The sequence below is a fragment of the Equus quagga genome, chromosome 18 (genome assembly GCF_021613505.1).
Source record: "Equus quagga isolate Etosha38 chromosome 18, UCLA_HA_Equagga_1.0, whole genome shotgun sequence".
Lineage (NCBI taxonomy): Eukaryota > Metazoa > Chordata > Mammalia > Perissodactyla > Equidae > Equus > Equus quagga.
Genome location: NC_060284.1, coordinates 43,957,180 through 44,101,358, shown reverse-complemented (window position 1 = coordinate 44,101,358; position 144,179 = coordinate 43,957,180). Strand labels below are relative to the sequence as shown.

Sequence of the window (144,179 nt, the reverse complement as noted above, 5' to 3'; positions counted from 1 at the left end):
GAAACAAAACTTCAGGGTGGAGGCATGCTTCTTTGACTTTCTTTTATGTACCCCCAGAGGCAGGATCTGGCAGGGGCAGGTCCCTGGCGCTTGTATTTTGAGTAAAAGACGCTGTCTTCCACAGCTGCTACCTCTCAGCATGCATTCTCAGTGCTGGCTTCTGATTAACCGCAAAGTGAGGGGGAGTCCTTAGTCACTAACCAATCAATGACTCCACAAATATTAACTGGACACCTACTATCTGTAGAGAATTCAAAGAAATACAAAACACAGTCTCTGCCTTCAAGAAGCTCCCAGAGTGTTTAACTCAGCCTGGGGAACTGGACTCTCCATGTGACTTTGGCACTAATTAGCTGTGTGACCTTGAGCAAGTCACTTCAACTCTCAGGCTTTACTCTCTTCATCTATGAAATAAAGGCTTGAACTAGACCATCCCTCAGGTTCCCGGCAGCCTTCATGTTTCTGTGACTTTTGATCCACAGTAATTTTAAGGGTCAGTGTCTGGTCCAGATAGTGTATGCTAATGGAATACCGATGAGGAAAATCCCTCAGGCCGGGGAGAAGTCTCACAGAAAGTGGGATCTGAGCAGTGCCTAATGGGCAGGGCGAGGAGATGGTATTCCAGGTGGAGGAAATGCAAACGTCGGGCCTGGAGAGGGGACACATGGGGACAGTAAGGAGGGAATGTAACTGGGGTGGGGGTAGTGTGTCCAGGAGCAGAGACACCCCCGAGAAAACAGTTTTGACTTGAACTTCTGAGAAGCGGGATCTCCCCAGAGGTGTTAAGCACGGGAAGTGTGTGATGAGACGCTATCTAAGGAAGATTATTTATTTGCAGTCATGGAAGAAAACAGCAGCACAAATAGTCACAAATGGAGGATTATTATAAAACTATGTGGCAGACTCTAGAATACCCTCAACCTGTGGTTTTCAAGGTACGATCTTCCGAACATTAGGGTGCCTGGGAAGGGCCTCGGGGACACTAAGGGGGGCGAGGAGAAGCTGAGGAGAGCCGGGGCTCCGCACTCGCTCCCATTCCCCCCTTAACTGCAACAGCTCTGTTTTTATTAGTTTAATACAAGGGACTTCCAGATCAAATTCATTTTGAAATAAGAATTCAACAACCTCAGTTGAACGACATCAGTTAATTAGAGAAATAAGTAGCCAGATAAATGTGTCAGGGGGGAGTTGTTGAGAATAAATAACTTGCTGGGTGTAAGCCTCGCACAGCTAGTTGAGAAGATGCCATGCATTCATCTGTGAGGTACCAGCGCTGACCGAGGGGAGAGTCTCAGGAAGAGACCAGATTTGGAGGACGGCTGTGCCTTTGCCCCAGGAACTTGCTGAAACGGTCTCACTTAGTGCAACGCGCATGATGGACTTTCGACTGCTAAGCCCCAGGGGCCTGACTCAGGCCAGTGGCCTCCGTCCTGACCGGATTCCCTCAGAGGTCCCAGGGCCTCACCCCTTACCTCCCCTCCTGGTAGCTGCGTCCCTGCAGGAGGGACAGTGTCTCTCCCAGCCCTCTCCACGGCTCTTTGTTATTCATTACCCCAAACAGTTGGAGCTTTTCACTCAGTAAAACTAGACCAGGGTAACAAAAACAACAAACTCGGGGAAGTTACACAGGTTCTAGATTCATGCAGATATATTTTGGTTGAATCCCCTGGCTTTTGTCTCCTTTACAGGATTATGAATTCTGCTCTCCACATTTATTCTTAAATGGTGTCATCAATGGTCTTTTCTTTGAGACCTGACTCTTAGAGGCCCTCAGGGCATAACATCCACCCACCCCTTGTCTCAGGTGTTCCCTGACCCCATGGGCCACATGCAAAGGGCTCCCTTTGAGGACTTCCTCATAGCTGTGTTTCCACCCCCTACTGCATGCATGACCTGGTCATCTAGTACAGCCTAACAAATCACCCAAAACTTAGTGACTTTAAAAAACAGTCATTTATACTCTCTCACAGTTTCTGTCAGTCAGGAATTTGGGAAGGACTCCGCTGGGCAGTCCTGGCCCAGGATCCCTCGTGTGGTTGCAGTCATGTGTCAGCTGGGGCTACAATCATCTGAAGGCTTGGCTGGGGCAGGAGGATCAGCTTCCAAGGTGGCTCACTCACAGGACAGGCACATCGTTGCAGGCCCTTTTTGGGGGTTCAGTTCCTCTCCACACGGGCCTCTCCATGTCGCTGCCTGAGTGTCCTCATGGCATGGCAGCTGGCCTCCTGCAGAGCAAGAAATCCAAGAGACGCAGCCAGATGCTGCAATGACTTTATGGCCTATCCTTGAAAGTCATACACTATCCCTTCGACGTTATTTTACTGGGCACACAGGGCCAGCCCTGAATCAGTGTGAAAGAGGACTGCACGAGGAGGTAAGGGTCATTGGAGGTCATCTTGGAGGCTGGCCCACCAAGCTATGGAAGGGTCAGAAGAAGAGGACCAGGCTCGACCTAGCATACAACTTAGGTAGGGGGAGAAATCTTAAACACCTGTAATACTAAGACGATTAATAATAATACTAATAATAATAACAAAGAAAAGGCAGACAGTACACTCCCTGGGAAGCAAACAAGGTATTGAGTGAGCAAGGTAGATACAGCCTCTGCTCCCTTGCAGCTTATAATGTAGTGGGAATGACAGGTTTCATACAAATAATTGCACTTGGAATAAGATCCTATCTCCTTAACCTTGGCCCTGCCTGTTCTTTCCTTCTACTACTCATCTCCTTCCTCAGTGAGCTTCAGCCACACAGGCCTTTTCTCTGTTCCTTCAACAGACTAAGTTCCTACCTCCCTCTGGGTCTTTGTACTTGCTGTTCACTGGACGGTTCTTCAGTCTTTGCATGGCCAGCTCTTTCTAACCATTCACGTCTCTGCACTTAGTTGCCACCTGATCTTTTCTTGCTTATTTGTCATCTACCTCCCCCAACTAGAATCTAAGCTGCTCGTAAACAGAGACTGTTAAATCTCCTTCACTGTGTGTCTCCAGACCCCCACAGCACCTATTACATAGGAAGTGATGAATACGTATCATAATGAGTGAATGAAGTACTCACTTTCTGACCAGGTTCTAAAATTGTGCAAAATCTTCCTTTTAGAGTATTGTAAACTTTAGGTCCATTCCTGTTGCTTGGCCGTCTTGCAATCCAAACCAAGGTTGGTGAACTGTATACTTGTTCTAAGATCTAACCTTGCTGACTCCTTGACTCTGAGCAAAGAGCATACATCTGCCCCTCCTGATTTTCCACCCATTTCTAGATTCAGTTGATCCAGCCCAGGCTGACTATATTTCTTGAATTTTTCCTTGGGGACAGGTCCTCCATTTCTGATTGCTTTTGCTTGGCTCCCGGCACAACTTCCCTCTCTCCTCCAGGGAAGGGCAATCCCAGCTTTGTTTTGCTGTGCTTGTTGTTTCCAGCTTCCCTGGGCTGAAATATTGAAAACTGTTGCTCATTCACATCCCAGTTTTCCTGCTTTTCAGGAGAAACAACATGACAAACCGAGACCCCATGCATATTTATTTTGAAAATATGTTTTTTAATTTGAAAGCCAAAGGACACTGCCGGTCTGCAGGTCATTTCACCTGCTGTGGCCTGTGATTCGCGAGGCCTTTTCTCTCTGGGTGGTGGTGCAAGCTAATGGACTCACGCTCCCTATGTATGTTTATCTTCAGTTAATTAAAATTTTGCCAAGTCTTCCTCGCAGCCCTTGTGGCTTGTGGCACTGATCCGGGCAGGCAGGCTGGGTGGGGGCGGTCATCCTATTAAATATTAATCTAGGAGGGCAATCAGGCCTGTGGGTTTCCACCCCTGAGTTTCTCCTGCTGAGAAGTTGCAATTGAATGCCAGAGCTCAGTGCCTGTGGCAACTCCCCCTGCCAGGCCTGAGTCAGCATCAGATACAATTTTTCAGAGCTATTATTTGATAATAAATCTGGGTAGAATTCTGGGAGATTGCTCCTAAAAACTGGAATGAATTACACGCACATCTACCTTGGAAGGGGACGTTAACCCCCTTGTAAAACTGTATCTCGTAAATGATGAACGGGACAGTTTGCCAGCATCTATTTGAAGCTGTGTGTCAGCTTAAGGCTAACAAAGTATCCTGGCTTCAGATGTTAGTTCTGAAGGCCTGCCTCCTCCAGGGATGGGGGAGATTAAGGACCGAGCTGGAGCTCAAGGCCTCCCTCGTCCCAGTTTTGGAAACGGGGAAGTGGCTGCACGCGTGTTCACCTTCCCACCACCTCCTCCCTCCAATCTCTCCTCGCTGTGTCCTCGCTATTGAACCATTTCAGTTGGACACCTTTGCTGACAAACTCAGAGAATAGGAAGAGCCCTCTGTTGGGGGTTGAATTGCATCCCCCGAAAAGGGAAGTTGAAGTCCTAACTCCCTGGACGGTGAATGTGACCTCATTTGGAAACAGGGGCTTTGCAGATGTGATTAGTTAAGATGAGGTCCTAATGGATTGGGTGGGCCTGATCCAGTGACTGGTGTCCTTATAGGAAGTGAGGACACAGACACAGAGACACACGGGGAGACCGCCATGTGATGTGGGAGGCAGAGATTGGAGTGATACGTCTACCAGCCAAGAAGTGCCAAGGATTGCTGGCAACACCAGAAGCTGGAAGAGGAAGGAAAGATCCTTCCCTGGGGCCTTCAGAGAGAGGATGGCCCTGCCGACACTTTGATTTTTTACTTCCGGCCTCTAGAACCGAGAGAATGAATTTCTGTCGTTTCCAGACACCGAGCTTCTGGCACTTTGCTACAGCAGCCCTGGGAAACTAGTACACACTCTACTCCCAGCCCTACTGCTGACTCCCTCAGCCGGCTGGCCCCTCTGCCAACCCCGCTGATAGGCTTGGCCACGCTGATTTTCTTCCCTTCCTTTCCCTTCCCTTCCTGGGAGGTCAGACACGATGAAATCCTAACTCACTAGGAGGCTTAGGAAGTGGGAAGTCAGGCTAAGCAGAAAAGCTCATCACATCTCAGGTTCTGCAGATGAATTTTGAAACATCTCAGTCCATGTTCTCGCCTAAGTGGAGGTCCGTGAATATAATAAGAAGGCTCTTTGACACTGGAGGATGTCACTCTGCCTCAGGTGTCATCACTCTAAATTCAGGACTCCCTAGCTGGCTTCACAGATACAGAGAGAATAACAACTTGGCACAAATTTGTACTGACCCGGCACATATTCTGTAAATTGAACTTTTATTTTCAAATTCCTGCCTAATTCTTTGTCTCTTCTAAAAGTTGAATATAACAACAACAAATCAAGGGTTCAAGCTAGGTAAGTTTCTAGTAATCAAGATTCTATAATATTCTGTCGCCTTGAGATGGCTATGGAAAAGGACATTGAACTTGAGGTCAGAAAACTTGGACGTGAATTCCAGCTCTGCTCATCCTCACAACAGCCTTGCACAGTAAGTGTTATTATCCCCCAATTACATGGGGCAGGATGGACTGAGGCTGCCCCCGTCCCACCTCCAAAGAGACACACTCAGGAACCAGAAAGGTGGCTTCGGCTTGGTCTTTGTTTTGCTGAGTGGGGCACACCGGCTGAGGGTAGAGATGAACCGCTCTGGACAACAGAGGAGTTTTAAGAAGTTGTAGAGGTGAAAGAAGGAGAGAGCGAGAAAATGATTGGCAGGAAAGAGGAATTGGGGAGGGGAGGTGCAGAAGAAAGTTGTCCAATGGAGAATTTGATTTAGTTTCTCTTGTGTGGTGTGTCTTCTGTATCTTCTTCCCTAAATTCCAAAGGAGATTTCTAGTTACCTTGTTAGCAGTTGGATCTGGTTTGGGAGGTGGGCATCTGACAAGGAACAAAGATCGCCCATAAGGATCCAGTCATCCCAGGGCTGCGAGGGAGCTGAAGCTCAGAGAGGTTGAGTGCTTTGCTCAGGGTTACACAGCCTTAGGTTCTGAAATCAGATCTGTCTGACCCCACATCTAAGTTCTTTCCTCTGCCATATGGCTTATTCTCATGGTGGACTTACCAAACTTATTTCAGGCCCAGGAGGTAGTACAGGTTGAAAATTAAAATATTTCAAAAATTATTTATATAAATGCCCTGGAGGACAAGCAATAATGACTTATTAATTGTAGTTTTCGTGTGGCTAGAGCTTTGCACTCTGGAAAAATGGCTTCCGTTTACCCAACATTTACCAAGTGCCACGCCCTCCCCTGTGCATTATGTGATCTGACCTTCCGAGTAGGCCTGGAGGCAGGCATTTTTATCCCCATTTTACAAATGAAGAAACATTACAGAGTGATGAGCCCAGGTCACTGTTGGGAGGCTGCAGATCGAAGACCTAAACACCAAAAATCATTTAGTTTACTTACTTTTTGAATGGGTAATACACGCACACAGTACAATGTTTCCCAAGGAAAAGGCGAAGTGTGGAAAGTCTCTGTCTCTTGCCACCCCACAGCCACCTAGTTCCCTTCCCACCACCCTCAGTCACCCACTAGGACCAGTTCTTGAGTGTCCCTCAAAGATGTCCTTGGTGTTTGCACATGTGACCACGGTGCTTTGATACCACAGTCGCCTCCCTCAGAAAAAAAGAATGTTTGAAGCTAACCCGAGGAAGCAATGCTTCCCTCAGCCCTCTCTAAGCTTCGCTTTAAACCTGTGGCGCTCTGAGACCGCATGGAGGATGCTTTTATGCTTTCCTGGAAGCTGGTGAGGTGCACTGAAAAGAGAGCGGGGTCTGCAATCTGAGGGGACGAAGTTCAGGTTCATACGGAGAGCAGGGGACGTCACCTCTGAACCATTTCAGCATCTGACAACTGGAGGCAAACATCCTCGCCTCCAAGGGCTGCTGTGAGGGTGACACGGATGATGAGAACAAAGGGAGAACGTCAGGCACGTCTAGCAACCTGCCTCCTTCCCCTGCTCCACCAGAGCCCCCAGTTCCCCAGCGCTTCTTTAAGAACACGGAGGAAAGGGAAAGGAAACGCCCCCCAACTACACGCTATTTAATGATCAGCTTTGACCTAATTCTACTGCAAAGCATTTCCTTCTCTTTCCTACCTCCCACCGCCTCCCACCCAGCTGCCAAGTATAGAGAATACAGGAAAACTTGGGCCAAATGGGAACCTGGAATGTGAAAGCCTTTGAGAAAACAGCTGTTTGTTTGTTCATTCATTACCATGTTTTTGCCCCTGTCTCGTTGATGGCAACAGCCTGTGGGGACAAAGAATCATCCTTTGAGCTTTAGACCAGTCTGTACAGGCTCTCCATCCTTCCTGTCACTCCACAACTCTGCGAAACTGTGAAACTGCCGTTCAGAGAGGAAATGCTCTGGCTCTGAGGCTCATGGCAGAAATGGGGCTAGAACCCAAGTCTCCTCACTGAGTGCCTTGCCTTTCGCTGTCTCTGGCAGTCTTTTATGTGTAATCGCTGCTGTATCAGTTAGGATGCAGGATGCATTTGGCTGCCAGCACAGACAATCCAAGTCATACTGGCTCATGAACTGGAAATCCAGAGGTTGGACGGCTTCAGAATCAGCTGAAGACAGTGGCTCTGCACTCTCTCTGCTCCCTTGCCTTTATCCTCCTCTTTGTATTAGCTTCATTTTCAGGCTGGCTTCCCTCCTGCCAAAATGATTTACTGCGCTCCAAACTCCACATCAACACATCACAATGTCCAGAGGAAAAGAGAGTCTCTTCTTGTGTCCCTCTTGTGAATAAGGACGCTTCTTTATAAGCAGTCCCAAGAAACAACCTCCTTGTGCCACATTTTCTCAAACTGAAACAAATCTTGTGGTAGACATCTGTCATACTTGTCACTCCAGCTCTTTGGAACACTCTTCCTTTGTTAGGACACGTTTGAAATTATAAGTTCCACCCCACCAAGGTAAAAGCCCAATTTTGCTCTCCCTTTGTTAGAACAAGTTTGAAATTATAAATCCCACCTCCCAGGGTAGAAGCCAGATTTTGCTCTCCCAAGAAAGTCATGGACTTTTACTCCAGAGTTGGTGATGCATGAAGAAAACTACAGAGCATGCTTCTCCTCCTTTCCCTCCTCCCCGTCTCCCTCCCCTCCCCTCCTCTCCCCTCCCCTCCCCCTCATGCACAGTGGAGGCATTCGTGGTTGCAATAAAGTCAAGCTCCTGGCACAGAAGTAGCTGGAGTATGGTCTGTAGCTCCTGCATCCAGAGCTTGGTGGCGGTGGCAGTTTTCCTGTCACCTCTGATCTATGGAGTGGTTCGGGACAACTTGGCCTGGAGCCTGGCTCTCCAGCTCTCCCTATGATCTTGTGAGCCACCCATTGTCCTTTTAATAAACCTTTGAAGTGCTGAATCACCCCAGAGTCAGCTTCTGTTATTGCAGCTAAGAACCTGACTGATGCACACGCCCATTCCTGAGCACATGGCCGGGGCTGGACCCGTGCCCTCTGCTGACCGGCCTACACCTGAGTTCCTGAGCCAATAATGATGGCAAGGGAGTTGGGATTGACCTTAAGCCAAACTTTACGGCAACCGCTACTGCCTCCACTGTGCGTTAGGGGTAGGGGAGAGGAGAGGAGGGAAGGGGAGGGAAAAGGAGGGAGGAGAAGCATACTCTGTAGTTTTCTTCTTGCATCACCAATCAAGACAAGCTCGAAGTTCAGGGTGAGGTGAGCTTTCCAGGAAGCAAAGGGGACATGTGCAAAGCCTAAATAAAATCGTGTTGTTTGAAAAAGGGAGTATGGATGCTTCATGGGCAGCCAACAACATCTACCAAGCCCTGCTGCGTGAGAGACTGCAGCTAAACACGGTCAGCCTCACAACTCCATAAGGTAAGATGTTACCATCCCCTTATGGATGTGGACTCGGACATGGAGACATTAAGTAACAAGATGACAGAGTTAATAAACTGGAATTCAACAAGGTCTACTTGATTCCAAAGTCATTTATACACTTATTTTCTCACTCACAGGTCTTGGGTCAGCTGTGGGCTCTCCTGGGACCCACTGGATTTGGCTGTAGCTGCAGGTTGGGTTTAGGTTGGCTCCATAAACCTCCTCATTTCTTTTGGACCAGTGGCTACTCAGGGCTCCCCAGATTCTCAAGAAGGATGTTCGAGCACATGGGGCCAAGAAAATCGCACCAAGCCTTTGCTCACCTTATGTCCACTAACATTCCACTGGCCAAAGCAAATCACGTGGCCATGCCCAGCATCATTCAAGCAGGGAAACACACTTCACCCACTCTGGTAAGGGGTAGTGCAAAGTCAAATGGCAAAGGATATGGACGTATAGTACTGTAACAGGGAAAGAGCAAAGAATTGGGAACAATAATCTGATCTCTATATGATGTGGGATTTCTTTTTCTGAACTACCTTTTGGCCAGAATCACTCATGATTTCAACAAGTATTTATTGAGCACTATTGTGTGCCAGGCACTGTTCTAGGCACTGAGGTTGCTGTCAGGAGAAAGGCAGATTTGATTCCTTGTTCTCATGGAGCTTACATCCTAGTGAATTCTTCCAGTGTGGCTATATATCACTTTCAGTGTCTTTAAAATCTTGCCAAAAGAAGCCGAGAGAGAAGAAAGAAAGAATGGAGGGAAGGTAGAGATGGAGAGAAATGGAGAGGCAGAAAACCCTTATCCCCTTCCAGACCAGTCTGGGGCCATCCTACAACGGAGCCTCTGTCACCTGCTCTGCCTGCCTTCTCCTATGTCTGCATTTCATCCCACCTGCCCTTCCTGTCCCAGGTTTGCTACGTTCTGCTACTCCCGCAGGCCTGGCCCTCCTCCTCATAATCTAGCCCTGCTGTAGTAGATGTTTGTCTTTTTTTTGGGGGGGGGGGGGGGGGGGGGTGTCCATTATTCCCTCCAACTTCAACTTTATATTGTTGCCTCAATTTCCCTTTGGGGGAAATTGCCCACTGTATAATGCCTCCCTTATGCCACGGAGGCCAAAGTGATCAGATCACTCCTCTCCTTGGCCCAGAGCTGGTGCAGAGAGGGGGAGTGGGTATATAAGCCTTGACTAATTGGAGCCTCTCTCCTGGACTTTGACTCTTGGGTAAGAGCTAGAAGGATAGGCTGCAATGGTACTCAAACCCAAGCTTTTCCATGAGTGGCCCTGCCTATGGCTCCATGGCCTGGCCACTAACCTACCTGTGGCTCTCATCTCGTTTTCCAGGCCCTGCCCTTCAGCCTCTTCCTTGTGAACCCTGGAAGCCTCCACTATGCTGCTGAGAATCTCTTCTTTGTTCAAGAGGGCCAGGGGCAGTTTCTGTTGTTTGCAGTCAAGAACCCCAATCATAACATATGACCCAGCAATTCTGCTTCTAGGTATATGTCCAAGAGAAAGGGTAACATGTGTCCATACAAAAACTTGTACACCAATGTTCACAGCAGCATTCTTCAAAATAGCCAAAAAGCGGAAACAACCCAAATGTCCATGAACTGATAAACGAGTAAGTCAAATGTGGTCTATCCATACAATGAAATATTATTCAGCCATAAAAAGGAGTGAAGTACTGATACATGCTACAACATGGATGGAATTTGAAAACATTGTGCTAAGGGAAAGCAGCCAGATACAAAAGACCACACACACTATAATTCCATTTAAATGAAATGCCCAGAATAGGGAAATCCACAGAGACAGAAAGTGGATTAGTTGTTGCCAGGGGCTTGGGATGGGGGAGGGTAATTGACTACTAATGGATACGGGTTTTTTTTTGGAGGGGGTTATGTAAAGTTCTAAAATTGTGCTGTTCATTGCACAACTCTGTAAATATACTAAATCCCACTCAGTTGTACACTTTAAAAGGGTAAATTTTATGGTATGTGAGTTATAGCTCAATAAAGTTGTTATTTAAAAAGAAAAGAACCCTAATCAAATACCTTCTAGGGGAGGGAGCGCAATGGAAGGAGGCGGCCTGGGCTGCTAACACCACCAGCTGGAGCTCCGGAGGATTTAGTTCTAATCCCAGGTCTGTTTCTTGCCAACCTTAACTTCACCCTTTTGGACCTCCGTTTCTTCCTCACTAATGTGAAGAGGCTTATTAGATGAATGTTTCCCAAACTCCAGTCATTTGTGAACCACCTTCATGATTTTTGCTGTATCATTGTGCCAACCGAACAATTATTTACCTATTTCTTTTCATTAATTCACCTTTTTAAAAAAATCTAGCATCATTCTAACCAAAAATATTCATAAAATCGTGGGTTTGCCATGCTGGTTTCCCAAAATGCATAAAATCAGAAAACATAAAATTAGAATTGCTCATCCACTCCCCAGGTCACCAGTCCCATTTCTGCCATTTGGGAGCCCTGGCCTAGGGGTCTCCAAGGCTCATCTACAAACTAGCCCTTCCTGTGGAGGACGAGGCCCTGCCTTTGCTCCTCCCTCAACTAACATGGACTTTTAATCATTGCTTTTGGGACATGGCCTTGACCTGTGGCCTAACCTCGCTGTGGTGGTGGGGATTTCTGGTGTGATAGAAGAGAAGGGCTGTCCCAAGGCTGACTCATTTAGTAACTCAAGGGGCACTTTCTGGGCCCCTGGGGATGCTTATTGTTATTCTAGTTTTACAGAGGGGGAGACTGTCTCAGGAACATTAACTAACATACCAGAAGAGGAAGGGACAAGATTCAAAACCTGACTCGTCAAAATTCCCTTACTCTTTTAACCATAACATAATAGGCCATGGGACCAGACATTTTAGGGTGGGTGTATCTGCAGTTGCCATCAAATCAGGACAAACACATAACTGCCACCTTTGCCCTTGGGTAGGATCATCACTGAAGAATGGGACACAGATGTGGCTTCTAAGATGAAAATTTTATCCACTGAATTTCTAGCATGTCTGTATATCAATAACAAGCAGCAACAAACTCCCCTGTAGTTCTTTCATTACACACATCCCACTTATATTCACTAATTCAAAAATCTCTGTTCCTTACTAGTCAGGGATCATGTCTTTTTTCCTTTTTGGGAAGACCAGCCCTGAGCTAACATCTGCTGCCAACCCTCCTCTATTTGCTGAGGAAGACTGGCCTTGAGCTAACACCTGTGCCCATCTTCCTCTGCTTTATACGTGGAACATCTACCACAGCATGGCTTGACAAGAGGTGCCATGTCCGCATCCGGGATCCGAATCGGCGAACCCCAGGCTGCCGAAGCAGAATGTGGGAACTTAACTGCTGCACCACTGGCCCGGCCCCATGTCTTTCTTATTCATCACTATGTCTGCAACACTTAACCCAGTATTGAGCACAGAGTAGGCTCCTAATAAGTTTCAGTTTAATTAGCTAACAGCCCCTCACTGCACAAAGCCTCTAGCCCAGGATGTGTGGTTGGGAGGTGGAAGGTGGTGGGCTGAGACAAGCCCGCAGGCAAGGGGCAGGATTCACCACTGTGTCCAGGCGCCTGCACAGCAGGTCAGAAGAGGCTGGTAAGCCCTTCAGCTGTGTACCCTACATGGATCGACGTGTATCCTGCATCTTCTGCCATGGAGCAGGATGCTGTGGCAGCCACCTGGGTCTATCTGTGGAGGTGTTTTCAATCCATCCAGATAGGAGAGCAGAGCAGAGCAGTGATGCATTTAATATCCAACAAATAACCGTGGGCAGCCAGCCCCATGCAAAGCCCGGTGCCAGGCACCTTGGAGGAGACAAATGTAACTCAGGCTGCCACTGAGCCCCATGCAGGGCCCCTGAGTACACAAATCCACCAGCCGAGGCCTGCCAATGCCTTGTGCAGTGTTCTTTCCCCAACAGCACTGCCTTCCAAAAGTGATGCCCCCGCTGCCAAGATTAGGAGCACTCTTCCAGCAGTATGCTGTAGGAGACTGCAACTGAGATTGCCACATGAGGGGCCTGCAGTGCGCTAGGTGCTAGGGTTCAATGCAAACAGGACTCACCCCACCCCAGGGAGCATCCAGCGGCGGCTGGGTCAGTACCTAAATGAGATGGAGGGAATAAGAGGGAGCTGCTCTCATAGACCTGCACCCAGGCAGGATGCGAGGTGAGTGCCTGGGAAGTGGAGAGGGGGAGCCAGGAGCAGAAGGAGGGAGAAGCAGGTGTGCAGGGCGCATGAAGTGCTCTGTCTGGGGCTTCAGTAACCTGGGGCTTTCTGGCTGGTTCTTGCCATGGGGCCGGGGCATTCTTCCCTAATGTAACAAGCCCACAAGCTCTGTCTGCAGCCCCTGCCCCTCTTTGGACCTGCAAGAACTATAGACCTGAAGGCTTCCCGCTTTTGGTTCCTGCCTTCAGCAGTCTTTCCCGATGAAGCCTCTGTTCTTCAGACTACCAGAGCGCCAGGGCGTGTCCTCTGGAATGCCTGTGCTCCCTCCTGTGGAGTGTGCACAGTTACCACCGCATTCTGAGGCATGTTCAGCTGTCCAGGCAGGTCAAGGATGGAGAATCAGGCTAAAGACCTTCAGGAAGACTAAGGAGATGATACAATGGTTGGTCTACACAGGGTTTCTCAACCTTGGCACTGTTGCCATTTGGGCCAGATCATTCTTTGTTGTAGGGGGTTGCCCTGTACAATGCAGCATGTCTAGCAGTGTCCCTAGCCTCTACTCGTTGCATAATAGTGAGCAACTCCACAGTTGTGACAACCAAAAATGTCTTCAGACATTTCCTATGTCCCCTGGGGGTAAACTCATCCATTGTTAAGAACCATTGCTGTACATCTGCTGACTCTGCCATCTGCCAGCTGTGTGAACGCAGCAGGTTATTTAACTAATCTGTGCCTCAGTTTTCTTGCCTGTAAAATGGGGATAAGAATAATACCTACCTTATAAGATGCTATGAAATACGTTAATATGTGTAAAGAACAGCGCCTATCATATAATAAGCACTCAATAAATGCTAGCTACTGTTCTTATCACAGAAACCAAATGCAGATAAAGGGGATGGTTGAAAAGACTGCTTCATAAATATTCATTGTAGTATAGAAACAAGAAATTTATTTGTTCATTTTCTGCCCTGCTTATTTCTGGTAAACTATTTGAGGCAGCTTGAAATAAAAGCACACACATTAATGGCCAATTAAAAAAATTTTTTTATAACACAAGGACAAATAATTTTAATATTTAAAGAACTCATACAGATCAATAAGTAGAGTACTAATGTCACCTAGATTAATGAGGACAGGACACGAGCACAAAAGTTTATAGGAGAAAACAATGTGGAGAAATGCTCAACAAAGACATAAAAAATAATTAAATAGCAACCAAACCTAACTTATTAAAAATGTCAGATTAGCAGATTAAGAGGGCAATGAAACTGACACTCTCATATGTTGCAGTTAGAAACATGGCAAATTAAAACTGATTCAGAGATTAACAACCATTAACACTGGAGGAAAAACTAGAGAGGGGGAAGTTAATTTTATCAAGAATTCAAAATCAAATGAAATGTTCACTTAAGCAACAAATAGAATCTTGAGCTTCCTAGCAGCCACTGCAAAAATAAAAACACGGCCAAGAGAACTCACTGCCAGGACCTCCAGAAGAGATCAACTTTGTTCACTAAGCCCAAGTCCTAACACAAGGGCCTTGAGTAACAGAAGCAGACAAAGTTGCAACGGCAACTCTGAGGTGATGTAACATGTGCCTCAGCTGCAATAAAAGCTTATTTAAAGCACCACACACGACTCTATACCTCTGCTCTAGCCAAGAATGTGTCTCCCCACCCATCACCAAGAAATGAGTTCCCTGAAAATGCCTGCCCCTCTAGCAGTAAGCTGTGGCTGGCAGAAGCAGCAGCCTCTCTCCCCTGCCTGCATGGCTGACCTGCAGGCCCCTCCAGCTGACTGGCAGGGCTGGTCGCCAGCACACGCTGCCAGCTGCCTAAATGGTCCTGCTGGCTCGGGTCTCTGGCTGCAGCCCCTTAGAAGAGGGAGGCCCACAGCAGAGTTTGGCACAGGCCATGCTGGAGCCAAACTCTGCACTGCTCAGTTCTGAATGGCCCCCTTGGGGGATCAGAGAGGGAAAAGGGCCAGCTCTGAGTGTGTGGAACAAAGGAAGTGGAGGCTCAGAGTGCCCCGGGCACAGGTGAACGATCACCTGAACATGACAGGGTGAAAGCAGCTTCTTGCCCTCTCAACCTCAGTTTCCTCTTCTGTAAAATGGGGATAATAGTGACTTCATAGGGTTATAGTGAAGATTAAAAGAGTTCTACATGTAAAGTGCTCAAAGCAATGCCTGGAACACAGTAAACGTTAGCTGCTATTATTGTTACCATTTTTGCCCTCAGCATTCTTCTGTGGATATCCTAGACTCAAGCATCACATCTCCTGAAGGAGATCGCAGTGTATGTGTGTGCGGGCGTGGTGGGCGGCAGTGATGGGAAAAGGCATCTGAACATTTTAGTCACTGTGTAACCCTCAACCTAGAGCCAAGCAATGGGACCAAGTATCAGTTCATACTTAGGAGGAGCCCTAAGTATGGGATGCCAGCCCCAGCCCTGCAACTAACTGGTACGCTTGCCAGTGTGACCTTAGGCAAGCTCTATGCTCCAGTCTAGGCCTCAGCTTACTCACCTATAAAGTGAAGTGATGGGAGTAAATCATTCCTAAATGCTCCTATACATCAGAATCACTTCAGGACATCATAAAATGTAGGCTCCCAGGCTCTGCCAATTGAATCCAAGTTTCTGGAAATGGAGACTGAGAATTTGCATTTCAATGAGCTCCTTGGATCATCCTGAAGTTTCATCAGGTTTGAAAGCCACTGACCAGATGAGCTCTAAGGCCCCCTCTAATATCACATGCTAAGATTAATTACAGACTCATGGAGCAGACGAGGTCTTGGAGTAGCTGTGTGCCTTAGCAGTCTGGGGCAGGTGGCCGCTGCCTGTGAGAGAGCTCCGGAAGAGTAATGCTGGTGCCCTCGGTGCTCTGCCAGGGTTTAATCATCCCAGGAGGAAGGAAGTTATACTTTCCGTCTAATCAAATATTCCATCTCAGCAATCTACCTCCCACTCTGCAGGCTTTGTGCCCATCAGCTCAACCTTCATGAACTTGTAGTGCCTGGTCTCAACAATACTACCAGCAAGATGGCTCTTGACTTCGACTCTTTCTTTCCATTCCCATTGCTACTGCCCTTGTTCAGGCTGTTAACACCTCTTATTTGGACCATGTAACAGCTTCCTAGCTAATCTTCTGCCCTCTAGTCTCTCTTCAATCTTTTCTTCACAGTATCAGCATTTATCTTCCTAACCCCAGCATTACGTCTCCAGCCCTCAATTCTCCACATCTGCCAATCAAAACCTAACTCCTCAACCTGTCATTCAAGGCCTTTCAGAGCTTGAATCAACCTACATTTTTGCTTTCATAGCTTACTACATTTGTCTTCCATAACCCCCTTTGGCCAAGAGCCACCTTAGGCTATAGTTAACTTTCTTGCATATTTTTGACAAATGATTTCCCAAACTTGAATACTGTGGAAATCTCCCTCGCCATCACTGCTTATTTTTCAACACAAAATACCTATAACATCTCATGGATACTCATGGATGCTAAGTGATTCACGGAACTCAGTTTGGGAAACACTATGCTCTTCCATCTGCTTGCCAATGCCTTCACTCTCTATTCTGGGATCTGTCCAGGTCCTGAACTCCAACTCAGAACAACCATCTAACGTTGTCATGCCTACCAGCTCTCCATCTGACTGTTTTTGAATACTGTCAAGGTTCTAGAGAGACACGGAACCAGAACACTATTCTGTCCCCACCCTTATTCCTATTTGCCTTCCTTCCTGGGCTGGTTCTGCATTTTCCCCAAGGTACGTCTTGATTTACTTAAATGAACATAGTTGACCATCTTTGTTCAACCATTCAACCATCTTTGTTTCCAAGCTTCCAAATAAATACCCTCCACTTCTCATTAGCAACTCAAGCAGGTAAACATCTATGTCTCCTGGGGTTACTTCCCATTCCTGCATCTGTGACATTGTTGGTTGATCACAGCACTTGCTCCTAAACCCCAGATGTGACGATGTAGATTCAGAATCCTTCTTAACACAATTCTCCAGGCAGGTATTATCCATCAGTCAGAGTTGGAATGCCAGTTGAGACAGTCCTACTTACCATCAATGAACTAGCTGATTAAATAGCTAATGTGTTTACTAGGAAAGCTCTGTTGAGTTTTAGTTTCAATTCCCCGATGGAACCTTAAACTAGAGTCATCTCTAGTTACGTTCTATCTATGCCAAGTCTTTCAGGCTGGGGGATCTGGGTTGTGGGTGAGGATCTATGAGAAGTCTAATTTGGCATAAGAATTAGAATAAGACTGCCAAGGTCAGAAAAGCTTCTACTAAGAACTGTCCTGGAGCATTGTCCACCTCCCATCTCTTTCTTCTGCCAAAACCCACAGAAGCGTCTGGTGAGCTGGCTGGTCCCTAGCCATAAGGAAGAGATCTGAGAGGCTACAAAATAAATGACAAACTACCCTTAGAAAGATGTATGTCTGGGGCAGAGAGCAATTGGAGATGCCTTCGATGTCCCCAAGCAGCGGCAAGGTTTTCAACTTGGCCTGAGCCAATGGAACCGTGTGCAATGGAAAGACTGATATTTTTGGTCAGATAACAGGCTGCTCCAGTTTCTTCTCTCTCCTCCTTCCCCTCCTTCTCCTCCAAGCTGATCACATTTCCTTGGTGATTTTCATGCTTAGGCAGTAGGTCTTAGGGGACAAGTGTGAATTCCATAGGGACCTTATCTGTATAAATTACTCTGTGCTAATATTATCCTCTGTACAGTATCTTCCTTCCTACTTTCCTGCCATAAGCATTTATTAAACACCAACTATGTATTATACAGTGAGCACTGTTGTAAAGAAGAAAGCCCTTGAACTCTGACTGGAGCCACCAGGGGAGACTGTATATTAAACAAAAATAATGTCACTGCTCTGATCAGCAGAAAAATGCACTTCAAGTCGTTTCCTCTCTTCTTCAGATCTCAAAAGAGCTGTAACTGAGTGGAAGAAAATTGAGAGCCTGGCAGCTAAAATGCCCGAATTCCACGGAATTCTACAAGATCATGAAGAGCTCCCATAGGAGAACACAAACCAGTTCTCAAATCCAGAATACTATAAAGACAAATCAGTGGAACACTTCCTCGCCTCTACTTATTGCCGGGGATGACTCTGTTTTATATATATTAACTCCCCAAATCCCCACAATAATGCTGTGAGTTAAATATACCATCATCATTCAACAGATGAGGAGTAAAGGCACAAAGAGGTTACATGACACTTGCCCAAGGCCAGCAGCTAGGAAGTGATGGAGCTGGGATGTGAACCTATGCAGTGTCATTGCGGAGTCTAAGTTACTCTGAATGAAATATGTGCATTTAAATGAAACACGTACATTTAAACAACAAAGAAAGTGCTAATTCTTGGATTGGAGTGGGATTGGATGGATAATAACTGGATGGAGCTTTTCACCCCAAGGTATTCTACCAGTTAAAGACAGAAGCGTTTTGATAGTGCCATCCCTCCATACTTTTAAAGAAGGCTTCATAAAGGCCAGCCACTCCCCCAGAACCAATCACATCTCCTAGCGACCCCCTGACAGACAGCAGACTGGTGCCCCAGTGCCTGACCCAGAGCACAGTTTTCATGTTCTTGAATGCTGGACACGGAGACAGATCTGCATGGGTCCCTTTATGTATGAGCAAGCTGTATTTTTGACTGGAAAACCACACGATGTAATTAGTACCTCCGGCAGCAGTGTCGCTGGTCCTAGAAGCCTGAAGCCCTAACTTCTAGACTGGACTCTACCAGCTACCGTCCCTTATTTTCTTCATCTGTAAATATTTATTCAGCAAACAATTTTGAGCACCTCTTTAATGCCAAGCACTGTGTGCTAAGCCCTAAAACCACTAAGATGAATTCAATAGTTGCCCCCGAGGAACTCGCTATTTGCTGGCAGAGACAGACCAGCAATGATTATGATGCACTGTGCCCTCCTAGCGTTCCGGAGAACAAGGGAGGGCCCCAAGGGAGGGCCCCACCCTGTTCCTCCTCCCTGGGAGTTTGCAAGCAGCAGATGAGATCACACAGACGACAGCGCTTTGTAAATAGCAGAAGGTGAGAATGAGGTGCGGAGGTGGCGGGATTGCGGGGTTGGGGAATGGGACACACCTTAAACCCAGGAGCTCTCAGCCATGTCTGGAGACCTCAGGCAGCTGGCCAAGCTAAGTGCTGGGTCTGGGGCTGTGAGCCTGGGCAAGGCCTCCCGGACGTGAGGGGACAAAGCCTGAAGCCCTTGCACTCTTGCAGCAGGCCAAGTCCAAACCTTGCTGCCCTGGCCAGGCTGCTCTGGGCTTGGTCCTGGCAGGAACCTAAACTTGTTACGGTGCTTAGGACTAGGGGCTTTTGCAGCCCTGCGCCACCCACTGACCTCTTCAGGGTCCCAGCTCGAACAGCGACAAAGGCCAGGTCTTCCCACCATTGTGCAGCCTGAGAGGCCCAATTTCCATGAATCCCCTTATATAAATGCTATCCTTGAGAAATGGTGGCCCGAGACGACGCCAGCCACCGCCATTCTCTGTGCTGAAGCGCCACCTAGAGGCCAGTTGTAGCTCAAACGAATGTGGAGGCAAGTTTCAGAATTTGCCTCGGCGGGGGAAACGAGGAAAAGACATGTTCAAAGTATCAAAAGCAAGAAAATGGCAGAGGACCCTTAAGAGCACTCCGTCAGCCCCTTCCCCAGCCCCCTGTGGTTTGCTGATGAGATATTCAAGGACTGAAATGTCTCAGCTTCTCACTGGAACAGGACTTCCTCCATGGCTACAGACCAGTGTGAGAATGTCACTTTCTCACACAACCTAAAAATCCGGATGTGAAGAGCAAGCATGCCAAGAAAACTCTCCAGTTGGCCCTGCAGCCCAGACGCTGCCCCATCTGCTTCTCTTCCCTACTCCAAAGTTCAGACTCTGGGTGCTTGGGAAAACAGTTTTTCAGTGGATAAGGCCTCCTTTTGAGGAGTTTGCTGATTCTGCTTACATTTCTGGAATCAGCCGCCTTACACTGAGCATGAACACACATTTATCATGGCCCATTTATTCAGAAGTAGCTGGATGAGTCTACAAAGGCATCAAAGATAAGCCAATAGTTCAAAATCAGCATGGAGTTATTTTTGCCTGAAGAAAATCCAAGCCAGATGGTAGTGGAGTATCAAGAAGAGCAAGCCAAGCTTCCAAACTGAGCAAGAAGTTTTTTAAAAAATACTCTTCCTTTAGGTTTTTCTGTTCATTCCTTTGCCAGGCCAGCAATTTAGCTTCCTACTACTAGGCCTATTGAATTCTTAAATATAACTGGAAAACAAGATACATAAAATATTCAAGCTCTCACTGTGCATCAAAGCACCCAGTCCTCGGCAGCTTGGGGGCAGCAGCTGTCCGCAGTCCCCAGGGAGTGCAGAGACAACACGTCCTTGCCTGCCAGGAGCTGCTGGTCCCTCTTCAGACCAACGACAATTCAAACAAGGGGCTCCCTTTAGAGTCAACCCTGAGGAGCCTTGGGAAAACTGGAATGATTTTTCAATCTATTAACAAGCTACCACTGTTCCTCAGGGATAAAATGCAGGCACTGACTGGGCCCAGAGCAAGTGAAGCTGCCATTTCCTTTACCTATATTCCCAAATAAGTTAGATTTACTAAATCTGAAGTGTTTGCTGCTCCCCAGTAGAAACAATCCCACTCGGCGCTCACAGCAATCTTGACGTGAGATCTTGAGATGAGCAGTAGTATCACCACCGTCTTGCAGAAAAGGAAACAGAGGCTAAAAGAAATTGAGTAATTTTCCTGTAAGTAGCCAAGAGTTCCAGTTTTCCCAATGCCATCATCTCCCTTGGCATGAAGCCGACATATTAAGTACTAAAGAGAATATTCTGAGAAGCAATTTAGTTTGCCACAGATTGTTGCAAGAATTCTTACACAATCATTAGGACTACACTGTAAGGTGGAATTTGTGGACCAAGGATGACCCTCATTCAGGAATAATGCTCACTGGAGGTCAGTTCGTACAATCCACCTTCTGGGAGGCTCAAAGCTTCTCACTTAGACAGAAAGTTTTCTCCTTTGTTTCCCACTTCATTCCTTTCATTTAAGCCAGACAGGCTCTTTGTCCCCTATAAAATCCCATGCAAGTGTTTGTAATTATTCTTTTTCTGATAAAGTGAGTTCCCTCCTGGGAAAGTTAAGAAGAACCACTAAACAATGGGAAGAAACAAAGACACAATGGGGACAGTGGGGAGGATGGCTCTCTGTGCCTGGAAAACCTACAGTATTTCAGAGCTGGAAGGGGCCTCCGAGAGCATCCGATGACAGTCCGAATGATCTCTTGGCAGATGACATCAAGCCCCAGCAATCACGTGACTTTCCAAAATCACACAGTGAGTAAGTGGCAGAGCTGGTCAGAATCCCAGTCCAATTGGCTCCTAGCTGAAGACACTTTTCACTGAATCAGTTTCAGGAGATTGTTTCTTGTTTCTAAATAAAATCCAGCTAGGAACCCAAATCTTCAGGGCTACCCCTGAAATGACTCTTTGGGGGAAACTGCTGACATTCCCCATCTTGAGCTGTTCCAGATACGGAAGGGAAGGGAAAGAGAGCGCTCTATTCTGAGCACCCAGAACAATAGCTAATAGCAGCCAAAATGTATTGAATTCTGTGCTGGACTCTGTGCTTAGTACATACTTTATATGCATTAGCTTGTCTAATCCTCTCAACAACCACAGAAGGTAGACATGATTATTTCCATTTTACAGATAAGGAGAATGAGGCACAAAGCACCTAATGACTGGCTTAAGCTCCCACAATCCATAAGAGGTGGAGATAGGATTGGAGTCCAGCTCTGTTGTACATCAAAGGCAGGGCTCCAAACAACTGACGTTTAAAAATCATAAGGTAAATGCAGGACCCAGGGAAACTCAAATTAAGTTTTGGCTGAGCACAGAGAATCCTCATACACCAGCCAGCTGTCCCTGCAGAAAACTACAGGTCCTGCCTAGTTGAAAAAGGGGACTTCCACCAGGGCTGGCAGATTGGGGGACTTAGGAGTTTAGTTTCTTGCTGCTTCTGCCCAAACTCTTTGAGGGGTCGGGGGAGAGTAGGAAGAACAAGAAGGAAGGAAACATTCAGGACTGGAGGTTTGGCGGGGACAAAGAAAATTGAGAACAGGTTTGTTTTTTATTTTATTTTATTTTTTTGAGGAAGATTAGCCCTGAGCTAACATCCGTGCCCATCCTCCTCTACTTTCTATGTGGGACGCCTGCCACAGCATGGCGTGCCAAGCGATGCCATATCCGCACCCGGGATCCGAACCAGCAAACTCCAAGCCGCCAAGAAGCGGAACGTGCGAACTTAACTGCTGCGCCACCGGGCCGGCCCCCCCAGGTTTGTTTTTTAAACCAAAGGTATTCTAAAAGCCACACCCTGCCTTTAAGAGCTACAGAAGGATTCTCTGCCATTCTTAGTAAATTCTTCCACCATCCTCAATAACCATTTCACTAACAGGTCTTGCATCAGCTTGAACTTAAATTAGACACAGGAAAGGACTTCTGTGCAAAATGAACCAGTCATCTCTGTAAACTGGGACTTCTCTTCACAGAATCCCTCTGCTGGAGTGAGGAAGGCAATGAACACACCTCCAAATTAGGGCTGCCCAAAGGAACAGACACCAAGACTTTCAACAGGGGAGACATGGGGCTAGTTTTCAAACTTAGTACTTCCGTGGGTATTAAAGTCTTCCATGCTCAAGGGACCCTCAGGAAAAGGTACACACTTGGTAGGTGGAACAGGCCACTAAGGTCTAGAAAGGGTGTGAGAGAAAGCTGGTGCTCGTGGAGGGGTGGGGCCCAGGAGGCAAAACTCCTGCCAACGTGGTGCATTGCTTTTCCCCCAAAGCTGCAATTTAGTGTGCTTTTGTGCTTCTCCAAGTCAAAACTTCTCAACATTATACATTTGAATCTTAACCTTTAGTTCCTTTTCAGTGAGAGTGTATCTGTGTGGTCCCTGAGCCACCCCCACGTCACAAGTATAAGAAAACAGGCCCCTGGAAACAGCAGTAATTGAGTTTGATGACAACTCTATTCCTTCTCCTCACTGTTCTGGCATGGAACAGAGCCCCATGCACTCGTCTCCGGAGCTTGCCCAGAAGAATGAATAATTCAAGCTAACCTCTATCACCGCCAACCTTAACCACATGCCTATTGTTTTTGAGACAGAATTCACATTGGCTTTGATGGAGCATTTAAAAAGAACACAAAATTAAACTACTTGATCTGGTATATAACTCGAGAGCACCCAGTCATTCCACATATGGGATTCTACTTGATTTAAAAACCTGGTTCCTCCTTGGGAGAGAATAAAATAAGAGCTTAAAAGCACTTACTCTTGAATGCTCCAACTACCTTGCTTCTGTGTTCCCAGATGCACTCAACTTACAATCATTTATGCCCTAAACACATGTTGGTTTCCTGCCTTCTGGCGAGCATCATTCAGGGCTGCAGCCGTCTTTTGTTTGAACTTCTGTGAGGTCGGGGATGTGCAGTGTGTCAGAATTGCACGCATGCCAGCCAGCATGTTCATCAGCTGCATTTCCAGTTTCTCTACAGTGCTTTACACAACGCATCGACTGGGGTCAGAGGACAGTATGGCTCGGTAACACAGGCTTTGGAGCATGTGACCTTAGGCAAATCACATAGCCTGAGTTACCAACCTGGCTGGGTTATTGGAAGACTGTATTAGTTTGCTCAAGGCTGCCTTAACAAAATACCACAGACTGGGTGGCTTAAACAGCAGAAGTTTATTCTTCCACAGTTCTGGAGGCTAGAAGTCCAAGATTAATGTGTCAGAAGGTCTGGTTTCCTCTGAGGCCTCTCTCTGAGGCCTGGAGATGGACGCCTTCTCGCTGTGTCCTCACATGATCTTTCTTCCGTGCCTCACATCTGGTGTCTGAATTTCCTCTTGTTCTTGTAAGAACATCAGTCAGATCGGATTAGGGCCCACCCTAAAGATCTCATTGTAAGTTAAACAACCTCTTCAAAGACCTTATCTTCAAATGCAGTCACATTCTGAGGCAGTCTAGGTTAGAGCATCAACATATGAACTGGGGGGGACACAATTCAGCCTGTAAGAAAGACCAAATGACAAAGTAGGAGCTTGATAAAGGCTCACACTTTTCCTCTCTTTGGCATAGAGAAAGAACTTGTGCTTTAGAATTGTAAAGCATAATTTCAACTCCTGGTTCTATTGCTTGCTAATTATGCAACAGAGCAAGTTGCTTATCCTCTGTATCATCTGTAAAATGGGAATAAGAATATCTCCCTCAAAGGGATTGTTTTAAGGATAAAATGCTAAGTACGTGAAGTGCTTAACAGTATCTGGAAGAGGTAGGCAGAATGTATTGGCTATTACTGCATTATTTCTTCCTAGCAGTAATTGTGATTAATGCTTCTTATTTGCCTTTTGTCCAAGTGCTTTGGCAACCAGCCTTGGCGATGGTCTGTGAACTAAATAAACAAAGTGACAAATCTCTGTCCTAGTGATTTCCAGAAACATTTCTTGATTGGCTGAACAAAGACAGCAGCAGAGGTGGTAGATGACACATCCCCCAAGAAGCCTTACTTTAGCGAATACCCACAAGGCCACATCAGGCCCCATCTCCCTCCCAGTATGATGACCCATGTACTTCCTCTTCCCTTACCCTAATGACAGAAGTTCCCTTAAAACAAAAGTCAGAGGCAGCCCATTCCAAGAGCACTGGCCAGAAAGATGGGAGGACTGGAAAACAAGCATCATGCTACAAAGGACTCAACCCAGCAAGTAAGGAGCTTTAATGCAGGAAGTGGCTGAGCTGAAAATTGTTGCTTCTAGTCAGGGAGGTCTCTAGACAGAAGCCCAGTTCTCAGTTTCAACCATTCCAAACCAGCAAGGTTAAAAGGGACCTCCAGAAATGAGTAAAACTAATCCCCACCATGACATACGACCAGCATTACACAGTTACAGCGGTGCTACTCCAAAAGTGGTCTGCAGATCTGTGCCAATCTGCAAACTGTTTGCTACTGTTTGGTCCATGACAAACACAGAAATCAAGAGTAGGCATTTAGGAACTTGAACAGCAGTTTGACAGAGTAATTTTATATCTGTTAAATGTACAATAAAAATTTTATGCTTGTATTTCGTGTCTTTTCATTTTTCCAGAAATTCCTTCTTATTGTATTTTACAAAAGGTTTGGTCCCGAGTAACTAGTCCCGCAGCACAGCCAGCTTAAGCACTCCGTTACAAACTTTCAAATAGCTCAGTGTGAACAAATCCTTCTCATAACTCGGGAGGATACTACTCCCTGGGCCCTAGCACATCCCACTCCAAAACAAAAAGAAACAATAAAACCATGGTCTTTTTCTGCATTTTACAAGAGATGAAAATGATAGTCTGTTTTCCTATCAGGAATATAGTAAAAATCAGCTTCCAGTGTATATTCCAGTCCAAACTTTTGCTATATTAGAAGTGACCAACGTCCGGAGGACTTTTTATTGAAATGCTTATGAAGGCTACAGACACAATACTTTACTCAGAACCAGAAGATATAACAGTGGGGGAAAATCCTGAATATGAGTCAGAAAATCTGGATTTCAACCCTGCCTTTATTGCCTGAAGCTTTCTGACTTTGTGTAAGTGATAATCTCACCCAGCCAGTTTCAACTACAAAAAGTGGAGATTAAAATTACCTGCCCGATCTACATCTTAAGAGCGTTGTGAGATTCAAATGAGATGATGTCTGTGGAACATCATCTCACAAAGAATAAAGTGCAACAGAAGTACACAACGGGATCAGTATTGAGCCCAGCCTTCAAAGAGCTGACAGTCTCAAAAGAAACAGCCCCTAACACGGTGCAGTATGGAAGCTGACCGGAATACGGCCATTCTTCAGATATTTTGTTAACCCAAGGTTTACCAATTAGAATATGCTGCCTTCAAATTCTTCCCTGTGCAGAAAGCACTCTTATTTTCGAATGAACTGTTAAGTATATTTGTTTCCATCCTGCCAGGACACCAGGAGGAAGGAAGCAGGAGAGCACACAGTGCCAGCCCTTGAGCAGCTCACAGCTGCAAGGCGTGGCCAGTGGCAGGCTCAAGGCAGAATGTGACTCCAACACGGCAGGAACCAGAGGAGGGCAACTCTTCCCCATTTTAACTTGTACAGCTATTTGGAGACCCTCTCAAAAAGATTACGATCTTAAAAAATGCACTATTTCACTCCTGTACTTTAGGCAAGACCAGAAAATCATAATGTATTTTAGCTTTATTGAAGACATATTACAGCAGACAAACAAATAGGACAAACACATGCTTTATAAAATAAACATTTTCACGTTTGAGAAAATATAAATAAATACTAGGAAAGGGCCACACTGAACAACTTGGCTTAGTACTCTCTTTAGGTGTATCTGTACCAGGGCTGCTAGATGGACATCTTCTGATAGGGGAAGAAAGGGAGAACAGTGGGGAAAACAGGGTAGAAACTGTCTCTAGTAATCAAGGGCCATTTTAAGCAGCCAAGAGATATTCCAAGAGCACTTGACACCTCATGATCAATTTCTCTTTCAAGACTGTTACAGTTGATATAAGGTCACTGTACTCCTGGCATCTGAAAACCAGGCTCACATGGAGCTGCTTCTTCACCTGCACCCCCTAAGAAACACTCAACACAGCCTTGAGGGAGCAGGTCCAAATATTACTCTTACACACACACCCCCTAACATTACACACACACAGCCGAATATTACACACACACAAACACACACCCCCACTACTCACAAAACCTTCAGATGAGTTGTGGACTTCCTGGTGTTTTGTGAAGAGCAACTTGTAATATATTTCTTAATTCAGAACTTTGTTATTTTTGTCAACAAACCAGGCAGTTGTCCAAAGTATAAAGAAAGAAAATTAAGGCTAACTGATGCTGCTTTAGATTATATTACTCCAAACAAAAAAGTTCCAAGTTAGAAGAAGCAGGAGGGCAAAACATCTGCCAAACTGAACTGGGAAAGAGACCATGTAATAGAAAAATAAAACATTACTTGCAGGTTGCCAAAAAATCTTAGCTCAGCCTTCTAAGGTCCAACTATTTCACAATTACCTCAGTCATCGCATCAAGAAGCAAAATAAAAAATGGAGGATGTAGCATAAAATGACAGCAAATTTACCTCTCTGTTGCTCCATTACCCTTCTGGCATTTCTGGGGATATTAAAATGATTTTTTCTAATCATTTTAGGCCATAACACACTTGGATAAAATATTGGATATAAAACTGAACATCACAATTCCAACCTCATTCCAAATGGAGTTCCAGGGGTAAGAAGAAACAGGAATATAAATTAAACAAAGAGTAAAAGGGAGGGTTATAATACATTACAGGCTTTTAAAATTTTTACCATGGTAATGGCAATTGTGTTAGTAACTAGTTATAGATTTCCTCAGAAGAATAAGCCCAGAGCTTCATGTTTTCAGCCATTAACACAGATCAGGCCCCTTTTATCAAACAAACACCAAAACTACTTAATTTTTAAAAGTTCTAAAGTGCTCTACACTTCCTATATATAAAGGATTCTGAAGGACAAAGTTTTAAGACTGTCAGACTGCTTCTTGAGACTTCCAATGATAACTGAAAGAGACCTTAAAGTTATCTTGCCCATATTCCACCTCAATGCAAAAATTTCTTCAGTGCTATTAACACACGATTATTTAGTTTCTGCATTTACTTTTCCCATGGAAGGCTGATCATTCCAATTGTCAGACAGATCTAATTGTTAGAGAGTTAGTTTATATAGATTTATTAGCAAGTATATACTGCATCTCCCTGTAACTTCTACCCCAGTGATATGACCCCTGTCCTCTGGAATAAAAAGAGTGAATCTAATCCTTATTTCACATGCAACCCTTTAAGTAACTAAAGACTTTTATCATACCTCCCTTTTCTTAGGAAAATGGCTAACAGATTCTAAGTTGCTTGACATCTTAATGCTCCTTTTACAACCTCCCAATGGGCAATGTAAAGGCAACTATTTTTAAACATGAAAGTTACCTTACAGAAAAATATACATTTAAAGCATTCTGAGATGGCACATTAGAGGGAACTGCACATTGGGCTAGGTTTCTGATATTTTCTATTCTACAGAGTAACTTGCATACTAGGGAAAGCACTTTAGACGCTGCTGAGTGACAGAAAGCCAACAGCTCAAGGGTAGACCCTGTGCTAGTAAGGCTTGGATTCAAGGAAAAGGTTATTTCTTCTACCAGGCAGACTTGAAGAATCCGTCTAAGAGGAGCACAAACAAATTAACAGAGTTTATGTATCCCTAATGATGTGAAATGGTAACTGGGAGGGGACAGAGAATATTTCTCTCAGCATTTTAGTTTGCCTTTCTTTGCAACATCCCTGATTGAAGGGACAGGAGGCAGACATTACACTGTTGGGAAGAAACACTGATGAGAATCCTGCTTATGGGAGAGGGTTAAATCGCTGCTTGGTCAAAAACATATGCAATAATGAAAAGCATCAGGAATTCCTTCTCCTAAGATTAGAATTTGTTAAATTTATTACTATATTTTTAAGGCCAGGGGTAGGCTATTCACATTTAAACAAATTCCTGATGAGTTTGGGGGGATAGTTTTTTAGTTATTAGGCAAGCTAGCAATATCTGGGAGGGCATCTCAACCATCCAAGTTGACATAATAGAGAAGCTGGCCATGCAGGAGACCAGACTCTGACACCACTGGCAGGAGATCGCCCACAGCTGCAGCACAGAGGCAGCACTCATATACTGTAAGTTTTCTAGAGCGCTGCTTCACAGCCTGTTTTTGTCTCTCACATGTGACAGCTGACATTCACTCACAGCCTACCTCTAACTCCCCCTTTTTCATTCAAGAAAGTTTCTCAGAATTTGAGTGAGAGTACCATAATTATAGGGATAACCTTGAATACATTAGAAACATAAGTGAGTCACAAACTAGTTACAAATTAGCTGTGGCACACCTCTCAGCTGATTCTGACACACTGGTGTGCTGTAACACTAGCATTCAGACCTGCTGTTCTGGAGAGCAATGGGTGATTTTCAATTGAGTCAAGATTCTTTATGTTTACTGATACCATTTAGCAGAATATTTCTTCCCCTCATGAGTATTTCTTATACCATTACTCCTGCTATAGAGGAAATAAATCTGGCTCAAGTCAGAGCAAGCAGCATCATTCCTGTTCTATTCTCACACACATTTGATGAAAGCAGCTTTTTATTAGAATAGCATAATCCTCTTTGGTTCCTGGAGGGATCACAGATTCATAGAATGTTACAGTTGGAAAGGGCTTTAAAGCATCTAGAAAAATGCCCTCGTTTCATAAATGAGAAAATCAGGCTGAGAAGTAAAAGGATTTGCCCTTGATAACACAACCAGTGAGCAGGAAAGCAGGAACTAAATTAATCCGGTCCCGTGATTCTCAGTCAGTCCAGTACAAATCGCACTACGATCTAGTAAGTAAAAGGAGAAATCACAAATTGAAGGGACAGGAAAATAGTGATATTTAAGAAGGTCAAAGTGAAAATGAACAGAGGCTAACAATTTAAAAAGGAAAAAGAGGGGTTGGCCCAGTGGTGTAGTGGTTAAGTTCATGTGTTCCGCCTTAGCAGCCCAGGGTTCATGGGTTCAGATCCTGGGCACAGACTTTACACCGCTCATCAAGCCATGTTGTGGCAGTGTCCCACATACAAAAAAATAGAGGAAGACTAGCACAAATGTTAGCTTAGGGACAATCTTGCTCACCAAAAAAAAAAAAACCAAGAAGAAAAAGAAAAGGCATGGTGGTACAAAACAGACAAAGAAGTGCTGCTGCCTATGGGAGAAAATTTAGGATTGAAAACTAGTATCAAATTCAGCTAATTTTCCTGAAAAAAGCTAAGGAATTAGGTGGGTTTAGAACCCTTGAAATGCACAATGACTTAGATATTTTCATTTAAGTGATGGAAGTTATCTAGTAACTAACTAGCACTTACTAGATTTAGAAGACAGAATGTGAAAGCCTATGTAAGGAAATCCAAAAGCACGAAGAAAGAAGAACTTCAGTCCATTACATTCCATTAGAGTGTTAAGTCCTTTGTTTACTCAAGGCTTTTTGCTATCAGAAATTGGAGAAAAGTTTTTGGCTTAAATAATCACTTGTACAAAACAAGGACTACTCCAAAGCTTCATAGTATAAGAATTTCTGCACATTCTTCCACTCCCCAAAGCACTCTTCCCTTCTTAAGATATACTGTGCATTGGTGGAAGAGATATTACAAAAAACAAACAGAAAAGACACAATCTTTGGCTTACTCGTCAACTAAGTACTTTGCTGAAAGAAGACACTCCCCAAACAAGTTTTCCTCTATCTAGTTGTATATGGCTATGACTAGACTGCTAGGCTTTTAAAAGAGCTATTTTATGCTAGAAAGGTGGTATCAGCTGGCACTTGTAAGCAGATGGCAAACGATTAGATGTACGAACCTTTGGGTATGAAGAAAGTGGTTAATTACACCAAGATTGTGTTTCTGTGTACGCAATCACTAGGTACCCTGCCTCTATACACATACTTCTTAACAAATATGTTTTTAAAAGTTAAAAGTCTTTAGATCTCACTAAACCAAGTTATACAAAATCTGTCTGTGGTCTGAGAAGCTGCTGTCAGTGTTACAACTGGATTATTACATATAATTTTGGCATATCAAAAATGTTTACATTGCAGCCAACACATAAAGTCAACGAATACAAAAATTATTTATAAATGCACATATATTTACAATGAGATGCCTGGTCAACAGGGACCAAAAAAAAAAAAAAAAAAAAGATTCACAAGAATACAAAACCCCTTGGCCTGGTAACAGTTGGTCAACCTTGGGATTCTTGTCAAAGACCTTGAATATCAAAGCCCCGGTCTTAACTATATGCTTAAAACCAGCGAAGAATCCCAGGCACACTTCTTAGAAGGTTCCCAAGTTACTTTTGTTCCTAGGAAGGCAAAATAGAACAGTGATGTCTTCTCAGGATCATTCAGCGGGTTGAGACAATCAGACTCTTCCTAATAGGCAGTGCACACCTGGGCATTTTGCCGTGGAACCCACAGGAAGCACGTCTGTCCTGTATCTTCCTGTGCCCATGCTGCACATTTTTTATTTGATATACTCATTTCTGTCAGCCGTTACCCTTCTTCATCAGATATAAGCCCAAACAAATGCCTGGCCCACCCTGGTGTGGTCAGATGTAATTGTAGACAAAGAGTAAAGCACATGCTGACTTGGGGGTTTCTGCTGAACTCTGAGGTAGTAAATATAAAATTACTTGAGTCTTTGCCCAGATTTCATCCTGGAGTAAGTTTCATGTGCCCTCACTACCGTCTTGAACGTTCTGAGTCCTACTAAAATCAAAAGCGTGGTCGTGTAACCTGTGACAGGGCATGGGGGAAGCAGAACAGTCTGGATCACTCTCTGCCAGGCCCTCATTTCGACGGAGTTGTGGTGACTCAAGGACTGGCTGCTGGGAAAAGGGAGCATGAGGCAGGCTTAATTCTTTGCTTATGTTCCACAGAGGCCGCTGCAGTATTTCTGAGAATGACAGACAGGATTATCAGTGACAAATGGAAGTTCACAATTAATTTTCTAAAACTTAATTTTCTTTTACCCAGATCCTCAAAGAAATAAAGATGCCCAATATTCCTGAATAAGGATGCTGAGCTCAAACGTATACTTCCCAGCTTCTTAGCAACAACCAAAAAAAGAAAACAAAAACTGGATCCATCGTCTTTCAAACCCTTCTACTCAACAAACTTAACCAATTATTTACTGAAACCATGTTACATATCATCTACTTTCACCTATTCTTAGTGATTCTGCTGCAACAAAAATTGACAAATAAACCTCTTTAGACACATGGAAAAAAGTCTAAAAGAGACTTAATAGTATCCATGTTGTAATGAAAGCTGCATGACACAGATAAAAAAGATTAACTCAACGTAGCCAATACATTTCTAAACAATTAAATGTTTATGTTTAAAAAATTGTTTTAAAAATCATTCCTCTCCAGCTTCTAGCATGCCAATAATTCTAACAACAAAATAATAACCAAAAGCAGTAATTTTAAATCAGATTATCTGTACTTTGGTTTCCCAAATCTGCATTCTCATTCTCCTGATTTACTTCAGTGATGAGGTGTTTCCTCAAAGATCCTTCACTGAAAGTTATATTAACTTCATGGGGATGTATTCTAGAAAAAGCTAACCAACCATTCTGGAAACAGACACTCAGAAATAAAAATAAAACCCATGTGAAAACTAAGCTGGAACAGGGCTTCTCAAGCTTTAAAATGCAAACAACCTAGGGATCTTGTTAAAATACAGACTCTGGTTGAGTAAGTCTGGAGTGGGACCCACGATCTACATTTCTATCAAGCTCCTAGGTAATGCTGATGCTGACAGACCACACTTTGAGTAGCAGGGAGCTAGAGAACCTTAGTTAAGGATGACCAATGCACCAAAAAGCCCTCAATTGATGATTTCCTCACTTACAGGCCAGATTAACAATTAAGATAGCCTGAAGGTTAGGAAAAAGATGCACACCACATTTGGGGTTCTACTTAAAGTTCTTTTGTATGTAACCTTTCTAGGACATGGGAAAATGGATTTAGTGTTGGTGCATTTTTTTCATGGACACTGAATGTAAAGACAAGAGATTACTGAATAACAGTATATTTTTCTCTGACCTGGACCCTCTTTAGAAATCTTTAGTCGGTCTCTTAATTAAGAACAACAGAGCACATCTTAAAAGCCCCATGTCAGATCATTTACTCCTGCTAGAACCACCCCTGGAAGACTGCTCTATGAACCCGCGGTTCTCACCCCACTCTATTTCCAGTGCTCTTCCATTTCAGGCTGACAGGAGGGGAATAGCTGATGAAAAGCCTGGATGGACAGGAAGACATACTCAGTAGTGCCCTTCATGGTCTAGAAAGTTTTGTTTTGTTTTACTGACTGAGTTGCTGTCAAATGCCTCATCTGCACAATATAAACGTGTACTTCTTTTCCTGGGCCATGTGGGACCAAGGACACTACCCCAAAACTGCTTTCCCACTTACGGCCCTGACCTTAACACCTCACAGATGAGAGCAAACCCCTGCCAAGCAATACTGACATTCAATATTTCAAACTTCTTAAGTAAAAGGCTTCACCAGATTATGCCCAAAATTATATTCTTAGCATTTTGAATCTCCATTATTTAAATAAATATGGAAGGAAAATTGTTAACACCCACATGAAACTTTTTTAAAGCTTTTTCTATATGGCTTGTGAATTTTTAAAAGTGTGAGCTTATTATTCCCACAAAGGCCATTTTCATTCTACACATACAGACTTCTTTGTAACTCTAATCTCTAAAAATCTCTGGCTCTAGCTTATATCAGTTTACAGTACATAATTACTCCTTTATACCATCTGGTTTGCCTCCCACCAAATGAGAGTGTTACCTATATAGCAGAAGGAAAAATCATGTACATAAAAGTGAAAACAAAACAAAATAAACAAAAAACACTGTGCCCTTTACCACTGCTCATCTGTGAGGATGAAAGTTTCTTGTCATTTATCCTCTCATGGTTGGTGGGAAAGGCAGACATCTCTCCATCTGCTGACGATACCAGGCTTTCCAGGGTCGTAGCATCTTGGGGAGGATATGTCAAATATGTCTCTTTGGGCATCTGGACCATGAGGCTGGACAGCGTCTGATCTAGAACATCCTCCTCGGCAATATAGGTGTACGGACAGTATTCTCGGGTCCTGGAGTAGATGTTGGCATTGTCGTAACAATCTGAGCAGATAACCCGGGTACCAGTGCCACCTAATCACAACATGGGAAAGAAGCCAAACATCCTTCAGTTTAGGAATCAGCTTTGCTAATCCTGTTTTCTGCAACAGCTGTCATCATTGTCATCATAGCTGGCATTTATTCAACACCCACTTTACAAACTAGGCGAAGTTTCAAGGTCTTTCTGTGAATTAACTAATTTAATCCTCACACTATCCCTATGAAGTAGGTAGTATTATCCCCACTTTACAGATAGGGTAACTAACTACAACACAGAGAAGTTAACTTGCCCGAAGATATACCGCCAGAGTAGAGAGCAGAAATTTGATCTCACTCATAGACAATGGCTCCAGGGCCCAGGCTCTTGAATACTACATGAAACCATCCCTGTCAAACCTGGATAACGTCATGCTCAAATCAAGGGAGCCAAGATAAGGCTGGCACTCTGCTACAAGACACATGTTTGGCTTAAGTACACTAAAGCAGAGAACAAGGAGTTATGATGACTTCACTTCACAAAAGCCCATTTTACCTTTGAGAGTCAAGAGGTTAAGCAACATCAATTACTAAAAGTACCCCTAGAGAAAGCCTCTGGCAGTCAAGCGTCCTGTCTGACAAATGTGTGTTTGGCAGAAGTAAAGGTTTAATAATGAGCTCCTTGGACTGCTCTGTACTTTGAAAACTGAATGATGAAAGAGAGGAAAAAGTGTGAGAAGTGGAGTGAGCGACATTCATAATCAAGCAAAAGAATGTTAGAACTGGAAGAGACCTAGAAGTAATTTAGTTTAACCCAGAAAGCAGTGTTATTTCCAACAAATTTCTAAGAGTAGAGTCTTTTGAGTATTCTTTTAAGAGTTAGAAATACCCTCTTTTCCATGGAAAGGCAAAATAAAATCCAATTTATCAATTAAGTAGAGAAGTTCTGTTGATAGCCCCAAAAAAATTTCTGTAGAGAGTCCTTTGTATGGTACTTGATGTACTACACAGATTTTTTTGAAAGGATCTGTGAGAATCTTGAGAGGAGTCCTTCATAAAATATTGTTTATTTTAAAAATGAGGAAATTAAAGCTCAGATCTTAAGTAACTTGTTCATGATCACATAGCTGGAAAGAGGAACTAGGAATCAAATCCAGTTCTTCTGTCCCTTAATTCACCTCCCTGTGGAAAGAATGGAGTGGGGAAGAGAAGCAGTGTTGAGAAGTAGAGTTCATCTAATTAGGGCACATTTTATCTCTCTCTGATGTTCTCCAATATATGCTGAGAATCATGATTGCCCTTTAAGCTTGAGTGAATATCTACCTGTCAGCAAGAGCAACAAACCTCCCCTGGATATGGCCTGAAGGGTGCTCATGACTGAAAAGGATAAAAGACACCTGAAAAGAGTTTCTAAAGCATCTCCTTCCTATGATATTTTCATTTGAGAGCCTCTGCTACATACTCCAATCCCTTGTTTAAGGATGTGTTTCCCCTTTCTGTCACACGATTTTCATCTCTGTGAAGACTATGGCCAATTTTCACCCTATTTTGCTTGGGGCCAAATGTTCTCACCGAGTATCTTACTTTAAAATATTGCTTCAGGTTAACAGGGAAAACTATACACTGAAAAATAAACTCAATAGGGTAGGCTGAAATTGTGAACATATAGAAGAGTCATTACCATCAACGCCTTTGTGTAAATATCCGTTGGCAGGAGGCATAAGTTGCTGATGACTGCCTGCCTCAGAGTTGCTGTAGCCTTCCTGCGGCTCAGACAGTGTTCCTTGGGATGACAAGTAGCTGGGAATGTCTGCAGGCAGATTAAGCTCCTCTGTAAAAGAGACATCTGTAACTCTCGAATAAAGTTAGGTAATTTAAGTCAACACTCAGAAGACTATTTTGCAAATGTGTTCCACTGTGATACTTTTGGCCAGGAAAATGTTATGTACCCAGGTACTCAATGGCTCTCAGAACTTTCCCCTAAAACTATTTCTCACTAGAATTCTTCTCAAAGCTTCATTTAAAAAATATTACCAAAAGAAACAAAACCTAAAGTCTGAAATCTTATCCACAGACACACTTTCACAATCTGTCTGGCTGGACGTCTTCTCTTGCAGGATTTCAGGGTGAGGGGCATGAAAGACTGATCTCACTCACTAGGGCTCCACTCTTGCCTATAAGGAAATTACAACGGAAATTAGCCATAAACATTAATGAAAACAGATGCACCGGTATTGTGCTTATAAGAGCAAAGTTTTGGGGGAAAGGTCTACAAATTCTTTATCAAAGAGATTCCATTTTATCAAGGGAGTACGACATTTTTACAGAAAAACTCTTCTTTCTACCACACATAAGGTAAAATATCAAAGTTCCTTAGTTTTTCCTATTTTACAATAAATCCTATACTACATCCCTGACTCAAGTACAAGCCACAGGTGTTAAATGGGTACCACTCACCTGTGTTTGTGATACTATAGTCTTCATTTTTCCTTCTCATGTGGTAAATAACAATGACCCAGATCAAAGAGGTGCCCACAACACAGCAGACTACAACAATGATGACAATGCCAACTGTGGTCCAGCCATCATCTTCATGCCCAATGCTACTTTGGGAAGAGTCACAATTAGGGGATGAAATGACATTTAGGTAAATGTGACCACGTTCTGTCCCAAGGGTGTTAGACATAATACAAGTATATTTCCCAGCATCTTCTAGCCCAGCATCTACAATGATGAGAAGCTGATTGGCTGCAGCAAAGAAGTGCCGTTCTGTCACCAGCAGTGGTCCATCATCTTTGGTCCAATTGAGGCGAGGGGCAGGACTCCCTCCAGCTATGCACTGTAATACTGCAGTTTCACCTCGGGTTACTGTCTTGTCCTCCAGAGGTCTAATAAATGAGGGTGTCTCTAACAGAAAGATATATAAAAAAAATCACATTTAGCAATTTTATTCCTTAAGTCCTAATGAATTAGACTAATGAGGTTATGATGGAATAAGCACTTTCATATACTCATGGGAAGATTAGAAGTTAATGTTTCAGAAAAGCAAAAGCCTCAAAAAATCTAAATCTTATCTCAGTAATTCCACCTTGGGCAAGCTATCCTAAGCAAGGAATTCAAAGATTTATACACAAAGATGGTTATTATGAAATTAGTTGTAATTTCAAAAAAGAAAAGGAAAAAATCTAGCAGGAAAATGATTAAGTAAATTATAATACAGTCACATGACATTTTATGAAGACTTAACGACAGGATAACCCTTGTGATACAATATTAAGTGGAAAAAAGTAGGTATACATAATTACATAAAAATGAGTATAAAAAAAAGTAGGGAACCAAGGCCAGCCCAGTGGTGCAGTGGTTAAGTTCACACGTTCCGCTTCAGTAGCCTAGGTTTCGCCGGTTCAGATCCCAGGTGCAGACCTATGTACCACTTATCAAACTATGCTGTGGCAGGTAACCTACACATAAAATAGAGGAAGATGGGCACAGATGTTAGCTCAGGGCCAATCTTTCTCAGCAAAAAAGAAGAGGATTGGCAGCAGCTGTTAGCTCAGGGCTAATCTTCCTCAAAAAAAAAAGGGAGGGCAGGGAATACGCCAAGACTCATATGTTTGAGGGACTTCCTCTCCTTTTTTCTAATTTTCTGCGTATCCTAAATTCATAGAATGACCTTATTTTTCTGATTATACAAGTAAATAACACAAATCAACAAATTTTTTTAAAACCATAACCTCTAGGGGAATAGAGAACTAGAAAACAGAATTTGCCTTGGATTTGAGTTCCATGAAGAAAAGTATTCTCATAAGAAAAATACAGGCCTATCAGGGGAAATCTTTAGAGAAAAAACATTTTACCAGAGCAGAGAATTAAGAGGAGCACACCAGAAGAAAAACAGGAAATCTAACCAGAAGACAGGTCATTTTTTTGTACTAAACTTTTTTTTAAATGTACTAGGAGGGAAAACAGTTAAATTGTTTCAAGTTTCTCTGTGAAACTGTATGTGAAGTAGTATAAAACAGCTGCAAACTCACTTCTGAATAGCAGATAAAACAAATATATGAAGCAGAAACCTTACAAAGGGAGAGATATCAGGATAAAGTGATAAAGGAATTTGAATTTTCAATTCATGCAATAAAGAACTCTAATTCTGCCCTCAGCATTTCCCCAGGTTTCAGTTATCTGATCCACTAATATCCTAGGCTGATATAACCCCAAATAAATTGGCAAAATAAGGTGACAAAGATATAAGAATCACAACTGAAATCTCAAACTTAGACTTTTCTTGCCATTCAGATCAAGAGTAAATCCCTAATAAAAAGGCTCCTATGAAAGCAGGGACCCAGAGAGCAGTAAACGTACCTAACACTGTTAGGGAGGCATTTGCTGAGAGGCCTCCTGCTATATTTTGTGCCATGCAGCTATAGATTCCCATGTCTTCTATTTTCACATTTGCAATGAAGAAGACATCATCTTCAGGCATGACATGCATGCGTCTTTCTCGAGCTGCAGGGAAGTCAGTACCACCATCCTTCTGCCAGGAAATCTGAGGTGCAGGGTGCCCCTCTGCAGCACATTCTAATCTGGCCATGGCACCAGTGCGAATAGTTAGATCCATTGGCGTTTTCAGAAAAGATGGCATTTCTGTTCCAAAAAAGATGACCAAGAAGTGGTGGGTGGGGAAAAAAGAAAAAATATATATAAATACACACACACACACACACACACACACACACACACACAGGAGAATCTGCTAGGCAAAATACCAACTGTTTTAATGCTCCATTTCTTTGAGAAGACGTTCTCGGGACTGATAGTAAATACAACTTCAGAGGCCATCTTTTCTCTCAGAACCTCAGAGCATTTGGAGTACAGCGCTGACTAACTCTTCTAGAATGGCATCACACACCTACCCGATCTCCCTGATGGGAAAAGGGAAAGCAGAAACCCACAAACCTTTCTGAATTCCATATTTTAGGAGCTGTTATTTACTATGACTCCCTCACTTAAGAGACTAAACAGTGCTTCCCAAACTAACATCTACAAAACTGTCAAGGCAACTGCATGATAAAAAAAAAAAAAAATGTATGCCTTCAAAAGCCTCATAAAACAACAAGGAAACAAGATATAAGTACATCTTTTGGTTGCACAAAGCCTAAAATGGTATAGTTATTCAATCTGATAGGTGATAGATAAATCAAGCTATTTTGAAGAAGTTTTTTTACAGCCACAGTAAAGAAGAGCATCAATTTCAAAAATGATGCTGTGTGACTACATGTAGATGATGATAATGATCACTGGACCCAGAAATGTCCTAAAAACTTCCAGTTATTAGAAGGTCCTATGACCAGTGTTCAGGAATAAATTTCATAGTTTTCGAAAGCAGCTTATCTCCTGGGGCCACGGAATTCACTTTTACCCCTTGACCAAAGACCAATTAGGGACAGTAAGTGGGCTAATTGGCAATCCAGTCTATACATTATCACAACCCTAAACACAAAAACAGTTAAGATCCTCCCTCAAACATCAAATTTGGCCTAATTTTCTTGGCCAAGTGGTTCAAAAATTGAACGTGATAAATCCTTCTAACTACAAAATCATCAGGGAGCATAACTCCTTACCATTCACAGTCAGTTTGGCTTTATGAGAATAATTAGAACCGAAGTGATTAGTAACAATGCACTGGTATTTTCCTTCATCTGTGAAATTCACACTGAAAAGATGTAAGACACTAGTATACTCCAGAGCTTCTCCAGCTTGCTGCTGATAACGAACAAAATTCTCAATATCGGCATCATACAAGATTTCACTGTCTTTGCGCCACACAGTGGACATGGGTGAATCACTGCTGCTCACTGCAGTGCACGTCAGAGTCACATTCATGCCTCTTAGAGCCACTGTAGTTTCAGGATGTGTTCTTATCTGTGGCTTCAGAAAATCATCTAAGCGGAAAAAATGGGGCAGGAACAGAGTCAGTTATTTATATTTGCTACTACAGATTCAATTTTTTAAAAATCATGTAACATTGTGTTGCCTATTATGACTGAAAGAGACTATAGAGCTAGAATCTAATTCCCTTGTTTAAAGATGAGGAAATGAGGCCCAGAAGGGTCAAATGACTTGCTCAAAGACATCTAAGTCAGCAGGTGAGCCTGGACTGGAACCCAGGTTGTCTGCCTTCAGGGTTTAGCACTCTTTCCACTATCCCTTACTGTCACTTGTGCTTAGAATGCACTTCTGAAGCAGTACCAGTTACTTGGAAGAAAGAAAAACCTCTATCAGAATGAAGACAGGTTCTAATCCTATTACCCCGTGTGTGTGTGTGTGTGTTTATATACGTTACATATATATACGTGTATATAATACCGGTTATCCTTTCCATGCCAACATAGAAAATGGGGATTATGAACTTATATTTTACAGGGAATATCTATTAATAAAACATATTATTTGAAAGTACTTTCTATGTGCATAATTTCACCTAAAATAGTGAAAAATTCCAAACATGTCAAACATCTAACTAAAGATTGGCTTAGGACTGGCTAACAGATTTATAAATAATATATTATTAGACTGATTCACAGAAGCAGGTGTATGAATTCCTTACCTGTATCTTCACTGGATAACATTTCACTGTGCCATAAAAGTGATAAGTGAAAAAAGGATAAAATATACACTATGTTTACATTTAAAACTAAGTAAAGTCAGAAGAGAATTCGTGGCAATATAAGCAAAATTTAAGTGTTGTTAGATTCTTTGTTTTCTTCTTTAAAATGTGTAAAAACAACATAAATATGTTGTGGGCCTGAACTTCCAAGTGTCCCAAGCATCTTTAAGTGAAGGACATTGTGGAAACAGACCTGGCAATATACAGCTATCTAAATGATCAGACATACCAGTGATATGCAACACAGACCCACTGTTCTAAAAGTTCCACCATGTAAAGCTAAGAATGAGTTATTCTACTTTAAAGGAAATTTAAATGTAAAGAAAAAATTTTCAAGTTGAGAGAGAACAATAGATATATGCTTGAAATTATAAGTAAATGCTCGAATCAAGATAACTTGTCTATGACTGTCCCCCTTACCCTCCAAAAGACTCCAAACCCCTACCACTTAAAACAGAAACCATACAAAACTGGTACATTCATACACTGCTGGTGACAACATAAACTAGTGCTATCTTTTTAGAAAATACCTGGTAGCACTTTTCAAGATCTACTAAAAAAATTAAAATTATACTTTTGAATGAATTCATGTAAAAAAAAATCATACTTTTTGATTCAGGAATCTTACTATTGGATATTTATTCTAAGATTAACAATCCTCCTAAAAGGGAAAGGCCTAGATTCATAAAGATGCTACTATACTGACTTTAAAAATGATCACTTAAGAACACAGAGGAAAAAAACCGCTTATGACATTATTAAGTTAAAGAACATGAAATTTAACCTACAACTACAAAAATATAAAAATGTTGGAGAAGAACAGAGAGAAACAGAAATAGATATGCTGGTGGGAAAGCATTCTGCTTTAATTTTTTTTTTAATTCTGTTATTACGATAGTGTTATTATAATGTACAGAATTTCAAAACAAAAATACAAACCACAGACAAAATCTTTCAGATCCACATTCAGGATGCTTTGCCCTGCTAGCCATTCAGGGTGTGCACAGCTTACATTCACAGAATGTTGAAAGTTATTATCAACCAGCCACTGAAGCAACCACTTCAAATGGCAGTCACAGAGCAAAGTGCTTGTGTTCAGAATCCTGCAGAAAGAAAAAAGAAAGACCCCTTCACTTTTCATTCTAAGTTTCTTCAGCATTAAAATCTTACTACATACCTATGCATTTCTCTCGCCAAAAAATGTTTAACTTGAATCTAACCATGAGAAAACAAATTCAGACTATCAGCCTCAATTCCTCAAATATGTCAGTGTCTTTCACACTAAAAAACGAGTGAGGGTGACAAGGGCAAGCGCCCCATTTTAGATTAAAGGAGACTCAAGAGCCATTACAACCAAATACAAGTGCGACTCTTGATGGGAAAAAAATATCTACAAAGGACATTTTTTGACATTGGGGAAATTTGACTATGGACTGGATAATTAGATAATATTATTTGATCAATGTTCATTTCCTTGGGTGTGATGACAGTGCTGTGGTTATGTAGGAATATGTACTTATTCTTAGGAAATACATGTTGAGATATTTAGGAGTGAAGTGTCATGATGTCTGCAACTTTCAAAACGCAAAGCAAAATAATAGTGTGTGTGTATATATGCGTGTGCGTGTGTGTGTGTGTGTGTTTGGAGAGGCAGGGAGGGAGACAAAGAGGAAGGAAAGAAAGCAAGGAAGGAGGGAGGGAGGGAGAAAAATAATTTTTCAAAAAGCTAACAATTGCTGAATTTAGGTAAAGAGTAAACGGATGTTCATTGCTCATTCCTTTAAATTTTTGAGGTTTAAAATTTTTCCCAGAAAAGTTTGGGTAAAAGCTTACTAAATATAATGGAGCATAGACACATCTTTGTTGTGGCGAGGACATAATTATTTTCAAATTATTTCACCAAGAATGAAAACGCTTCAGCCATGTGGTAATGTGAACTGCAATTTAAACTTAGAACCACTGGAAAATTATTTGTGCTCTCCAATAGGCTTATAAAATATATCTGAAAAATCAGTGTTTTCTTTTAACGACCCCTTAAATGAACCGTATGCTTCTGGAAACATCTGGGTCACATCATCACACTTTAAGCACAACAAGCATGGATAATAATCTAATTAGAGGCAGAAAAGACAAGTTACGTACAGTTCTTTCAAGTGAGTCTGAGAAAAAGCATTTTCTTGGATAGATATTATAGCATTGTTGTTCAAATCTCTGAAATGAAGAGAAATGAAACATTAACAGTCACCATTTCTTTAATTAAGTTATATTAACACTTTAAATGGTCATGAAAACCTCTACTAACAGCAAAAATTATTTATATACCGAGCAAAATGTATGCAAAATACTTACAGATGCTCCAGGGATTCAAGACCAATGAATGCTTTCTTTGTAATTGACTTAATCTGATTTCCTTGTAAGATTCTGAAATACAAACAGATCTTTCTAATAAAGCTCTTCACTAAACAAAATTACATTCATTAAATTAAACATTTACCTACAAAAGGTGAAAATAAGCTTAACATGCATTTGTAAGAAATTTGCAAACCTTTATTATTAACCAATGCAAAGCACAGAATGAAGGCTTCTATTAAGATGCTGGAGCTCAGTGAAGTACCTGTAAACAACCATCCTGACCACTGATACACTTGGTAGTTTTCATGTGACAAACTGGATTTTATTTCCAGTTTTTCCCTTCTTAGCAAAAGATCATCAGGTCAAAGAAATTCAGACAAGTGTGAAGGCTTGCAGAAATTCTCTTAGGAGAAGATCTAAGATCTTACTTGAGAGAATACTCTCTTGCTAGATAAATTACCCATGAATCTCATATGATTAAACAGATTACTAGTTCGACTGCGGTTTCTCAGCGCACCTCTTTCACTTGAATAGAAATTCTCGTTCCACAAATAATTTCTCTATAAGTGCCCATAGGAATGTTCTTTCAACAGAAAGTGCCCCCAACAAAAAACAAAAGTAAAACACCGCAAAAAACAAACAAATAATGACAACAAAGCTTCTCCCTTTAGTGGATGAGCCAGAAGGCTCAGACTTGTTAGCCATAGCAAGTGGACATAATCCAATCACACTTATAATTGGTTCCTGAAAATATACATTTGTAGACATACATAAATATTATAAATACATACAATTTAGTGAGACTTGTGAGTCCAGCAAAGACTTCACTAGCATCTTCTATGGCCCATGAAATTTCATTGTTTCTTAAGTTTCTACAAAAATGTCAGGGAAAGACAGCTTATGTTAGTCAACATGACCATTATACCATGGGTATCAACCTGGCACAGCAATGTCAAGATGCACATGCTAATTTTGATTCTTATTTTATCAGTTATTTATGATGAAGACAACTCTCCTTTTCAAAGAATATCTGCAATAAGCATGTAAGAACTGATTCTCACGAGCTAAGATTTAAGCTGGCCTTGGTAACTAAATCAAGCAATCTGTTAAGAGTATTAATCTTCCTATCTAATAGCCCCTAATTGTGTTAGCATATTAAAAATTATAGTCAGTGTCCTGAAAAAGCAAGATGATTTCAAGATGCAGGGGATATGGCTTACAAATATGATTTCAGCCTAATGGGATTTCTAGGTGACCCAAGCCTTCCCCTGGGCTCTTAAATCTAAGATGGCTGACAAAGAGTAATGTCAATACAGAGCTTCACAGCTTGACAGCAATTAAACACGCCCCCTGGGAAGCAAAAATAATATATCTATGTGCTAGAGTGATCATTCTGGTTTCTTTAAAAGGAAAAGTATGGATCTTTTAAAATCCACTGTTCCATTCTCAGAGGAAACGCAACTGCACCATACCACGTTGTGAGGTTAAGAAATACCAGTTGGGGGTGGGGGAGGGTAAAAGGGCACAATTGTACAGTGATAAATGGCAACCAGACTTTTGGTAATGAACACGATGCAGTCTACACAGAAGTCTAAATATAATGATGCACACCTGAAATTTATTATAAACCAATGTTGCCTCAATAAAAAAATTTTAAAAAATTGTTTTAAACATGTTCATTTAAATAAGGTAGTATTATGTCCTAATATTGCTGATGTTAAAATTTTATAGCCAAGTTTCCATCATTTTGTAGATATCTTTTAGGATGTAATTATTTTAAATATAGCCTATTATTAAAAAAGAAAAGAAATTACAGTAAGGAGATAGGAGATCACTCTTCCTATTTAGCTGTATCTTTACTTGAAGTAAAAACCTAATAAAACTCATTTTATTTTGCTAAGGTATTAACACTGAAACAACTGATGGCTCAATTCTTGAGCACTTCCCCCTCTCCTCCACAGCACAACATAAACAGAACTCAGCTCACCAAAGTGAGTAAGAAGTATTATCCACTCTGGCAAGAGCATTGGGCTAAAGCCAAAATTTCTCAGATCTTATCCTAATTCTGCCTTAACTATCTCTGTGGCATTAGATAATCATTTACTACTGCAATTATTTTCCTAAACTTCAATATTAAAAGTAACAATCAGTGGTAAACTGAAAGAACCTGTTTGCCATCCCTTGACTTGCCAAAAGGCTGCAGGTGCATCTGATGTAAGTTAATGAGTTGGCACTGATCTAGTTTCACCTCTGATAATGTAAAGGGGGGGAAGGAACTCTGAATTTATAAGGCAAAATCTAAAGGAAGACTACCTCATTAAGTTAAAAAAAGATCAAATGCACATTTGTGCATGTATATACATCTTCACAAAATTATCATGCTTTCTTCCTCATTGATGGTTAGGTCGCAAAGTTGGGAGCTGGGCTCTTTTCTGAGACCATTTTATCAATTCTGAACTCAATGGCCAGAAAGTCCCTTCTTCAGGAAATTTAACAATCCACAAATTCTACTAATTACTCTTTTTCTCTTATTCTGCTCTATGTTTGAGATTATTTCATTAAAATACCTCATCATACAATTATATTCTATGATCAGGGTAAAATATTAAACTTACAGAACCATGGAATTTTAGGACTGAAATTGCCTTTAGCAATCATCTAATCCTCTTCACTGGACAAAGAGACAAAGAAAATGACACCCAGGAAAAGCTAAGTGGTTTTGTTCATGTCAGTATGGTAAAAAGCACATGAGCTTCAGTATCAAACAAAACAGGGTTCTAATCTTGGCCCAAACATTTACAAGCTATGTGACTTTAAACAAATCATTTCAATTTCTCTGAACCTCATCCTCCTGATACACAAAAAAGCAACAATATCCTAGTATTCTGAAAGCAGCTGGCACATATCAGATCATTAATAAATGTTAATTTTTTCTGTCCAAAGTTATGCAGCAAATTAGTAACAGTGAACAGGTCTCCTGCCAGAGCTGCTCCCTGTACACATCCTGCATCCTTTTGAACGAGAAGTAGTAGTGCTGGTACACCACTGGTAGTTCAAGGTTAGAGGAACAAGAAAATGTGCATTCCTAACACTAGCAACTATATTTTATTGCACTGTAACTGGCACAATAAGAGATGCTTTATTGTTTGGTTATTAACTCAGAATTAAAGTAGAAGCTGAACTGGCTAGAGATAAGTATGATTTATGTATGGGGATAGAGACAAATAAAGCTATCTTGTCCTGAGACACAACATAGAAGAACCACAAAATATTAAAATACATAAATTTGCAGATTGATTAGTTGTTTTAATTTATTTGCTTTATTGCTTTAAAAAAATTAGCAAAAAAAAGGACACACATACTTACAGTGTCTGAAGATTGGAAAGAAACCTAAAGACACCATCAGCAATGTGAGTGACTCTGTTGTCCCCTAAATTCAATCTCTCCAGTAGGCTCAGACCCACAAAAGCAGATTCATCCAGGCGGGTCAACTGGTTATAGGACAAATCACTGAAAACAGAAAACATGCAAGGTAAGGAATGCATTGGATTTTAGTTCAATTGTCAAACTTTTATTCCATTTATATGATAAATTTAGAGCTTTCAATAAAGTTCTAATAAAGAGGGATGGAATATCTCATTACTGGCCATGGGATGATTTATCCCAACCTGCTCTAAGCTCACAGCCTCCACTGAAATGCCATCCAACACTTACAGTTCGGACAGTCTCTGGCAGAACTCCCATGCATCAGGGCTGATTCTTTCAACAGCATTCTGGCTCACATAGAGCTGTTGTAACATTCGCAAGCCATACAACCACCCCTTGTTCACTTCTGTAAGGTTATTATGCTCCAGATCTCTGCAGAATTAGAGAAAGAGAAGAGAAAATATGTTTCAGAATAAGGCACTGCAATGAGAAGACTCCAAAAATGTTCATTAAGTCTTGCTCAGAGAGGCATATATCTTTGTTCAACCCAAATGAGCGAACAAATTCTATTCAATAAATATTGTTATCTTACTTAAGAGTTACTGCTAGAAGGTAGTAAGACTGTCTAAAATATCAGATCTATAAAATCAACACACCAAGAGTTATGGTATGCCTGTTCTAGATAAATTCTGATAATTTTCATCAGCCAAAACACTAAGGGAACATAAACTTTTTAAATAAAATATTTGTTAAGAATGACGACAAAAATATCAGCTAGATAACAAAGCCAAAAGAGATTTGTGTACACTTATTTCACATCAGAGATGGGAGAAAGAATCAATGTACTTTGGGATAATTAAAGCAATAATCCTAGCGATATGGCACTGAAAAGTCCCAGTCCGATTCCTTTCCTAACAATCTCCAATTCTAGTTCATAGTACTTACAATTCTTCCATGTTATCCAAGCCAAAAAAAGCTCCATCCTTAAGTTTGCTAATTCCATTCCGCTGCATTTTCAAAGATCTTAAGGAGTCAAGCCCTTGGAATGTTAGACCTTCCACAACTTTAATCCTGTTTCTTTTAAGCTCCCTTTAACAAAAATAGTTTTACAGTCAGAAAATTGCTTTGCTGATTTCCTCTAATAATAATTAAAAAGAAAAAGACACTGTAAGAAAAAAATGATCTTCTTATAATCCACTTATTTAGTTACTCACAAGAATTGGAGGTGAGGTAGCTTGAAGATCTTGGGTGGAATCATGCTAATTCTGTTCCGGTTTAACTTTACCACTAATAAGGAACTCGATAAATTATCAAAGCAACCAGCCTCCAAGACGGTTATCCTGTTATTACTCAAATTCCTAAAATGAACAAGGTAACAACAATGAGCCCCAGCTCTACCACTTAAAACTGTATACGACTTTACAAATCATTTAACTGGTCTGTTTCTTCAACTACAAAATAAGGACAATACCTACTTCATTTGGGTTGAAACAGTATGTGTCAATATGCTTTTGTAAACTGTGAAAACTCTGGCACATGCTAATTATCATCGTTATATAGGGTAAGCTGCTGTTTAACAAATCACTCCTATTTACCTTTTACAAAACCTTTAGTAAAAAGCAATCCAGAATTAAATCTCAAAAGTTACCCTGGATACTTAACAATATTTTCTGACAATAGTCCACTCTTTCTTTAAGGGGAGGAAAAAACCAACAATCCAAAAAAACTAAAAAACTGACCCTAGGCTTCTTTCACATAAGCATATCAAAATCACAATAAATAACAGACATTTCTGGAAAGTATCAATGAATAATAAACATGTACTTTAAAGTAAATCTAGCTTAAACTTTATTTCACTTACAGATATTTAAGCTGCATTCGAGGAAATGAAGATGTCTTGATTTCCGATATTATATTTGAGCTGAGATCTAAGCTCTCGAGAGCAGAGTAAAACTGGAATGTCTCTGAATTTATTTCTGGGATTATATTATGGACTCTACAAAACAAAAATTATATTGAAGCTATTGCCAGTGATCTACCCGAGGCCACAAGGTTGTCAAATAATTAAGATCAATAATTAATAAGTGTACCTAAAACAAAAAGACAGTGTAGTATTTATAATTTAAGTAAAAGATCTAAAATCTTATTTACTTACAATGAGAGTAGAGTAATATTAGAAGTTGACTCTCCAAAATATGGGATTTCTGTTAGCTCATTATAATTCATTTTCCTAGGTAGGGGGACAAACGGATTTAAAAGTTTAGTGAGGGAAATGTTACCTCTTGAGTTCTGGTTTCTTGCTAACACATTCTTTAGGATAGGTAAAAATTTGAAAAAAGCCTATGATTCAGAATGAGTTAAGACTAAATGTAGTATAGCTAGTAAAAATTAGAGATTTTAATAAGAAATGTTTTTTCATTGTGTAGATCTACAATTTTTATCAAAATTAGAAAGGTTAGGAAATATTTTGCACATTAAATATTTTTAATCCCAGCAAAAAGTTCTCTGAAGAGTTACATTTATGACAGTTAATTTGAGTCTTTCTTAAACAAAGAAGAATTAACCCATCATATCTCTTTATATGTATATTTATAATACATAATAAATTAATTACATAAATTTTTAAAAGGTGTGCAATCACACACACACACACATTTTTTCAAAGCTAAGCGAAGTTGGGGAGGGTTGCTTGAGACCACAGATGAAATTAACTTGCCCACCTAGAGATGAAACCTACAATTGATTTTACAGATGACATGAGATGTCACCATCTAATTCTAGAAGCTCTTTAAATGGATTGTCTCAAATGTCTTAGTAGCTAATCTAATACAATCACATTTCATTAACCTGGTTTTCAATCACCGAACAATCTCAACAATCCAGAATACAGAAAAGAAACCAGAAGTAAATGGCCTCTAAACAAGTCCATGAAATAAAGCTCATGTACTTCCCATGGAAGCATTTTTGGGGCTTTCCTCAGTGCCTACTCTCAGCTAATAAGCTTGTCACTTTACTGAGTCCAAAGCAGATCAGAAGTAGCCAATGTGGGGCAGGAGAGAATGCAGAGACAACGAGAGCATGAAGAAGGAGCCCCTGTCAGCAAGAAATTAAAAAGAAAAGTAAATCTCAGGGTTCTGGGGGTGTTCACTGTAGAGGCAAACAGGCCTATATATCTCAACAGTTGTGTCTCTGGGAACATCACAATGTAATAACTGACAAAAATAAAATTTTAGAAAATTCCCTCCAAAAAGTACATAATAATACATCTCCATATTAAATGAAAAACTTCACTGAGGTGAAAAATTGAATTATATTAACCACCACATTCGTGATGATATCAAAAATACTGTATTTCATATAAATCCTTAGACATGATGCTTCCATCTTAGATAAGTCAAGACATAAAAAAAGTTTACACAGCAGAGTTTCACTGGCTGAAACTTTGGCAAAAAACAGAACATATTCACTCTGAAGAGGGGAAAAATCTTTACTTTTGGCCCCAAGGAGTTAGAACAGTATGTCTACATGGTTTGCAATTTGAAATCACCAACTCAATGGCACAATGCCCAAAGAGTCTACAATAGCAACAAAGTCAAAGATAACAGTTAAGGTTTACACACAACATCTTTTAATTAAAAAAATTTTTCCCTTCAATTTTTTGACATTTCTAGACTGAACATCCTCAAATTCGTAACTCATCAAATCACCTCAAGGAATTTAGCGTAAATTTAAATAAATAAAAATAACTTACACTTCTTGTAATGTTTGAGATTCCAAGCTGATGTTCCAGGTAGACAACCGATTATGACTCAAGTCCCTAATGGAAGACAAGAGATCATTCTTAGTTTAGTGTTGGAAAGGGAACTTAAAAAAACAACTAAACAAACAGAGGAATACTAGAAGTCCTATCAAATGTGAATTTGTGTAGTATAGACAAAAAGAAGAAATGTTTATAAAGGACAAATAAAAATTTATCTAGAATTCAAAATAGCTATTTTACTTTTTCATTTTTATGAGGTTCTTTTTACTAACTAGGGAACACATTCACATGGTTCAATAATCAAAAAGTATACAAGGATATACATTAGTAAGTCTCCCGCCCTTGTCTCCAGCCATCCAGTTTTGCTCTGCAACAGTAATAAAAATGTACCATTACTTGTGCAGTGTGCCAGGTATTTTATGCATGTACCAGCAAATTTTTAAACAAATGGTAGAATAATTTACACATTATTTTGCCCCTTGCTTTTTTCACTTAACAGTACATCTTATAGGTCATTCCATAGCAGTATTATAAAGAGTTTCTTCATTCCTTTTAGTGATATCTCTCTTTATTATAATGTACTATACTTCATACATTTTTAAAAGAAATATACACTTTTTAAAGTAATATAATATAAAGTACTATATACTTTTAAAAGTAACATCCACTTTACATAATATATATTACATAATATTGTAATACACCCTACACTTTAGCTGTAGATAAACTTGTAGATTTCAAAAGTCAAGACAGTGAGCTTCTGTATCAGAAGTAGGGTTGGCCACATTCTTGATAGTGATGTGGTCTTCCTAAAAAAAAGCAATCTAGCTTCAGGGAAGGGAAATTAATCTCACTCCAAATTATGTTAATGATGATGACGATGACAGTAGTGGCAGCTAACATTTATTAAGTGTCAGGCACTCTTTTATGCACTTTATACCTATTAACTGCCTAAATCCACACAACAACCTTATGCGGTGAATACTTTTACAATCCTCACTCTCCTGATACAGAAACAGAGAAATTAATAATTTGTCAAGCCAATATCAAACAGCTAATAAGTGAAGAAGCCACAAACTTGAAATTCCATCTCACTTCTAGCAAGTAGTTTATTAGATATAGCAGAGATTTCACTGAAATTAGTCATGAGTCTAAATATTTAAATAGGCTTAAAAAATTCACCTTGATGCTTCTTGGCATCTTTACAAGGCTGAGGTGGAATCCAGCCCACACAAGCTGTCTGCCCAAGAGATGTATTATACATTACAATATGGCTAGCAATAGGGACATATGAGAGCAACATTACAGATCACTTTATCTCACTGTGCCACCACAGGCAGTTGACAGATGCATGCGGGTTTGAACGATGTCTCTATCACAGCAGAACGATTTGTTCTCAGCCACATTCATGTCTGTCCATCTGTAAAACCTAGCCACCTGCATTTAAGAGCTTAATTTACACTATAACATAACTAAGGCTAAATCAAACCATCATTTTTCCACAAGAGTTCTAAAACCTTTATTCTAAGATATCTGGCACTAGGTATCAACTCAAGGATATTCATGAATAAAGGGTGTGTTGGGAAATGTAAGAGAGAAAAATACAAATTCACTTCACACAAAAATCTTATATTCAGGGGCCAGCCCTGTGGCCAAGTGGTTAAGTTCACACGCTCCGCTGCAGGTGGCCCAGTGTTTCGTCGGTTTGAATCCTGGGCGAGGACATGGTACCGCTCGTCAAGCCATGCTGAGGCGGCGTCCCACATGCCACAACTAGAAGGACCCACAACTAAGAATATACAACTATGTACCGGGCGGCTTTGGGGAGAAAAAGGAAAAAAATAAAATCTTAAAAGAAAAAAACTTATATTCAGATATTTCACCCAATTCACTCTTGCTACTAGACAACAAACACAGAATTTCATACAAGTAAAAAGATGTTTATTTACTGTGGTAAAATTTCACCTGAAGGAGAAATTCAGCTGTTGTAATTTAAATTAGACATTCCATATTCTGCCCCAAGGTGGAGGGTCTGGCAAATAGAGAGCTAACATCATCTGTGTAGCAGCCCAGCATAGTATGATTTAATTCTACATCTCATGCTTGCTGAAATTTAATTTTTTTTTCCTTTTACAGATTAAGGGCTTTCATTTTCATCATAACAGTGATTCTAATGCCTTTCCAAGCCCTAATACCCCTGGCAGTCTAACTCTTGACTGTACTCATCCCCTACAGTTCTCCCATAGATGTCAATGATCGCCAGATAACCAGTTTTAAAGAAAATCATTATTTCAGAAATCTAAAGCAATCAAATTAAACTCAACTTACACCTGTTATAAACGACTTAGTATCAGTGAAAACTGTCTAGTGTCTCTATTAGAAAGAGTAATTTTCTATGTATCTTTGAAGAACTTCTAAGGCTTTTTGATGAAATCCAAAGGATACCTGAAATACTTTGGAGCCTCTCTACAGGACAATCCTGCCTTAAGAATATACGCCTCACAGACCAGAACTCTATATAATAAGGCTCTCTGGACCCTTCTGCAACACATCCACATCGAATGTTAAAAAGCACTGACAGTGAACTGAAATAGACTCCCAAATTAGTACTATCATAGAAAGCAACTAGGATAAATCAGAATAGCTATTTAAGTTACCAAAATACCAGGTGTCTGGATAGAATTATACAGATTGATTTGATCATCATGCATTCAGACAACAAACATTTAGTGAACCACATGTCAGGCACTGTGCTAAGTGCTAGAGTTACAAACACTGTGAACCTTACTAACCTTTTTCTTTGTCTTTTTTGAAAGCAACACTTACTGTACTCACGAGGTGGAATCACCCTATAACTGTAAACACAAATTCAATATCAACTCTACTATTCTCCTTCACTGGAAATGTGTAAATTAACTTTCTTTTATACTTAAATTTCACTCTGGAATTGAATCATATTACATGTGCTTATGGGGGTACAAAGAACCACTCTTGCTCTCCATAAGCATGCCTTTCCTATTTTTTTTTCTTACAGTACTCCAAAAAGGATGAAGACTGAAATTTGAAGACTTCAACTATCAGGTGTAAAACTCTGAGATTAAGAATTTGGATCACTGTTTCAAATAAAGTCTCTCACAATTCTTCCAGTGGCCAATCATTAATTCCATTTAGTTTGAATAAGCTAATACTGGTTTGTCTGGGTTTTTCTAAAGTAAGAGTCCTGAAATAGAAAACTGTCTTTCAAAGATTTTCCCATTGAAATATCCCTAAAATGTACTTAAAAACTTAATGTAATCTAATGCTTGATAAACTTAACCTAAAAAGTCTAGCTTTCTAACAGTCAATAATCTTTCCTTTATTTTTTAATACCACTAATATCTGAATATTTGTAGCTATAATGAGTGGAGAGTAAAGGTCTCAGAGAGGCTTCATCTCAGTGCTGCAAACTCAGCTCCCACTTGTGCTCATCCACAGGGATGGAGCTGTAATAAATGATGAATTATTGAAGTTCTTGATATCATGTGGAGCCAGAGGTGCCATTAATGTAGTCGTTTAGTACCATCAGGGTGTAAATAATTTATAGGATGTACAGAGAAATCACAACAGTTTTAGGAGAAGAATCAAGTTCTGCAAGCTAATTGCAAAGAAGTCCTGCAGCAACAGAGATGCAGGGGTTTTCTCCTACCCAGTCACATAAATACACTTTTGAGTCACTGTCAATCTTGTTTTTGAAAATCTGCAGCGCTAACAGGCCAAACTGCAAACTTCAATAATATGAAACCTCTGATACAGGGGCCCTTTGCAAAAGTTAAAAAATAAGAACATGTTATACCCAATAGTTTGGGTATGACAATGCTTTCCATATTTATCCATCATAACTTGCCATTTATGTATAGAAATCCATGTATATCTAGCATAATTTACTTTTAAAATAATACTCAGGATTAGCATTACGATCAATTACAGTACTGTGATTTAACATGATGATGATCTTGAGTACTCTTGAAGAATACTAAACACAAGGATTCCAAACAACTCTTAAACTTCTGTCTGCATTTAGGTTTGCTTTTCCTTTACCACTAACAGCTTGGCACCAAAAGCTATCCATTCCTGGAGCTGTCAGCCTTCCTGTCTATAAAAGCGCCACTTGCAATTTTTCTAATTTGTTGCTTCTAATCAACTGTCATAGGCTAGGAAACCCCAGTGTCTGTTAGAACTGTCTGAAATAGGAGTAAATGAGATCTGAGTGAGAGTCTGAGAGGCTCCTTTATGAATAAATGCTTCCTGGAGGCATTTTTGCTTTTTGGTTGAACTAGAGATGGCTAGAGATATTGGATAAATATCTTTAGGATAAATAAGATTTTATTACAGCATGAAGCATAATGCTACTCCAAATTAAACTTTCTATCCTTCACTTGCAGTACTTATTTGTAATACACTGTACAACACCTTTTATATGAATCCAAAAAGCTGGAGGTGGCAGGAAGATGGGAGCATCCATTTCAAGAATAAGAGGCATATTTTATTTTCTTCCATTATTTTTCCTTGGGTTCTTAATGATTAAAAATACTGCTTCACTGGGGGAATACAACAACAGAAAAACAGGAAATATGGATTCTACAGTTCCATTTAAGAAAAGAGTGTTCACATGCCAAGTTCTGGGACCTTGGGTGCGTCATTTAACCTCTTTAACTTCAATTTCCTCCACAGTTAAATGAGAAAACTAGTACCAACCTCAGTGGATTGCTCAGAAGATTAAAAGAATATAAATAAAATGTTTAGCAGACAAGTCAGTGTGTAAACAGGTTATTACATAATACTGGATTTGAAATAGGATAATGGTCCAGCACTATCACCTTCTCTGAGTATTTATCTATTGTACATGCAGGCATAATCCACTTGCCAAGGAAAAACTTTAATAATTGGAACTATTCCCTTACATTAACTTATTAAAGTAGTAAACTAAATATTGTTTCTGAATCCCAATTTCATGAGAAAGACACCAATAACAAGGCGGCCCACCAAAGATTTGCTCAAGTTATTGAGGAACATACCTATATCACAAGATTTGATGTTTTAGAATAACCCAGTGATACTCCTAATAATCTATTCTACATATATATTCATGTTATTATGAAGAGGTATCTACCAGGAAGTTACTGTAACAGCAAAATCACAAAATGAAAAGCAATCTAAATGTTTATTAAAATGGGATCAATTAAATACCTCATGAAAGTTTCATACAATGGAAATCTCTGCACCCAGTAAAAAGAATAGCATAAATATTTATACATACTTCATAGTATGGCTTCACATGCGTGTGTGTTTTAAAGAAAAGGAAAAAGATACATTGTAAAAATTCAATAAGTATACCCAAGAAACAGTTAACAATGGGTTTTCCTTATGTAGGACAAAGGAACTTGTTAGTTTTCCACTTTATATGCTTCTGTACTGTTCTAATAGTCTACCATGGGAAAGTGTTACTTAAAAATAAACTCGGGGGCCGGCCCAGTGGTGCAGCAGTTAAGTGCGCACGTTCTGCTTGGAAAGCCTGGGGTTCGCCAGTTCAGATCCCGGATGCAGACATGGCACCGCTTGGCATGCCATGCTGTGGTGGGCATCCGACATAGAAAGTGGAAGAAGATGGGCACGATGTTAGCTCAGGGCCAGGCTTCCTCAGCAAAAAGAGGAGGATTGGCAGCAGTTAGCTCAGGGCTAATCTTCCTTAAAAAAAAACCAAAATAAAATAAACTTGCATATAAAATCTATCTTTAACCCAGAATGTGATGGGAATAAGATTTTAATTGTTACTTTTCTAAGAGATTAGAATTCTTCCTACAGAATGTTTTCAGAATAATGCCATCCATGGACCAAACTAGGTTAATTATGACCCTAGACAAGGGGAAAAAAAAAAAACCCTAACAACTAGATGTTCTCTTATATTCCTAATCAGTAATATAGCTCAGAAAAACAGTGGGAAACGCAAACATGCTAGACTGCTTATGGACTGATTTATGAAATAATAAATCCCATTTTAGAACCTAGTGTCTGGCCTTCAAATTTCAAGCCAGTGAAGAGTTGAATTTTTAGCCAAGAGTACAAAACTATAGCACACTAATCTCATGTTTTTAATGTCTTTTTTCCATTTAGAATAAAATAATAATTCAGCAATAGCAGAACAAAGACTATTGCTTATACATGAAAATATACAGAAAACTATGACATTTTCCATCATCATTAGTGAGCTTTTCTGGGTATCAACTGGGTTCACATCTTTCTACCAGATTATTTATATTTTATTATAATTATTAAGTTATTCTAAAGATTTTTAGAAGTGAATGGATATTAAAACAAGTCGTATCACTTACATTACTGGCAGAGAAGGAAGGTCTAATCAAAACGAAGCATTAGTAGGGTTTACCATTATTAATGTAATCCATCATTCCCTAATACCCATGTAGTTTAACCTGGCACCAAGTCTAACATCTCAAATAAGCATACTTATACGTAGGGTTGGCTATGCTTTTCCTGCTGCAACCCGCCAAGATTCTGATTATATAACCAAGATGTCATGGTGATTTTGAAACAGATACATAAAAAATAAAAATATGCAAGAGAAACCCAAAGTTAAAAAGCATTTATTTAAAATTTATTTACAACACACTTCACTAAAGTGTACTGTTTAACTTTAAAACTGCTAATCCCACCAATAGTTATTATGACTATTATGACTATTCCAACAGTTAAATCTGTTACAAATAACATAAATGCAGTCTCTTTTGGGGGTGGGGGGGAATTGGGGAAGTACAAGGGAAAGAGAGGTAAAGAACACACACTTAAAAACAAACAGGTTTTTAGCAAAGTAAAGCTTGCATTAACTACTGTCCATCTAGTTTCTGTGCCAAACATGAAATTAATAATTTGGATGGGATAGAATTACTTAAATTGTTTTATTTTTTGATTTTCATCAGCTGAACATCTTAACATTTTTGACATCTGGAATAACACAGAATAAACTGAGTCATCTACTTTGATGTAGAAAATATGGCATAAGAATGCATTCAGATTTTTTTTTAAACATCTTTGTTAAGCTCTTAATATGATGTATTTTCTCTACTGCTTAAATGCCTGTGTTCCTTTAGAATTGAAGGACCTTCAAAAAGTAAAGTGTACCACATAAAATGTCATGGACCTAAGATGAGGGAAATTTATTTTCTAGCATCAGGAAGCCAAAGGATTACCTTAATATATAAGTAACTCTTTGATTATGCATGTGGTGACTATATATGTTGTATATCAGGAAATGCAAAATATTCTTAATATAATGAAATATAATTAGGACAATAATCTCAATAAAAATACAAGTGTCCACCAAAGCATAAAAGACTTTTAAAGAATTAAGCAAAGCACAGATCTCAATTAACATTCAGTAAGCAACAACTGTTTATGGCTCAGTGGCTCTCCACCACTGCTGCACATCAGCATCAGCAGGAAAGATTTTAAAATACTGATGCTGGGGTCTCACCCCAGACCAATCAAATCAGAATCACTGGGGGTTGAGGCCCAAGCACTGGTATTTTGCACAAGCTCTCCAAGTGACAGTCTAATGTGTAGCCAGTGCTGAGAACCGTTGCACTAGTCCAGAAATCTAATAACCCAAAGCCTGATGGCCAGAGGATGCTCTGTTAGAATTTTTTCAATTCTTTTCCTTTTCTCGCCTTACAATAAACCTGCCTGTCAACAAAGATTTGATACTTACTATATGCCAGGCATTGCACTAAGTAGTAGCGAACAAAACAGACATTTTTAGTCTACACAATCACTCTGGGAGTTTATAGGATCACCTTCCACTAAAGCCTTACTGACACTAAAATGCCATTAAAGTATATTTACTATCAAGATAAAATGCCTATAAAACAAGTTAACTATTTGCACCACAGACAGGTGGGATAGAGGGGGTAGAGGAAGGAATGCTTTTATCTCTATTTAATACATTTCTGTTTTGCATGATTTTTTTTAAAGAGCACATATGCTCATGAATAAGCCCTTTTATAATTTCTTTCTGTATGTTTCCTCAAATAAGATTTTAAAAATAAATTCCTAGATAAATGCAGCAAAACATATTGGTAGATTCTGGGCTAGGTATTTCACTGGGGAGGAGAGTCAGGGTTTGGGTAGCGAGGCTAACAACCCTAGATTTCTTTACCTCTTTCCAGTAGTAGTCTTGTTTGTCTTTCCTAATCCCTTAACTATTGTTCCCATGCCCGGCAAGATTTTATCAAAACAGGCAAAAGCTGAAGGTAAAAATTCTTAGGGATATAGCACACTCTCTCTTTTCTTTCCAAGTGGTTCTGACATCTAAAATTAAGTGCCATTCAGGGCAAGGGAACCAGTGGAGGCAATGTTAATATTAAGAGAAGCAAACAGATTGTGCAAAGAAAAGCAATTAAACCAACGTGATAATTTTTCCCCTACCAAATTAGCAAAAAAAAAAAATAATTTTAATGATAACCAATACTAGAAAAAGTATGTTAAGACAGGCAGGCACTCTCACAGTGCCAAAAGGAATTTAAACTGGTAAATTATGCAAGACTCAACATAAAATATCAAGACATTTCAGGGTAAACTTATGTTCACAACCAGCCCTAAGTGACCTGTATCAGATATGCACTAGATCAGATTCCTTAAGGCTCTCTCATTGTAGGCTTTCTTGTTTAGGTATCTTCTGAACTAACAAAAATGCCTTGAAGATTACTGTAACAGATTTCCTGAGGTCACATCTGTTTAGCACTTCCCCAGGTGGCTCAGGATAAAGAAGATGAAATATATTAAAATCCTTAATACAATGAAAAACAGCATATTGTACATGCTTTGAAATGATGTTGAAAGCAAAACAGCTCATTCTAACAGTAGTATGCAAGCGAAGGTCAATGCATATTGGATTCTGGAAATACTATAGCAGCATATTCCCATTCCTCCCAAATCTGCTTTAAGGATTTACCAGTAATTTAAACGATTAAAACTGGTATTTCTGCTAGAGCTTTGAAAGACATGCTATGTGACCCTGTCTTTGCAGTATCCCAACTTTAGAAATGGGTGGCTGGTGTACAGGTTAGAATGAAGTTGTGCACTATTAAATTCCCCAAACTACAGCTGCAAGCCATGACATGCTGTGTGCAACTGATTATTCACTATTATTCAGTAAATATCTAATAGATGCTGCAAAGCCCTATAAAAACAAAGATGATCAGAATAAATGTAAGATTATTTGTGCATGCACAAGTTTTTCTGAATTTTGGTGCAATTAGACAAAACATCCCAGACAGACCGAGATGGGAGCTAGAGTTAGCAGTAACTTAATGTACCTAAATTTAGAATTTTTCTTTTCTTTTTTCTTTAAGATGATCTTAAAATGCAAAAAACTAGTCAAGATAATGCCCTAATTCATTCACAACGTTTACTATGGAGAATGAAGTACCTTGAAAAGAAACCATCTAAGAAGATATTTAAAAGACCAGAGAAGCAAATGAGAAAGCACTGCTTTAATTTGAGAGTTCCTCCTGATCTCCCTCAAAAAGCACAGCCGCACACTTTCTTTAATTATTTAATGCGTGCATTCAACAAATATTTCTGAGCACCTACTACTGGTCACCGCAATCTACAGCAATGAACAAACAGACAAAAATTCATGCCCTTGTGATATTTACATTCTACTGAAAAGAAGACAAAGCCAAATACGTAGCATGTCAGAAAATGATGCCTGCTAATGACAAAAATAAAGTCAAGAAAGAGGTCGAAGCTGTCTCTGGGAGAGGAGAGAACATGAACGTCCTGAGCTTCTAGAGACCGTATAAACAAGAATAAAGGGCATAATGAGACTCATGCTGATGGACAAGGGCAGATACTGCCTCTTAGTGAGGATGAGGGTTAAGGGGAAGGGGGGGAACTTTCCAGGAACAAGCACAGTTTTTTACCACTCTGGTAAACGTGGAACAGAGTGACATTATCCAGAGAAGGCAGAGCTTCCTACACATTCCCGCCTACAGAGGCCAACAGGCCAAGAGATGGAAATCCTACCTGGGTTTGATCACAGAGTAAACTAGGTTTCTAAACCCAGTGTCTGCTCAGCCCATAGCCAATCTCATTTCTCTATAAGACATATCATGAATATCATGGACATACGATGGAAGGAGAAGTGGAAAACAAAGTAGATAGTAGTAATTTAAGTAAACATTAGGGACCTTAGTAGAAAAGAAATCTAACCTGTACCTTTTTTAAAAGGACTCATTTTCAGTTCACCATCTTGTTGTTTAACCCAATTAAAGTGGATTCTTTTCACATTCCAGCTGGATTATGGGACTGAAAAGCAACAAGTTATGTCAAAATTATGTTTCTCCTTCTCACAGTTTTCTTCACAATCTTTATCCTCCACATGCAATAGAAAAGTGAAAGAGTTCATTTTCAGAAAAACGAACATCCGGAATGAACTTAAAAGGCCCTCAAATCAACACCCCTACCATACCATCCTTCTAAAACCTAAGAATGTTTTCCAAAGTCTCTCTCAATCCTGACCAATATCACTACAAATACAGAAAGAAAGGATACTACAAATTATCTGCCCCTCTAGGAAGGAAATGTGAAGTAGAGGGAAAGCTATGCAGTTTTTGCTTGACGTCACACAATTCACTGGTAGTGCGCTCAGGACTTTTGAAGGGGTCAAGGCTGGCTCAACCCATTAACCAACAGTGAAAATTGCCAATGTCAGTTATACAGAGCCGCAGCTAAAGAGGCTGAGGTTCAAGTCACATACAAATTTGGAAAGACGTCCCTAGAGTTATTCAATATAAGTTAATGTCCTCTGTGTATGCGAAAGAACTAATGTGTTCACAACTATTCTAAATAAATGCAAGCAAATCTTAAACAGTTACTATAATGAGAACAGAAGGAACTGAGAAACTACAGAAACTAAATATACATGAAATCCCGTTAATCCAGTACAGCATGGTTCCCAAATACTGATCCATGATAAGTCTTCACCAGCCCAAAAGGAAAATAGTAAGCACAAGGTTACAAGTTTTCCATAAAGCTAAGTTTATTTAATCTACAGAATTGTCATTAACTCTAAAATTATGTACTCCTAATTTTTTGGTGCTATCATGAAATGACCATGACAACAAATAATTGGAAGAGAGGGGTCCTAATGTCCTTAGCAAAACAAGAAGTTGACTAATCTACCTGGTCCTCCAATTCGTGTGTGTGTGTACGCACATGAGCACAAGCACATGTGTGTAAAATCAGAACAATGTTACATACAGAGCTCTGCACCCATGGAGAATCCAGCCAAGTTTTGAATAACCAAACAAAATTTGCAAGAGTTTCTGATATAGAAAAGCAGACAGACAGTATCTAAACAGGTTCCTCTCCAGGAAAAATTCTCTTTCTATGTTTACTCACACACACAAACTCCTGACACCAGATGTGTGGTTTTTCCCCACATCAACCAATTCTCCAACACCAGCTGGATGTCCTACAATTCAATTCAATTCAATTCAATTCAATTCTGACACTACCTGGAGTTAGTGCAGACCCCACAAGATAAGGGCTCAGTCCCACAAGACTGTCCCTCACTTCAGACACCAATCATAAATAGTAGGTCCCCATGATACGCACAACTTCAGTCCAACTTGGCTACAAATCAGAGGTTCCTACGACCCCCTCCTTGGAGTCAATCACTTCCTACAGCTCAGGGAAACACTTACTTACATTTACAAGTTTATTATATAATAAAAGATGTGATAAAGGACACAGATGAACAGCCAGATGAAGAGAGACATCGGGCAAGATCCAGAAGGTTCCAGTGCAGGAGCTTCTGTCCCTGCAGACTTGGGGTGCACCACCCTCCCAGCACGCAGATGTGCTCACCAACCCAGAAGCTCTCCAAAACCCATACTTTGGGGATTTTTATGGAGGCTTCTTCACAGAGGAATGATCAATTGTTAACTCAATCTCCAGCCCCTCTCCCTTTCCAGGAGGATGGGGGCGTGCGGCTGAAAGATCCAAGCTTCTAATCATAGCTTGGTCTTTCCGGTGACCAGCCCCTATCCTGAAGCTATCCAGCAGCCCACCAAGAGTCACCTCTGTAGATCCAACAGCACTCCTATCCCCCAGGAAATTCCAAGAGATTTAGAAGCTCTGTATCAGAAATCAGGGTAAAGATCAAATATAAGAACAAAAGATGCTCCTAGTGCTCTTATCACTTAGGAAACTAGAAGGGTTCCAAGAGCTCTGTGCCAGGAAACAGGGCCAGAGTCCAATACCTACATTTTCTATTATTTCACAGCCCAGCTCCTTGGTCTCTTGCCACAGACCCCTTACAGGAAAATGATGTACAACGCAAAAGATACCAGCACATTATCAGAATGCCATTCAGTCATTAATAATAAGTCCAGTCCATCACCATTTCATAGGAAAAATGCCTTCCAGAACAAGGCCACTCAGGTTTGCAGGCTTCCATTCAATTCTGTCAGGTTACAAAAGCAGGAGCAGTCTAGGCAAACACAGTTTCACCCTTTCAGTCATGTGGCATAAGTGAGTTAAGAGACATATCATCTCTTACCCTGAGCCTCTTCTGAGGTGCTAATATTGGATTTCTCTCATTATACAACCCATTTAGTCATTCCTTTACCCTCAGCTACTATTGCTCCTTCTCTCCAGTTATATCCGAACTCTTCCACTTTTGGAAGGGACATCAGGTTCGGCCACTGTGCTGGTCCAGATTGCAAACAGCAATAATAATCCAGCAAATATCTCCCCCTCGATCCACTCTGTTCAGTTAGGGTAAGGTTACATAGGCACAGAACTAGTGAGTTATTTTTACCACCAGGCAATATAGCAGCATTCACTGTTAACCTCAATTTTACCAGATGGAGTGAAGGCACAATCCACTCCTTCAGGGCCTTAGGAATTCTGGTCCAAAGTTTAAAAATACAGTTACAGTTTCTTGCTTAGGAATCATGCTTGTTTCTGGCACTTGTAAGTGCAGCCCTCATCCTATGACCACTGTATCAACTAGGGAAAAAAAACTTGAAGTGATATGGGGAAGAAAGAAAAAAGTATGGTCATTCCACCAGCATACACCTCCCCCGATAAGAACTGCACAGTCATTCCAGCATCCTTCCTCACCCTCCATTCCCCAAATCCACCAGAAAAAGAGGACTCTAATTAGTAGGGCCATTCCTTTAACCCCAACTCATGTTGAGTGTGAGCACACTTTCATGAAGGTATTTAAGCCAGCCCTTCATGTCTTTAGCTCCCCCCATTTTAGACAACCAATGTTTTAACTGCCTGTTCCAGTTCTCAAACTAGTACTCTGAGGAGGATATCTCTCTGCCCATTGTTGGACATTATGGGCTGTAAAGTATATTCCCTGGTCTGAAGAAATAATGGCCAGCCATCCAAAGTGGCATATGTTATCTTTTGTTCCGGTTCTTTTATAGCACTGTGAGCATTTGCATCTACCATCAGATAAGCAAAGCTCAGTCCACAGTCAGTGTCTATCCCTGTCAGGACCCATCTGTAGCCCCCAAGGGCTACAAGCATCAGTCTCACCTGCCAGCTATGCTCAGGGCCTTCCCACCAGGGTATCTCCCACAAAGCCATCTGCAGTCTCTGTCTCTTTTGCTTACAGACAGAACAGTTCTTACTGGCATTTTGTGCCTCAGAGAGTGCAAAAGGAATATGTCTAGATTCAGCCCATCTCTGCATTGCTGCAGTGCCCCTGTATCCACTCATTTCATGGACCCAGGTGGCCACCACAAATGAGCACACAAGGATATTTGCTGGTTGATTCCAATCACCTTCCAAACTTGGAAGAGGGTTCTTCCGATGGGCATTGACATGTCCTACTTTAATGCAACCCTCAAATTCCCACAGTGATTTCCAGAATACTGTGTCCCATATGGGCATCCCTTTAATAGGCGAGGTTTCCACTGCTCTTCTGCCTGACCTATGGCCAGACCACTGGCCACTGCCTATGAATCAGTAAAACTCCAAACATATGGGCTTTTTCCAATGTTCAATTCTTCCATCATTGCTAAGAAAACAGCATGCAACTCAGCCTACCAAGCTAATTTGTCTTTATATTTATCAATCAGAGTAGTGGCCTTCCAAATAGGATGCTGCCCATTCACCTTGGAACTCCCATCCACAAACCAAGCAGCTCTTTTTTAGTCAGTTATGAGCTGTACAGAGGACACTACCCAAGTGACAAAAGAAATCAGCAGCTCCTCACACAGTTCCAGAGTCAGCCCTGGGGAAAAGAGGCTCCCTGCTCAAGTTTCTCCTCCTTGCATTCCCCAGGCAGCATGATCCTGTACACACCTATTATGGAACTCTTATGGGCACTGCCCTCCCCATTTGAGTGTTTATCTGTCATTATACAAGACATTATGAGTATTTCAGGTTTCAAGATTATTTTATGACTTTTAGTCATAGTGGCAGTTTCAATTAATGTCCAATAGCAAGCCAATAACTGCCTTTCAAATGGAACTTCTCTAGTCCAAAGTCCGAGTAGTCATTGCCGGCTTTTGCCATAAGCCCCAGTCCACAGTACACACATGGCTATCACACAGAGAATTTGTCCATACCAGCACTCCAATTTCTATTCTATACTGTGTGGGCTTGCGCAATTTTACTGGTTCCCATTTAGCATGTCCAATTAACACTGCTTGAAGGGTGGATTTACATGCCTTCTGTTTTATACTAGGTAGAGGAAACATTCCCCAGTCAGATACAACATCCATCTCCATAATAGTTAGGTAAAAGCCTGTTCAAATATAGCAGTTCTCCTACAAACTTTTACCTTACATTCCTAACTGTAGCCTCCATTAGGACTTCATTAACAGGTTTTGGTTTTATAATACTAGGTAGGGGAAGTGCTCCTCAGCCAGACATAACATCCATTCCCACAAAAGATTCAGGTAAAGGAGACACAACCTCTTTACATAAAGCCTGTTGAAACATTCCAACTTTCATAATCCTGTCAAACCTTAAATAGTTTGAAGTTCTCTCACAGTTGCATCAGGGCTTCACCAATGGGTTTTGGTACCACAGTGCAAAGGGCTCTCACATAAAGGAGTGCTAAAAACTTCTCGCCACCTCCTGACCATTTTACCCACTCATGCACAAAAGGCTTTGGGTCCTCCCCAGGGGTTAAGCCAAGGGACTCTGGCCTTTTTGTCAATCTTGATCTCATTTAATCTGCCTAACCAATGCCCCAAGGGATTGCTGGTCAGGTTTCTCACTGTAATCTCCGCCTTGGGATTTTTCATTATTTTTTTGCTGGGAAAGATTTGCCCTGAGCTAACATCTGTTGCCAATCTTCCTCTCTTTTTTTTTTTCCCTAAAACCTCCCCAAAGTCCCAGTACATAGTTGTATATTCTATTTGTAGGTCCTTCTAGTTCTTTCATGTGAGCCACCACCACTGCATGACAGATAAGTGGTGTGGTTCCATGCCTGGGAATTGAACCCGGGCTGCCAAATCAGAGCACACTGAACTTTAACCACTAGACCATCAGGGCTGGCACTCTGCCTTCAGATTTTTAAATTTCTCTAAGCTAGGGTAAACAGAGTGGACTTGTTTGAGGCCCTCTAATGTTGGCGGCCACAAAGAGGTCCCTTTGGCCAGCCCAACCTTGGGTAGTGCTGAACTAAAACCTTTGCTTTAATCCCATCAATGTCTGTTTTATTCATCCTATTCCTTAATAACCATGTAAAGTTTTCCATTATGCTAGGTCAAGTCCTGTGATTCTTCCTTTTCTTTGGTCCTAGCAATATCTGTTTTATTCATACCTTCTTAATAACCATTTAAAAATTTCCACCTTGTTAAGACCAGTCCCTTGACCCTCTACTTTGCTTTTCCTCATTCTCTTGTTAACCTAAAGTTTTTATTAACATTTGTAAAATTCAGGAGGGGAAGCTGAGACAGCAAATATATAAGGCTTTCCCAATTGCCCCCTGGTTTGGCAGCAGTGAGGTCATATGGGGTGTTCATGTAAAAGAGTCCCCCTTAACCACAGCATTTACCATGAACTGGGTAACAGGCATATTCATTAGGTGAATATCCCCCATTAACATAAAGATAATCCCATATGGTTTATATAGGAAAGAAATCATCACTTCATCAGGAGAGTTCCACTTGGCATTCATAGGGAGCGGCAGGCAGTCCCCTTTCTCAGGGTACACAGACCTTACAGTGGCTTTTGCCCTGTCCACCAGGCTGACTGTTCCCTCAGGAATAACCTGCTTTGTGTCTGGATCACATATGGCCATCTGCGGTTGTTCCATAGTGAGCTGTGGATCTTACATCAACCCAAACATGCCCTTCCCCACTGCAGCATTTAAAACCAGATACTGCTCCTAAATTAGTTACTTTCACAACCCATTTTAGTAAGGGTTCTTCAGGAAGTTGATATTAGCAATCCACAAAATGAAACAACTCCTTCACACTATACTCCTTGGTTTCAACAGTTTTTCGGTTTTGCCTTCCTCTACACCAACTACCTTCTTGGTGACCAGGTCTTAGAGGTGCTTTCTGTTGTCCTTGTGTAATTTTTCCCTTGGGGAGCAGCTTTGAGGCTAGTGGCCTAAGCTGACTCACTGAAATCTGAACTTGCTAACATCAAACTCCAACTCAGCGCTCTCTTTTAATTTCATTTTAGCTATTACAGGTAACAATAACCAAGGGATTGAACATTTCACCTTTTTCTTATTAGTTTCCATTTCCTTATGCATCCAGTGAACCAAAGTGCTGAACCAAACCAAACCATCTCTAAATCCCACTGGTAACTTTTACCTTTAGTAACTGAGAGCAGCACAAGTGCTGTTCCATACCACGGGTGACCACATGGCCACCCAGGAACCAAAGGTTCTATATACTCCACCCTTTTATCTGTTCTCTTCCCAAATCACGTGTTTCCCTGAGCCAGGGCCATTCTAGCAAATCTCACTCCTGTGACACCAAATATCTAAGAAATACTCCCTGTGTTCAAAGAAAAAAAAAATATTCAATGACATTTGTTAAAACACAGAAAGGAAGGCTTTATTCAAGGTGGTGCAGGTTATCTCTACAGGTATAGGGACCAGTGCAGTGAAATTCTACAGTGAGGGAAAGAGATTGGGCTCAACTCCGAATACTGCATGGGCAAGTGGGAATTTATAGCTAAAAAGTAGCCTTACTCCTTACTCCTTATAAGAAGGAGCCTTACTCCTACAGCTAAGGTCAGCTAAGGTGAGTGAACATAAAATTACTAAGAGGAAACATCAGGGGTAGGGGGGATCCAGCTAAACAGACCTTAGTGGATTCCTGCTGAAGACAGGCCAGGGTGATTAGACATCACCTAAGGAATGGTGGAGGATGAGGAATTGATCATACATTAAGGGGGTGGCGGCTTCTTGCTAAACTTAGCAGGGTTCTTGCTAAAACTGCATTTTCAAGGAAGTATACAGATGGGTCTAGGAAGAAGGTTCAGGAGTCTGACTAAAATTTGGTCAAGCAGAGAATCTTTGTGAGTTCCCACCCTTGTTCACGAAAGAAGAGACTTTCTTCTTATGAAGGACCAGGCGAACCTTCTGTTGGGGCTTGGTATTAGAGGATATTTGCTCAATAGTGCCAGCAGTCAGGCATTTAATGAGGGAGTTTCTATGAAAATAAAAGACAAGCAAGAATTAATAGATAGAAATCCAGTTTCTGAGTCCAGAGGACAGCCAGTTTCAAGATTTTTAGACTTGAGCTTGAAGCATATTGAGATGGCAGAGTGAGGACAGTAAGTGGTTATCTGAAGAATTTTCCTCGTTTGCAGTGTGAATGTCTCTGATGATGGCAGTGGGTGTTCTGATGAACTCCATGAGTGGTCCACAGAGCAGAAGGCACAAAGGTTGCCATACATGATCTGTTGTAGTAATTTTTTTTTACGTTTATATCAAGTCATCCAGCTTCAGCTTGCGGGGTTTCAGGAAAAGCACAGTTTTAGTTCTCAGCACCAAGTCAGAAGGGTGGGGAAAAAATTGGAAACATTAGTTTGGAGAGTTGTAACCAGATACAGAGGGAACTAAAATTGAGAATGTGGTAAAGACTGGTAAAATGTGCAAGACAGAACCCAAAAGGGTGCACTAAAGTTTTGCATTGAAACAAAAAAATTTCTCTCTTCAGTCAACTTTATGATTCTTGTTTACAAAATAATTCTGGTCTTATTATATTTGCCCAGATTATTTACATATGTGCAGCAAGAATAGTAACTGACCATATAGCCTCTTTTTGAGTTTGCTTTGCTGGACCTTTTCACAAGGAATGTCAGATTAGACTTTTTCTTCTTTTTTTTTCCTTCTTCTCCCCAAAGTCCCCCCAGTACATAGTTGTAAATTCTAGTTGTAGGTCCTTCCAGTTCTGCTATGTGGGACACTGCCTCAGCATGGCTTGATGAGCAGTGCTAGGTCTGCACCCAGGATCTGAACCAGCGAAACCCTCGGCCGCCGAAACAGAGCGCACAAACTTAACCACTCAGCCATGGGCTGGGCCCTCAGATTAGACTTTTAAAAAAGCCTCTCAAACACAGGAAGCCAATCCAGGAACTAGCCACCAGACTTCACCTCCCACACCTATAGATTTGAGTGAATTCCTCTCTTTTTGAGTTCCCTAAGATATCCTGAGGTCCGGAGCCTGCCAGAAAGTGACCTTCCTTACTCACCTATAAGGCTGGGAAACCCCATAAGCCAGGTTACCAGGCCAGTTTTTCCAAGAGTACTGGCTCCATGAAGTCAACCTTAGTCCCTTAAACCAGATTCTCTGCACATCATTCTCAAATATAACATTCCAGACAAAGCCTTGGTGATAGAAACAATGTTTCCAATTGTATCCTGTTACAAAAAGAGATTCTTATTGAACTTATGCAAATAACTATATTGTCAAGACAATAAAAATACTAGGAGTTTCCGAATTCTGGAGAGATGAGGTAGAGAGAAAAAGTAATTGTTTCATCTTTGTTCATAAAGGTATAATCTACCAGACTACTGTAAGCTATAGACAGCTTAAGAGAAAAGTAAAAAGGGTTCTTTAAATCTGGAAAACAAAACATTAAAGAACCTGCAATGTTTCAAACACAGAATCATAAAAAAATTATAATCATCCTCATCAGTTCATTCAGTCCCATGTAATTAGTTAGTTCTTGTTCTGCTTGACCTTGGGTTAACAGTTTTATGAATCCATGAGCTTCTTCATTAGTTCTGGAAATTCTTACTCAGTCCAATGGCATGGTCAAAAGTTATTTGACTGATGCCATCATGGAGCCTTCTTGCCTGTAGCTAATTGTAAATGCTTTCAGAGAAGAATGAGAGTAAAACAATTTGTCTGTGAATGACAGACTTAAAATGGCCATGGTTAAGGTTCTGATGAGAGTTCATTTGATAAGGAAAATTAGTTATTTGTGTGGCAAACAATATTTTAACATAATAACCGGACAACAGTATTGACAAATTTCTATCAACCTCATATATTTCTGGAATACCTATATTAGTAACATATATATATCCATACACATATAACCTAAGAAGGTTTGTTATCATTTCTTATTTGACAATGCTTCCCACATAATTTAACATACCAAACAAACCTAATTAGTTTAACATCTCTTTTACAAGATGAAACAAATCCTTTGAGATTTTCCAGAGGCCCTCTGGAATATCCCAAAGTCAGTTTGTAGTCAAAAAGACTCCTTTTAGAATTTGATTTGGAGGAGGTGACAAAAATGTCAAAAGATTTAAACACTTGACTAAGATCACAAGTCACTGTGAAACAATACTTAGCTATCTATTTAAATAAAGTGACAAACAAAAGATTTCAAAGGCAAATATAGAAAGTTACATAGTTGTTACAGAGCACAGGCAGAGTAGATTTAGTCCTAGGATTTTTGGAATGAGAAATGAGCACTAGCTTCAGCTTAAAGTCACCAGTTGTGTTAGCCCCCAGCAAGAGAGTCAGCCTGTCCTTTGAAGCCAAGCACTGACTTCTCCTCTTCTGCTGTGAAAGTCCTAGGTGGCATCTTCTTCCAATACAAGGCTGTCTCATCTACACTGACAATATGTTGTTTAGTGTATCCACCTTCGTTACTTCTCTTAGCTAGCTGTTCCGGACAACTTGCTGCAGCTTCTACACCAGCACTTGATGCTTCACTTGCACTTTTATGTTATGGAGACAGCTTCTTTCTTTGAACCTCATGAACCGACCTCCACTAGCTTCAGACTTTTCTTCTGCAGCTTCCTCACCTCTCAGCCTTGATAGAATTGGAGAGAGTTAGGGCCTTGCTCTGCATTAGGCTTTGGCTTAAGGGAATGTTGTGTTGCGGCTGATGTCATCTTCTATCCAGACCACTAAAACTTTCTCCATATCAGCAATAAGGCTGTTTCGTTTTCTTATCATTGGTGTGTTCACTGGAGTAGCACTTTTAATTTCTTCCAAGAACTTTTCTTTTGCATTCACAGCTTGGCTAACTGTTTGGAACAAGAGGCTAGCTTTAGGTTTATCTTAGCTTTCCAAATGCCTTCCTCACTAAGCTTCATCATTTCTAGCTTTTGACTTACAGTGAGAGATGTGTGACTCTTCCTTTTACTTGAATACTTAAGAGGCCAGTGTAGGGTTATTAACTGGCCTTATTTCAATATTGTGTCTCAGGGAAAAGGGAGGCCTGAGGAGAGGAAGGGAGAGAGGGGAACACTGGTCAGTGGAACAGTTGGAAAACACACAACATTTACAGATTAAGTTCACTTTTTTTTTTTTTTTTTTGGTGAGGAAAACTGGCCCTGAGCTAACATCTGTTGCCAGTCTTCTTCTTTTTGCTTGATGAAGACTGTTGCTGAGCTAACATCTGTGCCAATCTCCCACTGTTTTGTATGTGGGACACCGCCACAGCATGGCTTGATGAGTGGTGTGTAGGTCTGCACCAGGCATCTGAACTGGCAAACCCTGGGCCGTGAAAGTGGACCATGCAAACGTAACCACTATGCTACCAAGCCAGCCCCTAAGTTTGCTGTCTTAAATGGGTGCAGTTCATGGTGCCCTAAAACAATTATAATAGTAACATCAAAGATCACTGATCACAGATTACTATAACAAATATAATAACAATGGAAAAGTTTGAAATATTGTAAAAGAATTACCAAAATGTGACAGAGACAAAAAGTGAGCAAATGCTGTAGGAAAAAGTGTCAATAGACTTGCTCAATGTGGGTTTACCACAAACCATCAATTTGTAAAAAATGTGGTATCTGCAAAGTGCAATAAAGCAAAGTACAATAAAAGGGTGTATGCCTTAATTTTTTTTCTACCTAGATTTACTAGTTGAACAAGCTTATGCTATCTCTATAAGATGTTTAAGATTATAAAACTATAAAACCAAACTAAGAATAAAATGTATAATAAAAATGAATTGCTTCATATATGTCAAGCACGGCACTATGAAAAAAGGGGCGGGGAACATGTATTTAATCTTTTTAGGTTTTTGCTTTTGTGATGTTTGCCTAATGTGTGTTTTGTAAAAATAATTAGTAGGGAAATAATTTGAGACGATGGCTAACTCTGTTTACTCTTACGTCTGCCTAAAATAAGAATCTAAGTCATTTCTAAGTAAAATAAACTACTGAAACATTCATTATCGAACCTAAGTTTAAGTTTATATATTTTTGGCATCTTGTTTTTACATGGTATAAAGAAGCTAAAGATACTTGGATTTGCTAGTAAACATGTCGTTTGCTACACTGAGAAACTGTACTATGAGGAATCACGTGCCCCCAGAAATTGTGAAATTGTATACAGACGGTCCCCAACTTACAACGGTTTGACTTATGATTTTTTGACTTTATGTTGGTGTAAAAGCGATACACATTCAGTGGGAACCATACTTTATATTTTGAATTTTGATCTTTTCCTGGGCTAGCGATATGCAGTACTATATACTCTTGTGACGCTGGGTAGCGGCAGCCACAGCGGTAGTGAGCCACAGCTCCCAGTCAGCCACGTGATCACAAGAGCAAACAACCAACACACTTACAATCATTTTGTACCCACAGAACCATTCTGTTTTTTACTTTCACTACTGTATACAATTAATTACATGAGATATTCAACACTTTATTATAAAACAGCTTTGTGTTAGATGATTTTACCCAACTGTAGGCTAATGTAAGTGTTTCGAGCATGTTTCAGGTAGGCTCGGCTAAGCTATGATGTTCGGTAGGTTAGGTGTATTAAACGCATTTTTGACTTACATTTTCACTTACATTGGGTTTATCAAGATGTAACCTCATCATAAGTTGAGGGAGTGCTGTATTCATAAATTTACTAATCTACTCCAGAATACTGATCTATGACAGACCACAGATGTTTACTTCCTAGTTTTCTCTGTAAAAGAAAGGTTATTAATGGTTAAAAATCATATAAATATGTGTAAATGAAACTACTAAAAATTCTAAGAATGAAGAGAAGCAACTTTGTATGCTAAGTATGCAAGGTATGAAAGATGTGTTTTTGTTCAAAGAAAAAAAGTAATTTCATTCTAAGGTAGACTTACTGGTTGTTCCAGGATGAGAAAGAAGAAAAATATAGGACAAAAAACTGAATGGAGGGGCCGGCTCCGTGGCTGAGTGGTTAAGTTCGCGCGCTCCACTGCAGCGGCCCAGGGTTTGGATCCTGGGCATGGACATGGCACCACTCGTCAGGCCACGTTAAGGCGGCGTCCCACATCCCACAACTAGAAGGACCTGCAACTAAGATATACAACTATGTACCCAGGGCGGGGGGGGGGGGGGGGGGGGGGGGGGGGGAGGAGGGATAGGGGAAAAAAAAAAAAAAAAAAAAAAAGACTGGCAACAGTTGTTAGCCCAGGTGCCAATCTTTAAAAAAAAAAAAAAAAAAATATTGAAACACTATTTTAAAAAAAAAAAACACAGAACTTTAATATCAAAAGTGCACTAAATCAAAACTATAATGCCAAAGTTTTCTTGGGTTCTTGGTCTGCTCTTATTAGGAAATTATAAAAAGGTTTTTCTTTACCTATTAAGTAATCTGCCTCGGAAACAAAGATTTTGTGTCTTATCAAAATAATTTCCTGTGTTTCACGTTACCTTTATCAGGTCTTTGATTATTTAAAAAAAAAGCTGAGTCTTCTCAATTTTAGAAGAGCCTGGATGACAGCACATCTGTTTACATTGTTTACTGAATAGTTCAATCCCACTGTTGAGACCTACTGCTCAGAAAAAAAGATTCCTTTCAAAATATTACTGCTCAGTGACAACACAGCTGGTCACCCAAGAGCTCTGACTGATGGAGATGTACAAGATTAATGTTGTTTTCATGCCTGCTAACACAACATCCATTCTGCAGCCCATGGATCAAGGAGTAATTTCAACTTGCAAGTCTTATTATTTAAGAAACACATTTCGTAAGGCCACAGCTGCCACAGACAGTGATTCCTCTAATGGATCTTGGCAAACTAAAGTGAAAACCTTCTGGAAAGGATTAACCATTCTAGACACCATTAAGAACATTTGTGATTCACGGGAAGAGGTCAAAATATCAACATAACAGGAGTTTGGAAGAAGCTGGTTCCAACACTCATGGATGACTTTGAGGGTTTCAAGACTTCAGTACAGCAAGCAACTGCAGATGTGGCGGAAATAGCAAGAGAACTAGAATTAGAAGCGGGGCCTAAAGATGTGACTGAATTGCTGCAATCTCATGATAAAACTTTAATGGATGAAAAGTTGCTTCTTATTGATGAGCAAAGAAAGTGGTTTCTTGAGATGGAATCTACTCCTGGTGAAGATGCTGTGAAAATTGTTTAAACGACAACAAAGGATCTAGAATATTACATAAACTTAGTTGATAAAGCAATGGCAGGGGTGAGAGGATTGAGTCCAATTTTGAAAGAAGTTCTACAGTGAGTAAAATGTTATCAAACGGCATCAGAGGCCTCAGAGAAATTGTTCGTGAAAGGAAAATTCAATCAATGCAGCAAACTTCATTGCTGTCTTACTTTAACAAATTGCCACTACGCAACTAGAAGGACCTGCAGATAAGATACACAACTATGTACCGGGGGGATTTGGGGAGATAAAGAAGGAAAAAAAGAAGGAAACTGCCACAGCCACCCCAACCTTCAGCAACCACCACCCTGATCAGTCAGCAGCCATCAACACTGAGGCAAGACCCTCCACCAGCAAAAAGATTATGACTCGCTGAAGGCTCAGATGATGGTTAGCATTTTTTAGCAATAAAGCATTTTTTAATTAAGGTACATAAATTGTTTTTCAAGGCATAATGTTATTGAACACAATAGACTACAGTATAATATATACGTAATTTTTATATGCACTGGGAAACCAAAAAATTCACGACTCATTTTATTGCGGCGGTCTGGAACTGAACTCACAGTATCTCAGAGGTATGCCTGTGTATGTCTGCATTATATTTAATGCTGACAACTCAGAAGACACACCTGTTTTTATTTCACCAACAATTTTAAAATTATATTTATGAAAAATTACCCCTGATCATGTGAACTTAAAACATTGGGTTAGTTTCTTTATTTCTGAGAGTTTCAGCAATATTTAATTCATATAAGCGCTCGTTTATCTCTAAGCCAACTTGAATGGAACCGATTTAAGGAATTTTATAAATTAACTTGGTAATACCATCCAGAGGTACAAAAATATCACACATCTATAACATACATATATATTAACATAAATAAACATACAGACATAAATAGAGATCTTATGGTTTTCATTCTAAAATTTTAGCCATGAGTTAACAAAACATAGTAATATAAACTCACTGGTGTATACAAAATAATTAGCTCTTGTCTTTTCTCCACTTCATATTTTTATGCAAATTGTTTCTGGAAAATGGGACAAATTAAGGTTACCTGTTTACCAATTTTGTAGAGACCACCTTCAAGACCTTCCCTTGCCATGATATGTAATCTTATGGAGGCTGTGGACCAAATTTTAGGTGAGTCACCGAGGAGACATCTAGCAGCTACCTGATGTCTCCAAAGCCCATCCAACTGGCCAAAACATCCAGTCCATTTCCAATTAGGCTTTTTCCTTTTTAGCCTCAAGTGGCCGCTTTTAGGGGTCCCTAAGGCCCTTGACAGCCCCAAATGGAGGACAGGGAGCCCAAAGCCAAGTGGCTAGACAGACTGAGGTGGAAAAAGGTCTGGCAGGGGTAGAGGGATAGAGGAGGAAGGCATTTGGAGGGGGACATATCAAATGATTCAAAGGAATTGGAGGGAAGACCGAAGGTGGTAAGAGGAGGAAGGAGAAGCAGAGGCAATGGGAAGGGAGAAGTATTAGAGGAGCCAGTTCGGGGAGATCTCAAGTTTGACAAAGAGGCCAATGAAGTTCCATATTATTCTCAGCAACATCATGCCTACAAGAATGGAGGTAGACACAGCTGGCAGAGAATATAGTCAGCAGGGGTTCAAAAACCCTTAGTTTGAGTCAACGAAGAAGTTCTCATGGGAGAAGCAGGATCCAGTAGAAAAAACTGAGAGGTGTCACAGAGAGCAAGGAAGAAAGACTTCCAGCACAAAGAGTCAAGGAATAATCAAAAAAAGAGACTTCCAGCCCAGTAGGTACCTTTCAAACAAAGAAGCCTAGGACTCTATCCCAGCTTCTTACAAACAGCTGCTTGCCTGGGACTCTAACTGAGCTTCTTATAAACAGAGAAACCTGGGACTCTAACCCAGTCTGTGTTTATCTGGGACTCTATCCCATCTTCTGGAGTACACTCAGACTCTTAAGAATCAAAATCTATCCTTACCAGCTTCCACGGACGTTTGTCCGGAGCAATGGTTCAGGAGTCGGACTCACCAATGGATCCCCGATCAATCAGTCAGGAGTGAAGATAAAGGCTTCAAAGGTACACACTTAGGGTCCTGGGTGAGAGGTCCGGGGGTCCAATGATGAATCTGATCCTATCCGAGTTGTGGCACCATAACTGTTAAAAGGAAAAAAATATTCAATGACACTCGTTAAAACATGGTAAGGAAGACTTTGAGGGGGGAGGCCTATCTCAATAGGTATAGGGACCACTGCGATGAAATTTTGCAGTGAGAGAAAGAGATTGGACTCAACTCCAAATACTGGTAAGTGGGAATTTATAGCTAAGGAGCAGGATGGGGTCAGTAGACGGAAAATTACTAAGAGGAAATATCAGGGGTAGGGGGGCTCCGATTAAACACATCTGACAGGATTCTTGCTGAAGACGGGCCAGGGTGATCAGACATCACCTGGGGGATTGTGGAGGATGAGAAACCCAATCAGATGTTGAGAGTGTTCAGATATCGAGGATGGGGCTTCTTGCTAAACTGACTTGGCAGGGTCTTGCTAAAACTGCATTTTACGAGGATGTGCACAAATGGGCCTAGGAGAAGGTTCAGGAGTCTGACTAAAGTTTGGTAAAGCAAAAAATGTTTGCCACTTGTTTCTTCCTTTACTCACACACATAATATTTCTCACACCAGACGCATGTGCTTTTTCCCCAACACCAACCAATTCTCCAACACCAGCTGGATGTCCTACAATTCAATTCAATTCAATTCAATTCTGACACTACCTGGAGTTAGTGCAGACCCCACAAGATAAGGGCTCAGTCCCACAAGACTGTTCCTCACTTCAGACACCAATCATAAATAGTAGGTCCCCATGATACGCACAACTTCGGTCCAACTTGGCTACAAATCAGAGGTTCCTACGACCCCCTCCTTTGAGTCAATCACTTCCTACAGCTCACAGAACTCAGGGAAACACTTACTTACATTTACAAGTTTATTATATAATAAAAGATGTGATAAAGGACACAGATGAACAGCCAGATGAAGAGAGACATCGGGCGAGATCCAGAAGGTTCCAGTGCAGGAGCTTCTGTCCCTGCAGACTTGGGGTGCACCACCCTCCCAGCACACAGATGTGCTCACCAACCCAGAAGCTCTCCAAAACCCATACTTTGGGGATTTTTACGGAGGCTTCTTCACAGAGGAATGATCAATTGTTAACTCAATCTCCAGCCCCTCTCCCTTTCCAGGAGGGTGGGGGCGTGCGGCTGAAAGATCCAAGCTTCTAATCATAGCTTGGTCTTTCCGGTGACCAGCCCCTATCCTGAAGCTATCCAGCAGCCCACCAAGAGTCACCTCTGTAGATCCAACAGCACTCCTATCCCCCAGGAAATTCCAAGAGATTTAGAAGCTCTGTATCAGAAATCAGGGTAAAGACCAAATATAAGAACAAAAGATGCTCCTAGTGCTCTTATCACTTAGGAAACTAGAAGGGTTCCAAGAGCTCTGTGCCAGGAAACAAGGGCAGATATAAATATTTCAAAAACCAGGATTAATGAATATTGTCTACGATCTTTTTGATAAAGGCCACAAGTTTAATTATCTGAGTTTGAATTACCAGTATATTTAAAACATTGCATGTGTTTTAAAAATTCAAAATTGCATAAAGAAAGCCATGTGTATCTAGTGGTTTTATAGTTCAAGCCAACTGCTGATGAATGTTAGATTTCTCAGTTTCATACAGCACAATCCCATCTTTTAATATTCTAAGAGTTATTCTGCTAATATAAGGCTTCTATCCAATTACATTTCTACAACAGAATTAATCTCCAAGGCATTTCACTTCAACTGAAAATGTCAATTTTATTATAGGACATTTAAAATTCTTGAATGCCATTTGGCTTTTGGCAATTTGTCTTGACTAAACAAAAATCAAACCTAGACACAAAATTAATGTATCTTACATAAAACTATTTCTAATTACTGTTTACCTAACAATGAAGGACCTTCAAAAGTAGGCCACACTTCACAGCCAGGCAAGCTAACCACTGGCTGCATTAGATGCCCGTAGCTCTGCTGCAGCCCAGAGTGGGAAAGTGAGATCCAGCAGTATCAGATGGTAGCAGAGCTGCAAGTCTGGGTGAACCAGCTCACGGCTGCCGCAAAAGCCCATAACACCACTGCAGACCCTAAGGAGGGAGCATGTCCAGGCGGGTTGTGGGAGCAGGCACCAGCAACCCAAAGCCCCCATGTGATTATTCCCACAGCTGACAGAAGACCCCACATGGCCACTGCGATCCCAGGAGGGGCCCAGGCTCAGTCAGGACAGCTGACAGGGATCCTGGTCAGTGCAGATTACACAGCTGCTGCCCCCTCCCCCCAACTGGAAGCAGTAACCAAACTCTATCTCTATGTGGAGGCACAAATCCATGCCACCAAGCAGTACAAAAAAAATATTAAATCTCCAGAACAGAAGGAAAATGACAAGTACCAAGAAAACAATCCCAAAGACACAGAAATCTATAACCCAAATGACAAAGAATTCAAAATATCTATCATTAAAAAACTCAATGAGTTAGAAGAGAATACAGATAGACAATTCAATGAGTTCAGGAGCTACATCACAAAAGAGCTTGATACTGTAAAGAAGAACCAATCAGAAATGTTGGAAATGAAAAACACAATGGAGGAGATTAAGAAAAATCTGGACTCCCTGAACAGTAAGGCTGATAATACGGAGGACAGAATTAGCAGTCTGGAGGACAGGAATATAGAAATGCTTCAGATAGAGGAGGAGAGAGAACTAAGACTAAAAAGAAATGAAGGAACTTTCCAAGAAATATCCAACTCAATTAGGAAACACAACATAAGGATTATAGGTATCCCAGAGGGAGAAGAGAAGGAGAATGGAGCAGAAAGCTTGTTCAAAGTAATAATAGCCGAAAACGTCCCAAACCTGAGGAGACAATTGGAAATCCACATGACAGAAGCTAACAGGGGCTGGCCCCGTGGCCGAGTGGTTAAGTTCGCGTGTTCCGCTGCGGTGGCCCAGGGTTTCAGTGGTTCAAATCCTGGGCACAGACATGGCATCGCTCATCAGGCCATGCAGAGGCGGCATCCCACGTACCACAACTAGAAGGATCCACAACTAAAATATATACAACTATGTACTAAGGGGCTCTGGGGAGAAAAAGGAAAAATTTTTAAATCTTAAAAAAAAAAAAAAGTTAATAGATCTCCAAACTTTACCAATGTAAAAAAACCAAAAAAAGGGGGTTACAAAACCCTGAGCAAAGGAGATAAGTAGAAAGACAAAATCAGAAAATTGCAGCTCTCCATCAGAACAGGTTAGCAAATGCTAAAGGATAACATTAAAGATAAAGGGAAGATGGGGCTGGGGGCTGAGTGGTTGAGTTTGCAGGCTCCACTTTGGCAGCCCAGGGTTTTGCCAGTTCGGATTCTGGGCACGGACCTAGCACCACTCATCAAGCCACGCTGAGGCGGCGTCCCACATGCCACAACTAGAAGGACCCACAACTAAAAATATACAACTGAGTATTGGGGGGCTTTGGGGAGAAGGAAAAATAAAAAATAAATAAAATCTTCAAAAAAGGGTGTGGGGGAAGGAGCGGCCTGGTGGTGCAGCGGTTAAGTGCGCATGTTCCGCTTCGGCAGCCCGGGGTTCGACAGTTTGGATCCTGGGTGCAGACATGGCACCACCTGGCAACCCATGCTGTGGTAGGCATCCCACATAGAAAGTAGAGGAAGATGGGCACGGATGTTAGCTCAGGGCCAGTCTTCCTCAGCAAAAAGAGGAGGATTGGCAGATGTTAGCTCAGGGCTAATCTTCCACAAACAAAGAAAAAAAGAAAAAAAGGGAAGGGAAACACCAAGAATAAATATAACCTTGTCATTTTAAACACAAACTCACAACACAAGAAGACAAAAAGATGTGACAATAACAACCTAGAAGGGGAAGAGGAAAGGGAACTAGCTTAGTCTAAGGAAATAACAGACTATCAGAAAATGGATTATCTCATCTACGAGATGTTTTATACAAACCACATGGTAACCACTAAACAAATAATTAGAATGGAGACACAAATTAGAAATAAGAAGAAAACCAACACAGAAAACCACCTAACTGAATTGGTAGTCCAAAATGCATGGGATGAGAAACAAAAGAAATGCAGGAGAACCAGAAAACGAGCAATAAAATGGCAGCATTAGGACCCCACATTTCAATAATCACTCTAAATGTAAATGCATTGAATTCTCCAATCAAAAGACACAGAGTGGCAGGATGGATTAAAAACAAGACCCAAGAACATGCTGCCTCCAGGAAACACCTCAGCCCCAAAGACAAACACAGACTCAGAGTGAAGGGATGGAAGACGATACTCCAAGCTAATAGTGAACATAAGAAGGCAGGTGCTGCCATATTTATATCAGACAAAGTAGACTTCAAGGCAAAACAGGTAAAGAAAGACTAAGAGGGGAAGTTTATAATGATAAAAGGGACTCTCCACCAAGAAGACATAACACTTATAAATATATATGCGCCCAACACAGGAGCACCAAAGTACGAAAAGCAACTATTAACAAAACTAAAAGGAGATATGAACAACAATATGATAATAGTAGGGGACCTCAACACCCCCTAACACCAATGGATAGATCATCCAGACAGAAAGTCAACAAGGAAATTGTACAATTAAATTAAAAACTAGACTAGATTGACTTAATAGATATAGATATATAACACTCCATCCAAAGACAGCAAGTTACACATTCTTCTCAAGTGCGCATGGAACATTCTCAAGGATAGACCATGTGTTGGGAAACAAAGCAAGCCTCAACAAACTTAAGAGCACTGAAATAATATCAAGCATCTTTTCCAACCATAATGCTATGAAACTAGAAATAAATTACCAGAATAAAGTTGAGAAAGGGGCAAAGATGTGGAGATTAAACAACATGCTAGTGAATGACCAATGGATCAAAGGAGAAATCAAATATTATCTGGAGAAAAATGAAAATGAAAACATACCATACCAATTCATTTGGGATGCAGCAAAAGCCATATTAAGAGGGAAATTCATCGTAATACAGGCTTACCTCAATAAACAAGAAAAATCTCAAATAACCAATCTCAAACTACACCTAACAGAATTAGAAAAAGAAAAACAAACAAAGCCCAAAGTCAGCAGGAGGAGGGAAATAATAAAAATTAGAGCAGAAATAAATGAAATCAAAACCAAAAAGACAGTACAAAGGATCAATGAAACAAAGAGCTGGATCTTCGAGAAATAAAATTGACAGTGTCTTAGCAAGGCTCACTAAAAAAAAAGAGGGGACTCAAATAAATAAAATCAGAAATGAAAGAGGAGAAATCACAACGGATGCCACTGAAATACAAAAGGTTATCAGAGAATACTATGAAAAACTATATGCCAACGAATTGGACAACCTAGAAGAAATGGATAAATTCTTGGACTCTTACACTCTCCCAAAACTGAATCAGGAAGAAATAGAGAATGTGAATAGACCAATCACAAGTAAAGAGATTGAAACAGCAATCAAAAACCTCCCCAAAAATAAATGTCCAGGACCAGACAGCTTCTCTGGAGAATTCTACCAAACGTTCAAAGAAGACTTAATACCTAGCCTTCTCAAACTATTCCAGAAAATTGAGGAAGATGGAGCACTTCCTAACACATTCTACGAGGCCAACATCACCCTGATCCCAAAACCAGACAAGGACAACACAAAGAAGAAAAACTACAGGCCAATATCACTAGTGAACATAGACACAAAAATCCTCAACAAAATATTGGCAAACCGAATACAGCAACACAGTAAAAAGATCATACACCATGATCAAGTGGGATTTATACCAGGGACACAGGGACAGTTCAACATCCACAAATCAATCAATGTAATATACCACAGTAACAAAATGAGGAAGAAAAACCACATGATCATCTCAATAGATGCAGAGAAAGCATTCGACAAGATCCAACATCCAGGGGCCGGCCCCATGGCCGAGTGGTTAAGTTCGCACGCTCTGCTGCAGGCAGCCCAGTGTTTCGTTGGTTCGAATCCTGGGCACCGACATGGCACTGCTCATGAAGCCACGCCGAGGTGGCGTCCCACATGCCACAACTAGAAGGACCCACAACTAAAAATATACAACTAGGTACTGGGGGGCTTTGGGGAGAAAAATGAAAAAAATAAAAAAAAATCTTAAAAAAAAAAATCCAACATCCATTTATAAAAACTCTCAATAAAATGGGAATAGAAGGAAAGTACCTCAACACAATAAAGGCCATATATGACAAACCCACAGCCAATATCATACTCAATGGGGAAAAACTGAAAACCACCCCTCTAAGAACAGGAACAAGACAAAGATGCCCACTCTCACCACTCTTATTCAACATCTTACTGAAAGTTTTGGCTAGAGCAATTAGGCAGGAAAAAGAAATAAAGGGAATCCAAATGAACAATGAAGAAGTGAAACTCTCGCTGTTTGCAGATGACATGATCTTATATACAGAAAACCCTAAAAAATCCATCAGAAAGCTACTAGAAGTAATCAACAATTACAGCAAAGTTGCAGGGCACAAAATCAACTTACAGAAATCAGTAGCATTTGTATACTCTAATAACGAACTAGCAGAGAACTCAAGAACACAATCCCACTCACAATCCCAACAAAAATAATAAAATATCTTGGAATAAATTTAACCAAGGAAGTGAAAGACCTATACAATGAAAACTTCAAGACTTTCCTGAAAGAAATTGATGACAACATAAAGAGATGGAAAGACATTCCATGCACATGGATTGGAAGAATAAACATAGCTAAAATGTGCATACTACCTAAAGTAATCTACAGATTCAACACAATCCAAATCAGAATCCCAATGACATTCTTCATGGAAATAGACCAAAGAATCCTAAAATTCATATAGGGCAACAAAAGATCCCAAATTGCTAAAGCAATCCTGAGAAAAAAGAACAAAGCTGGAGGCATCACAATCCTGACTTCAAAATATACTACAAAGCTATCATAATCAAAACAGCATGGTACTGGTCCAAAACAGGCACACAGATTAACGGAACAGAATTGAAAGCTCAGAAATAAAACCACACATCTATGGACAGCTAATCTTTGACAAAGGAGCTGAGAACATACAATGGAGAAAACAAAGTCTCCTCAACAAATGGTGCTGGGAAAACTGGACAGCCACATGCAAACAAATGAAAATACACCATTCTTTTATGCTATTCACAAAAACAAACTCAAAATGGATCAAAGACTTAAAGGTAAGACCTGAAACCATAAGACTTCTGGAAGAAAATATAGGCAGTACACTCTTTGCCATCAGTCTTAAAAGGATCTTTTTGGACACCATGTCTTCTCAGAGAAGGGAAACAATAGAAAGAATAAACAAATGGGACTTCATCAGACTAAAGAGCTTCTACGAGGCAAGGGAAAATAGGACTGAAACAAAAACACAACCCACCAACTGGAAAAAATTTTGGCAAATCATATGTATCTGACAGAGGGTTAATCTCCATAATATATAAAGGACTCATACAACTCAACAACAAAAAATCAAACAACCCGATCAAAAAATGGGCAGGGGATATGAACAGACATTTCTCCAAAGATACACAGATGGCCAATAGGCACATGAAAAGATGCTCATCATCACTGAGCATCAGGGAAATGCAAATCAAAACTACACTAAGCTATCACCTTACACCCATGAGAATGGCTAAAATAACCAAAACAAAAAATAACAAATGTTGGAGAGGTTGTGGAGAAAAAGGAATCCTCATACACTACTGGTGGGAATGCAAACTGGTGCAGCCACTATGAAAAACAGTATGGAGATTTCTCAAAAAATTAAAACTAGAAATACCATACGACCCAGCCATCCCAATACTGGGTATCTATCCAAAGAACTTGAAATCAGCAATTCAAAGAGACCCATGCACCTCTATGTTCATCGCAGCATTATTTACAATAGCCAAAACACGGAAGCAACCTAAGTGCCCATGGACTGACGACTGGGTAAAGAAGATATAGTATATATATTTATACATACACAATGGAATACCACTCAGCCATAAAAAAGGATAAAATCATCCCAGTCACAGCAACATGGATGGACCTTGAGGGTATTATGTTAAGCGAAATAAGCCAGATAAACACAGACAATGTCTGTATGACTCCACTCATATGTGGAAGATAAACACGTAGACAAAGAGAATAGATTAGTAGTTACCAGGGGAAAGGGGGGGCTGGAGGGGGGGCACAAAGGGTGAAGTGGTGCACCTATGAGTCACAAATAAGAATGTACAACTGAAATTTCACAAGGTTATAAACTATCGTAACCTCAATAAAAAATTTTTTTAAAGTAGGCCATATTTACTTCAATTACAGCTAATGAAGCTGTGTTGTTTTTAAACCTGCACCAGATTTATGCTGTCATAATCAGGTAACTATTCGAAGAATTTCTTAGAAAAAGGCACCTGCTGCATAACAAAGACAGCTGTAGTAGGTTTAATTTAGACTATGCTGCACATTGACGTGAATTTTTAAATTGCATTTGTGTCAACAGAACTGGAATGAGCTACAAGTGTCACGATCACAAAATGACAGAAAGCGTCTTATTATATTGCACATCTAAGCTACTGCAACACTTGGTTACCTTAACTTTCTCAATGATTTATGACGTAGCTGTCTTTCCCATCTATCCTATTTGCAAATGTATTAATCCTTTAATCTCTGCAGCAGAGGCCTTCTGTTTGTGTTCTACTTCCAACGAAAATCCAAACAGCCCCTCATATTTTAATTGCACCTCAAGCTATTCTTTTTTGTGACGACTAGAAATCTGTCAATTAATAAATGCGTCGCTCAGTTAGCAGCAAAGAAATAACTGTACGATGGTGGTTAAGCAGCTCCATAATTGCAGCATATAATACCCACTGTTGCTCCTAATGCCACCAGGTTGACTCAGACTAATGAGCTCTCCAGGGCCACTGTCTAACACAGGCCTGTCAAGATGAGCACTCAGCAGTGGAGTCTCCCGAAGAATGCATCCAAACATTGTACTTGCTTCTCATACATAAACACAGAGGACTGATTTTTAGGTTCTTCGACACACAGAATTGCACCGAAAACAATCAAAGCATCACGTGATTTTGGAAAAGACTATTCCTTCCCTTCTTTACAGTGAATCTTAAATTAGAACAAGAATGCTACTTATAACGACATTTGTTCGCGGTAGTACTGGATCTCCTAACGCTGCAGCTCCTAACACAGATTTTAACCTTGTTAAGTATCAAAACTATAGCACGAAATGAGCCAAAACGCTAACTGGGCACAAAAGACTGTTCATATGTCTTTGGCGAACCTGGTTATAAAATCACGTGCCCGGGGACCATTCCACTGGGTATACACTGGATGATATAGCCCAAAGCGGGCAAGGAGCCCCAAACACGCAAAGTCAATGCCGCTGCCCAGGACCAGTGAGCCCTTAACAACATCCCCGCCCCAACTCCTCCCCAGCCCAGGAATCAGACTCCCCGATCCTAAGAATCTTAATCCTGGTCTTCACACAAGCCTCCAAAACCTGAACACCAGGCTTTCAGGCTTCCACCACCGCCAGCCTCGAAAGTTCACGACATCGTAAAGTCCTTTTCCTTGAGAACTTAGGCCCCCTCCACCCAGACCTGTCTCCCTCCGGTCCCCCGTGGAGGGGGAGCTCCCCTTTCCCTCGGTCCCCGCGCCCGGCAACGCTACTCACAGGCTGGCGGCGTCAGGGGGCAGCGGGCTCGACAGCGCCCTCCAGCTCGGGGCGGGCAGTTTCCTGCGACTGCAGTCCAGCAGAGGGATGCGGCAGGAGCAGAGCGCGGGGCAGACACCTGCCCGGGCGGCCGGCAGCAGGAAGAGCACCGCCTGGGCGAGGAAGAGGAGCCGGGAAAGCGGTCCCGACGCACACTCCAGCAGCGGCTCCTCCCGGACGCCTCGGGGCGCCGGCGCCATTTTCTTCCCCGACCCGGCCCCGGCAGAGAAGAGCCGCCAGCTACAAAAGGCGGCTCGGCGGAGACGCTTGGCGGCTGCGCGACCACCCGAGGCCCCACTGTCGCCCGCACCCTCTAAAGGCAGGCGAGGGGCGGATACGGCGCGGCAGTGGGGGCGGCGGCCGAGGACACACGGCTGAGGCCCCACGGACAACGCTCCTCCGCCCCGCCCCGCGACGCAACGTCTTCACGCACAGGAACCAGCCAATCGGTGCCAGAGGACGAGATCGCATGGGGGCGGGACTCCGTGAGGGGGCGGGGCCGGAGATAGCGAGCTCCTTAAGGAGGAAGCCTTTAAGGTGTCCTGCGCTTTCCGGCGTCCCTCCGGGGTTCCGCCGCCGTTCCTCCGCTGGAGGGCGCCGTGGCTCCTTCAGAGGGAGTAGGTGCTGTAGTGCTGCAGAGTCCAATGTGCTGACTTGGGGTATATCTATTAGGGCGATAGGAAAGGACCTTTTCTCTTCTCTAGAGGCTCCAAGAAAAGAGAATGGCAGAAGGGCTGCCTTCCAAGTCGCAGATGCGAATGGGGCGCGGGAGCTTCCATCTGGACCGGTTGGTCTCCTGAGCCGAGCTGGGCCCTCCTCCGCCCGCTTCTGCTTGTCTGCAGCTCGTGGTGTCCTACAAATGGGCAGCAAGTCTCACTCTCCTGACAGGAAACATCCATCACTATCAATTGATGGCCACCTAATCTCACGTAGACCGAGGCCCTGTTTATTCATCTTTGTACCTCCAGCTTCTCTTCTAGCTCGGAGTTCAGTACGTGTTGATGGGACTGCACCTGCTAGGCATGTCTCTAAGGAAAATACTCTTCTTTTCTCTGTTTTGGAGAATGGTGTTCTAGATACAATAGTCACTCTCAGAAAGGCAAGCGGGACATGTAGATAAAGAGGGTGTTGAACAGTCAACAAAGTGAAGGCTGGGTGTGAGGAAATTTTTTATTTATCCTGAAGCAAAGGTTATGGAAAACCTACTAGAAAAGGTGAAGTCTGGCCACTTTATGCTCACTCAGCCATGTATATCCAAGATTATAAATAAGACTTTGAGAATGTTAACCTAAAAATAAAGAGCCAAAATGAAAGGCAAAGAGACATTTATGTTCTGGTCGAAGAGTTGCAATTTGAGGCACACAGATTTGGATAGGAACCCAAATAGTGTTCTGCTAGAGAGTAAAAGTGAGGGGTTTTTAAAGACAAAGAAAAGAGGTTGTATTACCAAGAATTTTAATTGGAGTTAGAGGCAGAGCACTAGTCTTGGCAAAACATTGGTCAATTATTGATTCTATCTTCAGAAAGTCCTTAATCCTCAGTCTTTGTGATCAAGATGTTCATTCTCCTGCTGACTTCTCAAACAATTGCTTGTAAACAATTGCTATTTTGGCCCAGTCCAAAAGTTTGGCCCAGTCCAAGGTTCAAGACACCAAGGAAGCTTCTCTGGAAAGACAGCTCTGACTCCATTTTAAAATTACTCCACTATAGTCAATTTTAACAAGAATAATAGTGATGGTTCACTTATATGTAGTGCTTTTATACTTTTCAAAGAACCTTTGCATCTGTTACCTTGTTTGGTCCCTCAATGACTGTGAAATTGGCAAGACAGTTATTGCTGGCAAGGAAACAAGTTTAGAGGTTAAAATAAGTTACCCAGAGGCAGAGGCAGGCTGGCATTATTGTGGGTTTTCTGAGTCTTGTAAATTAGAAACCTGAGCAGGTTAAAAACGATAATGCTAAGTCATAGAGTTGTCCTAGAAAGTAACTGAAATCAATCTTTCCATGACTGGTTTGGAGTCACAATTATACTTTTAAAATTCTTCTTCCATTTTTTAATAATGAAATATTTCTTGGAATCAAGGCCAAATACAATTCTCCAATCTAAACCAAACTTTTAAAGCCAAGGGAGCAGAGTTAAACTTACTATTAGCCTCCCTTCCCTGGCTGCTGAGCATGCTTAACACCTACTCTAAGAAACTGGGCATAGGCAGGAGCCCCACAAAAAAAAAGGGGCATTTTAGTATGTATCTCTCTGCATTATAGTTTTATAACCCATTAGAAATTCACACTCTCTACCCTGTGTCCTTTCCAATGAGTAGTGCAGATCATACCAGCTAGGAGTCCCTCCCAGCTCTTAATTCCTTCGGCACATTATTTTTCCCATTCTGATAGCACATATATGCACCTTATATATCTTTGTATTTTCCTTATGGGCTAGCACAGCATCTGGCACATAATAGACACTCAATAAATATTTGATAAATGAATAGATAATGAGATATTATCTTACATTCTACTGTTAAAACTTTTTTATTGTGAAAAATGTGAATATACATAGAAATAAAGAGCACCCATATAATACAATAAGCACTCATATATCTAAGTTGATTTAGCTAATACACATTTTTAATAAAGAGTTTAGTGATCTATTTCTCATTAACAATGGAGCAAAGAGTTTTATATTCATTGCCCTAGAATTGTCTAAAAATCCTTGGGTACCAAAGTACATGGGCAGAGTTTTTAGAGTTCAGCATAACCCAAAAACAGAGAATAGCGCAGCTCCAGACTCCTAAAGAAAACTGCTCACTTTGGATTCCCTGTTCTAGACCTTCATATAACACCATCCCTTTAAAATTTAGCTACCCCATATTATCCCATTATCTCAGGACTTTACTCTTTGCTAAGTCATAGCTAACTAATCTAGTCAATTCCATTCTCCTAAACTAGAAATCTCAGGGTCACCCATGCTTTCTCATCTTTCTTTCCTCCTGCATCCAGCCAGTCACTAGGCTCTATTGATTTCCACTCAAGGATGTCCCAGATCTTTTCCCACTTCTCCATTCCCACTGCCACTGTCTTTATTTAGATCTCCATCTCTCGTGGGTATTAACGCAATAATCTCTGAACTCATTTCCTGTCCTCCAGTCTCTCCCCTCTCCCAGTATCACTAGAATTGTTTTTCCAAAGCATAATGATATAGGTATGTTGTTAGCTTCTCCCTATATAAAAATATTTGGTGTTCCAGTGGCTTTTATTTTATTCTTTGTGTTTTCCCGAATGTTTTATAATGAACATGGATTATTTTGGAAAATAGAAATTTTTTTTTAGTTAATGACTCCCCATTGCCTATAATATCAAATTCCAAATTCTTTGTCCTACCATTTAAGGCTCCACAGTCAGGCCCCAGCCTAACTACCTCCCACATTTCCTGTATCTCCTCATCATTTTCTCCGTATTCCAGTCACAGGAAACAATTTGCCCTTCGAAATTGGGCCGTGCATGTCTGTACTTATTTGTACATGTTTTGCTTCTACTGGCTGCCATTCTCCACCTTCTATGGCCAGGCATTTCCTACTCTCCCTCTAGTTCTTCCTTTTTTTTTCTTCTTCTTCTCTCCAAAGTCCTCCAGTACACAGTTGTGTGTCCTAATTTTAGATCCTTCTAGTTCTGGTATGTGGGACGCTGCCTCAGCATGGCTTGATGACCGGTACTAAGTCCATGCCTAGGATTCAAACTGGCGAAACCCTGGGCTGCCAAAGCAGAACGCACGAACTTCACCACTCGGCCACAGGGCCGGCCCTAGGTTCTTCCTTTATAATGATTTCTCTGACTATTCCAGGCATTAAGTGGCTTCCACTTCAACTCTACAACCACCGTTTATGGCATTCATATAAATATCACTTCCATGCCATCTTATTGTGTTGAAAATACCTTTTTCTGGTTGGCCTCCCACGAGGTAAAAAATCTACATACTTGTTTTATATCCCTGTGCTAAATGCAGACAGAGTCTGGAATATAAGAGATAATAAATGAATATTTGTTATTGAATAAATTGTTGTTAACTTCACGGCTTCTCTATTGAATAAGCCTAAGTGTTCTTAGAATAACTTTGACTCCTTCCGTCTCTTCCTTCCTCCATCTCCTTTTCCCACAAAAGCAAAGAAGGAGTAATAATAATAATTACTATTCATTGAAGCAAAATCTAAAGCCAAAAAAATAGATAAATTGGACTTCATCAAAATGAAAAACTTTTGTGTACCAAAGGACACAATCAACAAGTGAAAAAGCAACCATGGAATGGGAGAAAAGATTTACAAATCATACGTCTGATAAGGGATTAATATCCAGAATGTATAAAGAACTCCTATAATGCCATAACAAAAAAACAAACAAACAAATTGAAAATGGGTAAAGGACTTGTATAGACATTTCTCCAAGTAAGATATGCAATGGCCAATAAGCACATGAAACAATGCTCAACATCCCTAATCATTAAGGCAATGTAAATCAAAACCACAACGAGATACCACTGTACCCCCATCAGGATGGCTATTATCAAAAAAACCAAACAAATGAACAAACTCAAGATCACAAGAATTGGCAAGAATATGGAGAATTTGGAACTCTTGTGCTTTGCTAGTGGGAATGTAAAATGGTGCAGCTACTGTGGAAAATAGTATGGCATGTCCTCAAAAAATTAAACATAGAATTATCATATGATCCAGCAATTCCTCTTCTGGGTATATACCCAAAAGAATTGAAAGCAAGGAGTTGAAGAGACATTTGCACACCCATGTTCATAGCAATGTTGTTCACAATAGCCAAAAGGTGAAATCAACTTAAGTGTCCATCTACAGATGAATGGATAAAGAAAATGTGGTACATACAAAGGAATATTATTCACTCTTTAAAAGGAAGAGATTCTCACACATGCTACAACATGGGTGAAATTTGAAGACGTTGTATTAAGTGAAATAAACCAGTCACCAAAGGACAAATATTGTTAGTTCCACTTACATGATGTACCTAGAGTAGTCAAATTCATAGAGACACAATATAGAATGGTTGTTGCCAGGACCTAGGGGGAGGGAATGGAGAGCTATTGTTTAATAGACACCGAGCTTCAGTTTTGGATGACAAAAAAGTTCTGGAGATGGGTGGTGGTGACGGTTGCACAACAATGTAAATGTACTTAATGCCACTGAACTGTACATGGTTGAAATGGTAAATTTTATGTTATGTATAATTTACCAAAATTTTTTTAAAAATATAAAACCAGAAATCTGGAACTCAACTTTGAGTCATTCCTTTCTCCTTATTCTCCATCAGCTCTCTACTGTTAGCTCTCCACACCAATCCATCAGCAAATCCAAAATGTATCTTAAAATTGATTGTTTCTTTCTATCTCCATTACCACCATATCAGCTGAAGCCACAGTTACCTCTCACCTCTACCACTTCAGTAGCCTCCTAACTGAACTCGTTTTTCCAATCTTGTTCCCCTCAAAATTATCCACACAGTAAACAGCATAAATGAACTCTTTAAGAGGTAAATCAGAGAGTGCCAGAAACTCACTACTTTATCAGATATAGTACATGTGTGTTATACATATTACATATATCATATAAAATATATATCATATATATTTTTTCATATACTAAAATAATTGTATGGTTTTTCTTCTTTAACATATATATGTACTATATGATATATAATATAGGTCACATACCAAATAAGATATGTGTAACTATCTACCATATGAGATCTAATATATATGTGTGTAAAACATAATATTCCAGACTTACTCATTATAAAAACTCTTTGCCAACTTGGAATACAATGAACTTCTTTAAGCTGATAAAGGGTATTTACCAAAACCTGCAGCAAACTTCAAACTTAATAGAGAAACATTAAAAATTCTCATTTTACATTGGAATCAAGACAAGATGCTTATCACTGCTTCTATTCGACACTGTACTAGTGCAGCAAGAAGTCCTAACCAGTGAAAGCAAAGATATTAAATGGTATAATGATTTTAAAGGAAGAATAAAATTACCCTTATTCACACAGGATATGCTTATCTAAAGGAAAAATCCAAAAGAATGTTCAAGTAAACTATTGGAACTAGTAAAAATGTTCAATAAGATTGTGACTACTAAACATAGTATGTGACATACTAAATCTATATTATTCTAATAAATTAGCAATTTTAAAATATAATTGTTTAAAATATAGCATATGCAATAGCAAAAAAGCTAAAAGATATCTAGAACAAAAGATACATAAAATAAAACTTAGAGTTACCTAGGTCAAATAAAGAAGTGCAAGAGAAAAAGTATACAGAGAACATTATAAAACATTATTGAAAAGCATTAAAAAAAGACCTAAGTAGATGGAGAGTTATACTATGCTGTTAGACTGAAAGAATCATTATTGAGCCAGCCCTCAAGGCCTAGCAGTTAAAGATTGGTGCTCTGTGCTTCGGTGGCCTGTGCTCGGTCCTGGGTGTGGAACCACACCACTCATCTGTCAGTAGACATGCTGTGGCAGTGGCTCACATAGAAGAACTAGAAGGACTTACAACTATGTACTGGGGCTTTGGAGAGAAAAAAAGAGAAGAAGATTGGCAACAGATGTTAGTTCAGGGTGAATCTTTCCCAGAAAAAAAAAAGAATCGTTATTATTCTCCCAGGTTAGTTTGTAGATTTAAAGCAATCTCAATAAAAATCCTAAATGTGCATGATATCACAAGGGGAAAATAATAGCAAACATCCTCTTGGGAGAAAAAATCTAAAAGAACCTGCTTTATCATATACCAAGATAGTTTTTAAAGCTATAGTAATTAAAAAGTGTAGTATTGCCACATAGAAAGTTAAATAGTCTTTTGATATCTACAGAGACTTAATTGGACATTTGATTTATGACACAGGAGTCCTTCTCAGTGGAGAAAGGATAGACTTTTCAATAAATGCGGCTGAGATTGTTAGACAATCGTATGGGAAAAAATGAAATTTGATCCTTTCTCACACCATATACGAAAATTAATTCAAGACCTAAAAATGAAAGGTAAAGCCATGAAGCTTTTAGAAGAGAATAGTCAAGACTATCTTTTTCACTTTGGAGTAGAATAGGATATCTTGAAAGGGAAAAAATCGTTAATCATAAAAGAAAAGAACATTAAATTTGAATACATTAAAATAAAATTTCATTCACCAAAGATACCAAAGAAGATATTCGTAACACACATAACCAATAAAGTATTCAGAATTTGCAAAGAATTCCCTTTTTTTTATTTTTGAGGAAGATTAGCCCTGAGCTAACATCTGCTGCCAATCCTCCTCCTTTTGCTGAGGAAGACTGGCCCTGAGTTAACATCCACGCGAATCTTCCTCTACCCTATATGTGGGACGCCTGTCACAGCATGGCTTGCCAAGCGGTGCCATGTCTGCACCTAGGATCCGAATTGGCAAACCCCAGGCAGCCGAAGTGGAAACTGCCAACTTAACCACTGCGCCACTGGGCTGGCCCCAAAGAATTCCTATAAATCAATGAGATAAAGGCAAACAACCCAAAAGATAAATGGTCATCAGCTTTTAACAGGCACTTCAAAAGAAAAAGATATATATATGTAAATAGCCCAAAAGCACTTGAAACATTGCTCAATCTCATTATTTGTCAGGGAAATGGACTATTAAAACTACAATGAAATACCACTACACAATCAGATTGACAAAAAATTATAAAACCTGACCAAAGTAACAAAAATCATAGAATCCGGAGTGTTGGTATGACAATGGAGCAATGAAGTGTCTCATCAAAATCTGGTGGGAGGGGCCGGCTCTGCGGTGGACTGATTAAGTTTTCACGCTCCACTTCGGTGCCCCAGGTTTCATTGGTTAGCATCCTGGACATGGACCTAGCCGCTCGTCAAGCCGTGCTTAGGCCAGTCAAACATAGCACAACTAGAAGAACCTGCAACTAGAATAGACAACTATGTACTGGGGGGCTTTGGGGAGAAGAAGAAGAAAAAAAGAAAAGATTGGCAGTAGACGTTAGCTCAGGGCCAATCTTTCAAAAACAAGTCTGGCGGGGGTGGGAATTAGCATAACCACTTTGGAAAACAGCATGGCATTATCTAATAAAGGTGAGGATGTACATATGTCACGATTCAGCACTTCTCTTCCAGATGTATACCTTAGCAATAGGCATGCTTGCGCAACTTGATATGTGTAACAAAATGTTGATAGCAGCATTATTATAATTGCCCCAGACTGGAAACAACCTGAGCATAATGTTGAACCCAAATCTAAATGACAAAACAGTGCGTACTGTATTGTTCTTCTCATACAAAGCTTAAAAGCAAGGAAAATTATTTTATTTAAAGATGCAATCACAGACAGTAAAACTATAAAGAAAATAAGTCCTATAAAAGTTAAGAGTAGTTACCCCCACAGGGGAGGAGCACGATTGTGTTTGGCAAGGAATATACACAGGACGTCTGGAGTTCCAGTAGTATTCTGTTTCTTGACCTGGGTGGTGGTTATATGGGTTTTGCTTTACAACCAAAATGTAGGGTTTTTTTTTTACACTTTTCTGTACGTTGTATTTTATAATAGAAAAGTTAAGAATGACAAGTCTGCCAAAATGAATCCATAAGTGCAATGCAATTCTAATAAAGTCTTCTACAAAACGTAACAAGTTGATTCTAAAATTGTAGAGCAGAGCAAAGGACCAAAAAGAACCAAGACTAATTTTATTAAAAAATAACTAAGCCAAGGAACCTACTCTTCAGATAATAAGGCTTATAGTAATACTCTAGAAATTAAGAAACTGGGGAAGAGGTATAAAGGTAAACAAATAGAACAGAACAGAGAGTTCAGAAATCGAGTCATGCACACAAGGAAACTTGATGTAAGACACAGCTCACATTACAAAGCAAGAAGAAATGGATGGATTAATCAACAAATATGCTGGAACATAAGAAAAAATAAAATTAGACCCCTAATTCACACTATAATGAAAAAAAAACCCTACTAGAATAAAAACCTCAGGGGAGAGAAGGCATGACAGAGACTACTCCTTGCCCATGAAATCCATTTTCCCATTCTTCCGTAATAATCGCATTGTAGCTGGACACGTTTCCCAGCCTGCCCTGCAGTTGGGTCTGGTAATGAAATTAACTTCTCTCCGTGGGCTGTGAGCAGAAATGATGGGTGCCACTTTCAGCTCTGGGACTTGACGTTAGGTATGCTTCCTCCAGGATCTCCTTCTCTTTCTTGCTGGTTAGAATTTGAATATGGCAGTGACGCAGCTTTGACTATACGAGATGGTGATATGCCCAAGAGGATGCTGCAAGATGCCGTGAACCTGCGACCCAGATGCCTATGTTCAGCAAAGCCACCTCAGAAATCAAGACTGTTCATCAGGTTCTGTTTTGTGAGAGAAAAATAAATGTCTCTTTTTTTGAAACCACTGAATTTTGGGAGTTCTTTATTACAGCATCTCAGTCTTCACTAACATAGAAATATTTTGTAACCATGACTCAAAGAGCACCAACCAGATGGAAAAATGTTGATAAATTCGACATTAAAATGAAAAATGTCTATACCACAAAACACCATAAATAATGTGAAAATGCAGCCATGATTGAAAGATGATATTTATAATGCCTAACCAGAGTGTATTAGAAATTCCTCAGATCAGTGGAGAAAAGATAGAAACCCAATAGAAAAATAGACAAAATAAATAAACATGAAATCACAAAAGAAACCAAATGGCCAAATAAACATATAAAAAATGTTCAACTTTAACAGTAATCAGATAAATGCAAAATAAAACAAACAAAAAAAACCATTCAAATCCAACAATTGACAAATTAACAAAAATATGAAAGTCTAACTATCAACTATTTGCGGTGAGCAACAGGAACTCTTGTACCCTGTTTTTGTAGCAGCTTAAATCAATATAAGCACTTTGGAGAATAACTTGCAAAGATCTAGGAAAGTTAAAGATGCACATTACTGTGATCCAGTAAAATTCCATTGCTAGGTATATATCCTAAGGACACTGTTATACATTGGTGCAAGGGGGCATATGTGTACATGAGTATTAATTGCAGCATTATCTATAACAGCTAAAAGTTGGAATCAACCTAAATGTCCATCAGCAAGAAAATAGATAGATGTAACAGCACCAAAGATAAACCTCAAAACTTAATGACAAGCGGAAAAAAGCAAATTGCCAACAGATGGGTATAGTATGATCAAAATACACAAAGTTAAAAATATGCAAAAAATAATATATGGTAAAAATATGCTTGTGAAGGATAAACACCAATTCAAGAATGTTGTGGCCTCTGTGGATAAAAAATGGGTTCGTGTGCATGTGTGTGTGTGTGAGAGAGAGAGAGAGAGCACATGCTTTGGATTGTCTTCATATGGGAAGAAATCAGCCTCTGCATGTGCGCATCCAGGGAGGGAAGCAAAACTCCTTGAAAGGCCCTTTTTTATATTCCTGTAAACTTGCAAACAGTCCTATTTACAATTGTGTTTTAATTTAGTCTCCTTCCCTACCTTGCAGTTTTTTCATTATCCCCAAATATACAACAATGGTTCTTAAATTTCAGAATGTATCAGAATCACTTGAAGGGCTTGTTAGCACAAATTGTTGGGTTGGCCCCCAGTTTCTGATCCAGTAGGTCTAGGGTGATACTTGAGAATTTGCATTTCTAGCAAGTTCCCAGGTGACGCTGAAGCAGCTGGTCCATGGATCACACTTTGAGACCTACCATCAAGTCTATTATACGCAGCACAAATGTTTTGGTGGTTGTGGGAATTAGGAGACAAAGCAGTGAAAGAAAATGTGACATTCTCCACATTCGCCTTGGGCTGAGGCCAGCATAGAAGTTCATAATTCTAGGTGGCGAGTAAGAGTGCTGACAGTGCCGCAGGTAGGAGTCAGGTGTCAGTGGAATGCGTTTGATATGAACCCCTTTTTTCCTAAATATATGCTTGAACAGGTATGTATGATGTAACTGGCTGAGGAAATAACTGGGCTGACTTCCTATCAAACAATGCTCCTTCACCGCAGGGGGCCCCCCACCCCACACAGCATAAACTCTAGTTTCACATACTGATGGTGTGGGGGGGAGGGGATTGAAAATGCTGACTCCATTGTGTACCCAACAAACCAACTTGTCCCTGGGCCGCTTGAGCCTCTGAGCTAACTTGTTAGTCCCATTTTCTTGTTTTCAGCTAGCTGGGCCATTCTCCAGGGCTGCTCCTTTATCCTTTCAAGATTGGGAAGGAACCTGCCCTCACCCCGGATGAGGCACTTGTGATGGTTTAATGGGTTCTTGGGAACCTCAGGGTTTGGATATTCCCAGCAATCAGCAGGAGCAGTCGTGCGTTTCTGGGCCCTCCAGCTTCACCCTGTTTACTGGCCTTCCAGGCCTGGAATGTATCCACAAACTCTTTAGTTGACTAAAAGCCCAGGGAACTTGCGTGCATGCCTGCATGCGTCTGTGCGTGTGTGTGTGTGTGTGTGTGTGTGTGTGCGCGCGCGCGCACATGCCCAAGGGAGAGTTGAAGGCCAGTGCACAGAAGAAAGCTAGAGGCCTCTGGCTGGTCATTATCTCTAGGCCAGAACCTGAATGAGACCCTGGTGCTCTGCCAAATAGCCAGACTTTCACTCTGTATAATGAAGTTCTCACTGATTATCCTGATGATGTCCCAAGAGACAAGGCCTAGGGAGGTCCATCTGCTGCCAACCCTGGTTCCTTGTTCCACTCCCCTGTAGAAATGAGGATGTCCCTGTACTTCCCCCACTGCCTTACTTCCCTAGCATAACACACATCCCCAAGGGACCCTGCTCCTGGGGCTGAACTGAAATGACAGCAACAGTTTATTAATTGGACTAATGAGAGGCCTAGGAAAGAGTGAACGATAAGCTGGAAGAGCGAGAAAGAAGGAGATGAAGACAGGAATATCCTACAGCACAGGAGTTCAGGAGTAGAGTTCAGATTGGAACCAGCAGCTCACTTCCTGAGTGTTTGGGGAGTGGGCAGATCAGAAGATGGTTTTGTTAGTGCCTACAAACATAGGTTCCTTACCCATGACACAAGAGGGGCCAAATAAAAACTGGCACGCCAGGCTTACGGCAAGGAAAACATTTTTATTTCAGATGATATCAGCCAAGAGATAAGAGTGAGCCTTCAGATTTGTCTTGTCTCTTCTTGTCTCCCCAAAAGATGGGACATGAGGGCTTTTAAAGGTTGATGAGGAATGTGGCTGCTTGTAGAGTGGGGGGAGTCAGTGGCCTTGCTGGTCAGAGCTTTCCCATCAGCCTGTGTTCAGCCTTGGGACACTGCTTTCAGGGAGGAGGAGGAGATGATAAGGAATCCAGGTGGCTGTCCTTGGCCGTCTGTCTCCATTGTGAATAGTGGATTCTGGAGCCAGGAAGCCAGGGAGTAAACAGGGAATGAATGCTTTGGTTTTAACCCCATATATGCTGGGTTTAATGTAGGGGGACCAATATCAGGGCCAGTATCAGTTTTACGAAACTCCTATTTTTTATAGAAAACATGCTAACTTTTCATCAGCAAATTGTAACAGCCCCATTTCCTGAATGCTACGTCCCAAGCACTTTACTGCTTTATGTGCATTATCTCAGTTAATCTTCACAAGACCCATACGAGATGGGAATCTTTATATTCATTTTGCCTATGAGAAAATTGAGACTCAAAAGGGTTTGCTCAAAGTCGCACTTGTAATAAACAACAGAGCCCAGACTCTTAACCACTGCCATTTGAGGGTGTAACAGGAAACAAGGATCCAAGCATAAATAAATGTCGCTCTTACTGAGCATTCCTCTATTTCAGGCAAAAGGTGCTAAGCCCTTTATAGGTCGCAGCACCTCCAAACCTATAAGGCAGGTAGGTTTATTTGCCCTATTTTACAGATGAGGAAATCTAGGCTCAGAGTGGTGAAGTAATTTGCCTAAGGCCACACACTTAGGAAGAGTCAGAGCAGGGGTCTGCTATCCATCTACCTGAGTTCTTACCTTACTTCATTGCCTCCCTTAATCTCTCTGCCCTGAGCTCCTGCAGGCATCTTGCACAAGACAGGGCTAGCTGCAGGAATGGTGAGACATTTTATTTTGCTATAGAAAAAGCTCCAGTTTGACATAGGGGATCAGGATTGCCGGGAGATTTAGCCTGTGGAACAGAAGCCCTAACCAAGCGTGGAGGACAAGTCACCAGGACCTGGGGCTGGAGGCTTGTAATGCAGGCAAATGCAAGGATTCCTTCAAGGCAGTCTAGATCCGGCTCACCCGCTTTGCAAGGCAGAGGCTCGAGGGAGTTGTGGAGAGCATGAAATTTTCCTCAACATTTTAAGATTTAAATCTTTTTCCTATCAATGAGGCCAACGGGGTAATCTGCACTGGCAGCTGTGTCCTTCCTGTTTGTCCTCCTAAAGCAGTTCCAGCTGACCAGCCACCGGGAACCTGCTGCTTAAGCAGCTGGTAAAGGACTGCAAAACAGCACGAGGAGGGCCTGGCAGGCAGGGGTCAGCGCCCTCCTGGGACTCTGGGACTGCCTTGCCAAGTGGAGCCAAAGGACACAGGAGCACTGCGGACGTGTGTATATCGAGCTATTCTCTGCTCTGGGTTTCCTTTGTATTTTGCAAAAAATAATAAATGCTTGTACACAAGTTCAAATCATCCAGAAGAATATAAAGCAAAAAGTGAAGCATCCTGTCCCAGACTTTCCCGCCCACTAGGGACAGCCGCTGCTAACTATTTGTTGTCTATATTTTCATATCTTTTTCTGCTAAATCTTGGTATAAATATGAGCTTACATTTTTTTTTTTTTTTGAGGAAGATTAGCCCTGAGCTAACATCCATGCCCATCTTCCTCTACTTTATATGTGGGACACCTACCACAGCATGGCGTGCCAAGCGGTGCCATGTCTGCACCCGGGATCCAAACTGGCGAACCCCAGGCCACTGAAGCAGAACGTGTGCACTTAACCACTGAGCCACCGGGCTGGCCCCAAGAGCTTACATTTTTTATTTTTTATTATCTATACAAAATGGGATTGATATGCTGATCTTCAATTTGATAACTAACTCTCTAAAGTTTTATGTCAGTTTACACTCCCACCAACAGTGTATAAAAGAGCCCATTTCCTCCTATCCTAGTCAACAGTGACTTGTTTTCTAGTAAAAAAAAAAAACCGTGCTGGTATGTAAATTGCAAAAACGTGTCTCCCACTCCTTCCCTTTTCTTCTGTCCTTTCCCCTGCTCTCTGTTAAATTCACAACCTCTGACACATGCACGATATACAGAATTCCAAAGGTTTATTAGTAGATGAGAAAACAAGGAGAGGGGGAGTTTATGGCTCATCAACTGGGATACACAGAGATGCAACATTACTTTGTAAAAGGTGATGCCAACCAACCCTATATATGTGCTAGAGTTCATTTGAACAGCTTGTTAGCTGGCAAAAAATGTGTGGTCAAGATTCTTTACTAGGTTTGGGATCTCATTTGATCCTCAGATAATCATGCAATTCGAAAAAGCAAGCATTATCTCCCCACTTTAGAGGTGATAAAAAGGAGACTAACAAATTCAGGTGATTTGCCTAAAGTCACAGTGCTAATCAAAAGTGGGACTCTAAATTCGTAATCTTGTATTCTCTCCCTTATACTTTTATACTCCCATAACTTTTATATGTGTGTAAAATATAGGGGTGTGTGTGTGTATATAGATATAAAGGCTAAGTGCACAAGATATAATTTGTGAACACATATTTAGATCCCATCCCATTTTATACCTATAGAGATATACTAGGTGTAATCTCTGTGTGTATGGTACAACGTATATAAAAGGTGGTAGATGAGCAAGACACACTAAGAAGTGGTTTGAAAACAAAACCCCACCTAAATGTCCCCTGGCAGGTTCCAACAAAGCTCTAACAAAAGTGTGTCAGGGACTAAAAAGGGTGGGGAAATGAACCATAAATGAGATGTCTTATAGTCACGGTTCTGGGCCAATGCGTAACAGGGGTTAAGTGCATGGAAATTTGGAGTTAGATACACCCGGGTTCAAGTCCTGTCGTAACCACACACTAGATACATGAACTTGGACAACTAAGTTAAGTTCTCCCAGCCTCGGTTTTCTCATCTGTGAAAAAGAGATAATACTCTCTATCTCATGAGATTATTGGATGGATGAAATGAGATAATGCATGTAAAATACCTTGCAATGTGCCTGGAACATATAACTCTCATAAGTATTAGTTATTAATTTTTATTTTGTGTTTGTCTATGTTCTTTTGGTTGGATCAACCGAGTTCAGCTGTGCATAAAACCAAGTGTATGACTGAAGAAGTGGCAACAACGAAAGATTAAAGCAGTGGTTACCAGCCCTGGCTGCCCGCTGGAATCATCTGAGAAGCTGAAAACAAAATACTGATGTCTAGGCCAATGAAATCAGAATCTCAGAAGGTGCTGAGAATCTCTGGATGAAATAGAGGCTGCCATGAGGGTGAAGTTCTGAGGGCTCCTAAGAATCACAGCACGCGGTCATGTGAAATTCAAGGCTTTTTAACTGAACGAGTCCTCTGAGTCTCTGGCACCCGGCTGTAGAGGGTGGCTGTTGGTGGGTCCTTTCCCACTTTCCCAGTAGTTGATGCACGTAGTCCTGGGAACACCGACTCCTTCCTTGACTTAAGGGGTCAAGCTGGACGCCCCTGAAGGCTAAGGAAATTATTGTATTTTATCCACCGCCACTATGATTGATTTAAAGCATGCATGTGGGGCCGGCCCGGTGGCGCAGCAGTTAAGTGCGCACGTTCCGCTTTGGCGGCCTGGGGTTCGCCAGTTCGGATCCCAGGTGTGGACATGGCACCGCTTGTCAAGCCATGCTGTGGCAGGCGTCCCACATATAAAGCAGAGGAAGATGGGCACGGATGTGAGCTCAAGTCCGGTCTTCCTCAGCAAAAGGAGGAGGATTGAGATGTTAGCTCAGGGCTAATCTTCCTCAAAGAAAAAATAATAAATAATAATCATATCAATAAAGTGTGCATGTAGCCAAAGCTGTTGTAATCAGGGTGACTCTCGGAACTGCTGCTGAGAATACTGGGACAAAGATGCTGTCTTTCCTGCTGAATGTGAATGAGAAAGCAGTAGCCCTGGGAGCTGTTTTCAGCCATCTTGGGACCCCAGAGGGAGTCAGCTTCAGTAAGAAGACAGTAGAGAAGAAAGAAAGCACTGTTTTGCTGCTGGATCAAGCCTCATCTAAAGTTAGCTGCCTCTGGACTTTAGCTTCACGAGCTGATAAATTCCATTCAAGGCTATTTTTCTTTTGGTGCAACTGAGAGCATCCAGATAGGGTATTCCTTATGCAAGTATCAATAACAATGGACAAGGATGCATACCTGGTGTTTCTTTCTATTTCACAGGAAAATAGCAAGTATTTTGCTAGAGGCTCTTCCTGCCCCTTCTAGAACCAACAGCCCAAGACTGACTTCCCTAAGCAGAAGCAAATAAACAATAAATAAACAGAGCAGTAACTCCTCTTCTTTCAAAGTCATAACCAGCTTGAGCTCAGAGTCTCTTGAACTTGTGGCAAAAGTCTTAGGTTCTGCTTGTTATGTTGTTGAGGTGGAATTACACCAGGATCATCACCGCAGCTCTGACCTTGTTAGTCTGCTCACACACTTTCTGTGGCTCCTCAACACCCATCAGGGGTTCCCACAAGCTGGATCCATTCTCATCTCCTGCTGCACCACTCTATTCTCTCTTCAAACTATTTGCTTTTCTCCAAATCTGATCTGCTTTCATGTTTCATCCTCCAGTGCCTTCTGTATATGCAGTTCCATTTGCCTGCCATACCCTTCCTCCCTCACTACATGGCAAATCCCACCTATCCTTCAAGGTCCAGCTCAAACGTCACTTTCCACATTTTCCTGAGGCAGGGCAGAGGGTGCTTCCTCAGTCCTTTCATGGTACAGTGTACACAGCTTCATTAGTGTTTATCACGTGGTAGGGAGAATGTGTTTCTGTGCCAGTCTCGCCCACCAAACCATGGGTGCCTCAAGACCAGGGCCTCTGTCTTTCTCATTTCAGTATCCCTCGAGAGGCAGTATAAAGTGATGGTTAAGTAAACCGGTTCTGGAGGAAGGCTGTCTAGATTAAAATCCCAGCTCTACCACTTATGAGCTCTATAACCTTGGGTAAGGTACTTAACTTCTCTTCGCCTCAATTTCCTCAACTGTAAAATGGCAATTAAAAATAATATCTATATTAGATGACTGTTGGGATTAAACAAGATACTGCATCTCAAGTCCTCTAGCAGAAAGCTCTGCACAGGTCGGCTATGGCTATGACCGTGATGGTTATGACTGACAACAAAGACCCATCCTAGTGCCTTGTATGTTCTGAGTACTAGTACACGTTGTTGAAAGGGAACAATGACCCGACTTCTTAACCTAAAGACCTCTAATTTAATCCCAGAGAGGCAGAATGCTATTCTCTGATTACTGCTTAGTAAGTAATTTGACCTCACGGGAAGAGGAACGCGAGGAAAACTCTGAGAGAGCTTCAGGTCAGCCTGTGCAGTTCTCAGGAACGAAGCCACCTCTGAACACTCTTCCGTATGGCTGCCTTTTTTGTTCTATATGCAGCCATTTTGAAAAGTTTTTCCAAATCCATTAATTTCTGGGCTCAAAACAGCCTAATTTTCTTGCTCATGTGAATAGTTTTATTTTTAAAACATTTTGTTTTCCTTTTATTGTTTTTTTCACAAAAATTCAAAGAACACAATAAGGGAAAATTGTCATCCCTTCCCCCCTCCTAACTTAGAGGTGTTTACTGCTTATAGTTACCTGTATCTCCTTTCACACATTTTCTCGTTTCAGCTTTATTGAGGTGTAACTGACATATCATAAACTGCCTGTATTTAAAGTATACAACTTGGTGAGTTTTGATACATGTATACACCTGTGAAACCATAACCATGATCAAGATAATGCCCTAGCCATCACTCCCCAAAGTTTCCTAGTGCTCATTTGTAATCCACCCCTCACTCCCCGACCCACCAAGCCTGTCCACAGGCAACCACTGGCCTGCCTCTGTTACCATAGATTAGTTTATGTATTCTAGAATTTTACATAAATGAGATAGCATAACATGTACTCTTTTTTTTGTCTGGCTTCTTCCACGCAATATAATTATTTTAAGAGCCATCATGTTATTGTGTGTATCAATATTTCCTTCGTTTTTGTTGCTGAGTAATTATTCCATGGTATGGATATTCCTCTATATGTTTATCCATCATTATCAATGAACATTTGAGCCATTTCCAGTTTTTGTGTATTACAAACAAAACTGCTGTGAATGTTTGTGTACAAGTCTGTATAGGCATATAAACCAGTCTGATTTAAATAACTGTTAAAAGAGCAATAGCGACAGCTGTGAGTGACTGAGGAGGAGACGTGGAAAGAACAATAGTGGTACTGTGAGCTATTCCTTTTTAGTACATGTAGCTAACATTTGCATAAAATCTTAAACATCAAATAATCCAAATATTTCAAATAGGAATCATTGAATTGCTTGTAAACTTAGATTTCATCAGCCCAAGTTCCCACTTAGTGTAGATCTAACTCAAATGTCATCACTTCTAGGAGGAATCCAGAGTCAGTTGCCAGACATCTTGAATACTTTGAAACACTGGCAAGAAACGCCCTGAGAGCAGGACCGTTGGTCACTACCATGTACCAGCACCAGGAGCCTGGACACACACACACACAAATATTTTTTTCTAAGCAGCTCATTCCCTTTGTGGACAGTTCTAATAATTAGAAAGTCTTTCGTCACGTGGAGCAGATACTGATCTACCTTTTGGTCCTAATTATGCCCTCTGGAGCCATATCTTCCACATGAAACTTTCAAAATATTTGAAAATAGCTACGACGCAAGCCCAGGCTCTTTAACCATTTGTGTTAAGGCACAGTTTAACTTAAGACCATACTTGCCCGATCATTCTTCTGAAAGGTAGGGTGCACAGTAACGAAGCATTTGGGCGGGAAAGTCTGCCAGGTCTGTGTTCATATCTTAATTACAGCTGTATGATTTGGGGCAAATATTTAATCTTACTATGACCCAGTTTGTTTGTTTGTGAAATGAGGACAGTAATAGCTATTACACAAGATTGTTGCAAGAATTAAATGAGAAAATGTTTACTAAAGCCTCTTGCACAGTGTTATCATCATTGACTATCCCCCAGTTTTTTAGGATCCTCCTAAAGAATAGCATACTGAACCATATCCAGAGCTCCTGATGTGGCCACCCAGGGAAGAATTCTTTTGTTTTTTATATATTTGTTTATTTAGCAGTTATACTAAAAATAATGAAGACCCACCCCACCCGGGAGTTTTCATAGGATTTACTTTTGAAACATTCATGCAAAAGCTCATTTTTCTTTTTTGTCAAGAAGATTGTCACTGAGCTAACATTTGTGCCAATCTTCCTCTATTTTATGTGAGATGCCATCAGAGTATGACTTGACTAGCGGTACTATGTCCGTGCTCAAGATCTGAACCTACGAACCCTGGGCACCAAGGTAGAGCATGTGAACTTAACCTCTACGCCACCAGGCCGGCCACTGTTTCTATACTTAATTGCAGGATGCAATAATATTCTTATTGGTTTAGGGTAATTATCCAAAATAACAAGATCTTTTTGGATCTTGACTCTCTTATCCAATTCATTAAATATTGCTTCCAAATTTGTCATCTATAAATTTAATAAAAATGCTTTCCTAAGTCCTTAATAAAAACACCAAGCAGACCAGGATCAAAGGCCCTGTATCAGTTTACAGTGACATGAGCTGTTTCACTGATACAATCCAGCAAACTATGTTAGAATCTTGTCACATTTTTCATCTTTTCCATTATGATATGGAAATGATTTCCAAAGGACTCTTTAAATGTCCTTCTAAAATCAAGATAGCGTGTAACTATTGCATCCCCCTAATTTACACATCTAGTAACTTTATTACAAAATAAAATAAAGATAATTTGACATGAAGTATTCCAGAAAACTCATACTCATTCCAAGTGTCAACATCTTTCTTTATGAAGTTTCCACAAAACGACTATTTAATACACTATTCTGGTTTTTTTTCCTGTGATCAGCATCCGACTTCCTGATATAAGGTTCTGAAATCTGCCCTTTTCTCCTTTATGAAATTTATAATGTTTTCATGTTTCCAGCCTTCTGACACCCTTTTATTTTTACCACAACTTCTCAAGGATTTTTTTAAGTGAAAATATGGGTAACTTTATGCTCAAAGGTAGAAATTTGCTGGTAGATCCATGATCCCATCAACAAATCATTTTACTTCTATGGAATATCATTCTCTGGGCCCAGAGATTTTTGGAGGCATTTTCTAAAAAGCTCATTTCCCATCTGCCTACTCTCTCCGACTCCAGTTTCCTCTCAGCATTGTTCTTCATTTGCACTTGTTCTGCTAGTCGTTTTTTACCCTGTAATGTCTGCAGTGCCTAGAATTTTGGCCTCAGTGTCTCTTTAGTTTGGGAAGGAAAAGTAGAAAACAAACAAATAAACAAAAATCAGTCCTGGCCCACACTCCTCCTTGCTATATCTCTCCATTAATTTTAAACTTGATACCTTAAAATTTATTCATCAGGTATTTGATGTATAATTTTTTAAAACTTTTTAATTACTGGCATTCAAATAAGTAATAGCATGTTAATATCTAGTGACATTTCAAAATATATTAACCATGAGTGACTTTATGCAAATTACTTACCTTCTCTGTGTCTCAGTTTCTTCATCCATAGAAATGGAATAATAGTACTGACTTCATAGATTATTATGAGGATTAAATAAGTTTGCATGTGTAGAGTACTCAGAATAGCATGTGATAAACAGCAAGTATTATGTGTTGTTCTATTAATTGTTAGCCCAAGGCATTTGTGTGTGTGTGGTAGACTTTACTGAAGATCTGGGGAGAGGAAGGAATTTACATTATAGAAACACAAACAACACAAACTCAATTTGATCATCATTTCTTCCCCAAAGCCTTCTTGGTAATCCAGTTTTCAGGCCCTCCTTCATTTGATCTCCCAGAAACTGGGTTCTCCTCACTCTGTTACGCAAAACAACTGACCTCTCCATCCCTTGCTCAACCCCAGGCCTCCTCTGCTGAGCTAGACTTGCGGCTGTGCTCTGCTAACCTGTGAGCATTTTCCCAGAGCCAAGCCCTCAGGACCACTTAGAAATCTCTTTTCCTTTCTCCTTCCCCAATAGCTGCTGGGAGGATGGGGACCAAGACAGAGATTTATTCCCCTATCAACATGCATTTTGTTACCTTCTTTAGAAGGAAGAAACAGGGGCCAGCCTGGTGGCACAGTGGTTAAGTTTGCACGTTCTGCTTCTCAGCGGCCCGGGGTCCGCCGGCTTGGATCCGGGTGCAGACATGGCACCGTTTGGCAAGCCATGCTGTGGTAGGCGTCCCACATATAAAGTAGAGGGAGATGGGCATGGATGTTAGCTCAGGGTCAGTCTTCCTCAGTGAAAAGAGGAGGACTGGCAGCAGTTAGCTCAGGGCTAATCTTCCTCAAAAACAAAAACAAAAAAAATACACACACAATAATTCACTAGAAGAAACAGCAACAATCAATTATTGCTTTAAATGGCAATTTCAATTATTGAGACTTATAAACAAACATTTTAAATACATATTTTAAACATATTTTAAATATATTTAAATTTTACCATCTTCCTTCATATCAAATTTGATCAGTGTGTTGCCTAGGTCTTGATATTTTAATTACTAATGTCTATGAAAGCGAGGTTTTGAATGCTAACCAAGGTTTCCTAATTCTGAGAAAGAAGTCAGGAAGTGTGCAGTAGTTATTCACCCACAATACAGCACTGATTCTGCCCAGGAGAGGAAGGAAATAAAGTAGAACTTGGGGGGTGCTGCTGAACCTCCGTGGACGCTTAGGCATCGTCTCCTCCACTCTCTGAGCCACTCCCTGCTGCCATTTCCCCTTCCAAACAAGGCCAGACCTGCAGAAGCCCCCTGTTCCTGGACAATTCAGAAGGGTGATGGGAAGGTCTCCAAGGAGACCTTGCACTTCCCGCCATTAAAGGTATTTTAGGGACTCAAGTGATTAATGGATAATTAAAAGATGAGACTACATTTATACTCCAAGCTACAAAGCATGTCACGCCAGTTACACCTGACTATGCAACCACAAGTGTCCCAAGACTTCATTCACCCAAGACTACGGAATCAGGTCACATTTCTTTAATATGCACATTTCAGTGACTCCAAGCCATCTTCTCTAGACTATGAGAAGCTGCTTTTCATTGGATCCCTCCCCTCTTCTTTCTTGTTCAATTGTGGCAGGAATTCTGGAAAAAAGCCAACATGAGCCTGTCATTTGCAGGTTTCCTCCCCAAGTACGTTTGCCCCCACCCCCACACCCCGGCCGCTCCACAGCTCCAAAGCCACCTGACGCCATCTGGGGACTGGCTCCTCCCTGATACTGCTGTTGCTCTCCCCCAGGTGTGTCTCCCTAACCTAGACACAGGCTCTAGCCTTCTCTCCCCAAATACAGCTAAGACCAGAAGTGAGCGTTGATAAAAACCTGACAGAAGTCTTGACAACTGCAGAAGGAATGACACTGAAATGGAGGGAACCCTAAATGGAGGGGACATGTCACAGCTCCTTGCATTCGTTAGTCCACATCCTCCCTAGGGGACCTCCTACCAGAGCCGGCTCCATGGGTCTTCGACCGGTGCAATCACACCGGCCCCCACACTTACAAGGATCCCACACAATGTTCTGCTATTGTCATCTGGAAATTCTTAATAATTTTTGAAGAGGCCTTGTATTTTCCTTTTGCACTGAGCCCTGCAAATTGTGTAGCTACTCACACCCTCTACTTTTTTTATTGAGATGTAATTAACATATAACATTATATTAGTTTCAGTTGTACAATATAACGATTTGATATTTGTATATATTGTGAAATGATCACAATAAATCTAGTTAACATCCATCACCAAACATTGTTACAATCACACCCTCTATTAGCCATTCTTTTCCTTAACCCCCTACCTGCCTGTGTTTGTAAAGGCTGTATCACTCTCACCAGCCAAAGTGGCTACGATTATGCCTCTTCTACTTTGAGTTCTAGTCCAACTCTAGGCACAAAATTGCTACAGAGATACAAGCCTGCTCACAATGAAGACAACCAAGCAGATTACTTACAAGAGATGAAATTGTCCTTCAAGTATCGTAACCACAAGGCAGTGTATAAGGTGCTTCAATTTTAATACCAATAGCTAACCAGCATATATCTTGGGTCATATAGATAAAATTAGCCAAATGTGGTTATCTACAGATCCAGATATTTGGTTCCAAGTAGACCAAAAACCAAGGAAACAACCACATTTTAATCTAAAGATATCTGTTTTGGTTCACATAGATAGACTACTGTGTACATGAGGATGTTTGGGGGAGAGGCCAGAGGGTTTTGTGACACCAGAACATTCGGAAAAATGTGGCTGCTGCTCTTATGTCCTCCCACCTACACTCCCGTTTCTATCCCCCACTCTTCATCTCTCCAGTCTCTCCTCCTCGCCTTCTCTTCCCTTCCTCCACTCCATCCTAGCCCCTTTTGGGCAGTTTAAGTAATTTTCCAGACTTGACCATGCGGATATCTCCCCAGCAGGAGTCCTACACTCGGCGGAAGTCCCAGGCGGGGGTGCAGGGGTGATGACCCACCATGGCCAGCTCCAGTGAGAGCTGGGAAGAGGCAAAAGCAAGAACCAGGAGGAAATGGGTCACCGCCCCATAGCTGGCAGAAGCAACTGCTGTGCCTGAGCTTTTATTCTGGAAAAAAACTTTGCTCTCTTCACCAGTGACCCACGTGAACCATAATTCCCAACAGCAATAAAGAGAGGCAATAAAGAAGGGCTGACTCCACATCTGTGGGATAAGACCTCCCTGGCAAGAGAAGAAAGATAGAAAGACATAGTGCTTTCAAGGAGACAAAAGAAACAAAAGAGACTCTGAGAAATGAGATTTTTAAAAAGTCTGAGCCTTGACTAACTGCCCCTAGATGCCTCCACACCAAAAAAAATCCATCTTTTTTTTTATCCCCTTTCCAATTTTAAACAACCCTTCTTTTCAAGGTGAAGTAAGGGTGAGCAAGAAGGGGAAAGAATGGCTGCAGAGTCAAATCAAGCTGGGAGCTTGGACTCATGCGAGCCAGTGGAGGTCTTGGCAGAACCTCATTGTTTGTTGGATGGCTCCTGGAAACACCCACTGAACCGGCTACTTCTTCCTCCTACAAATAAGAACATAACGAGATTATTCTACCGGCTGAAGCGGTGACTTTGTGACCTCTTGGTCTTAGTCACGTCCTCTCTCCCACCCCAGCCCCAGGGACTCTTCCTCTTTTTCCTGGCAATTCCCGAGTCCAGAGTATTATTCATCAGTCGGCAGCAGAGGGCGATCTCGGCCCTGGAGAATGACCTGGTCAACTCGAGCCGTGTGCCGGGATTGCTAATGACTTGCAGCTCCATCAGCATAAAGCTAACTCTTCACAAAGGAACATTGTCACTAAGGATTTTCCTTTTCATTCTTGAAAGCCCCACTGCCTGAGCTAACCCCAGTCGCCCTCCCTGCTGCCTTCATTCTCGCTCTCTTTCCTCTCCCAACCTCTTGGAAGCAGCAGGAAATGAACAAGGTCCACAGTGGAGAAAAACAAATCCTAGGGCCCTGCTGAGGGAAACCACAGGGAAACAACCAAGTGGCACTAGCAGCTGCAGGAGCTTGTAGGCAGCTGTGTGTGTGTGTGTGTGTGTGTGTGTGAGAGAGAGAGAGAGAGAGAGAGAGAGAGAGAGAGAGAGAGAGAAAGGGAGAGAGAATGTGTGTGTGTATCTAATACAGCAGTACTTTCCAAACTTCAGTATACACAAAAATCACCTGAAGTACATGTTAAAAAACAGCTCCCTGGGCGTCGCCCAGGAATTCTGATTTACTAGGTCTGGAGTGGGGCCCAAGAATTTGCATTCTTAACACTCCCAAGATATTCTAATGCTGCCGGTGGTAGACCACACTTTGAGCAAGCACTGCTGTACACCAAATGAAGTGAATTGATCTAGGTCAGGGGCTTGCTTCAATAAAATCCTGATAAGATGAACTCCTCAAGAACAGTCAGTCCAGATCCTTCTAAGTCCAGGCCAGAAGATTTCATAGATCAGCCTAGCGCTGTTCTCTCCTCTTGGAATAGGAGCAGAGAATGTATCAACCAGAGCATTGTTTGGAGGGGGCTGAGTTCAGATAATAGGCTGGTTCTCCATGGACTGTTTCTTTCATCCCAGTTGGCAAGAGAATCACAATAGGCTCCTCCTTCACCCTTTGGGCAGGAGATTAAAGATTCTACCTTCACAACTGGGCTATGCTCAACAGCTCGTGCCTAGCGGCCTCTGTCCCCTCCTCAGCACCCTCTAACCGCTAGAATCTCCAGAGTCACAGAGGCCAGGGAAGTGAGCTGGATCTTCAAGAGAGTTGAGCACCCAAACACACTTAGACTGACTTAAGGAGAGCAACTCACTTCAGTTTATGCACCAGAAGATAATAAGAAGGAGCAAACTCTCAATGGACACTTCTTATCCCCTCCCCAACCCCAATTATGACACAGGCCAAAATCAGTGGGATGCTTCTATCATCTTTTTTCACTCTAAGTTTCTCCAAATGGCACGACATTCAATTCAACAAACATCCTTTGAGCACCTACTCTGTCCACACCCCATGTTAGATACCAGGGATGAATAGTCTGATAAACTTAATCCTAGCCTTCAAGGAGCCCATAGTTAATTGCAGACAAAGACTAACAAATATGTAAGAGCAAATGTACCAACATGTAGTAAGAGCATGCAGAATAGCAAAAAACCCGCAAGGCCACCAGAGGGAGGGAAGGGGAGGCATCCTGAAAGAAGGGATTGCACTGAGATTTGAAGGGTGAATATGAGTTCGCCAAGGGGACAAAAGGGCAAGGACAAGGGAATGAGCCCCTTGAGTGCTGGGGTGTGAAGGAAACTGAGGTAAAGCTGAAATACAAAGTGCAGTGTGGGATCAAGGCCCCTCTCATAACGACTGGTACTTCGGCCCACTTGGAGCATTATCACTACTCCTAAACCGAAGGGGCGACCAAATGAGAAGACCTGTGAGAACTGTCAGCAGGACGTGCTCTTCCTGCTAAATCCCCCTCATCCCAGGGAATGACACCAGGTGGGGATGGGGACACCTTTCCTTCTGGAGAGTTTGAGCCCGAAGGGTCCCGTGGGTCTGAAGCTTGATTTCTTCATCTGGAACAGTCTGCTCGCCTCTGGCAGCTAAGGGGCTAGCAGCTTTGCTGTGCCAAGCTACAGAGGATGGACAGAATGGGCAGAAACCACAAAAGGGATAAGGAACCCAGTTTGTGAGCACAGGAAAGCCACCCCAGGGACTCCAGAATGACTCAGGAGGACCTTGAAAGGGCTGGAGGTTGCGCAAATCCTCTGGAGTAGGGAACAAAGAGAATTGCTTGGTTACTGCTACTATGACCCAGTTTCTTCCCCTAGGCGGGGTGCAGCAACGTGGATCCTTTCAAAGGAATCCACCTCCAGACGCTCAGTTTCCAGTCGTGTTCTTCCCTAAAACTGATGTGGCTCAGGGGTCATCTGCAGCCCCGATTTTCTTTTCCCATCTCTTTTTCTCGATTGCCCTCTTCCCACTTTACAAAAATAAAAAATAAAAAAGTTTACCTGTCATTCTTCTCTAATCCTGCCAAATGATGCATTGCTTTAGGGTATAAAAACTTCTGGGACATCAAAGGGACGATTCCATAATTGTTTTAATGAAGGTACCATAAACACCTCCCCACTCTTTCCGTCTCCTTAAGAGACAAGTTCTCAATAAAATTTCACTTTTTAAGAAGTGAAACAATGCTTAGTAATTATATAAATTTGTTATATCTGCTGTTTTGATGAATGCTACTAATAACAGTAATATTTTTTAAACAATTAGAATCTGTCACTGAAAATGTTTTTCTATTTTTTTAAACTTTATTTTTTTTGAAGAAGATTAGCCCTGAGCTAACATCTGCTGCCAATTCTCCTCTTTTTGCTGAGGAAGACTGGCCTAGAGCTAACATCCATGCCCATCTTCCTCTACTTTGTATGTGGGACGCCTGCCACAGCATGGCTTGCCAAACGGTGCCATGTCCGCACCCGGGAGCCAAACCAGTGAACCCAGGGCCGCCAAAGAGGAATGCGTGCACTTAACTACTGCGCCACTGGGCCAGCCCCTTGAAGATATTTTTTAAATGAATTTATGTATTTTTGTTACTGAAAAGTATGTATAATACAATGATCAATAAAATGCTTTCAATCACTACATTATACTAAGACAAGATTACAAGGAAGGGGAATTGAAATATGATTTCAAAGAAAAAAGAAACAATGTAAAATTTCCAATTTAGAGAGTTTAGTCATGAATTAGTTAAATTGATGATGCTAATATCAAATTACCATGATATTTATATTCTTCTGGATTCATTAAAAGAGTGATTTCATAGTTTTACTGTATCAATATTTATAAAAGACCAATAATAGTGTTTTACTGCTCTTACAACTCCATAAGCTTATGATGAAAAATGTTAGCTGTCAACTTTAAAATCTATAAATGGGTTCATGGTTTTTCAAAACTCTTAGAAAGGCACAGGAGCAAAACCAGTTGAAGACCACAGCTCAAGGCCAACGTCATTTCCAGAGGTGGAAACAGAACTGTGACTCAGCACCACTGTAAGACTCTTCCAGGGCAGGGCTAGACCAGTCTTCAGCTTCCTTGTCGCCACTTCCACCCCCATTCCCAGCAACCAACACCGATTACTCACCTTGGAGTCATACCACCTTGGGTGATTGCTCACTCAGCCACTTACACAAATATCTGGACGCCCTTGGGCAAGGTGCTTTTGGCCTATCTGTGCCTCAGTTTTCTAACATAAAATAAGAATAATATTTACTGCTTCTTCTATTTCTTCTACTACCACTACTTTTTAATTTGTCTAAGCTACCTTAAAAAGTGCTTGGCAATAGAAGCCATTATTGTTTACTTGAATATTCACTTAACAGAAGAGAAAAAATGAGAAACAGAGAGGTCAAGCCAGATGTCAAAGTTCATTTGATTGGTCAGTTGCAAAGGACTAGAACCCTGGAATGCTAGCATCTAGCCCATTCACCTTTAATTTCTGAGCAGTGACTCTGTCGAAGAATCTAGAGATACGGTCCATAACATCTTTTCCTGACACTGGCATTGAGAATAGTCCATTCTTTCATGGATTTCCACTAAGCACTGGCCAGAAGCATCCACAGCTGGAGCAGGGGGCATAGGCTCATACACTAAGGTCTCTTGTCTCCTTGTCCTGAGGCTGGGCTCCTCTGATGATAACGGGACAAAGTAGGTACCTACTAAAATCTCCTATTGCTTCTCATTTGTTCATTAAATCCTAAAAATCTTAGTTTTTAAGAATCTGGTAACTAGAAAGGACTTTAGAAATCAGACTGCCCTTGCTTTGAGCCCCAACCCCTTCCCATCAGCCATTCTGCCCCAGAGTTTCAGAGATGCATTTCCATCTCTCTCTAGGTGGATCTCCTCCATCCTGGCTGGCCTAGTCACCCTGCAACAAAGACAGGTGATTGGAGTGGGTGGGTAATGGGAGGCACTTCTGACTCTATTCACTAGTGCTTTTCAAACTTTTAAAACTCATGATCCATTTATGTATTTAGTTATGCTTCTTTGTATTGAGGTAACATTGGTTTATAATATTACATAAATTTCAGGTGTACATGAGTATATTTCGACTTCTCTATAGACTGCATCCTGTTCACCATCAAAAGTCTAGTTTCTGTCACCATACACATGTGCACCTTTACACCTTTCACTTTCCCTACACCCCCTTTCCCTTTTGGTAACCACTAATCTGTTCTCTGTATCTATATGTTTGTTTGCTGTTGTTGTGATCCCTTTTGATCGAAAATAATAATAATAGGGGTTGGCCCCTTGACGTAGTGGTTAAATTCAGCACACTCCACTTTAGCAACCCAGGTTCGCAGCTTCGCAGGTGCTGCGACCCACATATAAAGTGGGGGAAGATAGATTGGCACAGATGTTAGGTCAGGGCTAATCTTCCTCAGCAAAATAATAATAGTAATAATAATGATAAAGTCTTACACCTTCCTTTAATGTGAATTGAAACAATGTTTGGGATTAAAATATATGTTTTCAATTTACCTCGATCTACCTCCTTGGGAAGGTTTGGGTTCCTGCAGAGAATCATTCCCCCCATTTTCCCCCTCCCAAGACCCCACATTTCTACACACACTTCTTGGCTCCAAGGGTGTATGGAGCACATTCGGCAGACCACCAAAGATGAATAGAAAGAGGTGTGAGCCAGACACCCAGCAGTAATTAGGCCCAACACCTGCACACATATGTGGGTGCACCGGGATGGGGGTGGGGAAGAGTTGCAAAGGGGCAGGAAGAGGGGTTATGTGTAACCAGAGGAGGAGAAGAGTCAGGGTGGGCTGCAGGGAACAACCCATAAAAATGCCAATGTTCTTCCCAATTCAGAGAAATAAAGGCAAGGCACAGGTCAGAGATTTAAGGCCCTGATGGTGGGGAAGGGCCAAACTGAACAATTCTCTTAAGAATTTCTATTTTGTATCTTTCTGGTGCTCTTCTGTCAGTTTCTCCTATTCTGTAGTTTGCTTACTATTTCCAGCTATTCTAATTGATCTCTCTTTAATTCTTGCCAGTCTCTCTTTCTCCTCTGTTTTAGATGCTCACACTGCAGTCCTGCCAAATTCACACAAATTAAGATTAGAGGGGCCTCATTTATCATCCAGTTCAAATTTAAAATTTTTGACTGTGATAACACAGTAAGAAGTACATTTTATACCATGACTCAGTATCTGTGTAAGTATAACCAAAACTAAGTTTCATGAAACAATACTTACCTTCCTACAAAACATACAGTCTGATTTCAATTTTAATTTTTTTTTTTTAAGGAAGATTAGCCCTGAGCTAACATCTGCCACCAATCCTCCCCTTTTTGCTGAGGAAGACTGGCCCTGAGCTAACATCCGTGCTCATCTCCCTCTACTTTATATGTGGGATGCCTACCACAACATGATGTGCCAAGTGGTGCCATGTCCGCACCTGGGATCTGAACTGGCGCACCCCGGGCTGCCGAAGCAGAAAGTGCGCACTTAACTGCTGTGCCACCAAGCCAGCCCCTGATTTCAATTTTAAAATGCCAGTTGCAACCCACTATATTGATAATACAGCCTACTAATGGATCACAACTCACATTTTTAAACACAGACTCATTTTATAGATGAAGAAATTGAAGCAAAAGGAAAGTCCCAAAGTCAATACCAGCATCAAAAATGGAGCTAGAACCATCAACAGAATGAAAAGGCAACCTACTGAGTGGGAGAAAATATTCATAAATCATTTATCTGATAAGAGATTAATATCCCTAATATATAAAGAACTCATACAATTCAACAGCAAAACAATAAACAATATGATTAAAAAAATGGACAGAGGATTTGAATAGACATTTTTCCAAAGAAGACGTACAGATGGCCAACAGGTACAGGAAAGCATGCTCAACGTCACTAATCATCAAGGAAATGCAAATCAAAACCATAAGGAGATACCACCGCACACCTGTTCAAATGGCTATTATCAAAAACACAAGAAATAACAAGTCTTGGTGAGGATGTGGATGATAGGGAACCCTTGTGCACTGTTGGTGGGAATGCAAATTGCTGCAGCCACTATGGAAAATAGTATGGAAGGGCCTCAAAAAATTAGAACTAGAACTACCATATGATCCAGAAATTCCACTTTTGGGTACTTATCCAAAGAAAACAAGAACACTAATTTGAAAAGATATGTGCACCCCCATGATCATTGTAGCATTATTTACAACCACCAAGGTATGGAAATGACCTGTGTCCATCAATAGATGAATGGATAAAGAAGATATACACACATACACACACACACACACACACAATGGAATATTATTTAGCCATAAAAAAGAAGGAAACCTTGCCATTTGTGATAATGTGGATGGATCTTGAGGGCATTATGCTAAGTGAAATAAGTCAGACAGAGAAAGACAAACACCATATACGTGGAATCTAAAAAACAAAACAAACAAACCGAGCTCGAAGATACAGAGACCAGATTGGTGGTTGGCAGAGGCAGGGGTTGAGGGGTGGGCAAAATGGATCAAAAGGTACAAACTTCCAGTTACAAAATAAATAAGTCCTGGGGATGTAATGTACAGCCTGGTGACTATAGTTACTAATACTGTATTGCATATTTGAAAGTTGCTAAGTGAGTAGATCTTAAAAGCTCTTATCACAAGACAAAAAAATTTTGTAGCTATGTACGGTGATTGACGTTAACTAGACTTATTGTGATGATGATTTCTCAGTGTATACAAATATCAAATCATTATGTCGTACACCTGAAACTAATATAATGTTATATATCAATTATACCTCAATAAAAAAAAACAAACAGAGCTAGAACTCTCAGCTCTTCCTTCATGGAGCTAGATTCAACTCGGAACAAAAGCTTTGACCGGAATGGGAGAAGTTTTTAAGCCTCCTATTTTGGTGCATAAACATTTTGTCTGTTTTTGTGTGGGCTCTCTGCCACTCTCAATTATTTGGTGCCAGATTGTTGAGATTTAGTAAACGGAGAAATTTTGATGAATGGGGAACTCCAAATGCATTTGCTTTCTTTTTTGTTATGCTGGTGTTGGAGGGGGTGGTGAGGGAGTGAAAGGGATTTCTTTGCCCTTCCTTCCTACTGCAAGCAAACTGGTATTAAATACCTATTATATTCCAGGTTTTCCGCTATTTCTATAGATAGGGTGAAAAAAATCTCTTGCAAAATACATGCTCTGGCAAAGTAATCAACTTGTAATCTGTCCGTTGCGATGCTACACAAGAGGTTAAGGCAGCGTGAGAAAGAAGTTTTAAGCTTGCACCCAACCCAGACAGATGCGGGAAGAAGCGACAGGAAAGGCATCCCTGAGGAGGGGTTGGCTGAGCTGACTCCAGCCCAGTGAAGAAGGGGAGGGATGTCTCAGACACAGCCCTCGCCTGCCCATGTGATGGTCTGGCTGTTTCATAGAGCTTCTAACTAATTTTAGGGAAATCTGCCAAATATTCACTGATTTTCAACTCCCGTCTCTGGAATACCCTTGAACTGGAGAAAGAAGTCTCCAGCCTCTCCCACCCAACCAAAGCGGTTTCCAAGGGGACAGCTCCCTGTGGGGCAGTGAGGAGAGACAACATTCAGCCACCTTGCTCATTCTTGGAATTTTAGAATTGGTTACAACGGAGGTAGTTTGTTTTATTTTATTTTACACTCTCTGAAATTAAGGGACACAGAAATCCAGCAAGAATATCCTTGAATCACTTGAGGATGCTTAAAACACACACACGCACACAGACACACGCACGCACACACACACACACTCCAGCCTCGCTTAGGAGGCACGTACAGTAGTGCTAAGAGAACCAGCCTCTACCCTCACCCCCATATCTCCTGAAGAGATGGCAGACATAGGGCCATTGGTTTGGATAAGACTCTGGGGCTAGGGCACAGTATCTGGGCTCAAGCAAGAAAACAAAACAAAAAAAAAACAGGAAGAAGCTTGGAAGCTAAAACTAGACCCTTGAAATATCAAGCCTCCAACTTAGTAGATCTTGGAAGGAGGGCTCTAAAAACAGAAATAAACAAAAATTATGTCTCAAGATCCAATTTGAAATAATGCCATTTAGTATGTCCTTTGTGATCTTTATGTTGAAAATAATTACTTCTAAAACTGATCAAGATGATGTTAGAAAAGCCAAATGAAAAATTCTGACAGACAATTTGGTGCCTTCATCAACATTCTATCTTCCCTAAGGATCAGCAGATTCATTAAGGTCATGCTCTTGCTTGCCTGTCCACTATCGTCTACTTAAAATATCTGAGGTCTTTCTAGTTTATTTCAACCATTACTTCCTAGAGACAACAGACTTGAAACTCATAAGAAAGTGTGAATTATGCGAGTTGTCTAATTCTGAGGCCTCTTAAGTCAACAAAAAATGGTATTTCTCAAGACTTTTAATAAATGACCTTCATTCAATGCCTATTAATACCAGGGTCTTTTTTTTTTTTTTTTTTTTTTACATATCGTATCTCATATATAACAATCCTAAGAAATAACGATTTTATTCCATGAGATTCGGAAGTTATGCAGGGAGTGAGAAAAAGCAGCAATTGAAATCCAAACGTGCCTGTCTTCAGAATCCATGATCTTTCTGTCCTAGCACACTGTCTTCTCAACTGAATCAAAGCAGGTTCTAATTTAGTTAATTGGCTAAAAGCTACAAGCATCATCCTCAAGGTAGGAGAATACCCAGAGCAGCTCTCTTCCCCTCAATTTCTCCTTCCCTTTCGCTCACTATCCCTTCCTCTCTCCCTCATTCCCCAGCTGCCTTGCTCTCTTCCCTTTCTGAGCTCCCTTCCTAAATGGAAGTCTCTAAAATGCCAGACACTCAAGCAGTCTCACATCAAAGGTCGGAGCAGGAAATTTCCAACGGCGCTCCAGGACTTTCACTGCCTCCTACCACGAGCTCCCTGGAAGCTCCAAGGAGGTCTGAGTGGTGTTCTCTCCATTTCAAAGGAGCATAATAGAAATTGTCCATTCTTTTCAGGCTACTCAGATTCTTTTGTTTTTGTCTGGAGGTCCATCAACTCAGTGTATTAGGCCTGGTTGTCTTATGGGAAATGGAGTTAATTAATAAATGAATTTGCCCTGCAGGCTAAAATCTTTCTTGAAGCATTGAGATCCACCCCTGAGAGCTACTTAGCAGTGAAAAAGTTAGGGTTTTGAAATTTAATCTCCAGTAACAACGTCTTAATCCAAAGAGATCAACTCTTTCAGTAAACATTCAAACAACAGTACCATTGTGTTGGAGGAGAAGAGTGTGGATTGAAGGGTTGAAGATATGTTGATCTTGATATCTAGGTCCAGAATGCAGAAGCACCAACAGACTACAATGGGTAAGACAATGGGCTTGGACAGCAGCAAGACACCCTTCAAATCCCAGCTCTGTCACTTGTTATGGGTTATTGACCAAACTACTGAATTTCTCTGTGCATCAGTTTTCTTCTTTGTGAAATAATAGCAACTGTCTCATAGGATTGCCAACTGGATGCAATGAGATAATGTATTTGAAGTGCAAAAAGGGGGGCTGGCCCAGTGGCACAGTGGTTAAGTTCACACCTTCTTCAGTGGCCCGGGATTTACCGGTTCGTGATCCCGGGTTCGGACCTATGCACCACTTATCCAGCCATGCTGTGGCAGGCGTCCCACATATAAAGTAGAGGAAGATGGGCACGGATGTTAGCTCAGGGCCAGTCTTCCTCAGTAAAAAGAGGATGGGCAGCAGATGTTAGCTCAGGACTAATCTTCCTCAAAAAAAAAAAAAAAAAAAGAAGTGCAAGATGCCTGACATATAATAACTGCTCAACAAATGCTGTCTTAAAATTTTTTAAAGAAGCATAACACTAAGTTTTTCACTATGACACAGGCACATCTCCTCCTCCCCCATCTTTCTACCAATTATTATCCTTTTTGCACCCTCTGAATTAATTGGATGTTTTGGATGATGTTGAAAAATGCCTGAAACAAAAGCAGAGGGAAAGTGTAGCCCGGGTCCGAAGGGTGTGTGCCAATCTTTTCACCCTGAGTGAGGCTACTGCCAGGCTGGTCACAGCACAGAGGGAATTTGGGCTGCTGGCACAGAGAGGAGGAGAGGAAAAGAATAAATAAAGACCCCGTTCTCAGGGAGCCAGGAGTCATGCTTGGGACAGAAAGAGACCCACCAAAAACAGATTTGGGGGAGTATAACTATTAAACATGTAAGTGCCAGGAAAGAAGTTCTTCCTTTAAAGGCATTGGAAGCAGAGATTCATGGGGAGGGATAGGTCAAGGGACACCGTGCCATCACCCTCACTGAAGCACCTATTCCTTTTATCCCTCAAATTTGTCCCCCCATCACCACAGCTGCCTATAGTAATTGCCCTAAAGCAGTACTTTAATCGTGCTGCTCTTCAACTAAACATTTGTGACACCTATGGAATTAAGCATAGACTTCTTAGCTTCTCCAAGGTGAAACCAATTTATCCCCCGTTGCTCCCTGATAGGCACCAGATTGCTCTCCTCATTGTCCCCTGAACACATCCCGAGCTTTGGCTCCTCTTACCTTTCTTTATTCTTTACTCTCTTATCTGGAATGTCCTCTTGTTCCCTCCCATCTCAAATGCCACTCCTCCCTTAGAAGCTTCCCCTAATCTTATCTGAATTCCCCGAGCATTCCCTCATCTGAAATTTGGGGCTCTTATCAGTTACTGCCTGAGGTTAAGGTTCTCTGTAAATTTGGGGGTTTACCACTTATCAGATTAACTCCTTCAGGGTAGGCACAATGTCTTACTCTGGATGGTACCCTCTGCCAGCACTTAATATGTAGCACTCAAGAAGTGATTATTGGGAGCCAGCCCCGTGGCACAGGGGTTAAGTTTGCACATTCGGCTTCAGCGGCCCGGGGTTCGCCAGTTCGGATCCCGGGTGCAGACATGGCACAGCTTGGCAAGCCATGCTGTGGTAGGCGTCCCACGTATAAAGTAGAGGAAGACGGGCATGGATGTTAGCTCAGGGCCAGTCTTCTTCAGCGAAAGGAGGAGGATTGGCAGCAGTTAGCTCAGGGCTAATCTTCCTCAAAAACAAACAAAGAAAAGTGATTGTTGAATTGAATCAGAGCTGAATAACCTTCCTTCCCCCTCAAGACCTTATTCATATTTATTCTCCTATCAATACCTTTCCAAGTGAAACAGAATTGATTCTTCCTATTTTACTGAGCAGGAAACTGAGGCCTGGGGAATAAACATAATTGGTCCAGAAGCAGTTGAGGATGGGGGATGCAACAGAAGCTGATTTGGAAACTTCCAGACCAAAACAAAACCAGTGATGACTCTGCTTGTCATTCTCCTGTCTGTTTAGTGTCTCTTGTCTTAAGGCTATGGTGACAGCCTCAACTGGATTAAACCCTGAATAGCAACTGCAGTGCTCTGGGCCTGGGATGAAGTCATACTTCTCTTTAACTCTCTCCTGAGAGAAAATTTTAAAAGTATAAAGAAAGAGGAAAAGGAAGTTTAGCCCCCAGACAAATTTACCACAATGTAAAATCATACACAGCTTTAAAATTTAATGTTTTCCTTCTCTTAAGATACTCAGGACAGTTTGCCTCCGCTGTTTTTCATCACATAATGGCTTTGCTTGGAAGGCAAGCGGGGGTAAATACAGCAGCAGTATCTCTGATGTAACGTTCTCTGACCTGGCCCGGGCAGATTCTTGAGATCGTCCTTTAGAAGGGAAATAGAAGGAGAGAAAACGTGTCCCTGCCACCGTGTGTAAGAGAAAGTCCTATTCCCGGCCATTAGCAGAGTACAGGGTGACAGATGAGTATAAAGAATAAAAATAAAGAAGGGAAGGATGCTAGATTTGTCAGGTTTTCTGTGTTTGGCTGTCTCTGGGAGGCGGGCCATGGCAGAGCCAGTCAATCAGCACTATTTACCAAGGCGGAGGTGGCCGGATGCCTGCGCTGGCAACCACATGTGGTTCAACTTCCACTTCTGCCCGTTGCGTTTTGAAGAGGGTCCTGCCTAAAATGCTCTGTAGGGTGTGGAGTCCCGCTTTCTCCTCGCTCTTTCTTGTCTCTTTCTTAAGGCAACAATTTAAGGATAGCAATACCGAAACTAATTTGAATAGGCCTGGAACACACATCAAAATGGTAATTGTAGTTGTCTCTGGTGAGAGAACTGAATGGATGGGAGAGGGAGGTGAGGGGCTGGGGGCTGGCAGGAGGGCAGAGCAGAGAACGGCACAGAACTCTTTGTTCTGTATTGTCCGGCTCTTTCACAGTGAGGATGATTTAGTGAATTACATGTGAAATTTTTTGAAGTAGGGAAGGAAGGGAGAGAAGGAAGGAGGGAGAGGAGGGAGGGAAGGAGGGAAGAAGGGAAGGAAGGAAAGAATGATTAATAATGGATTGAGAAACATCTCACCTGTGATTTATACTTGAAACTTGATTTAGACATATTCTGTTCTTTCAGTTAGCCCCAAGTAAAGCATCTGGTAGGTTGACTGTGATTATCTTATTTCCAGTGTCTCGGATAATGTCTCAACTCTTTTTTAAAAAAATTTTTGTACCCCTAATGTAAAATGTAAATTATGTACCACATATAAATACATAATTTACACACGTTTAAACTATAGTAATTATATATATATATATATATATACTTCTGAATATCAATTTCTGTCTATTGAGTACTTTCTTGTTTTCATGATAAGCTAGAAATAAGAGAACCTTGTGATGGTACTGCTGGCATGTGTGTCCACCCCTGATTTGAAGACCACTAGTCAAATTAGCAGAGCAATGCTGTGCTAGGAGTTAATGTATATATTAATGTGCATAAAATTCCTCACACAATGCCTGGCTTATGCTAGTTGCTCTATAAAATCTTTTTTCTCCCCCTTGTCCACGGAAGAGGACAGGGTTGACACTGAAGAGTTTCAATTTGTAAGCATCTGGCCTAGGAAAGTTAGAGCTAGGAAGTGTTAAATATATTTCACCAATTCTCCTCATCCTAAAACAGGGAAACCGAGGCCAGGGAAACCTCTAATAAAGGTTACAAACCACTCTTCTAAGCTTCCATGTGTAGCTCTGGCTCATTTCTAAACTAAGTGAAATGATTAGAATTACTAATTTTTAGGTTAACTGTCTTCTTTCTTCCCTTCTGTTAGAATATCTAGTTAAGAATTTTTATTTTACACGTAGAAGTATCTATAGGAATAAAACTTCGGAGGATATAGAAATGCAATAAAAACTTTAAAAGCCCAATTAAGGACTGGGCTGAAGGCGTTCTGACTTCTCCCAGAGCATAGTATACATGGTGAGTATCAGGTGTGGTTTGTTATTATTGTTGTTGCTGTTATTATTATTATTAGCATCATCATCCTCATCAGTTTGGCTTCCATGTAAGTGTGAATAGGTTTTTAATAATGCATTTCAGAAGGCTAAGCAGCTTTTCTTGTCCTGAGGGAGTGAGCCAGCCTGCAGGTGGCTCCTAAAAACAATACCCGCCCCTGGATCCCCAGGTGGCTCCTTGACACTGAGCCCCGGTGCAAAGGGTGGGGAAGACTTACCTAGGGAAGGCCCTAGGCCCCAGCTTGCTGCCTGGGGCGAGCTCCTGGAAATGCATACCTAATTTCCACCTAGAAAAACAGAGCTCTCCTCTGGAATTCAAACACAACTTAGAGAGGTCAGAGAAATTCACAGCCTGGACCCCGTGTCTGCCTGGTGCCAAAACAACCACATTTTCTGCTTTCTGCTCTGTAGTTTACGAAGCACTATGAGAGGCAGAAGATCTGAGTAACAGGTCGATTTTACAAAGCTCACCATTCCCATTTTACGAAGTTAAAATAAAACAAAACAAAAAACAAAAACAGAAGGAAAAAGGTGAAGAGGAAAGAAAAGACACTAACACGGCTGGAGAACCCATGTGTCCTGGACACCAGGCATCTTACATCTTATGTCACTTTCACCAGCTCCCTGGAAGTAAGATTTATCCCCATTTTATAAAAACTGAAGCTCACAGGCCAGGCAGTGTCCACACAGCAACAAAGTGGCAGAACCAGAAGTTGAACCCACACCCTTTGACCTTTGATCTAGTGAGCTCACTTTCCACAGCCCAACGTGAGGAAACCAAATCTCAGAGGCTTTAGTACCTTGCAGAAGGTCACGTAGCTAGTAAAGAGCAGGGCTAGCATCTGCCTGTAATTCAGATCTCAAGCTTAAGCGAGATAGTCTGTGTTTAACAAGATGGTTTGTTTGCTGATGGGAAACAAAAAGTGGGTGACAGAAAAGGAGATGCCACACAGAAATTAACCTGTTTGGATTAGGTTAATTTGGGTTGAGGGCATGGTTTGCAGGGAGAGGTCCCTCAACTAAAATATGACACTGTGAAATCACAAACCAAATGAAAAAGTAGGGTGTGAAATGAAGGAAATCCCAGAGGCTATGTGGACCAGAGAACAAAATTTTCTATTTCTCTTCTCAGCCTTAATCAAGTATTTAAAACAACTATTTATTTTTTTGAATAAAATGATACATGTTCATAATACAAAGTTCAAAAGATATAACGTGAAAAGTCACTTTCCCTCTCTCCTCTGACCTCTGACCCTCAGCTAGCCTGACCCCCACAGAGTATCCAGGGGCCTTGATTCAGCCTCAATGGAGAGAGTGTTGGCTATTGGAGGAGAATGCTCTTTGCACTGTGTGATTTGAGAAATGTGGAAAGTTCCAATGCTTTGCCCAAAATATAGCTCCACTGGTCTGGTACCACTTTTCCCTTCAACCTAGCAGGAAATTCCTCCCAGTGAGGGATGATCCTTATGTTAAACAAAGATGGGGACATACTTCCAGAACTACACAAGACAAGGGTAACTGTAATTTTCCTTAAGGTGTTTTTTGCCGTAAGTAATTTTGCCTTAAGCTGTTTCTGTTCATCGAGTCATTATTTTCTCTGGTTATTTTGTTCTCTCTGCTCTCTTCCTCAAAACATATAACCATCTGGGGAAGCCCTAAGAGACCCTCACTAAGGCAAATCTGATTTCAGCATTTTAAATGTGATACATTTTTCTATGGCCTCACATCTTCCAGAAGAGCCAGCCAGCTTGACATGAACTAGATTTTGCTTATGGGTAAAACCTGAGGGATTTACAATCAAGAGGCTTCTTCCCCTTCCCCATGTCCTGTCGCGGACCTCTCAAGAACATAATTTATGAGGACCCTTATCCTCCACTCCCTTTTTACAAAGTACAACAATGGGAAGAAAAATGTGAAGAAGCTCTCTTAGGATGCTACCAACTCTCCATGGTTAATCAGTCTTCTTTTTTTGTTTGTTTGTTTTTTGGTGAGGCAGATTAGCCCTGAACCAACATCTGGGCCTATCTTTCCTCTACTTTGTATGTGGGATGCCCCCACAGCATGGTTAATGAGTGGAGTAGGTCCACACCAGGGATCTGAAACAGGATCCAAACCTGGGCCGCCAGAGCAGAGTGCACAGAACTTTAACCACCAGACCACAGGGCCAGCCCCTCATCAGATCTTCTTTAGGCTTACCATTGAAATAGCTGAGGAGGCAGAGCTTACACTTGTTTTGTCTGTGCCTTTGTCCTGTTTCTACCCTTCTCTAACAAATTAATTATCTACCCTGATAGTTATCTCCACCTCTTAACTTCCAGTAATTTGGTTTTGGTCGCTAATGAAAACATGATTAGGGGTCATTATGTATCTAATCATGAATGGGTGGATTCAAATGCCCCTTCTCAGTCTTTACTGACTTCCAGAGTCCCGTTGAAGTTGTTACTGCAAACCACCCCCTAAGGATGGTTCTTTTTCTTTTTTTAAATTAAAAGAAATTAATTATACGAACAGTATAGCAACATTAATACAGTTCTAAATAAAAGGCACAGAAGGCACCCACAATGGCACTATCCCCAAAAAGATAAACATTCTTAGAAAGTTATGTTTATAGGGCACTAGATCAGCATGTTATAGTTCATCTTGGGGAATCTTATGCAACATTTGCAAACAATGAGATGAATCTATAGGTATGAAGAAAAGACTCCTGTAGTAATTACAAAGTGAAAATAGCATGACGCATAACAATATGCATCATGGAATACCATTGGGGTATTTTTACATATGTATATTATGCTGGGATACGTACACAAATTTTCTAGATGGACAAGACACTGTCAACAGTGGTTGCTTCCAGCTCCAGAAAATGGAAATGGCTGATAGGAAAAAAGGATTTTACTTTTTGATTTATACTTTTATGGATTAACTGATTGATTTGTTTACCAAGTGAATGTATTTAAAAAATACTAACATTTAAACAAAAGTTATGTTTGTGCACACTTTTTTTGAAATTAATAAAAATTTTAATTAAATCTCAACATATATAACATGTAAGGTTCATTAATTATTAAATTAATACTCAAAAGAAGTTTTTTACATCTGAAAAGTATTTGAAGATTATATTTTATTTTATTCTACATAAATTCACAAGACTGTATGATAATTTTTGAGAAATGATAACCAAACATGAATTAAATATTGCTTACTCATAGTTTAAATAATAATTTCAAAAGAAAAATTATACAAAATTCTGTCAAAATTTAACAGTGAAATTTAATACTTGAAAATTATGATTATATTTAAATATGCATATATGATACTACAAAGAATCTTCAAAGGTGACAAAACCAGGCACATAAGAAGATCTTAAGATAGATGGACCTGGGTAGCATAAACTCCAAACTACATAAAAAAAAATTTGTATCTAATTCTGACTGATACTTGATGTGAGTAAGAAATGACAAACTTGTTATGCAAGGAAATTGTTGAAAGAAATTCACTACTCTTTGCTGGTTAAACGGTCTATGCTTGCATTTTCCTGCCTCTGCCTGTCTGCTCTCACTATTTCCCTCTCTCCTTACCTTGGCATTGGAACCCAGGCCATCCTTTAAGGAGGGCAAGAGACTCTTGCTTCTAGAAAGCCGTAGCATGTCTGCTGGTGAACCATGTAAGGTCTACTTGTTTTTCCATCTTCTTCATCAACAAAGATAATTTTTTTTTTCTGCTTTTTCTCCCCAAATCCCCCCAGTACATAGTTGCATATTTCAGTTGTGGGTCCCAGTAGTTGTGGTATGTGGGACACTGCCTCAGTGTGGCCTGACGAGAGGTGCCCTGTCCGCGCCCAGGATTTGAACTGGTGAAACCCTGGGCCGCTGAAGTGGAGCGTGCGAACTCAACCACTTGGCCAGGGAGCCGGCCCCAAAAGATACTTTTTTTTTAAAAAAAGTGAATTTTGGGGGCCTGCCTGGTGGCACAGCAGTTAAATGCATACGTTCCGCTTCGGCGGCCCGGGGTTTGCCGGTTCGGATCCCGGGTGCGGACATGGCACCTCTTGGCACGCCATGCTGTGGTAGGTGTTCCACATATAAAGTAGAGGAAGATGGGCACAATGTTAGCTCAGGGCCACTCTTCCTCAGCAAAAAGAGGAGGATTGGCAGCAGTTAGCTCAGGGCTAATCTTCCTCAAAATATAAATAAGTAAATAAATAAAAATAAAAAGTGAATTTTGAAAAAGATAATTTTCGGGGCCGGCCTGGTGGCGTAACAGTTAAGTTCACATGTTTCGATTCTTGGTGGCCTGGGGTTCGCTGGTTCGGATCCCGGGTGTAGACCTACACACTGCTTATCAAGCCATGCTGTGGTAGGCATCCCACGTGTAAAGTAGAGGAAGACTGGCATGGATGTTAGCTCAGGGCCAGTCTTCCTCAGCAAAAAGAGGAGGACTGGCAGTAGTTAGCTCAGTGCTAATCTTCCTCAAAAAATAATAATAATAATAATTTTCATGCTGGGAGAGGAAGAACAAACATAGGTAAGAAATTTGAAACACCACTGAGGTGAGATAATATGAGATATTCTGACACTTTTAACAAATCAAGATTTCTAGTCCCAAATACTGAAAGACAGAGAAAGAAATTGCCACATGATTGCAAACCACGAATGGACACATAAAAATTATTGACAGCAGGAAAAGCGTCAGAAGGTGAAATGTGTTGATTTTCAACTGTGAAAAATAACTTCTTTTAAAGATAGAGAACTGACCAAACCTGCTTAGTTTAAAGTAGTTACCTATCTACAGAGTAAGACTGAGGAGTAAAGCAGGGTTATATATGGTTTTAATTATAAATATCTGCTACTACTGTAAGATTACATCCATATATTACAGTAACTAAGTTTTACCAAAAAAGTGTTTTTCATATGGAAAAATGAGATCTTAAAAACTATAGTCTGAAATATTCAATGACCTCTGAAAGATTCTGGCATGGATTATTAAATGATGTTTTATGAGCACCTAGAGAAATTCCCGCTAGGCACCAACGTGGGTCCAGTCCATTAAGGGCAACTTCATTCATTTAGCAAATATTTATTTTGCACCTATTGGGTCCCAGTTACTGTGCCAGGTGCTAGGGATGAAGAGAAAACAAAACAAGCACATTCCTGCCCCTTGTGGAATTCTAGTAAGGAAGACAAATAATAAAGAAAAATTACAGCATAATTACAACTTGTGATAAGTGCTATGAAAGAAAACACAGGATTTATGTGAGCACACAATTAGAGGAACCAGCCTCATTGCAGAAGGAGGCAGTGCTAGAGAAGTCTGTGAGTAAGCGGTGTGAAATCTGAGCCCCGAAGGATGAGTAGAATTTAGGTAGGCAAAGTGTGGGGAGTGCCACAGAAACAATCTGACAATCCCATCTGAGAAAAGCATGAGGCAGCAATAAACCTGGCATGCTGGAGGAATGGAGAAAAAGCTGAGGTGGCCCAAACAGTAAACAGGAGGGAGTGTGAGAATGACATCACTCAGTTAACAAGGGGCCAATTTACACAGGCACCAACTAACACTATTTCCTTTTTTGCAATGATTACTGGACAGGTACAAAGACGGGCTAAATTTGTTTTCAGCAAAACAATTGATCAAAATGCTTGGGATGAACCACAGTTATCAGTCCTACAACAAAACTCTATCCAAAATCCGCCCTCTTCTCCCTATCTTCTCTCTCCTCCCTAGATCAGGCCACGACCATGTCTCCCTTGGGCCACTGTTTTCACTTTCACCTCCCACAATCCATTCTCTATACAGCTGCAGGGATCTAAAATCTAAGTCATACCATTTGAATTCTTTGCTTAAAATCCTTCAGTGGCTTCCCATTTGTCACAGGTTGGGTTCTCCACAAATGTGGAGACCAAGTTGGGATTCATGACGTTTATTGGGGTTTAACACCTGTGAAAGGAAAGGGGAGGAAGCAGGAGGAAGAAATCAAACAGTGATGGAGACCCAACAAAGCCTTGGCCAACCCATCAGGGAGTTCTGAAATGAGTATTGTCAGTCAGAATGGTCCGGTGCCTGATCAAAATAGTTTATATCCCCACTCACTCAGTCTCAGTCATGGTCTGCCCGAGGAAGAGTGTGTCCTCAGGCAGCAAGCCTCTCTGCAACTGACACATACCCTGAAAGAGCTGTCAGCTCAGGCCTATTGGCTGACCACACTCTTCAGCTCTGGGCATCAAGTCTTTCCTTAAAGGGCGATCTGGGTATTGCACCTCCTTATCCATCTCACCGTTGCATCTAAAATAAAAGGACTTCAAGACTCTAAGTGATCTGGCTCCTGTCTACCTCTCCTCCACTTGCTTCTGTTCACAATTTGCTCTGGTACGCTAGCCTCCCTGCTTCTTGAAGCTCATCCCCTCCTCAGGGTCTTTGCACTTGCTGTTCCCCTTGCCTGGGGTGTTATACTCTCAGTCTTCACTGGTCTTCCTCCTTCTAATGTTGTCTGCCTCCCTCCTCATTGCTTCCTCATGTTGCTGTTTCACTTTTCTCATGCACTTAAATAAAATTATCTAAATTATTTAAGTTTTGTTTACATCTGTCTCATCAACTAGAACGTAAATTCCATGAAGGTGAGGGTCGATCTGTTTTATTCCCCGCTCTATCCCCAGTCAGTACCTGGAACATAGCAGACCTTCAATGAATATTTGTTATTTTGAATCGGATGAGGTGCAGAAATGTACTAGATAGCTACAGTTTTAGCTAATTGAACAACTTTGACCAAATAATATTTATTAGTGTATTAAGGTTAACCTGAAGGGCGAGCTTTAGTTGGCTGACACAAATCTGTCTGATCCTGTCAAATGGTTAAAATCAATGATTTGTGTAGACAGAAATGGCATAATCATCCAAATTGCTGATGACACAAAGCTGGGAGTATTGGTGGCTAACATATTGGATGACAGATTTCAGATTCACAAAGACCTGAAAGTCCAGGAAAAATGGAATGGATAATTGTGGTATATTATTCATACAATGAATGACAATAAAAATAAGTGCAGTACTGCTATCTGGAACATGGAGAAACTTCAGAAAAATAATGTTGAGGGAAATAAACTAGACACACAAAAAAGAGTATGTACTGTATTATTCTATTTCTGTATATTTCAAAACCAGGCAAAACTATCGGTGGTGTTAAAAGTCAGGACTGTGGTTCTCTTGAGGAAGGAGCGAGGGGACAGTGATTGAGAGGGGGCTTGAGGAAGGCTTTTGAGGTGGTGGTAATGTCTATTTCTTGACCTGGGTGGTGGTTATATGGATGTGTTTACTTTGCAATAATTCATTGATCTGAGCAGTTATGATTTGTGCACATTTTTAATATGTGTATTACAGATCAGTTTTAAAGTTGAGTGAAAAAGGACTCGGAGATATACTTAATTTATCAGTGTGTAATTCCCGATTTGAATGAAAGAGTTTTAAAACTATTTATTTTTATCTTTTTATTCTATTTTCTCCCAAAGCCCCGGTATATAGTTGTATATCTAGTTGCAGGTCCTTCTGCTGCTTCTATGTGAGATACTGCCTCAGCATGGCTTGATGAGTGGTGCTAGGTCTGTGCCCAGGATCCAAACCCGTCAACCTCAGGCTGTCGAAGCGGAGTGCGTGAACTTGACCACTATACCACCAGGCCAGCCCCTAAAAGAGTTTTAATATTTGCCAGTTAGGATTATAGTTACTGTTGATTTGCAGTAAATAATCTTTATTATATTTAAGTCATTTCCTTTGATCTCTGGTTTCACAGGTTTTGTAGAATGGCTGCTGAGTAGGCTCTAAGACCTTTTGCTGCAGGGATGTGGGGTAAAGGATATTTTCATGTGCTGCTATTGAAATGTAAAGTGTTACAGCCTTTTTGGAAAGCAACAGCTGGCAACAGCTACTATTTAAAAAATACATATACCCTTTGACCTAGCAACCTCAGTTCTGGGAATCTATCCTACTGAGATAAAACCACTAGTTTCAATAAAACTATTGAAGTAAAAACATCATAAGGTGCCGGACCTGTGGCCAAGTGGTTAAGTTCGTACACTCCGCTTTGGCGGCCCAGGGTTCACTGGTTCCGATCCTGGGCACAGACCTACACATCACTCATAAGGCCATGTTGTGGAGGCATCCCACATAGAAGAACTGGAATGACTTGCAACTAGGATATACAGATATGTGCTTGGGCTTTGGGGAAAAGAAAACAAGAGGAAGACTGGCAACAGATGTTAGCTCAGGGCCAATCTTCCTCACCAAAACAAAAAACAAAAACCCCATAGTACAAATGTACAAGGATATTTATTGGAGCAGCAATTTAAGTGGCAAAATACACACACAAATTGTAAATACTATGCACTCCCATCAATAGAATGGTTGCAAAAATTATAGTACAACTACATTTGGGAATATCCATTAAAAGGAATAAATTTGTACTCTATCAGTTGATTTAGAGGGATTTCACATAAGAAATTGTTTTAAGTAAAAGAGGCAAAAAAGTAATTACTTCTTAAATGGCAAAGAAAATCTATATTGAATATGTGTGCATTTGTATTTGTCTATATGTGATTACATGAACATGGAGAAAAATGTTAACATCTAGGTTGACAAAATGGTTACTGGAGGGGAAAAAGTTAATGGGGTGGCAGAGGACAAGGGAGCAAGAGGGAGTCAAGGGAAAAAAAAAGAATCAAAGAGTTTTTGGAAAGCTCTACGTGAGCCAATAATCTCATCTCACAGGTGAAAAATCAAATGCAGGCTTAGGGACATTAATAGATTGTTCTGTGTCCAAACCAAAGGACATAATAATTGCAGCATACTTTATGCTCTTCAGATCAAATCTAGCATGCTGTATCAATTTCTGGACATGACACTAAAAGCAAAAACAAATATCTCCCTCCCCCCAAAAAGAAAGAAATTGTTTTTCTTGTTATAAGAGGAATGGTTAAGAGTCAGGCAACCCTGGGTTCCAATTTCTTTTCAACCACTTAGCTGTGTGGCCTTGAGCCAATTACTTAATCCCTTTAAACCCTAGTTTCCTCGTCTGTACAATGGGGATAATTATAGTTTCTATCTTTCAGGGTTGTTGTTGGATAATTATATGTAATTACTGGGATCCGGCATCTAGAGGAAACTCAATAAAAATAGTGATTGTTGTCATTGTTATTAAAGTAAATACTTATTGTGAAAATTAGAATTTGCATATAAGCAAGAAAATGAAAACTAAACTGTTGTTTACAAGAATAAACTATTGTTAACCTTTGGATGTTCATGCATTTACTCAATGTGGTCTGAAAAATCACTCTGAGGCCTCGTGATAGCTTAGTTAGGACGAATTAGCAGCCTCCAAATATGTGAAGGGTTGTTGTTTGGAGGGGGATTGGACATATTCTGTGAGGATCCAAAGAGCCACAGCAAGAAGCAAAGGTTACAATGAGAGCTGTCCAGCAATGGAAGGGGCTGCCCAACACCACAGGGAGCCCTTGTTCTAACAACTGCATCTTGGCTGCCGATCATTTGTCAGAAAAGTCATGGAAGAAATGACTGTGTTGAAAGAGAGGTCAAGCTAAATGACTTCTAAAACTCTTCCTGACTCTAATATTTTATGATCAAGAAATATTTGCTGGACGTATATATATTAGATTCACAACTCACATAAGACAATTTGTGTTGTTCTTACTATAATACTAGATGGTGTAATAATAATAATAATAATATAATTATTGTGTCCTTTAGGTGGTAAGGACAGTTCCAAATTTATCTCATGAAAGTTAATAGGAAATTCCTAGCATAGGTCATGTACAGGACCTCTCCCTCATACAAAACCGAGGACGTGCAATTCCACCAATTAATCTCATTCAACATAGAGAAAGAAATCAAAAGGAGGGGCAGGCCTGGAAAGAGTTTATGTCTTATCTTCAGGTACTGTTTGCCTGCTTTCTTACTACTCGGGGTCTCTTCCTGGGAAAAACTCGTGATCTGGCAAAAAATCATAGTAATTACTCAGGGGAAAGGAAAAAGAAGGAACAAACAAACAAAAAATACGTTACTGTGGTTAGGAAAAATATCTAAGAACATGGTATTGGTGGGAGAGAAGACTAAATGTCTATGTAAGACCCACCCAAGGGCTTTTGATGTTTGACCAATTATTATCTTATTATTCTTCCTGCTATAGATACAGCTGCAATTTATGTAACAGGATGTTTAAAAAGATTAAAGAGAAGCTGTGGTAGGGTTCTGAGGTGATAAGAGTCCCCAGAACAGGTATTTATGGACGTTTAGAATATAAGTTCCTGTACATTCTTAGAATAAACCACCTATTTGTTTTTCTTTTTCTTTTTTTTTAAAAGAACCAAGTAAAATTTGTATTTCAATATGGCTGCTTCCTGCCCACACGTGATATAGAAATAACAGAGCAAAGAGAGCAAACAAGTAATAGAGCAAAGAGAGGTTGGTGGTGGTTCAATCTGTGATCTGTGCTGGTTTCTAATCAGCTTTGACTTTGGGGTCCAAAATATTTTATGCCTATATTATATTAGATAAGTGCAATTTATTTGCATTAAACTTGTTCATCAGAAAAGGGATTATTCTACTGTTCAAGCAGGAGAGTTATGTAGAATTTGGGACTCCGATGACTTAAGGTGAAGATGAAGGTTAAAGAAACAACTTTCAGTAGAGGGGTTTGTGGAATTGAAGTTAAGATGAGTTGAACTGACTTTGGGTTAGAAGAGTGATCTATAGGTCTTTCAAACCAGGGAATGATTCACCGGCATTCAAAACTTTTTGCTATGTGGGCTGCTATCTTATCTTACATCATAAATTGGCACTGAACACCCAGTAAAAGGGCTTTGAGGCATATTCTCAAAATTTCTGATATTAGTCATGTATAAATTGCTTGTTTATTTCACTTCTTTCTCTTAGCAACCTAGACCAATACCTAGCATATGCTCATGAACTCTCTCTGTATGTGTGCATTTTCTGAACTTTTTTGTTTGAGAATAAGTTGTGGACATGATGCCCTTTTCCCCTAAGGACTTCAGTGTGTATTTCCTAAAAACAAGAACATTCTCAGCCACAGTACAACTATGCCAATTAAGAAGTCAATACTGATTCAAGAACATCTAATCTACAGACCTCAATGTTCAAATGTTACTCAGTAGCCCCAAAAATGTCCTTTATAGTAAAAGAAAACTCCAGATCATACATTGCAGTCAGTTGTCAAGTATCTTTAGTCCTTTAATCTGAAATAGATTTTCCACACTTCGTCTTTCACGACCTTGACATATTTGAAGTTACAGGCCGGTTGTCTTGTAAAGTGTTCTTCCAATTGGGTTGTCTGATGTTTCCTCATGACTAGATTCAGGCTATGCATTCTTAGCAGGAATACCACAGAAGTGATGTGATCTTTTCAGTACATAATATTAGGAGTTGATTTGTTCCATTACTTTTGAAGTTGCCTTTAATGATTTGGTCAAAGTGGTGTCTGCCAGGTTTCTCCACCTTAAAATTACTATTTTTCCATTTATAGTTAACAAGTATCACATGGTGAGATACTGTGAGACTATGTAAATATCCTATTCCTCATCAAACTTTATCCACTAGTTTTAGCATCCATTGATGATTCTTTTTTTGATTGCCAAATGGTGACTTTATAATTCTGTCTTTCCTTATGTATATATATATATATATATATATATATGTATGTATTTTTTTTTTTTTTAAAGATTGGCACCTGAGCTAACATCTGTTGCCAATCTTTTTTTCTTCTTCTTCTTCTCCTCAAAGCCCCCCGGTACATAGTTGTATATTCTAGTTGTGTGTGCCTTTGGTTGTGCTATGTGGGATGCCCCCTCAGCATGGCCTGATGAGCAGTGCCATGTCTGCGCCCAGGATCCGAACTGCCGAAACCCTGGGCTGCCAAAGCAGAGCACGTGAAGCCAACCACTCAGCCATGAGGCCGGCCCCCATTCCTCTTATATTTTTTAGTTGGCACTCTACTGTAAGGAAAAATGTTCTCTTTTCCGTGATTTGTTTGGCTATTTATTTATACCAGTGTGAACTCACAGATTCCTATTGTATTCAATGGGTTATAATCTGTTATTGACACTATTGATTATGATTCTCAAATTGTGCCTGATTTGGATAGTAGGAATCCCTTCAAACTATCCTTTTGTCATGTCCCTAAGATTCTTTGAGCTTCACAACTTTATGACACAACAAGATATTTCAGGCTTTTCCTGTATTTTCCTAACCCTGAAATCAGTCACTTCTCTAAGAAGCCCTGGTTCCTTTAGTGGATAAAAGTATTTAGAAAGATTTGGGTTCTAGGTGTGCCGATTTGTACTGGCGTGTCATTGCTTGTAGGCCCTCTGAGACGACAGGTGTGCATGCTTTCTCTCTCTCTCTCTCTCTCTCTCTCTCTCACACACACACACACACACACACACACTTATAAAACAACGTGGTCAGACTGATATTTTCAATTCCAGTCCAGCACCGGAGAGTTCATTTTAGCCTTCCCCCTTTCATATTTATAATCTCCTTCTCTGACAGTGAGAAATCTGTGGAACCACAGTCTTAACTATTACACTTAACCACACCTACATGCGCTCTCTTTCCTCTCTGGTTCACTTCGGTGCAATCTCCTGTCATCCTGAAGCCAGCCTATACACACACACTGATGCCAGGGCCAAAGCACCTGAGCCACTGGTGTCTGTGCTACATCTCCCAGGCTCACTGAGATCTGATGCTGCCCTAGCTTCCTTCAGGGGCCTGATGGTGGCTGTTTCAGCCTGTTATGCCTACCATAGAAATTCCAACTGCCGAAAGCACTCTCCACCCCAGGTTTGCTCCACACAGTGACACAGTCAATCTGGAAGGGCTGCTTTAAGGTCGTAACAGCTCACAGAGGTTTTACGGAAACTACTCTTTCGGGTTTTACGTGCCCTTTATTTTAGCTCCCTTTCCCTAGGATTCAAATATGAATCTGGTCTGTGACCAAAATCATTCCTCTCTTCTAACCCTGTCTTGTGGTCCTCTCTTCCCTTAGGATGAACTCTTGCTTAATCTTTTACATCGATGGAACCTTGGCAGCCAGGTCCTCCAGAAATGTCTGAACACCAGAATGTGTCAGCTTAAATTTTCAAAACATCCCCATCACATTTGTTATTCTCTTAAATTATCTGCATCAATAGTTTAATTCAGAAACTCTCTTGAAGACAGAGGACTATATCAAAGCAGCAGCACAGAAATGAAAGGACTGCATCCCACCCTAAGGGTCTCATCCAAGGAAAAGAACCCCCTCATCATCCTCCTGGCTGGTAGAGACAGAGGGACCTGGAGAGTTTCCAGTTTGAAGACTGCCCTGAGCCACACTTGATCACAATGACATTACTGTCCAGCATGCCTCTTAGGACACCACCATCACAACATGGATGTGAAGTTGTTTTTCCAACGGTGCTAACAGACACCTCATCTATCATTCCCTGATTTCCCTTTTCCAACTGCATGCCTCTGAAGGAGGACAGGCCAGGCTAGCAGAGTAGTCCGTGACTGTGAGACTGAAGGTTAGTAACCAATTTGTGCAGAGTAAGCCCAAGAGTTAATGACCTTGATATCATTAATACCTTTCCCTGTCTACTGAGCTAACTGGTCACAGACTGGTTACATTTGAACATTTTCTTACTAAATGAGTATTTAATAATATGCAATTAATTTACTTGAGTTGAGATAATATCTCCTGATTACATGAAAGATATCAGTGCAAGACAGATAATTCTAAATTAAAGCCAGATGGGGCCGGTCCGGTGGTGCAGTGGTTAAGTTTGCATGTTCTGCTTCTCGGGAGCCCGGGGTCACCGGTTTGGATCCTGGGTGTGGACATGGCACTGCTTGGCAAAAGCCATGCTGTGGTAGGTGTCCCACGTATAAAGTAGAGGGAGATAGGCATGGATGTTAGCTCGGGACCAGTCTTCCTCAGTAAAAAGAGGAGGATTGGCAGTAGTTAGCTTAGGGCTAATCTTCCTCCAAAAAAATAATAAAATAAAATAAATTAAAGCCAGAGTACATTACATCTCCAGCATTACAGACATTACAATACACTCTCTACTGCAGATACTGAAATTGTTTCCTTTACTAGAATGTAAGCTTCATGATGACAGGGAGCTTTGTTTTGCTCGTTGCTGTATACCCTAGTATGAGTAGGCCTGACTCAAAGTAGGAGCTCAATAAATATTTGTTGAACAAATGAAAACATTTAGAGATATTATAAGAGAAAATCAAAAATTATTAAACTAGGGGTTGGCCTGGTGGCGCAGCGGTTAAGTGCACACGTTCTGCTTCGGCAGCCTGGGGTTCGCCAGTTGGGATCCTGGGTGCAGACATGGCACCGCTTGGCAAAAGCCATGCTGTGGTAGGCGTCCCACATATAAAATAGAGAAAGATGGGCATGGATGTTAGCTCAGGGCCAGTCTTCCTCAGCAAAAAGAGGAGTATTGGCAGCAGTTAGTTCAGGGCTAATCTTCCTCAAAAAACCCCCAAAATTATTAAACTAAATCCTGAAAGAATTATTGCCCAATTATCAGTATTCCAAACAATATCAGTGAGAAGGGTAAGGAAGAACTTGGAAAATGACTGCTACTAACATGGTCTGAAGAATCAAAGCTCCCTCCATCTCTAGTATTTCAAAGGCTGAGGGAGAGGATAAGTCTCGCTAAGAACTTACCTAAATCCATAAAGGAACATTGAAAAACTTCATGTGGTTTGGGAGTAGCTAAGAGAGTGACCTATTATAACTTGAAGATCCAAGGGGCAAAGTTTACAAGCAGAAGGGGAAGGAAAGAGAAATGTTCACATATTATAGGGTAATTAGGAAAATGTACACCTTCCTCCTTATGGGTTTAGGTACAGGGCTCTCAAGCTCAAATGCTTTCCGAGGGCAGGCCAGTACTATAAATGGGTGAAGCAGTTGGATGTAATATAACAGGGAGGAGTAGAGACTGGCGGGAAATGGGAATTGCATGCCCCTTCTAAAGACATTAAAAATCCTTTAAAGACAGCAACAACATGGAATCTCAAAAACAAAATAAATGAACAAACAAAACAAAACAAAACAGAAACAGACTCGCAGATACAGGAAACAAACTGGTGGTTATCAGAGTGACAAGTGGTTAGGGCAGATGGGTGAAATGAGTGAAGAGGTTTAAGAGGTACAAACTTCCAGTTATAGAATAAATAAGTCATGGGGATGTAATGTACAGCATAGGAAATATAGTCAATAATATTGTAATAAGGTTGTATGGTAACAGATGGAAACTCGACTTATCACAGTGATCATTTTGTAATATCCATAAATATTGATCCGCTATGATGTACATCTGAAACTAATAGGATATTGCATGTTAATTAAACTTAAAAGAAAAAGACAGCAGTTACAACAACAAAACATCAGGCTGATCAGACATGTCTGTGGGATGTTTTCACTTTATAGGCAGTTTGAGAGCTTTAGTTTAAGTTTTCTTGTCTCTGTGATTTAACATTTTCCCTTGAAAGGTGTGTGTGTGTGTGTGTGTATGCGTGCATTGGTGTTCCAACAGTTACTGACCAGACAATTTAACAATAAAAAGGCACATTTGCTACTCACAGCGGTGAGGAGACAAGCAGGGTTCACACTTGGAGGGACAATATGCCCACCTGGACTGTTCTCTGGGGCTAGAGTGCCAAAGGTGGCCGTGATGGTCTGTGAGAGTTGTCTGAAGCATTTGGGTTTTTTGACTGAATAACTCAGACTCAGAGAATGAACTACTGGGAGCAGCAAGAGACAGTCTCTGAGATGAGACCAACTCCACAGGTAATCACTAGAGCTTCCCGAGGACAGATGGACAACCACACAGCACAAGTTCAGAAACGGAGAGCTCGCAGACTTGAGGGTAGGGTAGAAAGATGATAGTTTGGGCTGTCTACAAGGCAGTCTCCTGGGAAGGGTGTAATGTCTCGTTCGCTTTTCTGAGACTATTGGAAAGGTCAGTTAGCTGGACCACCACTGATATACTGAAACCAGGATGTACAAAAAACTACATAACTTGATCAATTAGTATCGCTAGTCTCATTTTGTTCTCTGACCCCTGACTTTCGCTTATGGTGGTGGTGGGAAGTCAGGGCACTTAATTTTGCTGGCCTCCCTTCTGCAGCCTTTTGTGGGTTCACTAGTCTGAAACCATAGTGACGTGAGAGATTCAGGAGTGGAATATGGACTTAACTCTTGAAATAGCAGGTCTATGAGGCATGAGTCTAAATTTCTAATTAGTTAAGTGGAAGTCTTGATGGGCCTTCGAAGAAGGCAGCTTAAATAGAGCTTTTACCTATCAAATGCTCTGTGAGTTGTATGATTATAGCACATTTCGTATTCAGTTTAAATTTTTTTCCCTTCCTACACTGTGATTTCCTTAAGTTACTCCAGCCATTCACTAAGTTTAACAGACCTACACTACCTTGTGTGTTGGAGGTGTGGAGAATAAAGGGATGAAACTGTAAAGAGAATTGTGTCCTGCCTCACTTTTACTCTTATGCTGCACCCATTACAGGCAACAGCATCCTACAAGAGAACTGTGTCCAGGAGTTCAGGGCAGTGATCTGCGATTAAGTGAGTGGTGACCCATAGTGGAGGAAATGGTGAAGATCCCATGATGCAGTGGGCACCTGGGAAGAGCATGCAATTAACAACTAGGAGGAGGACAGTCAGAGGAACATAAACCCATATCCCCCTCCTTCTTTCTCCACTTACCCTAGAGGAAAGAGAAGGTCAGGATAATTCTAGCAGTAATTGTGATAAGCCCTGTTCTTTTGGTGTGCTTTAAAATCATATAGAGGACATGACTTGATGTTACCTTGGTAAGATGTCATAAGGGGGTAGAAGATGACTATTTGTTCTTCAACAGCCTTCTCTCAGCCTAAAACAACTTTGCACATCATTGCTGTTAACAGAGTTTATGAGGCTATAGCTAAAACAATCATATTTCACAGACTGAAAAATTTCTAAATTTCATGGTCTGAGGAGTAAAGGACTTCTGAGATAAAATATGTAAAGATCTGGACTTTCCCAGATAATTTAGGACCCATGGTTGCCACAGCTGGAACACACAAGCAAACTCATGGACATGTAATTACCTCCATACTCTTGAAATAATAATTAATTTTGGCCTCTTCTAACTTAGAGTCTCATTAATTAAGGATTAAATTTGTTTTTCTGTCTCTTAATGGTTAAAAAGTAAGGTTTAAACCAGGGGATGGGTCAGACTGGCTATCTTTTCTTCAGTTCTGGGTGGTTGTCATAGTAATCTATAGTGGAATTGATACAGAGCCATGGGAGTGGCAAAATTCCTGCTACTGTCTTCCTTTTGCTTTTTATTTTTTAAAATTATTTTATTGTGGTCACACTGGCTTATAACATTGCAATTTCAGGTGTACGTTACTATATTTCAGTTTCTGCATAGATGGCATCATGTTTACCACCAATAGCCTAGTTTTTATCCATCATCATACATATGTGCCCTTTTACCCCTTTCGCCCCCCCTTTTTGCTTTTTAATCATTAAAAATGATTCAGGAGGTTATTTGCCAAGTGAAGATCAATCCTGCTGAAATTTGTTCCCAGATTTTCCTAGACCTAGATAAATGCCCAATGCTGAGCATAGTATTTTCTAATTGACTCTCCTGATATTAAAGATCAACTTGCAAAGTATTCTAAGAGGTGAATTAAGCTGTGTCCCGTTCTCCCAGGAAAGAGGCCAGCAAGGGTGCAGTGACACGCTCTGCTTTAAGAATGAAGGCCATATTCCACTCTCAAATGTTTCTATTGTTTCAGCTTAGTGAACTTTTACCGACAAAAGTCTTTCTTTGAACAGTCTGATCAAAAACAAGGTCTTTAATTTTTTTTTTTTTTTTTTTTAGATTGTTTGCTTACAGCTAAACCTTTAGACAGGAGGCCAACTCCCAGTGGCCAGTTTCAAACAGGTTAACTTTGGACTGAACAGATTTTTAAAAACGCCGCAACTTTCAAACAGACATGTGAATGATGCCAGTTGGCTTGAATTTATCTGCTCTTCTGAAGCATTTCCTCTCTCCCAGGGAGTACCTCAGGGGAGTGCTATGGGCTTAAGAGAACAACTTTAATGGGTCATCTTTGTCCAGTCCTGAAGTGAGGAGTGCAATTGATTAAATGGTGACTCACAGATTTGGGTTGGAATGGTTAGGTCTGCAGGTGGGAGGAGGAGAGAGAAAGGTGGGGGAAGTCAGTCCAGCTATGTTAAGTGCACCTCCATGTTCCTTTATTCATATGGAACCTTCTCCTCTTGGATCTCACATGCATGTTTTTATCTCTTGCTTTTTTGGTATAGGATCAAGTTATAAGGGAAAATCACTTACTGACTTAAAAGTCTCATTCTTGTGCTTTAAGAATGTTCCTTTCCTGGACTTCCCTGAGAAAATTAACAAAGTTCAGATTCACATTCTGTCCAGGCAGTTCCTCAGTATTTCAGAAACCATAGAGAAGAAGAAGGATTTTTTTGGACAAAATGGGTAGTAGAACAAAGAGAAGAGCCTTTGTAAAATTATGTTTGAAAATGATCATTTTAACTTCAAACTGCTGGTAAAATTGGCAGACTGATTTTTTTTTTTTGTAATGCCACACTTTACAGGTAGGTAATGTTTCTAATACTCCCAAGTATTTAGAACACAGTCCAGGGACTAGATATTAATGAGTAAATAGCCATCAAAAAGCACATGCACTTTGCTCCTTAGGAGATTAAAGTGCCCTCACACAGTCATTCAACTGTGTATAAAATAAAGGGATCAAGTATACAGACCAGAGATACTGATAGCAGACCCTAGAATCTGTTCAGATGATCTAGAAGACAGTACAATTGGTTGGAGATATTTAGCCCAGACAGTAACTCTGGTGGTTATTAACAACAATGCTAAAACACCCACCATTTATTGAGTGCTAATTATGGTCTACTGGGCACTATTCTATGTGGTAGGCACAAATGCTGTTCCCAACTTACAGCTGAGAAAACCAAGATACAGATCAAGTAACTTGACATGTTGTAATCGACAGAAGCAAGTTCAAAGCCACCTCTGTCAGACTTCAAAACTTAAATCTTACCTATTTTGTTTTATTGTTTTATTGCCTTATATTCCAATTCTAATTTTTTCCTAATATGTATTTTTTTAAAAGACAAATTTTTATATCATATTATCTAATAAAGAGCATAGGGAACTATGTAATATGTTTTAGGACATCTTAAATCTAATATGTATAAATTTGTTGGTATTTAAAGAGTAAGCTTCAAATATCTAGAAATTTCATTTATATGGAAGAGAAAGGACAAAGCCTTCATTGATTCATGTGTTGGTTCAATGAAGTTTTGGTTGCTTATCTTTTATGTTTGTCCCAGTCATGGCTTAAAGGACCCATTTATCTAAAACTCCTTCAGCTCTGGGGTGATTCACTCATTGAGGTTGCATGGGACTTTTGCTAGTTTTAGCATTCTAAGTCCCACACCCCAAGAAATGCCTCAGTCCTGGGAAAATCAGGATGGTAGATCACTCTAGCTTCACAACACATAATGGGTCTTTAAGGTTGCTTCTGGGTGACAGTGATGATTATAAATAGGATCTGGTAGACTTGAGTCCTCTTTTGGGGAGAAAGACAGAAGCTGTTCAGGTTGCTTCTGTGGGAACACCTCAAGTGATGAGGAAAATTTTCTGGAAAGCTCACTTCATTTTTACTTTTCTATCACTTTTATACATTTCTTTTGCATTCTGAACTAAAAATCTAAAAATCTATCTCAGTGAAGCTCCCACTCCTTTTCTTATTCTATCCCTTGCTACCATATGGAATGAACTGAATCCTTTCCCCATGGGATTGCACATTAAATATTTAAAGAAATCAATCTTGCCCCCCCAATATTTTCACCTTCAAACAACACATCTCCTAACCATTCAATATTTCTCATATTCTTTGCCATCATGATCACTCTTTTCTGAATACACTTTGGTTTGGCCATATTCCTCTTAAACTATTGTTTCCAGAAATTAATCAGCAGAGTAGGGTAGATATGTCACCTCCTTTGACTAGAATCTATGCTTCCTTTAATTCAGCTTAATATCTTAGTATT

At 40.9% G+C, this 144,179-nt stretch overlaps 1 protein-coding gene across 5 annotated transcripts; it reads right to left on the bottom strand.

Annotated features, from left to right (window-relative positions):
• Positions 1-29,738: 29,738 nt before the first annotated feature.
• Positions 29,739-86,162, bottom strand: LRIG2 (leucine rich repeats and immunoglobulin like domains 2). Of its 5 annotated transcripts, none has more exons than XM_046645517.1 (19): positions 85,727-85,865; positions 75,890-76,066; positions 50,010-50,075; positions 48,414-48,488; positions 48,120-48,254; positions 47,473-47,616; positions 47,204-47,347; positions 46,547-46,690; positions 46,199-46,342; positions 43,624-43,704; positions 42,830-42,901; positions 42,623-42,691; positions 41,420-41,583; positions 39,435-39,755; positions 38,176-38,457; positions 36,271-36,720; positions 35,495-35,644; positions 33,580-33,870; positions 29,739-31,590 (listed from the first exon to the last, which is right to left on the bottom strand). In XM_046645517.1, exons 4-19 carry the CDS (start codon positions 48,482-48,484, stop codon positions 31,364-31,366), a joined length of 2,889 nt encoding a protein of 962 aa, XP_046501473.1. In that variant the 5' UTR covers positions 48,485-48,488; positions 50,010-50,075; positions 75,890-76,066; positions 85,727-85,865; the 3' UTR covers positions 29,739-31,363. The 5 variants fall into 5 exon arrangements, with proteins under 5 accessions (XP_046501473.1, XP_046501474.1, XP_046501471.1 ...); XM_046645518.1 differs by having other exon boundaries at positions 75,940-76,066; XM_046645515.1 differs by lacking the exon at positions 75,890-76,066 and having other exon boundaries at positions 85,727-86,162.
• Between the last annotated feature and the right edge of the window lie 58,017 nt (positions 86,163-144,179).

What these genes read in the sequence shown, in the direction of transcription:
- LRIG2 (XM_046645515.1), bottom strand. Translation starts at nt 85,965, where the DNA reads ATGGCGCCGGCGCCCCGAGGCGTCCGGGAGGAGCCGCTGCTGGAGTGT. An exon ending in CGAATGCAGCTTAAATATCT is followed by an intron (nt 47,617 to 48,119) that starts GTAAGTGAAATA and finishes TGTTCATTTTAG; the next exon opens with GAATTTGAGTAATAACAGGA. An exon ending in CTTGAATCCCTGGAGCATCT is followed by an intron (nt 42,692 to 42,829) that starts GTAAGTATTTTG and finishes TCTTCATTTCAG; the next exon opens with AGATTTGAACAACAATGCTA.